The sequence below is a fragment of the Leptosomus discolor genome, chromosome 3 (genome assembly GCF_034619465.1).
Source record: "Leptosomus discolor isolate bLepDis1 chromosome 3, bLepDis1.hap2, whole genome shotgun sequence".
In the NCBI taxonomy this organism is placed as follows: Eukaryota; Metazoa; Chordata; class Aves; order Leptosomiformes; family Leptosomidae; genus Leptosomus; species Leptosomus discolor.
In genome coordinates, this window is record NC_141393.1 from 54,297,623 (window position 1) to 54,441,801 (window position 144,179).

General features: G+C 42.9%; 2 protein-coding genes across 5 annotated transcripts; one reads left to right on the forward strand and one right to left on the reverse strand.

Annotated features, from left to right (window-relative positions):
- Positions 1-10,219: 10,219 nt before the first annotated feature.
- On the forward strand, positions 10,220-34,920 carry SLC5A9 (solute carrier family 5 member 9). Of its 3 annotated transcripts, none has more exons than XM_086462023.1 (14): positions 10,220-10,348; positions 11,776-11,847; positions 14,243-14,347; positions 16,206-16,370; positions 18,965-19,070; positions 19,646-19,726; positions 20,510-20,715; positions 21,528-21,663; positions 22,546-22,653; positions 22,838-22,988; positions 24,176-24,344; positions 25,011-25,226; positions 31,502-31,654; positions 34,720-34,920. In XM_086462023.1, exons 1-14 carry the CDS (start codon positions 10,220-10,222, stop codon positions 34,918-34,920), a joined length of 1,998 nt encoding a protein of 665 aa, XP_086318149.1. The 3 variants fall into 3 exon arrangements, with proteins under 3 accessions (XP_086318149.1, XP_086318148.1, XP_009948655.1); XM_086462022.1 differs by having other exon boundaries at positions 31,502-31,649; positions 34,712-34,920; XM_009950353.1 differs by having other exon boundaries at positions 10,295-10,348; positions 31,502-31,619; positions 34,712-34,920.
- Positions 34,921-49,447: 14,527 nt separating this feature from the next.
- On the reverse strand, positions 49,448-92,510 carry SPATA6 (spermatogenesis associated 6). 2 transcript variants are annotated; one of them, XM_086462284.1, is made up of 13 exons: positions 92,463-92,510; positions 86,667-86,804; positions 84,219-84,267; positions 83,314-83,355; positions 81,831-81,955; positions 74,812-74,892; positions 71,870-72,148; positions 70,138-70,225; positions 68,409-68,449; positions 66,521-66,696; positions 57,260-57,359; positions 53,432-53,520; positions 49,448-49,625 (listed from the first exon to the last, which is right to left on the reverse strand). In XM_086462284.1, the coding sequence occupies exons 1-13, from the start codon at positions 92,508-92,510 to the stop codon at positions 49,448-49,450; spliced, it is 1,434 nt and encodes a 477-aa protein (XP_086318410.1). The 2 variants fall into 2 exon arrangements, with proteins under 2 accessions (XP_086318410.1, XP_086318411.1); XM_086462285.1 differs by having other exon boundaries at positions 53,432-53,495; positions 57,256-57,359.
- Between the last annotated feature and the right edge of the window lie 51,669 nt (positions 92,511-144,179).

A 144,179-nucleotide genomic window follows, 5' to 3' on the forward strand; every position in this document is an offset into this window, starting at 1 on the left:
TGGCTTCCCACGCCAGTTGAGGAAAAGCACTGCACGACAGGTGGCAGACAGCTACCTGAACGAAAGGAACCTTATTTCAAGGTGTGTGTGGGTGAATCAATCCTGTTATAGCACAGCACTGAAGGACAAGCAGAGTTTAAGCACTGCAGTAAACTTGATGATTTATTGGAGGCTAATTTTTTCTTCTGGAGAGATATTAAACCTGCCTTGGGGAGGCGGGGAAGAGGTGGAAAGCAATCTGTTAAAATATATTTCTGCTGCTTTCTGGTCACTTAGGCACAGAAAAGCAAGTTAGCAAAAAGTGAAGTGGTTGTTGAGAGCTTGGGTCTTTGACTAGTGGGGGTTTCGGGTTTTTTGTTTGTTTGTTTTTAATTGAATTGTGCAACTTTATTGCTGTTCTGCTGCATATTTGCCAATGAAGATAAGTCAGATGGGTCCCAGGTCTATCCCACGAATACTAACAGTCCCTCACAGTAGGTTCATGGTGCTGTTTGCACCTCCAGCTGGGCTGGAAACACCCTGTCCCTGCCCACAGCCCTGCACTGCAGTTGTCCCTCTTATCTCAGACCTTGTCGGGTACATCACACAACATGGTGGCCAGGCATGGCCTGTTCCATGACCTGTCAGCAGGCATCTGTCCCCTCTGCATAGAGCCCAACACATCACCCTTTCTGCTTTGGGTTATAGTATAAAGCTGATAGGTGTGCAAACGGCCCAGACAGCGCCAGGCCCTGTGATGCTGTTCCTGCCTTCCCGGCATGCAGGACTTCTGTAGGTGGGAGGTGAAAAGCCACAGATGCTGCCATAAGTGAGATGAGGAATTTATTTCCCTGGATTTGGAAGGGAATTTCCTGGGGTGATCACAGGGAGGAGGTGGCAAGGGTCCATTGGTCCTTGTGAGCATCTCATCCTAGTGGATGCACTGGTTAACACCAACTAAACATGGTAGAGAACCAATAGTCTTTAATATATGAAGTCCTTAAAAGGTTCATGAAAATAGATGATGGAGCAGAGGAGAAAGAACTCATCAGTCCCGCCAGCAAAGGAAAAGTTAAAATATGAGCTTTAACCCTCATTAGCCAGGAGACAATCCACAGCAGTAGCATAACTCTGACTACCAGAATGGAAGTGCAAGACCTAACACCTTCCTCTGACACTAAAACCTCTTATCCCAGAACGTACACCCAGAGGAAAACAGGTTTCATCAGTTTGATTGCTTACAGAAGAGCTTGTTTCTTGGGGTCATCTTGGAGACTTGCATTTGGAGCTGCAGCTTGGAAAGCTACACATTGAAGAGCAGAGACTATGCTACGAGAATGAGGAAGTGTAAGAGTGGGGCCTCAGCTGAGCACCAGCATTGGCAATTCTCCTGTGGAATTGGTGAGGTTTATTGTTTTCTCTGAAGTTCCAGTTTCTGGAGTCATGGGAATGCAGTAAGCATCCCAAATTTCGTGCAAATATGACACTTGCTGCTAGAACTCCTTGTGGTGGAGAAGAGTATAAAAATGCACCGTCTGGGAACAGTAAGCTGAAGGAACAAAAAAGCTTCACTGCTAAAAATGAAAAAAAAAAAAATCCTAATGGTATGTAAGCCAACAATCATTTAGTTTTGGCCCCAAACTCAAGAATTTTTAAGGCTTGGAGTTGGCAGTAATGAAATCCACTGATGCTTTGGCCAAGAATAAGGGCATTATTTCTTGTGTCCTGGCCGGTGTCCCAAACAGGATGATTCCCTTTCCATATACTCAAAACTGTCCCCTGGAAATCCAGCTCCACATGGGACTCTTTATAACGTTTTGTCCTCAGCTTCTCCAGGGCATCACGAAACAGCAGCATCCTCCCACACTAAGTCTCATCACACTGTTCAAGTTGATGGCAGTAGTTCATTAAGTCTGATGTATTCCTCAGGATACAAGCTGCTTGACTAAGGTACAGGAGTCATGTAAGTTATTATTATTGTTATTATTATTATTACGATGAAGATTAGCGTTGGAGGTGTTGCTGGAGGATGTCATAGTCTTTCTATCTCATTCTAATTTTTTTTTATAGTGCAGCTAAGTTTGAAACTGGACAAAAGAGACTTCTTATTTTTATTTTAGTTTTGTTTTAAGAAATCTCAGCCCTGGAGGAAGCTGTCATTTTGGGATGCTGATTAGCTTTACAAGTTGACAGGGAGGAAGGCAGCTTTCTCTGTAGTGATCCCAAGTTCTTTTACCTAATCAAGCCAACACTGCAGGCTCTGTGTTGAGGAAGTGTAACCCTATCTCACTGTCTGACAACTCCTTCAGTTCCAAACTTTGTTTCCTCAGTCCCCACAAACTGTAACAAACTATTAAGTTTGATATTTTTTTCTTTTTTTTTTTTCTTTTTTTTTTTTTAACATCCCTCCCCTGCTTCATTCTTTCAGCAACCATTTTGGCTTAGCCTTCCTTTCTGGTTCTTTTCCTTAGGGATAGTAACTCTGAAGACTGTACTCACTTCATATATATACTTCATCCTTAGAGTTTTTCAACATCTATTTTATCACCTAGTCAAAGGAAATGCAGCATCCTTAAAAAATTTTCCTTTCGGAAAAAAAAAAAAGGTTGTATCTGTCCAGTTTGCTTTGTAAAGTGTTCCAGCCAAAACGGATCAACAGGCTTTGTAGAAAACTCTTGCTGCAACTAAAGAGAGTCTTGCAGCTATAGGGTTTGACTCAAAAGACATGGATTTCATTTCCAGTTCCATGCGAGTCCGTAACACGCTACATGAAAGTGACAATGAAATATAATTGTCCTTCATTGAGCCTGGATGTGAAAAGAAGTTAGGCGTGTTCATAGACTGCTCACTGGAGCAAGAGGAGCTGCTGCCCCAGACTCTCAAGACTACATTCAAGAGAGGGTCAGCAGTCAAATCAGGCTGGCAGACACATTTTCCCTGAGGCAGACATGGGGAACAGACACAGAGGGAGGGAGCTGCATATGAGGGAGGGAAAGAAAGAGCACAGCAGATCATGGGGAAGACTTTGTAACTTTAATAAAAGCCCTGAGACAAAGTGCCAGCTGGGAAGAAACCTTTTCTTGGTTCATTCTGTTGGCCTTCAATGTTTCTAAAAAAGCAGCTTTGTACCAGACTTCACCTCCTGGTGAGAACAACTGCCAAACCCCTGAACATTGACTAATATGTCATGAGGGAGAATATCCTTGTCCTGCCTCTTAACTCTAAAATGAAGGATCTGATTCTCCTTTGCCACTTTTTCCCTGACATGAAGAAGAAGGATCTTCTAAATAGTCATCAAGCAGAGATGGATCAAGCTGCCAATACCTGTCTGAATCTGCAGTTCCAAAGCATCCAGGCTGTTGACATCTGTGGTTTTGTCATGGGGCATTTTCTCTTGAAATGGACCACACAGTGAAAATTTAAATGCATTGGATCACTTTTTAGTTGTGTGTACTGAGTGCTTTTTTTTTTTTTTTACAGAGCACATACCAAAACAATTCAGCACAGACTGTTTTCTTCCCCGCTGTGTGATCTGTAAAAGAGTTGTGTAAGGTCACAGTGGGAAACAGAGATAGCATCCTATTCCCTGCCCCACAGGAGCTTTCCAGGTGATCCTGCACCACCTCTAGTTTTACCAGTCTTGATGATCCTCAGACAATGGATTTCAGAACATCAAAGGAAACTGATTGTTCCTGTAGTACCTGTCAAACATGCCCTTTGCAGGAGCTGTGAAGCATTACCTTATCTGCTTTGCTGTGGACTGGTACTGTCCCAGGCAGCATGACTTGACTCCTTTTGCCCTCCCCGTTGGCTGGCTGTCATCTTCAGAGGCACCCAGAGAGGATAAAACAAGGCGGGCATGTTCTTATTGCAACTCCTCCACTTCTTTTGCTTGTTGATTCATTATTACTGAACCTTTGTCTTGCTGGTGGTAGCTAATGGTCACAGATCCCGACAGCCTCACTGTAGAGCATCACCGTGAACACACTAATTCACAGCTCAGATCACAGGGCTTATGTGGTTTTCAATTCCTTGGTGTTTCTCAGGCCATCATTTCATTTGGACTCCAAACCTGAGCCATCTTGCCAGAAAAGCAATATCCAGAGTCCTAGTACAAACTACAAGTAGATCTCTTCATGTCTTAAATTCATTAAAAATGCTCTTATAAAAAGATTTATTCCCAAGGCTTTTACCCAGGCTTCTGCATAGAGTTGGCAAAGACATTATGTAACAGCTAAATCTTCATTAGTTATATCTGTTTGCTTTGTGCCTTCGTGACAATGATGAAAGCTGTAAATAAGTATATTGTCCCATCTTAACAAGGATAGCATATCCATCAATAAGGACACTTACTCTGCTGAGATCTTTGCAAGGCTGTACAGGGGAGTAAATTAAAAGCAGAACAACATCCTTCATCTAAAGTGTCCTTGTTCTGTCACTTAATGTTTTGCCCTTGCTAATATCTTTCAGAGTCTGGCTGTTAGTCAGAAAAGTCACTCAGTAAATGTGACATATTTTATCCAGCCTATGTCTACTCAGTCCTAGAATGATTTTTCTAGGCAGCCACGGCTAGAAGTGTGACTAGAAACTCCTCCTGTGGCTTCTCACCTTAGTTTCCCAGTCGTCACAGAAGTTTCCCAGTGGCATCCATGAGTATGTAAGGGGCGACCAGAGGAGTTGCAGCAGCCTAGCTGAATAGAGAGGTGCAAACCCTTTGTTGGGGTGGCAGATGAGTTATCTGGGTAAAGGCAGATGGGATGAGATTCCACTCTCAGTATTGTTCACTTCAGCCTAGATTGACTGGTTGTAACACCATACTTAGCCCAAGGCATCTGCTCTCACTTAACTGTTCCAATTAAGTGCATCAGAACCTATATGCTAACTTGAAACTGCCCTCTATGTCAAGGCTATCCTTAATCTACACATGACAGGGTCATGGGTCCACAGTGCTCAGGGATAGAGTGAGGAGGGGGTAAGCGGTGGTCAGTGCTGCTCTCTGGGAGAGGTCCACGCTCACAGCTCCCTGCCGAGGGGAAAGCCCAAACAAAGCACATCCCATGCAAGCCTGCCTGCCTCTGTACAAGCATTGCATGGCCGAAACTCAGAAAACGCATCCTCTGCAGGGCTCTCTCCCACCCCAGGAATGGACAGGAGTAGCCTCCACCACATGGAACTGTGAGGTTTCCCCCTGGTGTGATGGGTGCACAAAGGAGCCTATCAAGGTGCTGAGGTTCCCACTGAAACCAGTGCCTTCCCTGGCTCTCCTGCATGGCGTTTGTACCACTGCCTTCAGCACAGGTATCCCTGGCTCACCCCAGGGTTAAACAAAAAAACAATAATACAAGGAGACTTGAAGTGATGGACTTGCTTCAGGTTTATGGGACAGTCCAGGAGTGAAAATCAAAGTGTGGCCTGCAGAGGGAAGAAAAGAGCTGTGGTAGCACTGCCACAGCTTCCCGGGGGTCTGCTCTTCTTGCTGCTGCCTGTGCCTGCTCCCCACCGAGCTGTTCCTCCGGAGCAAGCTCTGAGCTGAATAGCTTGCCTTTAAACATTAAATACATTTAAAGCCCATTCATATCAAACCCAAATTAAACTGCTGGATTTCATTCAAGAGTCATTCCCCCTGAGAAAGGGCTGAGAAGAAAATAATTGGTTAGCTGAATGCCTCACCCATCCAGCACACAGAAAGAAATCCCCCCAGGAGGTAAGGTGAGAAGTGAGGTTTGGCTATCGTCTTGCCTCGTGGCATTGTTATCTGTATATAATCTAATTTCTCAGTCCATTTAGAAATTCACTAATTGTCACTGGAGCTATTTGCTGACGACTGTGAAGTGGCTTCATAATGAAGAGGAAGTCCATTTATTCTTTAACATTTGTGAAAATAATTGCCTGACACTTAACTGAACATTCTTTGCCCCAGAAACACTTGCTCTTCACCACATTTACATTTTTTTCTTAGCTGCACACTTTGAAGCTGCTTATAATTTCCAGTCTCTGAAGGGCTAATTCTCAGCTGTTGTGACATGAGTGAGGGAGCACACTCCACAAGAGGACACTAAACATCCTGTCACTTTTGCTGCAAGGAGAGTGTATTAACTGTGCTGCAGAAGCCCTCTGGCAGGCAGGTTGCAGATCCAAGGTACTGCTTAAACTGTGTGGTTTTACCCGGCTGCTGCTCCTCTGCAGCCTGACCCACACCTCTGCTGGGCAACATGACAGTGCTGGGAGAGGCCGTGGCTGCAGAGCTCAATGCCGATGGGCCCATCTCTGGCCAAGGAGATGAAACACATGAGGTAGCACCAGCCCTACCGTCTGAGCTACAGAGGCTGTTTGCTAGCCCTGCTCTCAGCCCTCACAAAGACAAAAGGATGGCAAGAAGCTGGACAAGAACCAGGGAGTGAGTCCTGGAGGGAGGAAGAAAGGTTGTTTGGGAGGTAGAGGTTCAATGTCTCAGGAGGGTAATGGGGAGAGGATGGAGATCTATATTCATCAGCTCAGCTCCGCCCTCTGATGATTAACCTCATGAGTACAGCTAATGCCTCCACCAGCACCCATTCATGCCATGGGTGACACACCACAACAGCTTTGTCCCCTGGCTCACCAGCTCACCCCTCTCTACCATGCCCAGCGCTTCCTCTGCCACCACCATCACTCCCACCAACACAGACAATGTAACTGAACCTGTTTCTTAGCTTTGGGGAAGTGAAATTCAGCTTTGTCTAAATGACCGAGGGGCTTTGAGGTACTTTGCCTACTGGGGCAGATGGGTTTGTCGTAGCAGTTAACCAGAGCATCTGAGATGCCTTGTGAGGTCCCTGGAGATAAGCAGGAGTGAAAGAGTGTTCCTCCCCCAGAATGAATAGAGATCTGCCCGCTTGCACCTGCTGGGCTTGAGCTGCTGCAATATCTTTCACTCCAACGGCTGCTTGTTTGTTTTTCAGCTGTGTTAAATTTCTATTGTTCCCTGAGCACGTGAATTCCCCCATCCATTCCCAAGGCAAGGAGCTCCACGTCTCCTGGGGTGGATAGCTGCCAGTGTTGACTTAAGAGTGCGTGGAGCGGGAGATAAGCTCTGCCCAGCTGCTGGGGCCCGGCAGAGCTGTGCACCTCGCACGGTGCACAGTGCTTCTCACCTGGCGCTCCTGCATGGAGCTGGGAGCCGAGGCAAGTGTCAGGCAACACAAGAATGCGTCATCCCCTTGGCTGTGGGCAGGGACGGCAGCCACATCCCGGGGGGGGAGCGTGGGAGAGGCACACCTCTGCGGCCAGCCCCGCGGAGTGGTGAGCAGAGCAACTCCTGCCTGAACAGGATCGAGGGCAGGAGGGCCACAAAACCGCCGAGCAGCAAAGAAGGGGACTGCTGTGGACGCACTTGAGGTATCAACCGCGTTTGAGGTGCAGCCACTGCAAACCTACCCAATTGCACCAGCAATGGGGTTGGCCGCTACAGCTTGGGATGATCCAGTTGGTGTAGTAACACTTGACAGTGTCATGCTACCATAAGCCAATGACATTCTAGTGGGTCCAATGGAATCGCGATAGCTTACAGCTGGTAGAAATGGCTTATTAGGTGTATTTACTTTTCAGAGGTGCAAGCTTTCAAGTGATTGCAAGTGTTAATTGCTACTGGTACCGTGGGAAAGTGGGGTGAAGGGCTGGGTTGGGCAAGTACTTTGGGTTGGGCTCCCCATGGGGAGTAGCATTCCTGGTTTGGGAAGACCGGAGGTACTGTCTCTGTTTGCTTCTTGGGCAGGAATTTGATGCATTTAAAGATTAGGCACTGTCCTTTTGCTTTTGGGTGCTGCGGTGTTAAGAGGGAAAATTGCATGGGTGAGTGTAAATCAGCTCTACACAGGGAGAGCTGCCTATTTATGCCTGTGGATTTGGGCTTCCAGATATTTAATTTCTGGTAACCGTACTTCAGCATGTTGAAACATTTCAGTCTTGAAAAGCCTCTGGTAGATAATGAGGCTATGAGGAGGCACCGTTCCCAGAGAGCCTCAAAGTGGGGAGCAGGGGTGGATGGGGCCTTGCTTTAGCAGTGCAATTAATGAGCTAATAGGTAGCCAGACAATATTTGCAAGACAATACTGGGAGAGAGGGGGATGAAACAAAATGACAGAGAGGTCTGGTTTCTTCCCTTGAAACCAAGAACAAGTAAAGTTCCCTTAAGTTTAAAATGTCCCGCCTGATATGTCATGGGGTGAGGGGCCATGGATGGCAGAGGGTGTGGAAGGTAGGAGACGGTTCTGCTGTGAGGACAGGGGACTGCCTGGAGAAGGCTTGTGCCCCACAGCCAGTTCTGTAATGGCTCTGCAAACACAGTAGGAGCCTTGGGCGACCCTCCCAGCAAAGGAGCAGAGAGGCGGTGTGACCCACACCTCATGCCCTGGTTCTGAGGGCTGGGATGATGCTGAAGGGCCTCACCTTGTCTCCAGACCAGGCTGGTACCCTCAGCTGAGATGTCATGTCCCCCATTGACAGGTATGAGATAGCTGCAGCCAGAGGTAACAGAGGGACCTTTGCAGCCATGTCAGAGCCTGAGTTTTGGGGACTGGTACCACAGTCAGGACCACCCTGTGTGTGTCCCAAGTGTTCTTCTCTGTCTTTTAGCATCCAGCTAGAGCCCTTCATGATTTCTTTACTGACAGGCACCAGGGTAAGCCCTGCTGAGTGTGCCAGTGTGGCAGCCCCTCAAGACTCTCCCAAGGACATCAGTCACAGCCCCTGCCTTTTCCTGCTAGCCAAGGCCATTTCCCTGTCTTCTCCTACAGCAGCATCCCCTCCATAGCTGCACTCAAGAAACATCTCTGGTGTACTTGTGATTTCCCTGGTGCTACTGTGGGTGGGCAAAGTGAGGCAGGGAACTGACACTGTCTTGGAGGGGCATTCACAGCACTGTGGGCACTCAGCAGAAAGGAGAAACGTAGCACTTCCTTAGCCAGTGGATAGAAAGGAGAGGTTTGTATTTATAAACTAAGGAGGAAATGGATGCCACAAGCCCCCGTGGCTTTAGGAGTCAAAATCTATGGGAAGTGAATGTCTTTCAGCATCATTAAGAACCACACTGAAAAGCCAGGTCTGTGCCTGTCTGCCTGTCTCAGGCTCTTGGGTTATGACCCAATCACCTTCAGGGACCATCCTGGACTCCTCCTGACACCTCTGAGCAGGGCCGTATAGCAGAGAGAGGTGGAGGCACAGGTCCTGCCTGGACCCAGCGTTAAGAGGTGGGGAAGGGTGAGACATCCCACACAGCTGAGAAATGACTCTGCTGCACCAGGCAGTAGGTGGGATGGGGAGGAGGACCTGTGGTTTGCTGTTTGCTGCTGTGGCAGGGGATCAGCCTCCTGTTACCTGCCCATGCCCCAAGACAGCTGCTGCTCCTGCTGCCTCTGCAGCTTTCCCAACTCCTGTAGGTGACCTGGCATTGGCTCTGCCTGTCATGCAAGCAGCTTAACTCCTTCGGTGCTGGCCATGTGCAAGCTGGAGAGCCTGCCAAGAAAACTCAGGTGTCTCCTCCCCGCACTTCACCCTGTTGCTATCTGCAAAGTGAATGTACAGCGTAACACATGCTCCCTGTCTGCTGACCATCTGCTGGGGCGGTGGGTCTCTCTGCGGCACGGAGTACCCCTGAGCTGCAGCGCAGGACAGGGAAGGAGGCAGCATATGGCTGGATAAGTGAGGGAAGGAACACCAGTGCCCTTGCCTGTGGCTGGTCCTGGCCCTGGGGGGTGGGTGCAGGTGCTGCACCCATCCTGCACAGATCAGTATCTTTACGACCTGCACCAGGAAGAAAGACCAATTCCCCACTCTGGCAGCTCCTCTTAGGAGGAACTTTTCTCTCCGGGATGCTGCAGAGAAAGTGATATGAAAGAGGGGCGGGGGACAAAACAATATGACACTTACCCATTTACCATCCCAGTGGCTGTCACCAACGGGTAAATGGGCGGGGGGGACCGCTAGTAAAAGGATGCAGGAGCATCTGGGAGGGATGCTAACACCACAGACCTGGGGGCGGGGGGGGGGGGGGGGGGGGGGGAGGGGAGGAGTCCTCACTGATGAACTATGGAGCCAAAGCTCCTGCTAGGGCCAGCTGTGAAAATATTAGCCACAGTCCTGCCTGGCTCCTGCTCCTCACTCACACCTTCTCCACCCTGTTAATTATTACAAGGGAAGCGATGAAGGCCAATGTGCACCAAAGTTCAGTGTGAGAAAGAAAATCAACATTTCATTCGCAGCCATGAGCCAGCCGACCCCTGCCACCATGGAGTTGCCCACGCTCCCGGAGGACACGGCAGTGGCATTTGGAGTGGCAGACATCATTGTCGTGGTTTTTTACTTTGTCTTTGTCCTTACTGTCGGGATATGGGTGAGTACTTGAGGTGACTGGGTTTAGGTCTGCCTCAGGTGAAGAGCCTTTGATCCTCCCTGGACCCCTCTTGGGTACAAAGGTGTTTGCCTGCAAAGGGCATCCTCGGCACACACCATTGTCCGAGGGCCTATTGAGCAAGTTTGGGGGTGACAGTGGTCTTCCTGTGAGCTCTCACACCCATCCCCACATGGGGATAACTAAGGGATCATTCCCCGGAGGTTGTTCTAGGGCTGATACCTACCTCCTGTGCTGCAAACTACTCTCAAACCAGGGTGTGGGCAGGCAGGGGGCAAAAGAAAAGCCAGGGTTGGAGTGGAGAAGACTGAAATGGGACTTTAAAAGGCTTTGGAAAGATTGTTGCTAATTATCTGTTCATGTTGCTTTGTGAAGGCTTCTTTCATAAAGACCTATGGTGCTGTGGTTGGCTGAAGTGTTCTTTCTTTCACGGTTGGTGCATTCAAGAAGAAGTCATTAAATAGGTACAGCAGCTTCTTTCCAAAGCTGGACTATCAGAAACCTACACAGAGAGGCAGAAGCAATGGGTGAAGTCTGGCATACTTAACAGATACAAAAAAAAATTTTGGAGCTGATGCTGAGACCAGGCATTCAGGCTTCTCCTGCCTTGGTTGCAGTGCTAGTCGCTGGTCTGAGTGCTGCCACATGCATAGGCATGTTGCAGCAAACCATTTTATTATGGTCCCTGACTGCAAGCTCCTGGTTGCAGGAAGCACAGTCAGTTTTAGTCTCATTAGAGGGGCTTGCTGGCCTATGGACATCTTATTGCTCTTGAAAGCCTTGCAGTTCTCATGCAGTTCCTAGATGGGGCTGTGTGATGTGGCCATACAAGTGTGGGGCTGCCGGAAATCCTGAACTCACAGCAGTAGGAAGCAGCAAGGCAGCAGGAGCTGCAGCAGGGCATTGCCAGCCATCCTGGAGTGCACCTGCATGTCATGCCCAAATTCAGTCCTTGATGGCATCCCATGGGATACAAGGTTGTTCTCTGATTCTCACCCCTGTGCCATGTTCTCTTTTATTTGGCTCCGAAGGAATCTGTTAGGGTTGCTGGACAGTGAGGAGGTAAGTGCTTCCTCTTAATGCATACCTTCATCAGAAGGTGGGCAGCCTTTCTTGGAGCTGCAAACACATATCTTCACATGGCTGAGAGCAGACAAACCCCTATATTTCTCAAAATCGGATGCCTTTCACAGGAGCCCCGCTTCAGCCTGTATCAGAGCCATGCACTACCTGGCTGCGCTGCTCTGAGTAAGGCGAGCCAGATGACTGCGGTAACACCCAAGGAAGTAGGACTAGGGTGGTACAAGAGGTTGCTGACGGGGTGTTTCAAGGCTGCTGGGATGGGCATTGTGTCTGACTTGGGGGTGTGTGGGTGGAGGAAAACACTTTTCTTTTTCCTGTGCTTCCAGTCATCAATACGAGCACGCCGGGGGACCATTGGAGGCTATTTCCTCGCGGGACGATCCATGACTTGGTGGCCTGTGAGTGAAATGCATCCCTCTGTTTCTCATGGTTGGAAAGCAATTCCAGATCTAAGGAGGGCAGGGCTAGTGAGGGGACCCAGTCCATGCATGTTTTGACTGTAGTCTTGAGATAAAGAGGATCCACCAGGAATGGGCTAAAGCATGAAGCTGCTGGGCCAAAAAGATAGTTCAGCATCTTCCGTTTTTTTCAACTTTCAATTTCTCTGCTAAAGTCAGCAATAACAATGTTCACATTGGTGGAAGCGAGGCAGTGCTGACTGCCTAGCTGAGTTTGAAACTCTGGCCCCAACTCACCAAAGATACTGTTGTCCCCAAGCCAAGAGAGTCTTAAGTAATCTAGGAATGTGTTATCCAGTAAAAGAGCATTTAGAGATTGAAGAAAAAATAATCCCAAAGGCCAGGACTTTTTGAGCCCTTGCTATTTAAAGTTGAGATTATTGACTAATGATGTAAAGGACATAAACTTCAAACCACCGAAGTATAAATCTTCACTATGAAGAAAAAGAAAATCTATTGACGGTGCCTTTTCTCGGGAATGAAAGGTACGTATAAAGATAATTTAAAGTTTGAAAGAAATAAAAATGCCACAGGAATAAAGATCCTTCTCAGCCAATGCCAGACTCTAGCACCATATATCTCTCCAGTGAGTCGTGGGTAACGGAATGCACTTCTTAACCAAAACACTATATTTTTAATTTTTTTTCCTTTGGATGTACATTGCCCATAAATTCACTAGGCTAGATTTTCAACTTCTTCCATCAGAGACTCATACACCTCTCTAAAATCTGTTAGTTCTTAAATGTTCTTTATTATTCTGTCTCAGCCAAGCGACATTTAATGGAAAAGCTTAGCTTGATGGTTTTCTCTAATTAGAAGAGGGAAAATTAAAAGATACTAAAATGGAACGTTTTTTTCCCCAAAATAATTATTTTTTTAAAAAAATTTCTCATTTCTTTTGGCTCCAACCACATGTAGCCACAGAGTCTGTTGGGTACAGGTTGGCTTTTGGCTCTCATTACTTACCATTCAAAGCAATCTCTAATGCTATTCACTTTTCGGTTTTGTTTGTCAGACAGCTAATTCCACCTCTGCAGCAGTCCTGCAGGCTCAGCTCCTCATGGCCTTCGCTTTGAGTACATGACTGGCTTACATGTTTTTGGATTTGGAATTTTTTTTTTTTTTACAGGGGTGACAGATTTCTATTGTGTGTTAGACAGCCTCAACTAAACCCTGATATTACATTGCTGCTCCTGTGCAATGTATCTTCTGTATTTCCGTGTCTGATATCAGGAAAACTGTTTACATTTTTTGAGAGCAAAAGTCCCCACCTCAGCTGCAAATTCATGTAGCAGCAGCCAGCTCTCTAATCAAGAGTTTTCTTAGAGAAGAAGGCAGAGCTGTTGGCAGGAATCAGTGTGGGTGTTAATGCCATATTAATGTTTTACCTTGCTCAGAGGTGAGAAGCAGATCAAATGCCATCATTCCTTGTTTCACATGTAGCAGTACTAAGGAGAGAAAATCTCCTCATAGGCAACGTGGCTAAAAGCAGACTTCCTCTAGAGACAAAAGGGCTAGACTTGTCCTTTGGGAAGGTGGTGAGGCTTTATGCTAAATAAAAGTAGTGATAAAGTCAGATAGTCTTTGCCCTGTTTAAAGCGCCTTGGAGCTTGAATTCTTCCAATTGGGGTGTCAATAAGTTGTGGTAGGAACAGCCTACCATGCACATAGCCTAGAGTTAAAGTTAACCTGAGGCATTAGCATTTTCCAGCCTACTGCAGAGCTGAATACCTTTGAACCTATGTGTAGACACTAAATGCAAAAGGTCTGCATGTTTCTAACATCCCTGCTACAGTTCAGAAATTTCCTCCCTTAGGAGAGGCTCCAAGAAAGCACTCCTGTTGCCATAGCTGTGTAAACAACCACATGCATGTTCAGTGCAAGACTTAAAACAGGCTGGGCTGGCAGCAAAACATGGAGAGGTAGAGCAAGGTTCAGCAAGGTTGGAGAAGGCGTGTTGCTGGCTGAGTAACAAGGGAATGGAGAAATCCATCACATTTCATGGACACTGAGGTATCTGTGGCTGCCACCAGAGTTCCCTCACTGCGCTGTACTCCCCATAACAGGTGTGCATCTCAGGAGAACCATTAACAAAGTGAACCCTGATGCTGAGATTAATCTTTGCATTGGAGTAGGGGCAGCGGAAGGGAGCAGACATACTTGCTTTAAAACATAAAAACATAGTTTTCTTTGAAAGGAGAATGAAAACCCAATTTGTTATTAGCACCCAGCTACCTACCTGCAAGCTGACGAGGAAAGACAGTGTCTGGGGAAAATGCTTGGGCTGATAGAGAAGGTGACTTTCTGTTTTTTGTGCCTGTGTGATGTGTTTCAGATTGGAGCATCCCTGATGTCGAGCAACGTGGGCAGTGGTTTATTTATTGGCCTGGCAGGCACTGGAGCAGCTGGAGGCCTTGCTGTTGGGGGCTTTGAGTGGAATGTAAGAGTCAGTTAAGTTGTCAACTAAGATGTCACTGTTTACAAAGGGACCGGGCGGTTTTCTTTAAAATCGGATGCTAAAAGTATCAGCAACTACAAGTTCTCAAGTCTCAGGAGAGAAGCTTCCAGACATTCAGACAGCCTTAAAAACATGAGTTCTTTATTATAGTTTAAGTGGAATCCACTAAAATTATTAGCTCTTTGACCTTCCCAGAAGCACATGGCCGTATTTTTAAACTTTAGTCTGCTCTCATGAAGGTTAAAATAATGAATGCTGAAAAGGTACTTGGATAATCACAGCATTCTGGGTACAAAGAATTTGAAAAAAAAGCAGCACGTGCTCCTAAATTCAGTGTAAAGCCATGAGAATTGGCAACACTGCATTCACCTGTCAGCTGCCAAAATGTGACATCTCTGGGGTGAACATCTGGGTGTGAAGGCAGGTCTCATTCTGCCCTATTGAAATGGCCTGGAAAATTGCCACTGACACCACACAGAGCATGAAAACCAGGCCCTTTGTGTGTGATGCTAATGAAATTTCTCAGCTGCAATGATGAGGAGAGAGATTAGTGCCAGCTTCACAATAAACATCACTCACCTAACTCTAAATCTCTTCTCTGTATCAGCAGAGACTGCTAATAGTGCCGGATACTCACCATGCAGAGGCAGGGCCCACCAAAAGCTCTTTCCTGGGATATCTATTCATGCCACTGTTTTGTTTTGTTTTGTTTTTTTCTAAACCATTAAGATCACCTTTAAGTCCCTTGTGAAGAAACCAGAGCCTGTGTTCAGTCTGGTGCATGTAGGTCATACCAATATCACTGTACTTTAAGTAAATCTCTTCAAGTCGTTTTAGAAGCCCACGAAGACAAGATTGTGTGTCAGTGCAAATCTAACTTCACGAGTTTAGATTCTTTTCTTTCAGATTGGAAAGGGACCTTAGATATGCCATTACTCTCTCCCTTTGTCATGGGACATCACTCAGCTGCAGGGATCATATGAGCATTTTTACCTAAGCCAGTCTCTGCCACTACAGGAGCCATGGCTGTTCTCCTCAATCACTCACAATCTCTTCTCATAGGGTTCAGCTTAATTTTTGATAACTTAAATAACTAATCAAAGCAAAAGCTAGACCAACATCAGGTACTTGGATGAAAGGTAATGGCCTGAGAGAGCCAGGAAGTGAGGTTTGATAATCCAATGGCTTTTGTGTTCAAGATCTCCTGTTTGGGTTTTTGCTGAGTTTCAGAGAAGAAATACCTAATGGGAGATGCCTTTACACCTTCCAAAAAGCCCTTCACCTGTGGCAAAGCAATTGAACTGCCCCTTTATCTACCAGCAATAGAAGAACATCTGTGTCAGCCTGCAAGGAGAACATCCCGGCAGAGTCTTGCTGTTGCTTATTTTTATGCTCTGCAGGGACAGTCTGCTGCCTCAGCCTCATCACTTGCTAATCAAGCAACAAACAGATGCTCCCATCCTTCTCTGAATCACTTAACTCTTCACTGCCACAGCATCAGTGGTTTCAAAGGCCTCCAATACACCACCCTTCAGACATCCAGAGCAACAGAATATACCATCTTGCCCAAAAGACCAGGAGATGGAACAGGATGGGCCACCTATGACAGAGAGACACAGGGCTTAGGAGGATAACTTCAAAACCTTCTAATTGTATTGTAATAAATCCTCCTCATCTCATCTGATCAGGGAGAAAAAGTCAGACTGCTTCCCAAATACATTGCAAGGCACTGTACCTTTCTGTTTTCTTAGGATGTTCACTGAAAGAACAGTGTCCACAGAAAGAAAGGATGTTCCATGTGTTGAAACTTGTGCCTTTATTTTCTCTGTCTCCTTAACAGGCTACCTGGGCACTTCTGGCTCTCGGCTGGATATTTGTGCCTGTTTACATCGCAGCAGGAGTGATCACCATGCCTGAATACCTGCAGAAGAGATTTGGAGGGCAGAGGATACAAATCTACATGTCCTTGCTGTCCCTTATTCTCTATATATTCACCAAGATATCCGTATGTATCCAACTGAACACAACCCTTGTGTCTAGGGCAGGGGTAGGTCATCCTGGTACAGTGCAGGGCTGCTCAGAGATAACTCAGATGTCCTTGAAAGGACCAGCTCAGCTACCAGAAACAGTAGCAGTGTGTTAGTGTGCTGCTTCCCTCAAGTAAATACCTGCCTCTGTATTGATCACAGAGATCTGTCCTAAGAGACAAAGCCCTCATTAAACAGCAATGCACAGCGAGAACTTTATAGGGATATGGCAGCTAATTACTAAACAGTGTAAGTACCATAAGACATCTGCCTGCTTTTCCTCTTCTATCAGACCAAATCTTAGGCAATATAGACAGAGGAACTGCAACATTACCCTATCTGAGGATCTGGCTGGACGCATCTTGTAGATGTGACATTCTCTTAAATTATCATAAACATGCTGTTATTGTTGTAGCTGAGTTTTCAGCTTTAGGTATGTTATGGCTATTCCTCTCTTTCTGTTGCTTGTGTTGTATAAAAATGGTATGGTAAAAAGGAGGTAGCTTCTGGCTTAAGACAAAACTCAGCATCTTTCCTGAATTGCTTGTAGCATTGTACCCTGCTGGTAGCCAAAAAGCAATGTAAAATGCTGGGTATTTCCCTTCATTTAAATGCTATTAATAAAGAGGCAGAACTTACACTCAGAGATTTGCTAAGAGCTACCTGTGTCCTTGGAGGGAGAGGACTGTATTTCAGAGTCCATTACAGAGACTGAAAATGTCAGTCCTCTGTCTCCAGCTGATTGTCACATGGCCAGTCAAGCCAGTTTTCACTTGACCCTACTGAAGTATTTAGATGTCAAATTGCCTTGGAAAACATTGACTGGAGATGAGGCACCCCTGTGCCTTTTGCAGATGGCTTCAGGGTCCTTCTCCCAGGTTTATTATGTCTCAGGTGCTGGGAAGTGCATTAAGAGGAGTTCCAGGCTGGGACTATGGGACAGATTTCCTCCTCTAATGGCCAGCTCTTGGTCATGTCACCCATTGCTCTCACCACTGCCTCCAGGAGCTTTGCTCTGTGGGATTGAAGCATTGCCCAGGATGACGTCTTGCAAAGAGGCATTTGAAGCTTCTTTACCCATGAGGGGTAAATGAAAGATCTCTCCTGCAACAGCACCACAATGTGCACAGCTAGTCAATGTACATGGTGAAAACAGACCAGTCTTTCAAAATGACCTTCAGCAGAGCAGTATTTGCCAATGCCTTTCGGAGCAGGACCCTGGCCTCAGTCATTGCTGTTTCATCTCAGTGGTTTTTTCTCTGTGCAGCTAATTCACGCATGGCTGACGGATGTGGCTGGTGGAGTTTATGGGCATGACAGGTGCTTTCTATTAAGCGATGCTATTGTTTGTGGAGAGCTCATTTAGCAGCTGGCTGGACAGCAGGCAGTTGGTTACAAGAAGGATTTTTCTCCCTGTGCTTTTTGCCCAAACATAAGTTAGCAGCTAGGGCATTGAGGAGTCTTCCCTGCTTGCAAAGAAAAACAGAGATCTCAATAAACAGTGTTGTCAAAGGACTGATCCTGCATGCTACAGAGATGTTTGTATTTCCTGCTGGGAAGTCAAAAACCAGAAGACACAGTAGCTCCTGTGGTGTACTGACAGTGTTGGTCTTGTCTCAGGGTTGCAGAGGTCAGGAGTTGCACTGGGTGCTTGCTTTTAAGGTCCTTATTTCAGGCACGGCAAATAGAAATCTTGCCCTATCATCCCTTCTGTCTCTCTTGTCAAATGACTCTACCTGTATCTCACCCCATACCAGATTTGCAGGTGTCCTTCAAATTGATTTCCCAACATACATATCTCCCATATCACCTTCTGCATTTGAATGATGTTATCTGCGTATATGCCAGGTTTTGCCCAGTTTCACTCTCTCTGTCAGTAGGTCTAAACAAAACAAAGCCGATGGGGGTTTCTGTATTTCTAGTGAGGTCCTCAGCAGGTATAACCTGTTTTTCTGCAGTCATTCCAGTATGCTGAACTCCATGAATAGAAAAACAAGCTGTTGACCTTTTCAGATAAGTAAATCATGGCACAAGACATCAGTGATTCTTTAGGGGTCTTTCAAGCAGGAGTGTCTCCTGGCCACTAGGCCACCAAGTTGTAGTCTTGGGAAGAACCTGGCCGCTGCTATTTGCCCCCCCTTTCTCTCCTGTGTCTGCCTGTGGATATATGGTCTCCTTCTCCCCAAAGATGTCTTCACAGCCAGCAAAAGGTGTGACAATTTCCACCAATACCCCTCTCTACCAGTGAGGATTACATGCCATGAAGGCTGCCTGTAAGGTAGTCTTTATTTTGATGACTTTTAGTCCTTGGCATAGGACCTTGACTTTTACCTTCCTGCTGCCCAAACTTCCAGATGCTAAGAGCTCTGACCTAAAGGAAAGATTTTCCTTACACCCAGAACAAGAAAGTTCACAGCCAACAGCCCCATGGTCTCCTCTTCTGCTTCACCTTCGTGGTGTCCTCTCTCATCAGTGCTTTCAGCCGCAGAGGGCTGCAGGCTGCTTTATTAGATTTCACTCGCACAAAGCACTACTAATGCCAGACTGCCCTTGGGTTTTTTTTTTGTTCCAGACAGACATTTTTTCCGGAGCATTGTTCATCCAAATCTCTTTGGGCTGGAACCTCTACTTGTCCACTGTGGTCTTGCTAGCAGTGACTGCTGTCTACACCATCGCTGGTAAATAGCTAATTTTAAAAGAAACATAAGTTGGACCCCAGGATATAAATTTCCCCTTTCCTCCATAGAGGAAAGCATTCAGGTCCTGGCTGAGGGAGAGATTGCCCTTGTTGCTGGCAGTACCTGCCCCATCACTCCCAGCTGTTGGAGACGTCTGGATATTCCCCTCTCCCCTCCTGGCCCAAGGGAAACTGGTATGGGGGGAACATCGCTGTTTCCTAGAGAATTTTCTAACACTACAGAAGGCTCCCAGCTCCCTCTGTGCAAATAGCTACCATTGCCCACATTTGCTCTTTTTTTTTTTCTCTTTTTGCAATGTTAGCATCTTTAGGTATTAAGATGCCAAACTGCCTTCAAGTCCTGTCATGGATGTGGACAAGCCTTTTAGGCCGTTTCTCACAGAAGGGTTTGTGACAGCTATAGGCTCCTGGGGGCCAGTTCAGTGCCAGCTTCTCCCAATGGGTCTGTCTGGAAATCACAGGGCTGGGGCCAAGGCAAACCTTTTTCCAGGTGAGGTACCTGTTTCATTGTACATAGCGATGCATTCTGCCTGTTGTCTCTGGTTCTCCTGACAGGTGGTTTAACAGCTGTGATATACACAGATGCACTGCAGACCCTGATCATGGTGCTGGGAGCTTTGGTCCTCATGTTCATAGGTAAGGGGAACCTGCAAGGGCATCATACAATAATTTAACAGTCTTGAGGTCATTAGACCTTAGCAGGGTACCTCACTCTTTCATGTGTAGTGCAGAAATGAGTTTTAACCACTCACAGGAGTAGTACCAGCACAACTCAATTCATCAAGTCGTCAGACTTGCTTCATCCTTTGCACTAACTGTGCATGGAGGTGAGGTTCTGGATAACTTCACCTTGCTGGTTTGGGTTTACCTGGAGTTGCCAAAGAGGTTGGAACATTGCATTTCCAGAGCCAAATCCAGCTCTCATTATGCTTATGTAAATTCAGAGTAATTCTGCTGAGTTTCCCTGTTGACTTTGGGAGTTACTGTGGATTCATCTGGGTGTAGCTGAGCATTACAGAAAAATAAAAAAGCAACAAGGAACTGTCCATTGTAAGTCTTCGCTTTAAGCCTTCTTGGCAAACATAAAAATAGATATATCCTGTTTCATGTCATACCACCTTGCCTCAGCTCTCGGAGGGTATGTGTGCAAAGACTAGATGCTGAGGACATTGTGGAGATTAGGATCATGGAGATTTTCCTGCATTGATCCTCTTCCAGGGTGCATTGTTAAAACCTCAAGGAGTCTGGGCAAAATCCAGCCGACTCTTGTAAAAACCTTGACTGCCAAAAGCGAGGGTGGAATGAAAAGGAAGGAGATGAGAGGAAGATAGGAGAAAAGAAAAGTAATCATGAGACTCAGATAAGGAAATAACTTTGCGGGGAGCACCAGACCTTAAATCACTTGCATTTTCTTTTCAGGATTTGAAAAAGTTGGCTGGTATGAAGGACTTCAGGAGAAATACAGTACAGCAATACCGAAGATCATTGTCCCAAACACAACCTGTCACCTCCCACGTGCAGATGCCTTTCATTTGTTCAGGGATCCAGTCACAGGAGACATTCCTTGGCCTGGCCTTATATTTGGCCTGTCTGTGCTAGCTCTTTGGTGCTGGTGCACTGACCAGGTAAAGAAAGTCTTTCCCAATCCAGGCAAACCACCACATTGTTATTTCCAGTTCACTCCTTTGTGGCTCTGTGAGCTGAAACATGACTGTATGCCACTGTGCAGGAGTTACTACCTTTTTACTAGTCTAGACCAGAGTATCTCACTCCCTTCACCTTCTCAGCAAGCTGCTGAGAAGGTGCACTTCTTAGGGCAGAGAGAGCAGGTCATCTTCTCCCATCTTTATCCCACTGTGGGCTGGTCAGTACTGGGTGTCTTCATGCAATTAGCGTGACAAGGATATGAAAATGTGGATCTGGAGCTGCCTCTGCAGTGATCTTGTGTAGACCTCCAGACAAGCCATTCACATTCCCAGAGGTCTCATATTTCTTATACCTTTCCAAGCTAGAAACAAGGAAAACTGTATTTGTTTCTCAAGAGATGGTGCTTCTGTGCTTTAAGATGGGATAACGATGAAAACCCACCACTGAACTTTTAACAAAACACCTACAGTCTGCTTCATTCCTTGTCTCTTGCTGCTGTACAGATGCTGTCTCCAGTCCTCAAGGTGGCTTCATTTCAGTCAAGGGCGAAATTATTCCTGTAAAGGAAATTTCCACGCTGCCCTCTCCTATAGCCTGTGTACTGAGCTCTGAGCAGTAGCAGCAGCCTGCAGTCAACCGAGATGGGAAAGTTGCCATTGGCATGCAAAACACTCTAGGATCCTGATGGATGAAAGTCATCCATGAGAACGAGAGACAGAGAGAGAGGATGGATCCTGCTCTCTCTGTAGTGTTTCTGTTTTACACTACTCCCTTTCTGCACTGATTGCAGGTGATAGTCCAGAGGTCTCTCTCTGCCAAGAACCTCTCCCATGCCAAAGGTGGATCAGTGCTGGGAGGATATCTGAAAATCTTCCCTATGTTTTTCATTGTCATGCCAGGAATGATCAGCAGAGCTCTTTACCCAGGTAAGCCTTCCCATGTTCCTTGCCACAGGACTTTATACCTGCCATGACCACTAATCCCACATAGGTCCACCAACTTTTACACCTCAGAAACTGCTGTCCTGCAGGCATACGTGTGGAGGCTCCTGTTGCACAATGTTGTTCCCATGCATTTCCTCCACCTCTAGTACTCCCACAGTGGCAGAAGTCACTGGGAGTCTCCATATTTTGCCATTGGGAGCATATAGGTCCATGCTGTGGACATTGCATGCATCTGTCTGCCTGCAGGAAGTCAGTGAGATGAAATACATGGAGCACTGAGGTTGTCCTTGAGGTCCTATAGATCACTTTCATTAGGTATTTGGTGAGAGTTTTAACAACCTACCACTCAGAGTCATTCAATTCCTGGTGGATTATGCAAAACAGCCCTCTTTTGTGAAAGAGCAAGCGTTCCCCTCCTGTTGTCTCCCACAGAGCTCTCATTGCTTGTTTCTCCAGAGCATACCACTTCCTGGAAAGAACACCCTGGTTAGGAAGAAGGTGTCTCTCTCCCAAGATTTCCTCAAACAGGAGTAAGTCAGCCTGCAACATCCTTGGCAACCCAGCTGACAGGTTCATGGAAACAATCCAATTCCCACAAATGACAAATCATCAAGGATTACAATTATGCAATATCCAGGAGAGTTATATCTGTACCATGAACAGAATTGCAAAATGTCTTCTCAAAGTTTCACCTTTATTTTATGATGTAAAATGTTCTTTAGCTCCATTCATTCTAGCTGTGTTCCAGCTGCACCTCCGAATCTATACGAAACTGCACAAGGCATCAAGATTTGCCCCCTTGAATTAAACAACCTGTGGCTCAACAGGGTTTACACTGGCTTCCTATTTTCCTGTCTTCTACAGATGAAGTGGGCTGCGTGGACCCAGACATCTGTAAAAAGGTCTGTGGAGCTGCGGTGGGTTGTTCCAACATTGCCTACCCCAAACTTGTGATAGAACTCCTGCCTGATGGTGAGAAACCTTTACATTTGTGGAGGTGGGCTTGAGCCATGCTCTGCATGGGGGAATCAGACTGCCGTTATCCATCCTAAGGATGAGGAAATCTTACTGCAGTTACCAGACATAGGGCTGAAAAAACAGTGCTGAGAGGCCAAAGATCTAGTCCTGATTTTCCTTCCCTTTTTTGCTCCCCCAGGGCTCCGGGGTTTGATGATTGCTGTGATGATGGCAGCCTTGATGAGTTCCCTCACCTCCATTTTCAACAGCAGCAGCACTCTCTTCGTTATAGACATCTGGCAGCGGATCCGCAGAAAGGCTTCAGAGCAGGAGCTGATGGTTGTGGGCAGGTCCTCACTTTCTGTCTCGTTGCTCTCATCATCTGTTTTGAGGGCAGCATTTACATTCTTCAGTCTAGACTCACTGATAAAAATCTGGTACCTAAAATATAGAGCAGGAATGCAGCCTGGGAAAAAGCATTGCATTTTGCAGCTTCATCTTAGATAGACCTGGTCAAAGAGAAACATTTAGTGTATCACTGAGCTAGGTAGATCATTGCCTCTCCTCTAAACTTAGCTTAAATACTGCCTTAAATGTAACTTTTAAAAAAGCCAAAGTTTCTCTGGAGTCACTGTCACAGGAGGTCTTTAAGAACATGTTATTTTTGCATCAGATAGGAGTGATGCATCGCAGTTACTCATTTTTCAGGGAAAAGTGCAGAAAGCTGGGCCTCCCAGCTCTCTATCTCTGTGACAAGTTATAGTGCCCTTTGCGAGCAAGCTTTGGTACTGCATTATATGAGGGGCCTATAAAGTTCTCCTAATAGCAGAATTTAAGATGTGTTCTGCTTGTTTGTGGTGCTTTTCCTCTCCAGTCATGAGCATTAATTTCTAAACTTTGCTGTGAGGTGGTTGAAGGCTGCAGGCAATCTCATACTCCATGACTGTAGTGAGAGGGGAAGTACCTCTTGTTCAGCAATATGGAGAAACCTCTGTAACATACAGGGCAAAGATGAAGGAGGGTTATGGTGTGCACCTGGGACACCAGAAGCGATTTTAATAAGCAGCAAATGAGTTGGAATTTGGCAAAGGCACGAGACTGAGCATGCTTGAAAAGGTGGTAGAAAGATTGCATCCACAAGCTTCCTGCTCCCTTTCACTCTCATTCAAGAGGCAGTCCTCTGAAGAACATGTCACTCTCTAGGACACACTAGGTCGAAGGGCTTGCACTGATCCAGCTCACAATGGGAGCCACCATGTCCTTGTGGATCCCTCATATATGCTGACTGGCAAGTTCTAGCTTAGCTCTCTCTGAAACCTGTGGACTTAGCTTTGGGAATTGGTTGTATTGACCTTACAAAAGAGAACAATTTTCTCTTTTCCTGTGTACATAGGGAAAGGTTCTTCTTGAGAGTGACCTGTGGATTTTTTCTTAGGAAACTCTGAGAGCAATTGCAAGTGCGTTTTGCTGCAAAACTTCATTTTCAGGTGGACTCCATCACCTGCAGAACTAATACAATTTTGCCTCCGTCTTCCAGAGTCTTTATCCTCATACTTGTAGTCATCAGTATTCTCTGGATCCCAATCATTCAATCAGCCAACAGCGGCAAGCTCTTTGACTACATTCAGTCCGTAACCAGCTATCTAGCCCCACCGATCACAGCTCTCTTCATCTTGTCAGTCTTCTGCAAGAGGATTAATGAGCCTGTAAGTGGAGTGTCAACAACCAATTGATATACATACTTAATAACTCTCCCCTCAGTACCTAGCCTTTGAGACTCTTTAAGCTCAAAGCCAGTCCAGCTAAAGTATTACAGTTAGACAGCCTTTTCCTGGCATGCATTAATGGATCTTAGCCCAGTCTCTAGTGTATGTGTGTTTGCTTCCAAGAAACCACTGCAAGTGGTACTTCTTAGCAGTCTTATTTGAAAGCACAAAAGGCAAAGTTGTTACGCACTTTAGGGACGATGTGTCAAAGTCTAGTTGGAGGCATGTTGTTAGGAGGAGACTTGCATTGTCTGTGCTGTCTGTTCCATGTTCAAGGGCAAAAAGAGAAAATGAGGATTTTTAACTGAAAACATCCTCCTTTGATGCATGTCAGTGTGGGGGTTTCCATCAGGCATAAAAGGTCATAGTCTAAGAAAGAAAAGAAAAAAGACAAGAGAAAAGAAAAGAAAAGAAAAGAAAAGAAAAGAAAAGAAAAGAAAAGAAAAGAAAAGAAAAGAAAAGAAAAGAAAAGAAAAGAAAAGAAAAGAAAAGAAAAGAAAAGAAAAGAAAAGAAAAGAAAAGAAAAGAAAAGAAAAGAAAAGAAAAGAAAAGAAAAGAGAAAAAGTCACATGCAGTGACCTTTTCTTTATGTTTGCCTTTTCTCAGGGTGCTTTCTGGGGCCTCATGGTTGGGCTAGCTGTTGGTCTTGTTCGGATGATCATTGAGTTTATTTATAGCACACCGTCTTGTGGTGAGGAGGACAGAAGACCAGCTGTGCTAAAGGACTTGCACTACCTCTACTTTGCTCTCATCCTCTGTGTCCTCACTGCGATTGTCATCGTCCTTATTAGTCTCTGCACCCCACCGATCCCTGAAGAAAAGGTAAGTGACTTGCAGTGGCACCCTTTTCTCAGAGCCCCTGTTTTATTTCAAAAAATCTCTGAAATCTCTCCGCTTTTCCTCCCATGGTTACGAAATGGTGTGTAATGCATATGCTGCAAAGAAGCCCTTGCTCCCCAGCTTTCTATTCCCCAGGATGCATAGTGTTAATGCTTCCTGAGGCACTGAGTGCTTCAAATTGAGTGTGAGTTCCCATGCTGTGCCTAGAGCTGGGCAGACACCACAGCCCATCATAACTGGAATAGAAAGAAAAGAATAAGGGGAAGGAGATGAAATCCTATTACAGAGCACTGCTGAGGAGGAATTAAATATATCTAATTGTAGCATCTACCCTGTTTCAGCAGAGCCAGCATCAATCTTGCAGGCAAACAAGATTAATATCTTTTGCAACATGGGCATTTAGGAAAATAACATTTAGTCCCAATGTGATCTCAATTACATTTAATATCTTTGAGTCAGGCACAACTTTCTTTTACTTAACACATTAAAATGGTGCAGAGTTGGGAGGCTTTATATAATAAAACCTTAAAGCAACTCTTCCCAGTCCCAAATTTTAAAGCAGCTGTCAATATAACAAAACTGCCATCTACCTCCAAACAAAGGTTACTGGATAGATTTAAAAGACCTATTTTTTTTTTCCTGTCTAACTGCGTGAGGAAATGAGGGTGATGCCATCATAGCATTTTCTATCTGTTGCTTCCTCATAACTAGTAAAGTATTAACCAGTTCCATCAATGTTTGATTGAATGTTAGTGGTGTCAAAGATACCCTGCTCCTAAAGATTAAATGAAAGCAGGTGCTCAGATAGATGAGAGGGAGAGAGAAAGAGAGAGACTGTCTTTGTGTCTGCTTTGAGATAAAGTCTCAGCTTTTATTAGCTATCAGAGGATCCGCATGGGAGAGAGAAATACTGGCAAGGAGGCACCATTAGTTCTGCTGCTTACGTTGTTCACTACTGCTCAGGGGTGGCCAGATGGTTGCCAGCAATTAATTACTGTGGTTTAATGAGTTCCCACTCATCATCTGACCTGTGATAACTAAACATGTGCAGTGCTCCCTGCCCACAGCAATAGCAAGATAAAATGCATTAACATAGCCCTGGCAAGTAGTGAACATCATACCAACAGTTCAGGAAATGAAGAAACTGGCCACAGCATCTACAGTCTGACCTCCAAGATATAAAAACATTTAAAGCACATTTTAAGAGGGGGAATTCAGAATGAAGACCTACTATAATAGCATCAGGGAAAGAGAGGTTATGATCATGAGAGATTCCTTAGAGCAGACTTTCGGTAGAAATAGGTGAATTTATAGTGCTGTAATTAAAGGACCTTATTTAACATATTCATTAAAGAGCCAATGCTCAGAAAAGGTGAATTCAGACTGGAAGCAGTCCAGGGAGGAAAGCCAGCTGGATGGTCAGGGAGGATAGGATTTTGTCTGAAACAGCTGTGTGCAGTTGTCCCAGAGGAACAAAGGACAAGGGGCGGTGGCTGGTCCCCCAGGTACATCTGGAGAGCCAAGGAGGGAGGAGAGCTTCCTAAAGGACAGTGCTGGCCATGAACAAACATAGGCTGGGGTTTTTTTGGGGGGGGGGTTTCTAAAGAGGGATATTCTGGATAACCTTTTGGTAGGCTGTGGACCCCACATAATGGTGAGCTCAGTGCTTGGCCTCTGTATAAGAGATTCTGTTGAAGAATATGAGTAAGAATTAATTACACTGCCTGTGGCAATGAGAAGCTGGATACAGAGACCCACAGAAATCATCATCTGATGATGATGACCATCCATATCCCACGTATTCCCCCACGCTCAATATCTTCCCACCACAAGGAAAATGAGATGAGCTGCCAGGCATTTTGTGCCACTAAGTTGTAGCTAGTTCCCTCTTCCCATAGCTTGGTAAGAATGGGAGAGTCTGCCCCTATTTAGTTTTAGTCTGATTTCCATTCAGTTTTAGTCTGATTTCCATTCAGTTTCTACTATTTATCCCCAATTTCAACAGGAAATGTCTGACCTTGTTCCTCAGAGAACAGCTAAAGTGAAGGCATGGGTTTTAAGCTGAGGTATGTGCCAACATTGCTGGTTTGCTTCCTGTCTGGCATGAATCTGATTGGGCAGCATTACACCCAACATTTTTCATTTTTCCTGTCAGACTCACCCCAACTTTTGCCTAGACATGAGCACAAGTGTATGTTTGGACCATCACTCTTGGTGGATGCTTTCTCATGGTGTCCTGCAAGCAGGGTTTGTCTCCTCATCTCAAGTTAGTCTGTGGCTGTGCTGAGATGGCTCAAGGAGAGGAGGGTTTTGGGAAGCAAGGGCAAGTGGTAGAAATCAGGATGGACATGTCAGACTTCAACCCTCTGGGTAGAAACTACCACATGAACTTTGTGTTTGGCCACTAGCGACCTCAGGTTGCTGGATTTTGGCATGCAAGTGGGCAAACCTGTGGTGAAGAGCCTGTATGTCCCCATGATACTGGCTGAGAGGGGGAGGGTGGTAGTGAGTGTCCTCGCTGAGGGTGTCTGAAGCTCTGGTGCTTCCCAGTCCCATGTGTTGGTCAATTCACTTTAAGATCCTCAGATATTTCCCCCATAAAAATCGCATGGGGCTAGTTCTGCTAGCTCTTATCTGTGCTTTGAGATGTAATGATGAAAGACACCATATAAGAGCTAGGAATTATGCTGTTTATTTTGTCAAGCAAAAGGAAAAGAAAAGTAAGCCACCAAAGAAAAAGCCAAGGAAATATAGTGATAGATCATACTTCAGCAGATGTAAATCAGCATAGCTCTATTGCCTTCAAAGACCAGGAACAGCTGTTGAGCACAGTTATGCCGCTTCACACCAGCTGAGGATCTACACTGGACCACTTCAAATATTGAATCTCAATGCTTTTGAGATAGCAAATGGGCAAAAGCAGAAAAGAGATTTGTATCTGATGTGAGAGTGGTACAGCTAATATGCCTGGCTTTAAATGAATTACAATCCAAGAACTGCAAGCTGTAGCATTTTCTCCTGCTGTTTTGGACACTCTCCCATCCCTGTGGTGATTGATGCTGTGCTGGAAAACAAGTATGCAAGGAATTTGTTTGGTATGCTCCAGAGTTCATATGTCTTCATTGTAGGTAGTCCATATTGTGTCACGCTGTCCTTGAAAATCCTGCAAAAGAGCTTACAATTAAATTTGAGACTGTGAAGCTGAAACACAACTGTCAGGTGCCAGATGGCATTTTGGAACAGAAGGATTTATTCTGGTTTACAAACAACAAAAGAAAAGCTTTGCTGAGTTCTTGCAAACTCCCTTGTCCAAGGAGAATGTGAGAGTGAAAAGGGAGAGGAACAGCCCACAAACCATGAGTGCTACACAAGCAGGTCACCTGCCCAGGGGTCAGGGCTCACCCAGACAGGCTGATGGATTGACAATTTCACCTGATGTACTCTGAGGTCGGGGACGTTTTCCCTGTGTCTTAAGGGCTGGCTTCAGTGGCTCCTTTAGGTGCATAGCCTAGGAAGAGCACCAAGCCCGTTTTGACTGGCCTAAACCCACACCGTGCGCTCTGAGGTGCTGCAACTGAAGCTCCCACAGCATCATTTAGTGCACTGAGAGCAAAGCATGCTCAGCTCCTGTGGGAACCAGACACTCGTAGAGGAGCAAACTAAGGGGGGGACACAGGGCCACCCAAGCAGTGCCCATGCATGGCTCTGCAGTGGGGAGAAGAGCCACAGGGCTCCTTGGGACCCGCCAAGCAGCTACCCCCTGCTCCGCTGCCCTTGGACATGGTGGCCTCAGGCAGAATATCGAAGGTCCAAGTCAGTGTCAGCAGTTCTCCTTATTTATGTATTTGCTTGCTTTCTCCAGGCATGCAAAACATGTGCCATCATCGTCCCCCTGCCCCATCCCCATCCCTTCATGACTCTGTGCTAGGGAAGTGTAGCCAGCCCCGTCGTGGCCTCCACAGCCAGACGATGCTGCTGGTCTGCCCGGGAATGTGTCCTTCTCGTGATAGCAAAGAGGAGAAAGGGGGACATCAAGGAATTCAGCCAGCCAAAACTCACCACACGGGAGCTTGAAGCTGGAGCATTGGTATGATGCTTCACCGAGGAGCCCTCTAGGGTATTGCTTTGTTTTACCTGGCCATGGTCAAAGCACCAGCTCCTGGGTGGGTCAGTGGGCGATAAGCTTACCTGTGTGTCTGTGCTGCTTTCAACTGGGAATTGCTCCCATCTGGCAGAGTATGAGCCCCAGGTAAACTCCAGCCCTTGCAGATTTTGCTGCAATGTGAAGCAGCCATTCAGTGGCACATGGGAAGAGGAGGGAAAAGGAAAAAAAAAAAGGTTTTTAAATCCTTTTGTACCCTGAAACTTTGCTATGTTCCAGTGACATTTCCTGAGTGATTAAAAAAAAAAAAAGAATCCTTGAGAAAGATGAGGATCATCAAATCAAAGCAATTTAGCACATCGTGACAAGAAAGATTAGCCCTGCCCAGTGTTCATCTTGGTTGAAAATGATTTAAATAAAGCTATAAATCTTCTGGAAATTATGCAACACTTTGTGTCAGCTGGAAACTCTTGCCTAGATTTCTGTGTGTAAAATTCAAAAATTAAACTCACGTCACTTTGTAAGAAAGTGACCCATTTGAGACATTCATTTCCATACGGGTGGAGCAGGGAGGCAGCCGCTTGTCAGGCGAATGTGTGACTTTGCCTGACCTGTTGTCAGCACTGTGTCCTGGTCCCATCTTGGCGCTCCTCTGAAGCGCAGCCAGCAGGCTGGAGCAAGAGGGCACAGACCTGGGAAGCTGCATTTGAGTGGGATTGATAAGTGTGGTCCTCGCTGCTTGGCTTGGCCAGAGTTTGCAGAGGTTAGGAAGTGTCAATGCCACCAAGCTGCTTGGTGTGCCATGTCAGCCAAAGAAGCAGCAGGCCTGGCTTAGGTTCAAAGACCTGAGCCCCTGGGATGGTTAACCCCACCCCACAGCTGCAAAAGGCCCACTGTGAGATTTTCAAGATTAATGCCTCCTGTGCACTCCCTGTGTCCCAGGGAGAAGAAGACTTTCAGACTTGCCCTAGGATAAGAGTTTCAGACCTCCTCCTTTTGTAAAGCAAAGCACATTGCAGCCACAGCAGCCTGTCCAGGGCTGGTCGTCTTTCATGGCTTTCAATGGTTCTTTCACTGAAAGACTGCAGAGAGAGGTAATGTCTTGTATTGGCCCAATAGAGAAAATGGGAATTAAAAAAACAAAGAAAAAAAAGCCAAACCAACAAACAAACAAAAAAGAGAAAAGGCATTTTGAGGGGCAAGTCTTACAATGTGTGCCAGAGCTCTTTCTTTTTCTACTTGTAACTACACTTGTTGGTCTAACATATGGTATAATCCTCCCTGCAAATTGTGACTTGATATTCGCTGTCATGGCTCTGTCTGCCCATGTAGTTGCACTTCTTGAACGCATACTTGCAGTTGCAGAGTAGAGACACAATACTGCTATTTTTCCCACTAAGCCCGGAGATAAACTCATTTGGAAGGGCAGGCTACCTCTTTGATGTGAGCTTGTCCTAACTGTGGGGTTTACTGTTCACACTGGGTTTTCTTTTCCTATAATACAACAACTGAGATGAGACAGAAGTCTCTGCCCATGTCCCAGAGAAGGAGCTGCTCAAATACCATTGTTCCCATGGCTATAAACTGCATCATGCCCTTATGGCCACGTAACTGCATCGTGCCCCTGTGGCCGTATATCTGCATGCCAGCACGCAACTGATCTTTCTCCGCTGAGGGCACAATTGCTGTCTGTGATTGACTGTATCCAGAGAGGGTTATCTTAGCTTCCTCTTTTTTTTTTTTTTAATTTACTGTCCCCATTGGACAGCTGCCATTCTGGTCACAGAACATCATTATTTCATGTCAATCAAGTGAGCCTAGCAAATAGGAAGCTGCATCTTCAATGTCTACTGAAAGGTTACTCCTGGTAGAGAAAAGGATGGAACAGGTTAATTTAAAAAATAGAGGGAAAGAAACTAGATTAATTCACATTTTTTCTTGGCTTTTCAGCTCCAACTGGCTGGTACCAGCCTTCTTTTCCAGGGTGTGGGCACCTGTGCAGAAGGGAGGTGAGAGAAAATGGGGGAACAATATCGCCCCAGAACAGGTCTCTCAGGACCGTCTTGGATCTCTGCCCCTTGAAGAGGGAGATGACTGGCATGCCAGTTTGGGACTGGCAGGCAATAACCTGTTTGTTCTCTGTCCCACTTTGCAGCTCACTTGCCTAACGTGGTGGACAAGACACAGAAAAGCACCTGCCATTGACCTGAAAAATTACAAGAGTGAAGCAGCACAGATCAATCTAGCCAATGGAGAGAGTGACTTGATCGAAAGTGTAGATTCAGGCAATAAGGAGAAGGCAGGTAGGGTGGCTGTCTGTGAACAAAGCACGCTCATATGCATGCGAATGCGTGGCCAAGATCTCATGCAAGTCCCTCTAAAGCTCGTAAGAGGCCATCTGCTGCATTCACTGGAGCTGGGTTTGTATTTATGGGTATACCAGTTATAAGGATGTGACAAATGAAAGTGTTGCAGTTCTTGCTCCTCCCAACCTATCTTCTAGCATTTGTCTTCATGTCACAATCCTCTGAATGGCTCAGAAGAGATGCCATTCCTGAAAAAAATAAAAACCACCACTGAGTAAAATGTTTTTCCACCTCCTCCCTGGAACAAGTTATTTACCCATGCAAACTACCCCAGTCCAGTTCTGCCCAAGTCACAGTGTTATTTTAACACTTCAGGCCTGGACACTTAATGTTGTGCTGGACTCCTTAGGTGGGTGTTAATGGCCACTTACAAACATCCCTTGGGAGGGTGGAAGTCTGTGCTGCTGGTCACCCCATTGGCACTGTCCTTCTCAGCAAGATGCTCTTGAGGAGCTCCATAGCACTCCTGCAGGCATAATCAAAATTGCAGCTGCCACTAGCACTATGAAAGTCATGGCAGACTCTGTAATTTCAACTTTCAGCACAAAACAGTGGCAGCCCTTCCTCTCCTCATCATTGCCAGGAGCATGTATTGCAAAGGGGCACGTACTCCCTTGTGTATGTGCTAGAGATGCCTCCTCCTTAACCTGTGTGGGTTCTGCTGGCCCAAATCACCCAGTGATACTGTAACATACTATATCAAAATAGCATCACGGTCCAAAGGGACCATGAGACTCTGGGAGCAGATGTGCACTTCATGGATGTCCTAGAATCACAGAATGTTAGGCGTTGGAAGGGACCTTGAAAGACCATCCAGTCCAACCCCCCTGCCAGAGCAGGACCACATAGAGTAAGTCACACAGGAACGTGCCCAGGCAGGTTTTGAATGTCTCCAGAGAAGGAGACTCCACAACCTCCCTGGGCAGCCTGTTCCAGTGCTCTGTCACCCTCACAGTGAAAAAGTTTTCCCTTATGTTTATGTGGAACCTCCTGTGCTCCAGTTTGCACCCGTTGACCCTTGTCCTGTCATTGGACATCACTGAGAAGAGCCTGGCTCCATCCTCCTGACACTCACCCTTTATTTATAAACATTGATGAGGTCACCCCTCAGTCTCCTCTTCCCCAAGCTAAAGAGACCCAGCTCCCTCAGCCACCCCCAACATCAAGGATGTTCCACCCCCTTAATCATCTCTGTGGCTCTGCGCTGGACTCTTTCCAGCAGTTCCCTGTCCTTCTTGAACTGAGGGGCCTAGAACTGGACACAATATTCCAGATGTGGTCTCACCAGGGCAGAGTAGAGAGGGAGCAGAACCTCTCTCGACCTACTGGCCACACGCCTTCTAAGACACCCCAGGATGCCATTGGCCTTCTTGGCCACAAGGGCACATTGCTGGCTCATGGTCATCCTGCTGTCCACCAGGATCCCCAGGTCCCTTTCCCCTCCACTGCTCTCTAACACCTCAGTGTTAGGATAAATCTACAAGCCTCAGCTTTCTCATTTACATTATGCCAATAGGATCTTTCATCTTCCCTTAGGACATAAGCCGTAGTTAAAACTCAGCCGCAAACTGCTTAAATAGCTGTATGTACTACCAAGAGTATTTAATAAGAAGGAAGGCAAAAAGAGTTGAGTGAGCTTAAAGAGTTGTCAGCAGACAGAACAGTAGCAGGAGATGCTACATAGGCAAGTTCTTTTCAGAGTGGACAGAGGTTTATTCTGCAAATCCATTAAAAAAAAATTGCAGCTTTCTGGTTTTGACCTTCCAAGGTTACAGAACAGAAATCTCAGAAGAAAGGAACATACACAAGATTTCTTCATGCTTTCCTTTTGCTGGTCAGTCTAAAGGACACTGATACCAATTACAGCCAAGCTAAACAGAAGCAAACAATGAAAGAAATATCTTTTTTTTTTTTTTTTTTTTTTTTTCCCAATAGAGTAAGTTTGGGTTTAAGTTGAATGTAGCCATTCAGCATTATTTATTATTTCTTATCAATTCCTAATTCACTTAACTATATCAGATTTTTATAAACAAAAGTCTTGGTATTTTGGTAATTAGTAATGATGGGAAAGGAAATGCAAAACTCAGCAGCTGACAGTTTAATGAGGGTTGTGGGGTTTTTTTCCAGGTAACAACTTTTTCAAGGCCTTGTAGCATTCTGCATTTCAAAAAAATGTTATATTTGGAAAGAACAGCTAGTGAAACACACATGGCACAGGGCTGACAATTAAATCTCATACTTCACTCAGCATTTCATGTGTAATAAATAAGCCAGGATATCTCTAAATGGACCATCATGATCTCAGGAATTTGTGAAAGTGGATGGAAGAGGGATCAGGGAGGAGGAGGAGGAGGTCTGTTAATTAACTAATAAACAATTAGTGTTGAAATCAACCAACTGTAATCAGGCTGTGCTGTACATGGTTGAGGCAGAGTTTTCCCCTTCCCTTCCCTTCCCTTCCCTTCCCTTCCCTTCCCTTCCCTTCCCTTCCCTTCCCTTCCCTTCCCTTCCCTTCCCTTCCCTTCCCTTCCCTTCCCTTCCCTTCCCTTCCCTTCCCTTCCCTTCCCTTCCCTTCCCTTCCCTTCCCTTCCCTTCCCTTCCCTTCCCTTCCCTTCCCTTCCCTTCCCTTCCCTTCCCTTCCCTTCCCTTCCCTTCCCTTCCCTTCCCTTCCCTTCCCTTCCCTTCCCTTCCCTTCCCTTCCCTTCCCTTCCCTTCCCTTCCCTTCCCTTCCCTTCCCTTCCCTTCCCTTCCCTTCCCTTCCCTTCCCTTCCCTTCCCTTCCCTTCCCTTCCCTTCCCTTCCCTTCCCTTCCCTTCCCTTCCCTTCCCTTCCCTTCCCTTCCCTCCCCTTCCCTCCCCTCCCCTCATCTTGCATCTCTCATCCAAGGTTTAGCTCAAGCCCCACTGCAGGTTGGTCAATGCACCTTCAAACTAGTGGAAGGAGGAAGAGAAGAGTCCCAGCTAGATGATAACACCCTTTTTTTTGGTCCCTCTCTCGCAGCAGCCAAGCCTCCCTGCTGGAAAATGCTGTACTTGTGGTTCTGCGGTCTGTCCACCGGCCCCACGCCAACCCTGTCCCAGGAGGAGAGAGCTGCCCTGGAGCAGAGACTCACCAGCATCGAGGAAAAGCCCCTATGGAAGACTGTTTGCAATGTTAATGCTATTCTCCTGCTGAGCATTAACATCTTTCTGTGGGCTTATTTCAGTTGAGGTGGGGTCAGAGAGCATGTGGCTTTGGTTTCTCTCAGGGGTCCTCATCTTCATGTCTAAGCCAGAAGCATCGGGTGACAGAGACCCTGGTGATGGTCCCCAGAGGCGCCGGCAGGCCTTGGCACAGCCCTTCCCCAGAGGCACTCCTTGCTGGAAATGACTGTGGGGCTCGCTTTCTCCATAAGATAAGGTGTGACCAAGACTCAGCACTGGTCACATCTGGGATGTGTGGGACAGCATGCAGGTCAAGTCAGGAGACCTGGGGTCAATTTTAAAGGTGCAGAGCTGAGCCCAGCAAGGAGCAAAAGCTTTGGAAAGCCCAGCTGTGGCACGTCTGGATTCTCGCTCCCCTCATGTACCAGCTGAGGGCTGACTTTGCACTGCTGGTCTTAGGGGAAGGACTTCTGGTTTACACTCGTGCACTTAAGCACTACCTGCAGGTTTTTTCATATGGCTAGAATTCAGGTGGTGTTAGTATGGGACCACTGGATTAGCTCAGCAGTGACAACATTGTGTCCCACAGCCACCCCATGACCTGTGTTGGACTGTCTCCACCCACCTGCCCCATTGGCATTCGGGACAGGGGCGTCTCCGCCCTCCACAAGCCCCCCTCCTCCCCCCTACCCACTCTGTTGTGTGACGGTGGGTCTTACAAAGCCTGAGCCTGTTTGCTCGTCTGCCCAGTCCTGCTCCTTAACAGCATTACCAGCAATAAAGGTGCCTTAGTAACAAAGCCAATTCCCACTTCAGTTGTTGTGGTTATATATCCTATGCTGACACACAAAGGCCTCCCTGGGACCACGGTGACCTTGGGCCAGGTCCAAGGCTGACCTTGCTTTCTTGAGTAAGTCCAAGCTTCTCTGGCCCATCTTGGTATCATCATGTAATGTGGTATGGCCATAACTTTTTAAACCACCTCCAGAGGAAGAGATGGCAGTACTCGCTTTGTCTGGTGGTTAGGATCTCTCCTGGAGAAGGCTAAAAATGCCCACAGAGATGTGACTCTCCAGCATCTGAGGGGCACGTCCAAGCCACCAGGCATGGGCTGTGCAGGGAGGTGAGGGCATGTTGTGAAGCACAATGCCATAAAGAAAATGTGTCATGCTCCAGCAAGGAGAGGAGCAACAAGGCTCTGCACCCACCTGGTTCCCCCACTCATGCTCAGTTTGGATGAAGGAGACTGAATCAGCCATGCAGGATGGGGTCTGTGCTGTGCTCATGCAGGCCAATACAAGCATTTGCTTTTTCTAAGAGGAAAAAGTAGATTTCCTTTGAATAAGGGAGCTCTCAGTCCCATTGGTTACCTGTCCATCCCCACGGGAAGAGGTGTGTGATGCAGAGCTTGCCTTGCCTTTCCACTATTCAGTTTCAAGCAGGTGATGCCCAGATCAGAGGGTGCCTCAAAACATCTAGAGGAAATCAAGTTACCAGCTGTGATTAATAGCTGGTAAATATCTAATAATAACGGACACATTTCTAATGCATTTAGAAATACCAGGGCGCTTGCCTGCTCGCCTAGAGCAGTGAGGTGCTGAGTGCTCCTGAGCCACAGAGCCCCTCAGCAGCACTTAACTCAATAGCTTTATTGGCTTTTTTGGACCACACAGCCGCTAAAGCCATGGGGAAAGCAACACGGAACAGGATGAGAAATACTGGGGCAGTTTTTTAAACATTTGAGATTATTCTTTTCCTCTAAGAAAATTTCAGTTTTTCAGAGAATAGAAGTGAAATTTACTAAGCCTTTTTTTGTTTTTTGGATGACACAAATATTTTTGATCTTTGGATAGATGGTGCTGACCTATTCTCCTCCCCATCTCACCCCATGGACCCCGGAAGATGATGCTTCCTGTAAAATCACGATGATGTCTATGTCAGTTGAACAAAGTAATGCTCTTTGAGAGGTGTGACTGCATCTCTGAGCTTGGCCCACAGAAAGAATGGAGACATCCGCACTGCCAGATGCAGCCAGCTATGCACCCCACAGGAGAAAGACGTTTCTTTGGTAAATTTATTTGACTTACTACTCTGCTATGAACGAGTAAAATGAAACTAAAGAAGAAAGAATGATTGGAGAGGGGGAGTCTGAAATGTTTTATCAAAATAAACAAAAATTGTCTCAAAACGTCTTGACCTTTCCTTGTATTTTTTCTAGGAAAACACCATATTTAGCTGAAAAAAAATAAAACTAAATGAGAAAGAGATTATATTTTTCCTCGTGGTTGAAGACTGGGGGTGGGGGGAGCTTCCTTTTCGTGTTATTCCTCATTTCATTCCCTCTGCTCCTTCCCTCTCATCTCCTACACCGATTCCCTCTGCCTACATCCATGTGCAGTTCTTCACCTGCAGCAAGCAGGACCCTGCTCACCCTGGCAGCTCCCCATCAGCCTCACCCCTGCGTGCCAAGGAGCCACAGGGACAGGGATAGGGACAAGGCCAAGGACAGGATGGGATGGGGTGGGATGGCATGGGATGATTCGCAGATCCTTGCTGCTGCAGGGGTGATGCTGTGTCAGAGCGTGCTGCTGTGAGCATACAGCTTTTTGCACCATCTCATATATGCTCTGGGGGGGTTAAGTGGGAAACCCCAACAGAGGCTCTGCAGGTGGAGTGATTATAAGCCCAAAATAAAACACTTTCTTCCTAACAGGGATGATGAAGGCTGAAATACCAAGGCCCATGACAGTCACATGCAGCACCGGTGAAGAGCTTTATCTCCTAGCGTATTGTGCATCCAGTGAAGCGGGGTACTTTCTAAAGCTGTGTCAGCTGAAGACATACAAGTGCTTAAATGCCTGTGGCAAGCTCTGGAGGAACCTTTTTTAGAGATTCATGAGGTGGGATGAGTGCAGACCCTGAGTGAAAGCATGTGTCAAACCCCAGGTGCTGCAGCTGCTGCAGCCCAAGCTGCTCTGTGCCAAGAGCAGCTTCTCTACCAGCACTGCTCAGCCCACACTGTGAGGGCAGAGCTCTGGAGGGAGCAAGGTTTATCTGTGAATCCAGCCAGCCATAGCCCCAAAAGCAAAGAAAGAGCAAATTCATGACTTCCGGATGATTTTTTAGCAGTGACATGGGGAAATGCATGTGGGAAGTCAGAGCCCAGCAGAACCAGGGCTTTGGTGATGACAGGCTCAGCTGATGGCGGATGCGGGGGGCTGTGGCGCGGTCTCGGGGTTGGGATCCTCACAAGCATCTCCTGGGGAGTGGCTTGTCATCACTGCATGAGCACCATACCGCCTCGCTCCTCACAGCACGTGATGAATTGCAATATCCTAACAAGAACACATCACTTTCAGAGCTGTAACCAATATACAAGTTCATTGGCAGCAGATGTTATTAATGATGCCAATACATATTTTCTTATTAATCTTCCATACTAGGCTTGTGTCTATCTGCAAATGATTATCATTCATTTTCCTGACAAATCTATCAAGATCATTTATTACTGTTCAGCAAAGGATCTTCTTTTAAACAAAGATTAATAACGATGCATTTTATCTGGCTGGCTGAGCCAAAGGAAATGAAATTAACAATGAACCCTACAAACAAGTCATCGCTTTAATTTACTGGAAAATATTTTAAAATGTTATTTAAAAGAATATACGCTATGGTGGGCACAGTTTATTACAAAGGAAAGAAATGCATTTTGCAAGGTAGAGGGTAAGATAGCAAAGAGGGTGCCATGTTTGCTCTGGTTCCTTGTGCTCATTTTCTAGGACAAAGAGGGAGCAGCACCCAGAGACGCAGACGGGCACCTGCCCAATGAATCGCAGGTGGAAGTCACTGTTTCTAGGTTAAAGGGGAACCTACCCGGGATCACAAGCTCTCATCCCTGACGGAAGTACTGCCCTCCCTGCATTCCTATTGAGGGAAACTTCACCAGCGTAAAGCTCGTGGAGATCTGAGGGAAAGGAGGGCACACATGGGCTGACAGTCCCAGCACCCTTCTGCACTTTCGGTGCCTATGAGGAAAAGAAACAAACTCAGTAAATTTACACAGTTTAGTTTCCTTTCTTCTGCACTCTCTTCTTACTTTCCCTTCCCTTCGTTTGAGTAAAATAATAATAATAAAACCCACTAAGTATACACCAAATAACATGTCAGAACACCCCTCCTACTTTTACTGTGAATAGTAACGCAAAAAAATAGTATCAGCTTTGCTTTTCCGCTGCTTTGGTTATACCAATGAATGTATATTTTGAGTCCTATTTTCATGCAAGTACCTGCCACTGTGTCTCTGCAGGACTTTATCCACATGCCCGACTCTGGGCTGTGACATCTCCAGCAATGGGAGTCCCACCACTCCAGCCCCGCCCTGCCCTGCCCCCCCCCCCCCCCCCCCCCCCCTTTGTGACTGAAAGGTGCTGCCACTCCCCCCCCCTCCACCCCCACCCGGCCCCCCAGGACTGCAGCTCACTTACCCATTTCTCAGTGCCCAGTGCTTCCCACACCAGCAAATCACTCCTCTTCCTTGGGGGGAGAGGAGAAGATTGCTTAAAACAATTTTGAATTACGTAGTCAAGAAGCATTTCTCCTACAGATAATAAAGTCACCTTCTTGCCTTCAGTGGATTCATCTTATCTTACTCAGATACCAGGTTGAGAGCAATGTTTTAAACCCCAGACAAAATAAAATAACCCTGCTAACCTCAAGCTGTAGCAGTTTCAAAATGCTGACGTATCAGCAAGAGGATTTCTGAGTGTGTATCTCTCAGAACAACAAAAGCACACTCAGTAAATTGGCTGGTATTTAACCATGCTTTTTATTGCTACATAACAAAGTCTTCTAGATATTTTATGGTTTTTTAATTAAAAAGAAAATTCATCAACATAGCATAGGTCTTGAAAAATTTATAACAAATAAGAAAAGCCTGAATAAACCCCAAAGCAGAGTTTGGCTTGTCTGCAGATTAAAAGGTAATGAGTTAATAACAGAAGCAAGTTGTCCCTCTGTTTAAGCTGGAGATGTATCTCCAGTTACTCTGGGGACACGCTGTAGCTTGATAAATGGTGAGAGCTCAGGCTGCACATGTCCAGGCCATACATCCTGAAGCAGGATCAGACTCCAGGCTTCTAAAAGGTCTAATCTACTTTGACCTAGCATTTACTGGTAGAATTTGCGATGTTTGACTGTGCAATGATCACAATGCATACGACAGAACATCCCTGCCTACTTCTTTATCAACTGCCAGCTTAGCCATGCTTCTTTTAGCATAATTGTCAATCCTGTCAAGTTGTCTGTTATGAATGACATAAATGAACTTACACAACATAAATAAAAATCACAGTGCGAGCAGAGAAACAGGGTTTTATTACAATCATGGAAAGGCAAAAAAAGGGGATAAAGCCAAAAGGAAGTGGCAAAGGACAAAACGTAGTGGGTGCAAAAACTAAATTCAAGCCTCTCATTTATCAGTCCTGTATATACATTTAGTGGGGTACGTTTATTTTTCCCCATTTTAGGTTGATGCCAGCATAATGTGGGAGGTGTCATCCAACCTCAGTGATTCACTAAAGCCAGGTATAAGCAGTTTTCAGTTTGTTTGCCTTGAGCAGTATGAGTGATATACAGTGTGTTGTGAAGGCAACACAAGGAGCAATAGATGAAAGTGATTTCTTTAGCATTGGTAAATTGTTGGTGTCACAACAACTTGAGATTTTTGTACAACCTCCCCTGAAGCAGGTGAACATAAGTGAAGAAGCCAATTCCCGAGGTGCCACCCCAACACAGTGTTGCTGCAATGGCGATGAAGTACCCTTCCAGGTTGCAAAAGATTGCAAAGAAACTTCACTGCTTGTTCTTCAGAGAAGTGAAAGATGACGACCTCCTCATCACCCAAACATAACCTTGTCATTAGTGGAGATGGCAAATCCATGGGAACACCAAAATACAGATGTCCTTACTGGAGAAATGCTCAAGGAGGAGTCTTTGTTGGTGTTGCCCATCATTGCCCCAAGTTCCATTGCACTAACACTGCCTTTTCCCAAGTGTACCCTGACTCTCAGAGCCACGCGTTTTCTCTGCCTTTCTGTGACCCAATGAGTCCTGAAATTCCTACAGGAGAGATGGAGAATGCTTCTGCCCCAGAACAGTCCCTCAATCCAAGTACTGGGCACTCTTCAGAGTCTGTTATAGGCTTAAAGTCCTTTAAGAGGAGCAGGGAAGTCTGTGGACAACCAATGTCTCTTTAATTCCTGACCTGAGATTCCATATAATACCTGAAGCCGTCTTCATGCCTTCCCTCCCCTTGTCTCAAATGTAGTTTCCAACACCTCTGTGTACCCTTCTCCATCACAGCACATTGGGGATATTATTTAAGCATGTGCCATCTGGTTAAAGGCTGGCATCAAGATATTGGTGTGCCATTCAAGCACAGCCCAAGATTTCATAAGCAAAAACTGAAATATCATGCAGATATTTATTACAGATAAGCTGTCCAAGCAAGACCAGATGGCACCACCATGCCAAGGACAAAAACCAGATATTAAGTTGTCAGAGTACGAACCAAACTCAGCCTGAGCTGCTGAGTTCACGTCATTTCTGTGCAGGATTCCCAGGGAGAAACAAGCTGTCCCAAAAGACACTGCAGAAACGCTCAATGCTCTGCAAGCCACAGGGTGTCCCCCGTGGAGTCCCAGTCCCACACAAGGGGGAGTGTGGGTAAGGGGGCATAACAGTACACACGAGTATGCAAAGCTTGAGAGCAACTGCACTTGCAAGACTCAGTTACAACTCCGTGGTGCGCTTTCTCGGCCAGGCTACTGCCAGGTTGGGTTGACAGCGCTCCGGATTCATGGAGATCATCGGGGACAATCTCTCTGCCCCCGTTCTGGTTTAGACTAACGCAGCAAGCTTTATTTCTGAGCGTGTGTGTGTGAACAACATTCAAAACAGGAATGTTGCTCAAAACATTCAGCTCCTGCAGCTTCCACAAAAGCAGCATTCAATTTAATATGTGAGACTCATAACCAGCTTGCGCAGTGCAATAGTTCACATCAGCTTGAAGAAAAAAAATCTGCTGGAAGCAGAGGCAAGTAGCAGTGTCAATTTTTCATTAACCTACAGTCACTGTCTCTGTACACTTACAGCTATAAGTAAGATTACTGTTATAATTTCTTCTGGTCCCTAAGGGGAGGGAAAAAAAGAAACTTCTCAAAACTTTGAAGGTCATTAAAAAACCTCACCTTTAAATTGGAGGTAGTTTCAGTTTACTTTCATATTTCAAAATCAAATCTTAGCTTCAGCCTCACATCAAAGCAGAAATGTCAGTTGCTTTGTTTCTACATCTTCCATGAAAGAAGTTCCAGCTTATACATGAGCTGAATGCCAAGTAAATAGATTTTCCTGGGGAACAAAGGCAGCTTTTTTGTTTGTTTTAAACATATGTAAATAGAGTCCCAGGAGCTGAGCTGCCTGTCACTTCAAGCAGGTTTACACTCATGTCACTCCAGCTGGTTATTTCTGACCGACCTTAGGTCAGAACTGCAGAAGTTTCCCTCCCCACTCCTCCACACGCTCATATCAAGCAGCCACTAGAGCCCTTTCCCTCTGCCCTCATACCTCAGCAAAGGGGAAACAGTTTAATATGTATTCCTTTTTTGCTAGTTTCTTATCCTTCATTTTCTTTCTTTTTTTTTTTGTTTTGTTTTGTTTTGTTTTTAAGCTCTAGTTACAGAATCACAGAAATACTTTGGTCCTCTGTCACAGTCAACGAGCGAGTTCTGAAAAGCTTTCGGCAGATCAGATCAGTCTCTGACAATATATGGCTACTATCAATAAAGTCAGGGCTGTGTTCATACACACTAGCAGTGTATTAAAGACTGATGGTACCTACTGGTTCATGGTCAAGATTATGGGGGCAGGGAAGAAACAGGAATGGATTAGCAAGAAAAATTACTTTTTTTTTTTTTTTTTTTTTTTACAGAGGAGGACACCATCAGTCTCAAGATTTGTGTTTTCAGTACCAGGCATTTAAACAGTGGAGTTATTTTCCACAAAGCCAGAAGACAACGAAGAGGAGTACAATCCCTTCACATGCCCATCTTCTATTACACACTTTTTTTAATTTAAAATAGCAGATCAATGCAAAATTAGGAGGACTTAATGCTTGTCATTTCCAAACGGCTTGAGTTGCATCTCAATCTTCAGCTCTTGTTTTGGGTGTGATACCGGGCAGCACTGGGGGATACATCACTTTATAGGCTATGCATAAGCTGCAATTAAGGAAAACCCTCAAGTACACAAGAAACCTCAATTTTGATTGGCCAAGTTACCATAACTTATTGATAATTCAGATCACTCGAGTATTATTCAGTGTTTCCTTCTCCCTGCTTTTTTCATCTCCTGACAAGTTTACAAAGAAAAGAACAGAGCAGAGCTTAGCTGCATTACATCCAATATGCTGCCTACACAAACGCCAGAGAAGCTAAATGAACCCCAGAACATATGGCACTCTGCTGACAGAGCTCAGAAACCGGTTCTGCATGAGCAACAAGGAACATCTTGAAACGCACAAGACATATGTGTTTTAGGAAGAAGATTGAAGTGTTTCATAATAAAACAGGACAAAGTGAAATACAAGTGCTGTATAAAATTTTAATTAAAAACTGGTTTTACCCCTCAACGTGAATATACAATATGTTTCCCAGATGGATTTCATATTTAAGTATTATCCAAACCAAAAACATAAATGAGACAAATAAAGCCTTCAAAAATGGCACAGAGGCTAAAATGTGTGTAAACACTAGATGTCTGTGGTGAAAACAAGGCAGGCAGGGAAAGCAACCTCTTAGTAAATGTTTACTACTGGGGTACTGAATGGAACAGTTCACACAACTACAGTCTTTGTAACAACACAATTAACTAAACATTCAAAAATTCACATCAGTGTAACAATACAAACAAATGCATTAGGATTCACCACCACTCAGCGACAGAAATGGTGCTTTTGTTACTTGCGAGTTTCACAGGTTATTCCACACACCGACAATTCGTGGTACACAAATGCATAACCCATGGCACGGCACATGTCAACCCACTCTCGAAGTCCAGCCCTGCTTTCAGCCTCCCACCCCCACTCTGTATGAAGCTCTGTTCATTCAATGGAATCAGCTCTACAGGGTTACGCAAATGCCTGACCACGGAAGAAAATTTTTGTGCTGTACCCTCAGGATCAGTAAATTCTTATGAACCAAGAGGGATGTTGTTTTGCACCAGCAAACTCCTTTCCCTGAAGAGGTGAGAAGGCGGCTCAGATCACCACTTCTCAGACTGCAGAGAGTTCTCTGCTGGGTCAGAAGCAATCACCCAGAATTGAACGGAAATACACATGAAGAAAAAGCACAATCTCCACATTGATCAAGCAAAAGGAAAGATTACAGTTCCTTTATGTTGCCATCCAGACAAATTATCACTGCACTTCAGAGAATTTCTCACTGAAGACAAACAGGGAACAAAGTGCATGTCATTGGCAAGCTAACATTGTTAACAAAAGGAGCTACAGCCTCATCTTTTAAGGGCTTTGGTTGATGATGTTTTGAATTCCACGGAGAAAGCAGCAGAAACCACTGCAATCAATGGGGTTTGTGCTTAATAGTTCACTGTGTGATACAAACAGCAATATCGGGTGTTCTTGATCACTTTCCACAACACTAGTTTATTTGCTGAAACCAAAAGGAACTGGGCAAAGACTGGTTCTCTGCTGCTACCAGCGACCATCACCTAAACGAGACATCATTTCTGTCAGTAAGGTAGCTTGCTAAGATCATCCACAGAAGTGATGTTCTCTCTTAACTTCAACTGTTTTCATTGGAACCACGAAGCTAAATTTCATGATTTGAAAGTTTCCCCAAATTCCTTCACACTCTTGAGATAGTCTCAGCATCCTGATAATGATCACTCCGTAACCACTGAAGTAATTAACATCACGGTAGGCTTTCCTATGACTCAGGGGTTCCACATTGCAAGATTTAGACAGTTAAGTGAACACTGCTAAAAGGCTGAGAATTCTGTTGCATAGTTCAGTGTTTCAGAAAACACTTTCAAGCTTAAAAATTAGAAAGAGTAGAATTATATAATAAGCTATTCCTTGCACATGGACTGAAAAGGCAGAGATTCCTTCCAACTTACTTTCTCTGACAAACCTACGGCACACCACACAACTTTTCCACTGTCAAGTTGCACACACCATTACACCTCTTTCTCCTGGAGAGAGGATGAGAACAAATGATGTGATAGATCTTAACAGTGCTGATTAGTACACATAGCAGGCACTAAGATATCAGGACGACCAAAAAAATAATTTGTATTAAAAAAAAAAAAAAAGATATCATGAGCAATCAGTGATGAACCGAGATCATGCAAGAGACACAAGCTGAGTAGGATACCAACTGTAAAGATTGGCTCCTAAAAGCACATGTTGTAAAGCAGGCCATTATCTTTTTCAGCCATCTCTTAGATTTAATAGATTTCCATCTTGATAAGGTTAAGACTTGCTTAATAATTGTCTGATTAAAACGTAATAAACCTGGGAAAATTAAAATAAAGCCTTTTTAATAACCTGGAGATGAGATGGGACTTTTCAGCCAGGCTTCCACAAAATAATTTCTGTAGCATTCACCTCAGGATCCCAAAGCACTTCACAGTCATTTAATTAAGCTTCAACAGAGCACAAACTCCCCATTTTACAGCTGAGGTACAATGACAGGGAGTTTGGAAAAGAATATTCAATACTGAGCAGAGCTAAATGTTCTGTTATTTTATCCCGAGACCAGATTCCAAACACCTATAGGTAGGTTCCTTTTTCCCCCTCACCACTTTGGCAGCCTCTAAAATAATAGTAAAATTCAAACATCCGATGCACAATCAAAAGAACAGCCCTCATCATCTCCAAGCTCATCATGTTTCAAGCTGCTCAGATTTGGAGTATAAACACTGCTGCCCATCTATCTCACAAAGCTTCTCCTACCCATTCCCATTCCTCTAGCCATCCCTATGCCTCTTATCCCCAGTCGACCAATTCAAGCTTCCCTTCTTCTAGATCAAAACTTAGATAAGGCAAATCATTAAACAGTTTGACATTCTCGCCTTTAATCCACAACAGGTCAATGACTGAGTGATTTCCAAAGCAACTACTACTCAGCAAAGGATTTGCATTTCTACTGAACACAGGCAGGTAGTTTGTCTAAAGCCAGCCTAAGATCCTAAACTATTACCAAGTTATTTGTAGAAAAGAGGGAATGGAGCAAGTAGGAAGCAGACTCTGACATATTAAAATGGAAGTGATTAAAATACTGCACTGATTGCATACTGCAAGCAACACTGGATGCTGAATAGCATTTGGTGAGTATACTCATGGGTTATAATAACTTGTGGAGGGCAAGAGAGACAGACTCTATAGAAAAACACTAATTCGCTCTTAATCTAGCCCATTATTTCTAGATTTGAGTAGGCAGCTTTCCTTCAGGAGGTAAAATGATGGGAGTCGAATTATGCCATCCCACTGTCACCGACAGACCACTTTGTGGATGGCAAAAGATAAGGAATGAGCATAGAAAATGCTATTTAAAGCTCTACTCAGGAACCTAGAAATTTGCATTTGATAGAAGGGATTTAAATTGTATTAGAAGGCAAGGTGCACTAAACAATTACAGTTTATTACTATGTTGGTTCACTGCCTGAACCTATACTTATCACATACTGCAGCAGCAAACGAGCAGCAGTGCTCCGTGCTCTTGAGCTGTATGCATATTAATAGGAGGGTTAGCTGAGCAAACAGGGAAGGGGCCAAGTGCTTGTGAAAACAAAGTGGCATGCAGATTTTATGGACCGATCGGAGTAATTTGGGTCTTAAGTCACATTTCAGAGAAAAGTTTTCCATTAACCAAACAGGATTTCCAGCACAGTGCCTGGAAGAGAACACTCTTTGCTGCATCACAGCATATAAGCTGTGGAATGACACTGACCCAAGAGGGAAACACACATCCTGCAGCAGCTGATTCCAAAAGACATGATACACACCATCTCCCCTCGCAGCTGGAGCGGGGCCAAAGACACTCACAGTCTATCTGCTTCATTTGTTGTTATGCTGCAAATGAAGGCTACAGTGAAAATATTCATATTGGCCAAAATTCAATATGACACTTTTTTTTTTCTCCCATCCAGTTTTCAACTTTGATGAAAAATTTCTCATCTTTGATGAAAACTGAAGGTTGCCATATTACCATATGCTTCCTTTCTTTAGTTAGGGGAATTAAACAGACAAACCCCAGCCATTCCTCTGGACCCCTCAAAAACATGGTCCTGTTTTTCCACAGTGGCCTCCAACCTTCCTCAACCCCTCCTTGTGTCTTGAATTCATGGCAGCTTGTGTCCTTACTCATCCATACAAAAAACCCAAAGCCTCAGCATTCAAGCCTTCTCACACATTGAACAAACGGGGACTAAAATCTGCTGCATTGCTGGGGAGGGAAAAATTGAATAGTACTTAGATGTCACAGAAGCAGATTAGGCCAAAGTGGAGCAGCCAATCTTCAGCAGACTGTAATTTTTACTAAGCTAAGACACTGGGGAGGGAAAATAGGGAATATTGAATGAAAACTGTAGGATACCATGAGAAGACTAAATCTTATGCCTTAAACACATACAGGAAACCACAGCAACCTTCAGATTTCAGTAGAGTCATTTTAAACCAAAAGCTCGGAAAGTATCTCTCAGAATGTGCCCTGCCTATTTAGGATCCACTTGAATACACCTACTTTCCTGAACAGCAAGGAGAAAGAAACTACTCCTTTAATATGGGGTCACAGCAACAGACATTATAATGCATGAATACCAGGCACCGGTAGCACAATACTCCATGGTGACCAAGCCTTCAGTTGCACAGCTTGGGTAAGTTTTATTTTTCACTTCTGCAAAAAAAGTGTACTACTACTTCATAGAGTGACTCAACGCTTATCCATAGCATAACACTGTGCAACTAATGCCCTTTGAAAGCACTAATGTGCTAAATGGCATCAGGGACAGGAAGTTATCAGTGTTAATCCACTTCAACTGGTTTAACAGTTACAAAGAATGGAAATGTCTATATGCAAGACACTTCCTCTGAGAGTCCCCTTTCCTGAAACACAAGCACACAGCCTTTCAACATGCTTTCCCACTAGCATAATTGCTCACCAACTGCTTTCTCAAATCAATTACGTTGTCTCAGCATTAAAGGGTAGAAGGCAGAGTAGACCAACTTTTTGTTTATCTAGGCATGCTGGCAGGTTACAGTCATATGTTCTGCCATCTGTACTGCTAGCTTTATCCTTTATCCAATCATAACAGGTAAAATGGCATTGGTGTAACTGAATCTGTTCGCTCAGTCAGGGAAGGAGACAGAACAGGCATTTGTTTCCCCCACCCCCGCATTCTGAAAGGAAGCAGGAGATGGACACTCTTGCCCTTTTAAAACATTTTGCTTTTCAATAGATGGGCAATTTGCCCCGGTCTGCTAATGTGGGATCTGTTCAATGCAAGGCTGAAAAGGTTCCATCCCTGGGGGAAGCATCGAACTGCCGATGAACATTTGGTGGCCTTTAGCAAAAGCGATGCAATTTCTGCCAACAGGGTCCCAGCAGACTGGGAAGGACAGGCTCCAAATTAGGTGGGATTGTGATGTAGGAATTTCAGGAGGCCTGTACAGGATATTCGAGGAGCTTGCTGACTACCTCCACTCTTTACCCCTCCATGCTCCTTTCTTATTCATATTTTCTAAAATTACAAGCATACTGGCAAATGTCATGGCTTCATTCATGAGAACCTGGAAACTTTCAAATGCACAAGGTGTGTGAAGATGACCTTTATTCTGATACAAAGGCTGCTGAGCTGGGTGGGTTTCTTTTAAAATTTGACAGTATTAGAAAATTTGTGACTAGAAGTGCTTCAAACCACTTTGAAAGCATGTCTATAGGTCAGTATCAGAGTTTCTGCCCTTCTCAAAAATAAACAATCCAAAGGCAATTTTCTAGAAAACAATTCCCTTTGTCCCAAATGGGATGCTTTTAAATCAACACTCGCATTCACTTTATTCTTTAGACTCCCTCTCTGAACACTAGAGCATGTTGCTTCTTCAGCCAATTCTGTTTATGATACTAAATAGCTTTAATTATTTAATAAGAATTGCCTGAGTGATGTCACAGGACTGCCCAGCAGACCTTTTAGTCTTCAAATGACTATCTTTTCGTAGTCTCAAAGGAACACCACCATCTTTCTTAACTGTAGAGGAGCTTAGATGCTGTTTTTTGGTTGTTGTTTTTTTTTTCGGGGGGGGGGGGGGGGGGGATGCGGTTAGTGGGTGGTGGTGAGGTGGAGTGGAGGAGGAGGGTGTCAATAGTTCCCTTTTGGCAACCCAGGCCAAACGCCCATTTCTCCAAAACCCTCCCCAACCGTAATTTCACCCTAAAAATAGAGTACAAATATTTGTTACACAAAAATAGGTTTCATTACAAATATGAACACTGTGTACTGTGCATTTCCAGGTGAATTGCTATCAGGAGTGTGTTTTTTGGTCTGAAACAGTGCCAGAAGCTTTTCGGTACATGTTTCTGTATATTTTCTCAAGGCTTTCTTCAAAGATTGCTCTGTGAGGCTTCCCTTTGTATACAGCTGCATGACTAGACCAATATTCACCATTATCCAAGTGAACAATAGTGTTCTGCACTGGTGAACTGTCAACAGAAAGAAGATAAGAAATAATGATCAAATCAAGATAAGGACAAGAAATTAAATGCATGAAACCAGCAGAAATCCAAACGTAGAGCTGCTAAACAGAGATTACCTTTCACAAATTGAAACAAAAACTGCGCTGCAGATACCTCTAAGAAATGGGAGCCCCACGTCACGTTATTCATTCACACAAATTCTTCCCCACTTACCTGACTGCACTTGATAATACCTCCCAAATAGAAAGAGAAGTCATTTTCAAAGAGCATGCAGTAATTTTGCTGTATTTCGATAGGCAGTGTGACTAGGCACTAAGCCTATGCAAGAGCAACACAGTAGGATTTTTGTGTCCTTTGAAGGTTAAAATGTAACCACAAGCAGCTATTTCAATATGAAGACAATCTATCAGAGGTATATTAAATTACTGTGGTTGCAGCTGTAAAGTGCTCTATCGGAAGCATCTTGGATTGAGTATTCTACCAAATACATTATGATATAGTGCCAACAGCGTCCCTCCCCCACCCCATCTTCTGTGTCACTGTTTTAATACTAAACACAAATACAGTCTCATATTTTAGTTGCTTTGAGAAATTATTTCCTAGATCTATGAAGGGCAATTTATTATCTGAAAATCATTACAAACCACTGACAAATCTGAAGTCTGTATACCTAAACTTCATGATTGCTTGCCTTCTCTTGAAACTTTCAAAACAAAGGCTTGTGTCATACAATGAAATTTTAATTTTCCTTTAATAAAGCATAAAACAAGAAGCTCAAAAATCATAAGCAAAAAATGACAACTGAGGTGACATTTTTCACATCTGCTCAGAGATTTAGGCACTTAAGACACTTAAAAATTAAGACTGAATTATCTTCAGCCTATTGTGAATATTCTTAGTCTGGGAAATGAAAACGGAAACATGAAGCTTACAGTGACCACCTTCGCTTAGGAAATGGATTACATTTCACAGCAAAGCTTTACATTTTCTTAAATACATATAATTTATTAATTTACTATGGTCAAACCCGTACTTAAAACTTGTTCTCAAGTTAATATCAGCAAACACCCATGAAAGAATTGAAAGAAACCTTATGTCAAAGGACTCACAAACATACTTCTAGATAGCTGCATCAAAACACAAGGTTTTCACTTTAAGAAAGGAAAATGGTGAGGGAAGAAGAGGAAGATGTAGGATTAGTTGTCTAAATTCACATTTCTAAGCTTCCACTGTCCCACAGAAAACAAAAGAAGCAATAGCTTTTGCTTTTAGATTTCTTGCATTCAAATATTAGGGTGACGCCAACCTATATCACATAAAACAAGAAAAATAAGATCTCTGTGTGGCTCCAACACTAAAAAGGGAGGAGGGCCACTTTCACACTTTTTCAAAAAAGCTCCAACATTTAAAGTCAGTCAACAGCATGAAGCAAATTTAAACCTGTTTATCATCCTGGAGAGGGTGAACTGTGCTTCACAGTTTGGACACAAAGAAACCAACCTACCAAACAAAAATCAATAGAAGAGTTACACAGGCCTGTGTTAAACGTAGACAAGTCAATATCCTGGGGACCCAACAACTGAAGTTTCACCTCCTTCTTTCTGCAGTTCATGTTACCTCACTTCTGATGGAGAATTCTCAGGCCAACAAATAGCATGGCACTAGGAGTGGCAATTGTAAACTATACAACAAATAACTCTGACGCTGTTTTCCTTGGAATCCATTTCCTGCAGTCAGCCTTGTGCTTGCCTTTTCTTCTACTAAAAGCTTAATCTACATAAAGACACTCAAAATCCAATCACTTTAATTGCAGTAAAGACTCAAAAACCAACAATAACTTTCACAAGTTCCTTATCCTGGTACTGACAAACACTTAAAAAAAAAAAAAGAAGACATAAGCTTCATTCTCCCTTCCTTTTTTGGAGGGGTGGGTATATGTATTTCCATTAGCCAGTCCTTGCACATGAGATACTTAGCACTGGTATAGACAAAGATACAGCCAAGTTAGGGAAGAGTCCCTCTCCTGTCTAAACTGGAAACCAGATGACAACCTGAACTAAGCAATCTGGGAATTACACTCACAAATCATATTAACAGCAGGATTTCTGCACGCAACTCCCTGCTCCAAAATACCTGTCATATGCTTTTGTTCTCTCATACATCTCCTTTAAGAGTCCCAGAAGTTCTTTTCTGAGTGAACCATATACTAAATATTTCAGAAAACATGGACCTTTTCCTTACTCCCAGTGGTTTTCAATCATCTATCTGCTGCCAACATTCGGTCGACAGTACCATGTCCTTCTATGAACTCCGTCTCTGTCCTTGTATCCTGTTTATGAGCAGTGTGGCAAACACTCAGCAATCAGACTGTCCTCGAGTCCTTTTATGTCCTGCTTTTCAGTGAATGGGACTAGTGCTGCCGGCCTCTAAACCCAAGAAGCAGTCCTTTCCCAACCTGAGTGCCGCATTCCATATCCCATCACTTCACAATTCTGTACTGTTAGGGTTTGCTTTTTCTTTTTTCGTGGTCTTTTTCACAGTTTCAGCATCAATCTCAAAGTCCCAAAGCTGCCTCAAAACAAACACTTGCACTTTCTCTCTCACAAACACATCCTACACAATTTAATTGTGTAGCTGTCAGGATAGAGGATAAGGGAGCAAAAAGGCTATACGCAGAACACAGGAGTAAGCACAGATATAGAAATACTAACAACTTCAGTAGCAACTCCACACACATGTGAAAATCTGACTAACCAGATCCCTTGCAGAGAGGTGACTACAAATTACAGAAATGTTTAAAAAAGCCAACAAATCATAAATGAACTTTTTAGAGCTTAACAATTGCAAGTAGAAGTTCACCACAATACCCATACTGAACCACTCTCCTTTCAGTGGTATACAGTGGTGATTCGGGAAGCTTTTGTTACAAAATACTGCATCACATTTAATTATCAAAAGAAAACATTTTTTTCCCTAATGTCAAGACCTATCAAATTTAGCAACACAGTTCTAGGACTTATCTTTTAACATAAACAGAAAAGCGGTACAACCCAAAAAATGTTTTACATTACTTAGTATGTTTCCTCCAACAAGTACCCAAAAATGTTGTACAAAATACTGTGTGCATGCATAGAGAACATCAATATTGATAACTTCTACTACAGAAGTTGTCAAAATCAATTCAATTGATGTCTTTTAAGTAAAATATTGAAATGAAACCCTAGTCATATTATGTGAGGAGTACATAGAATAATTAACTTGCATAAACCAGGTTTTCAAGATGTCTTCTGAAATATGGCATGCTGAGTCACTAAACCATAGTACATATATTTGCTGTGTTTTTTTGAAGATGTTTCTCTTTTCCAAATATGTGTTTTGGAAAAAAAAAAAAAAATCCAAAACAACAAAACAGGCCCAAACCATATTACTAAATAAACTTCAATTTGTTTTTGCACTCCCATAGTTTTAAGAAAAAATAACCAATTGGTTATTTTTAAAGTGATGTTTGCTCTCTGGTTGATAAAATCCAAAAACTACTGCCCAATGATCATTTTTATGACCAAGTTCAGTTCCAAAATCAGTGTTTTATAAAAACTACACTGACAGAGTGGCAAACAGCATGAAAGGCATAATTATAGCTAACTGTATTTTGCTTTTAGGTGAAAAAGCTTGGTAGGACTAACTCCTACAGAAGCCTTTTCCCAGCGCAATATATTACAGAGCTCAAAATAGGAAGAGAAATTTTTAGCTAAATTTAAAGAGCAATATCATGAATATGACTGTTCTGTCTTAGTCAGAGAAAAACTCCACACCTGCTCTGCAGTTCACTCATTGACAAGGGCGCTTTATGCAAAGATTTTCTTGTCTTAGTCGAGTCTTCTTTTGATGAGTTACTCTCATCCTAAAAAAAAAAACCAAACAGAAATCAAATTCTCATTATCTCGGTTTCTGATTACAATGATCTCATTTCAAAAATACTTTCTTTCCATTAAAGTGCTCACATTTCTTGGGGGAGAAAGGGACAAAGTGTAATGAGCCAAATGCCAACTATGAACACTTTTAATTAAGTTCAGTACAATTCAGCTAATAATTTTCAGTTAATAAACTGAAAAAAATTTCTAGACAGTGTAGATCTAGGGAACTATGCAGACAGCACAAGCTTCAATAATGCCCAACAAACACGTTGGTAAAATGCTGTGAAATCTACTGCTCACTGATTTCTTTTGTTTCTTGTAGAAAAGGCAAAGAAGAACCTAAAACTTACTATTTATTAGCCTTTATAATGAGCTTTTGTTATCCATTTAATGCACTTTACCAGACAGAAGCATTCTATACATCTGAATACTTTGATTCCGTATATAAGGCTGACAACGTGCTTACCCAACTTAAAAAAAAAAAAAAAAAAAAAAAATCTATGATACACTTAATGACCCTTCAGTGGTATTCTTAGGAGTTGCTAGAAAGCAGTCTTACCTTCCAAACACTATGTAGACATTAATTAACTCACATCCGCCCTCTTAGGCAAGTAAGAAACAAAACTCCTCATGCGAAGGGAGCCCGTTGCTCACCTGAGAGCAGAAATTCCACCACACCCAACCACATTCACTCTACTCTGAAGAGCAAAACCACTACTTAAGAGGTGATACAAAACGATGCTTTCAGCAGAGGCCAATTGCTGTAAGGATTAGTTAACAAAATCATCTTTCATGCTATAGAAGAAATAACCAGGGAAAAAAAAGACTGCAGTAAAAATAATCACACTTGCTGGTAATACAAAACTGGGAGAAAAGACAATAAATACAGTGGTAGATGGCAATAAGATGCAGAGCAAGCTGAATGGCAAGCTGAAACCTAACACAATTTATTGTGGTGAAATACAAGGTAATAAGTGTGTTTGTAAACAGGAAAACTCTTCTTTCAGCAGTCATAGACTACAAAGCACTGAAGAGGAAATGGGGTACAGTGGTAAATAAAATCCTGCAGCATTCGCCTGAGGCAAATTATGTTCTGGAAAGCAAAAATAAAAGATGGAAATGTTATGATACTGTCAGAATGTCACAGCAGAAAGCTACAGTGGCCACCCTAAGGAATCTGCAGCAGAGCTCTAGTCACACTACTTTTACAGAGCACTACGGAAATCAAATTTTGGAAAACACAGCTGGATGCTTCTGGGAATGGTTATTCAGCATCAGGCTTTCTGGAAGGAAATAGATACATTCTTTAAACTTTCAAAGTTTGGAAGAGGATCCAGACTGGAGCCAAAAACCTACCCACCACATTGCCAGTGCACTTGCTTTACTATTGCCTCACTTTCAAGATGACTCATTTACCTCATCCATCCACTGCATAACAACACAGCCTAGATTTTGGGCCACCTAGGGAAGTACAACTAATCCTGGTGTATTTTACAGTACTCGCTACAAGTAGACCTGATTATTTTTTTTAAGCAGGTCAGCTGCTGTTAGCACAGCTTTCACAAGTTAGCTGTACACAATTAGCAAACACTGTGAGACTTCTCTGTAACACCATTTCATTGCTTTTGCTCACTGGAAGAAAATGGAGTGAGAAAAATGGTCCTTTTCCAGCATTCTCCTGATCAGGTTGGTAATTAAAGACTCAAAAATCTTACCCAATACCCTGATATCTGGAATTTTTTAGGGCAGAAACATGAGGTTTTCCAACAGGAGAGGAAACAGAAAAGCATCATCTCTGATTACTAATCCCTGTGAGTATTCAGCAAGTGTTTGATACTGGAAATGACAAGGTGCACTAACAGAAAGCCAACAGAAAGTACCATGCTTCAAGAATCTAACACCATGTTTCCAAGTTTTTGTGTATTTGTGCAATATTTCAGTAATAAGTGAATACCAGCATATGTGTAAGTCATTCTAGGGTAGAATGTTTTAAATTACATAAGTAAAATAAGCAAACAGGAAGAAAATTATCAAATTCTCCTTTACCCGTTATTCCATTTAATAGTTTTCATGACTGTATGAAGAGACCATGTAATTAGCCATTCAGCTCGTCTAACAAACTAGTAAATCTTTTATCGTAAAGTCATGGCCTACTGTTCAAGGAAAGCAGTCAAGGACCACTGGAGATAGTTCAGGCTGTGCAAACTTTCACTACGTGTAGGTGCTGGACTGTCATGAAATCCAATTTGTTATCTTAAGTACATTGAAACATCAGAGAAGCATTTGACATGATTTGTACCTAATTTAGAGTGGCTGAAACACAGAACACTGTGATAGGCATCTTCTATTTGAGAGGCAGCAGCTCACAAAATCATAATGTTCATATACAAACTCAGAGAGGTATAGCATGAACTAGATTGAACAGTCTTAGCAGGTACGAGAAAAGGTTTTTCAGAGTTTAAAACAAAAAGCACAACAACTAAGCTAAAAATGAAGACTGAACAGAAATGAGAAAATAATCAGATTAAGAGAGCAGGCAGGCAGCAAGAGAGCTGCACAGAATGGCTAAATTTGAGGAAATAAATACATTGAGACTTCAGAGCTAAGACAGATGTTCTTCAGTACATCTTGCAGCAGTAGATTAAGACAACAACCTTCACTTCTGCCCCAGCCCTCTGCCATGGGTTTAGTGTACTCAGCGAAGTCACCGCATCCCAGCCAGCACAGCTCATATGCCAGCGTACTAGTGTTACGCCTGCCATTCCGGTGTTGAAGTGTGAGGCAGGGAGGCCAGGGCGCTCTCACTCTTTATCATGCTTCCCACTGACAAGTAAGCTACATCAGAGGGGAAAGGTGGACAGCTGGGGACAGTAGTAACTTAAAATCGCAGCAACATTCAAAAGCAAATTTCTGATCACACTCCTTTTTCTAGGAGGAGAAACTGAATCAAAAAAGTTGTCTTTCTCCACTTTGAGAGACGTCTCTTCTAATTGATCAATAACATTGGAGTGTTAGATTGTCAGACAAAACTAATCATTCCATTAAAGCTCCTAACGTTAATCCTACCTACCTCTCATCCTTACATCCTTTTATCTTACCATTCTTTCACCTCACACTTCAGACCCTAAGTTCTCTGCGGATGAACCACCTTGTTATTCAGTTTGTACAATACTTTGGCCAGGGAGATCCTGTGCCAAAACTGGGTTTCTCAAAATTGCAATAGCAAAAATTTTTATCTGTCTAAAACCACACTCCATCATACAAGGACAAAATATTCTGATCCTGGGCATAATCTCATTAGATAAAGAGCTTTGTTCATTGAAAGCCAGGTAATTAAGGGGAAAAAGCACACATCTGAAGAATATTAGCTCTACAAACAGCTGGACACAAGCAGCTGCTGATGTGCAGCTGCACAACATGTTAAGCCTTGGTATTCTACAGATCTGTAACAATTTTTGCTTAAATTGGAAGTGGAGAACCAGATATTAAAAAACCCCATAATTGTCCTCAATAACCTTGAGAGGGTTACCTGTACCAGGTAAAGGCTACTCATACGGAGGCTACTGAAATCAGTGTGAAACAGTTCAGCTTATATACCAAATCTGTATTTCCACAATCAAGGCTACCTTAAAGGACAACTTTATAATAAATCCAAAACTGCTGGCACAGTTCTCTTTCTCAGCCATCCTGGAGAAAAGAAAGGATTTAGTTTGCAGTCAAACTTACAAATATTAGGCGCTGTCTAGCACTGTGCGTCCTTAAAATATTTTTCACTCTTTTATGGATCTCATCTCCATTTGCTGGTGAAGGCCAACCAGAGCTAAACCTGCAAGAGGAAGAGGAAAAACAAACAGAAGAAATATTTTCTTGTTGAAAAGCTCAAAGAGCTTTTGACTCAGATTATTATTTTTTTTTAAATTATGAAGCATGCATCGCTTCCTTCTATTTGGTACATACACAATGTTTAGATTTGATTCTTTTTCTACTCTGGGGTACACACAAAGAAATATTTCAAGACAGTGCACAAATGGTATGCATCCACAATATCAACAAAAGGTGTGAAACATAGAAAATGTTGATGATTTTGTAACTTAAGTAATATTTCCATAATGTTTTTATTGTCCCGACAGAACAGAAAAGCTATACAGTTATTCTATTCCCAGTGATCAGGCTTCGTTTTCCCCTTTTTAAAGGAAGTATCACAGACATGAAATTCTTTTCACTGGAATAAATCAACAGGAAGATAACCCCAATGCGTGCAAATTGGGAAGCCCATGGAGTTAAATTGCAAATTCACAATCTTTATCTCACAAGATGGAACTGCATTTTAAGATGATTTTTTACATTAAAACCCAGGTAGCTTGCTTAATATGAGTGACTTAAAACTAACAGCTACTTTTGGACTTTATCCTTTTATGTTTTGCAGCACATTTTTTTCCACTTTACTAAAAAAACCCCACCAAAAACCCCACCCTCACCCTTCTCAGCAAGTTCAGAAGCTGTCAGAAATTTCATATCAATAGTTGTTCTCAGACTGTTAAGGGAGGCAACTGATATTTTAAGAACAGGATCATTTACACACCAAGCTCCACATGTTAGTATACTCAAAAGCGTATAGAATTATTGGGAAAGAATTATTGGGAAAGGTTATGAAATGTTTACTTACACAGTCTCATCACAGTGGATAGAAACAGGGCACCAAATCAAGATTGTGCATCTTCATTTCAATGTTTCCTAACCTCTGAGAACCTGACTTTGCACCAAGAAAATAAAAAATCACGATGTGGTATCATACTAATACGAATACGGGTCACCAGGCAAGCTGCGAGCTTGCAAGCCATACCACTGCAGTTGGAGCTAATGGAACAACAGCCAAGAGCAGCACTGGGCTGTCATACTCTGGGTGGCTTAGGAGCAAAAGGAACAGCAACATGCTTTGATCGTTGGCTTCACAAATTTGATGCAGTAGAGAAACATCATGACTCTGAACCCTGAGATTCTACAGTGGGCTCTGGATCAGTTTGCAGGACTGGGACTACAAGTCCCTCTGCTCTCTTCTCTCCAATTTATCACATTCCCTGTGTTATCCAGTCTATCACTCCAAAATCCCCAATCTGATCATTCCTGGTTAGTTTACCTTAATTAAACTTCCAGAAATTTCAATACAGCTGAAGAACTGTACAACTCCTTCTGAAAAGAACAAACCAAGTACACATAGAAAGCTTCAGTCCAAAACAAGTAACTTGGCAAAGTTAAAATTAATGGAAGCAGGATCCTGAAAATGGGAAGTGCCAGCCTGACTCAAAGGTTACAGCAGGACTGGGAGCACCTTGCAATCTTTTGGATCATTCCTTCTGTTACCAGAAAGAGACAGAAATACAAGTAGAAAGTGAACAGTTTTCTGCTTTTGAGTAACTTTCTTCCATTTTCTTCAACTTATTTGGACTCATTATTGCTTACCTTTCCAAAAAATCTCTCTCTGTTCTAAACAGCCCAAATATTTTCAGCCTATTTGTGAGTTTCCTTAAATCAAATCGTCTGTTTCTGAGTGCTTCTATTTTTCTTCAAGAAAGGGTGCCAAGAAATGACACAATACTGGAAGGATGAATCATATAATCTAAAGGGGGATTTATTTTCCATATTTCTAATGATGTTTAACATTGTTTACCTTTGGATCATTACAGGAAAGAATTTTCACAAAGGTGACTACAACATTTGTATTAGCATCCTGTACATTTACAACTAATTTTAAACACAACAGCATGTATGGCAAACCCATACTGTTCAATTCTTCTGCATACTACAATCTGTTGCACTAAAAGATCTCATATAACTTTTTCTAAAAGAAAGCAAAATGGTTTGTGAATTTTGTTAGGGGAGGAAAGCATTGCCCTTAAAGAAAGAGAAATCTAAGTCCCTTAAGCAGGCAAGAACATTCATTTCCCTAACACAGTCAAACCCAGTTTGATGTACTGCATTACAATGCATGTGCCCTATCATTAGCAGTGTTTTGAAAAAGAAAAAACTTTCTTTCTTTCTTTTTTTTTTTTTTTTTTTTTTAAAGAAAAGAGGTAAAGGAAAGGGGCTGGTGTGGTACTATCATCTTATGACTTCCCATCAGCATTTACAAACATTTACTACTATTAAAGAACCTCTGAAATGCATGTTTAAAAATCTGCATCATAGATGCAGTAAGAATGAGTCATTTCCCATTTGACAAATAAAAGAGAGTCCCATGAAGTCATGGCATTTTCTCTTACTTATACAGCAGCTGCTGTTCTTCCAACATTCAGGTTGCTGGCACTGAGAAAAGAAGTTGGAATAGATTGCCTTTGGGAAATAAAATTTACGAAATTCTTATGTAAGATTTCAGATCATTGTTACTAATCTTAAATTTACAAAAATCCTTGGAGATAAATGTATTTACTTTTGGAAAAAAAGAAAACCCAGCTTGCTATTGTATTCATTTAGAAAATACGTGGCTATGACTGCAAGAAGAAGAAGAAGATTTAAGTACTTAATTCAAGAACTATTAAATCTCTTTCTTCAGATGATTTTATTGATCAATCCACTAGTGTGCGCTGTGGTATAAGAAACATTAGCCACTCATACATTCCGCCCCCGCCCCGCCCCCCCCCCGCGACTTAATTTACCAAAAGAAAAGGGGAAAAAACCCAAAACCTTAAGTGTGATTAAAACCAGTACCAGCTTCTTCTTAATTACCTTCTCTAGTATTGTTATTGTCTAAATTTAGTAACAACTATAGAGTCTAATCCACATTTAAAGTCATAATGTTAATATTTACACCAACCAAAACTCAAATTAAAATAAAATCATGCCTGAAATGCAACAACCATAATCTAAAGGGAAACCTTTTTATGATATTCTAACTCTCCTATTAGAAATATTTTATAAAACAGGCTTTACAGCACAACTTGTCAGAGTATAAAGGGATTCCATTTGCCCCAAATCACCAATAACAAGTTTTTAAAATGACTAGCTACTTATTTATGTGATTAAGGTGTCACTATCATATTGCCACATTGAAAGGAAAGTCACTTCATTTCAATGACTGACTGTCCTGATAAACAAAATAAACTTCTACAGCTGTATTCTTTGTCATACTTCCAATTTTCCCTGGGACTTGCAAACATTCTGCAGTTACATCAGTTTAAATTGTTTATTGATTCCAATAGATTGTATAAACACTTTGGAAATATAGCTCAGTGACCTAGAAAAAGCCAGATCAATCAGGGAACTTCTCAAGATTAATTTCAAAGATGTTGTGTCGAGTCCGATCAAGGAAACAGAACCATTTTCCCTTGTAATGTGACTAAAGGCATTTATTTTCTTTTATGAGATAAGGATTTTTTTTTAAGGTCATACAGACAACATCTACCTTGATGAAAAAAAAAAAAAAAAAAAGAAGCCAAGCAGACAGTCTAGATCTTATGCTAAAGATTGAAGTTATTTTCATGTATAATTTTATCCATTAGGGTGAAATACTCCACTAGAAATACAAACGGGATACATCCACCCATTTAGTCTAGTCAAACAGCAGCTCGCAAACTTGAGAGCTGTAATAAATAGGAATTTCCAAATGTCGGGCAATCCAATCATCCACTTGCATAGCAAAAATGTTAATATCACATTTCAGCAGGAACTACTAATACATATTGTATCAGTAGAATTAATGCAAAAGCCTACTGCAGAATATTTGCAATTCCTATTGTGACCCCTTCCCCACTATCACACCTTGTGAACAACTCAGTGCATGTGGCCTCCATGAAGAATTCATCAGCTTCAAAGACACAGACTTCACGCTGAGCAAATCCACATACAAGGACAAACTATCAGAGGACAGAAATCAATGAAGTCCATAGACCAGATTAACAATTGGAGAGAATGCTACTGTAATTGAGTGGGGAAGAGGGAGAAAGAACTCTTAAAGTGAAGTATAACCTAAAAAACCCCACAATCTGCATGAACTTATACATGCAACAAGAGAGACCCTCAAGAAAAACAAAAATATTTAATTCTGAAATAGGAAAAAAAACCTCACAGATTTTATATCCAAGTAGGCACTTATGCAGCATTCACAATAAGTGAAGAAGTTGCTTTATTCTCATTTAAGAGGACATGAAGTTGTAATTCAGTACGATGAACTTGGTTCTCAGTGTATACTGGTCTGTGTGGAGGCATAATAGAAAGGCTGGACTACACCTAAGAGTTTTACTGATCTACTTAGTAAAGGATGCAATTTTGTTTTGCTTTTCCTTAAAACGACTGATGGCTATGAACCTTAGCATAGTACATGCAGTGCAAAAGTGTTTTAGAGACTACAATGGTACATACCAGTTCCTGAATTGTAACAAGAATAGACCAACACAAAAATCCTTACATTTTCACAATATTTGAAGTGGAGGAAGTAGACTGCTTTCACAATGCCAGGATACTACTATGAAGAGGAAACAATTGCACACAGATAAGGCCTTAAATCAAAGCACAGAAGCCCAAAAATTCAGAAGCAGAAGCTGACAGCTTAGCAATATACCGATTTGCTCTCCCTCTCCAGTAAGAAATTAAAAAAAAAAAGTAAAAATTTCTCATCCTTTCTATACAGTTTTTCTTACTTTCAAAAGCTCTGTTTACAGTTAGCTTTGAAGCACTAAAAATACATTATTTCTGAATTTTCAAATTAGTAAATACTTCTTCCTCCTAAGTTTCTTATCTAGCCCTTAAAATCGTGGCAAGATATATCATCCTCATGTAAAAAGTGAAACTTAAGTGGCAGACAGCTTCCAAGATTTCAAGGAAGGGCAATACTCCAGTTGAGCCATTGCCACAAAATGGTTGAAATCATTCTGGTACTAAATCATTAGTATGCCATAAATGGGCTGTACCTTCTTATTCTCTTTGGAAGCTTTTCCTTTACCTTTTATGTTCTCTGAATTTATTAATTTACACACAAAACAGCTTTGACAGCAATCGATTTCAAATTTACTTACCGCTACAGGAAAATCAACCAATGAAGATGACAAATAGTACAGATGTTGGTCAAAAATATGAAACAGGGCTTAAGTACTTCTTGGGTTTGCAGAATATCGTATGAAATAACTGATCTTCAAGTGCTGATTCCAGAAGTTAACTTAAAGAATGCAAAATAAGTAAACACCCCCAAAAGGTGAGACTGATAAACCCAAACAATTCAAGAACAACCTTACTACCAAACTAAATTTAAAAAAAATCAGAAATAATTACTTTTAAATGGCTAGGAATAGACAGGAAGCCTAGTTGTAGCCTCTCCCTACAGCAAGGTTTTTTTTAAAAAAAGTCTGCTAAAATTTTCAGCATTCCACTTCGCAGTAGAAAGTTCTCAGAACTTAAACATACACCCTCACAGAAGTAAACCCTGTCTTCGGATGCATGCCACTCTCTAAAATATTAGGTGAACTACCTGCGTCTGGATTATGCTGTGCAACAAAACTAGTACCCAAGATCCTAGGGTGACAAATTTCAAGATCACTGAAGATAAAGCTTCTGATAACTGGAATTTTCAAGGACTTCATGTAGGATCTAGTATTTCATTAGTACCTAACTGTTAGTACCTATCATTATATCTATCATTAGTAGTATCTAACTTTATGTTGGTATTTCCCTAATACTTGGAAAAAGATAATATAAAAAGATGGTAGTAAAACAATAGAGGAATATTACAGAAGGGCATCTGATCCAGACAGTTAACCTCTGTCTTACTTCAAACAGAACTTAGGGTTTTGTTAAAATTTACAGTAGGTAAGATCACATAGCAGCAGTATAACCAGGAGAACATAAAAAAAAGACATTAAGCTGCACTTCACTCTGGAAACAAAAGCAAAAGCCTGCCATTTCCATGGTAGGAAAAAAGAATCCTTTGATCCCAAATGCATGAGAAGTAGCTTTGCCTCTCAACATAACAGAAATGGTCAAATATTCCTGATCGCTGTAGTCTCTTGAGAAAAGGATTTCTCTTGTGCCAGCACATAGCTCCATTCAGAGTACTTGTGTTATTACCTTACAGAATCCATCTCACTATTTCTCCTTTCCCTTACAAAAGATACTTTACTGCAGGTTTCAGCACTGCAAGGAAGGCTTAGCTTGTAAGTCCGCAAGAAAAACACCATCTTCTAGGAGTGCAGGAGGATGTATATGCACCATGAAAGCAAGGACTGGACTTGAATTTTGCTTTCCTGCAGCAGCACTGAGAGAATATAGTGCTAATATTCTTTCACAGAGCATACAGGATACTTATCTACGCAGAAAAGGATATTTACCTATGCATAAACAACCAGACTGGGGGAGGCAAGTCAACTGTATTGACACACTGCTGGCCACACATCATGGGCAGGAGCTATAGAATGTGTATGTACCATTGGTCTGCACAGGAGCTAGAATCAAAATGCGAAGAGGCGTTATATGGCCACATCACTCTGCTGAGCATCAGTTTGCAACGTTACTAGCAAATGCTTTCCTTAGGTGACCAAAATAATAAAAAATTTAAAAATAAAGTATGAAAAATAAATATTCAAAACTTTGCTGCCTTGTTCAACACTAAATCTATTTACACTTCTGCTTCTGGATCAAACCCAGTGGAAAAGGGGAGAGGATTGAATTGTGGTCTCTCTAGCAGGCTCACAGAAACGGACTGGAAACTGCTAGAAAGGATACAAAAGGGCTCAGAGGACCTTATACAAGACCCCAGTTTCTGTATCACTGAAAAGTATTGCAGTGATTTAACTACTCAGCAGGACTCTGGGAAGTACTCCCAAGAAGGCAGACATTCACTTCACTTTTTTTTTTTTTTTTAAAAGGGAAAAAAGGGAACTAAAGGTCGAGATGGGGAGTCAAGTTTCATATTGACTATGGATTGACTAGCATTAAAAAAAATAGCCTGGATGTGTTAAGCTCTTCGTCTTTGTAATTCAAAATAAAATTGAGGAAATAAATACCAAATACTGTGAGATAATACTCTATATTCTTGCAAATACACTAACACTGGTATATTTTCAGTAGTACTGATTTTCTCTGTACTTCTGTGATCTGAACAACAGCGTTTGCATGCATTTCTAAACGTTGACCTCTGATCCATGTTTGTCATTCCAAGTATAGCTCTCAGTAAACAGCCAGCTAAAATCATTGTTGTCTCAGCAGCATGAAATAGAGATAAAATTTTTTAGACTATGCCCTTTACCTTCTCATTTTGAATTTTTTGATGACAAAAATAAATGCTTACATCTTTAACATAAAGAGATGTTATATCTCTAAAGAGCTGAGAACATTTGTTCTAATAAGAAGAAAAACATAATTTTCACAAGATCACAAATCTCGTCTGGAGAGGGGCTCATAAAGAGAAAAAGTAAGAATGTTCAGACAAGTTCAAGATTAACTGTCAGATGACTAAATTACTAAGCATGTAACAGCAGCTCACAACATACAAGACTTCCCCGCTATCAACATACGGGGCCCTGTCAGCTTTAAATAAAATGCATTTTAAAATTTAACACCCTCCCCAAAAGGAGTCCAGCTGAAAAAAAAAGGATTAAAAAGTCACCATTACAATATCTCTTCCCCAGACACAGGTAACTAATGCACAAACTTGTCAGAAGAGAGTGGGAAGGTAGACAAGATGACAAAGAAGCCTCCTGCAAACCCCAGGTACACCCTAATCTCTGTATAATAGGTCTCAAGAAATACTATTACACAGAACAACAAACAAGCAAGTTTTCAAGCAGAGGAAGATGTTAAAACACCAACTTGATCTTTATGAGTATTAAAAATTCAATCCCCACCTGCCATCTGTCATTTTTCTTTTTAAAGAGAAAAACCTGAGACAATTTTTCTATTTTGAAAAAAAGTGTTAGGCTGTGTGTAGGCTATAAAATGCACCCTGTGAGCATTGACTAACTGAGGCACCAATGGTAACAAAGATGAAACAGCCTGGAACGAGTGTGAACTAGCCACTAAAGTACATCTCCAAGTAGGGCCTCCATAAACACTTCAACATTTAGGACAGGACATCAGTTTCAGCCTCAGCTTCTCCCAATTATTTGATGTATTTGCTTATTCAGGCCCAGCTTTGTATATAGTTTTTCTACTCCCAGAAAGCCATGTAGCAACTTACTAAACTGAATGTACAGTAGAAGCACTGCACACCAAGCACACATCTACTCAGCAGGAGGTAGGGAATACTCTCCTTGAAGGACTGAAGCACGAAAAAAATTGTTGCTTTTTGACATTTCTTTCATCCCACCCTCATAAGACACTGAAGCTGTGAAGCTTGCCCAAATTATCAACCCAGGGATTGAAATCCACGGAACTGAGGGATATTAGAAACTGTCTCCACCCCAACCCCATTGGGGTCAGTGGAGACTACTAAGAAAACTAATTGCAATATAGCAATTAATATACACACAATTGCGGCAGAGGTCCACACTTCAACTCAAACAAAACAAAACTTTAGGATGCCAATAAAGCAGAAAGATTGGAAAATAACACACTAACTAGATTAAAGCTAGCCCAAGCACGTTGTGCACACTAGCCACGCACCTGACTATAGCATAACCACAAGTAGTACTTACAAACACTAGTCAGAAGTCAGAAGGAAAAAAGGTTTCCAAGTACCTCCTGTAAAGCCTACTTGACACGTATCTATATTTACATTCCTGAGATTCTACCTGCCTCTGAAGCAGTGATTATTTATTTAAGTATTCTGTGTTTTAGATGGACATTGGCAGCCTGAAGTTTGGGGCTTCACTGTTTCAGAGAAGGTTAGCAACAGAGATGTCAAAGATCCTTTTCACTGCCATATTATTAGGATTGTATTCATTAAGCAGAGAGGTGATGGCAGCCTGCACACCTCCAAATATGCAAACGATAGTCATGCAAGTACTGTTACCATCTGCTTATGTTAGTAATTCCAGAATTTCACAAACAAAACCAAGTCATTACCTTTCCCTTAGAGAAGATCGATTTAGCACAGAACTTAGAGAATGCTTCTGAAATGCTGGAGGTGCCGAATGCTCTAATGAACCAGAAGAATGGAATTGTCTGTTGGGTGGATCTGAGATCACATCCTCATTGCAAACAACAGAACTGTCAAAGTCTTTTCCATGAGTAGATTTTGCCTGCAAAAAAAACCCACCAAACCGTGCTAAAACTTATTATGAATATCAAGATGTACAGTTTTCATGTTTTTATTTTTCAAACCGAAAGGTTAAAGGTTGCACATACATGCAGGAATATCTGCCTGCTGGGGAAAGAACTAAATTAAACCAACAAGTGTGAGAGGACTTTGTTGGTATCTAAAACATCATCTTACGGCAAAGTCTACTGTAACAGCCCTTTTATCACTTTTTCTGACTGCACAGTTTAAAGGCTTACCTTTCCCAGGGATCTCACAAATTCAGAATGATTCCTGAGAGTCTAAACAACACAGACCTTAGACTTCTCCTCAGTCTGGGACCCCTTGTTCTTAAACTATTTTTTCGTCTCATGATTTGCTGTTCCTTATGGGAAAACTCTGGCCCATCTACTCATAGTCTACTCACTCTTCACTGTACTAGTTACTCCTTTCATAGTTCCTCTTAACCTGAAACATACCACTAAAATGTCTCCATGGGTCACCCTCATTACCTGGCATGGGACTTTTACAGGAGCCCTTTCCCAAAGATGAGGAAAAAAACTAAACCCAAAACGCACAGCAAAACCAGACGAACAATAATCAGGCTATTCATTAGTTCTTGCCAGGCTGTAGGGGTTTTTTTTCCTCAGCTTTGGGAAACAGCTCCTCTTAAACAAAGCTATATTTTATTTCCAGCATGAAAAAGACACATTATCTTCATTCCTGATTTCATGAAAATCTAGCGGCATCAGAACATGGTGAATTAACGCTCAGCTATCTGTGTTCTCCAATGACTGCTCTTAAAATCTACTTTCCCACTGCAGGGTGGGCAGATGGATGGGGGAGACAACATAGCCTTAAAATAACCATCCTTTAGTAAAAAAAATAAACAACACTCAAAAAAGACATATTTAGCATATTTAGTAGAAACTCTCTATTTTCTTTACAGTTTCTCTTTTATAGCCATGTAACAACCCAGAAGTGGCACAATATATTAGATTCACATGGTATGCGAAACTGCAATCCTTGGTAATAAAGGTTTAGAATCTGACAAAAGTGCACTTAATATAGATCAAGGTTTACCCTTATAATTCCCCTTCTTTCCTTCTCCCTGTTTATCACCAGTTTGCCCACCCATTAGGAAATCTAAGAGGCCATGTGTAATTAAATGGCTAAACCCAATATTCCTACAGTACTTCAGAAACACAGGTAAAAACAACTAAATGAGGATAGGAAAAATAAAAAACACCAAAACCCAAAGGAACCTTGACACTAATCTTCAGATCCATTTCACAGACAAAGCAGCTAAAATCTGAAAAAGGAAGGATGTGAAATAACAGAAGAGTGGCTTGACAGTTGTACCAGTGCCACCTTTCCCTACAATTCCAGAATGAAGCGTGCTCTCAGAATGACTGGGAAGCCAAATGCAAACTGCCTTTAAAAGCTCTTCTGCAGGCTTGTCACAACAGTTAGTGCCAAGGAGAAGCAAGTTCTGTACCTACAGGCACGAATATCTCACAGTGTTAAGTTTCACATTTCTATTTGTAAATACTCTGTATGCAGGCCTAAACTAGGTTAGATCAGATTTAAGATGTCCCTTTTCTTGCATTTGATACTACAGTAGATAAAGTTTCAGAAATACCTATGCAAGACAATCCTTTTCACTCAGGGCTTCCCAAAAACAATGTGTAAACAATAGCACTTCAGAGTACTCACTTCGGCTTTCTTGGGTCTGTAGCTGCCAAGAAGAGAAGCATCTGCAGAAAGAAAAAAGGTGCACCCCAGAAAAAATTAAAAAGAAAATCCAAATGTCCTAAATTTTATGCCATCTTTTACAAAATAGCTTACCTCTCCTCCCAAACAGTACTAAAGCAATTTATTATTATTATACATTATGAAATTCTAAACAGTCTCCTCAGACTATTTCAGGAAATCACTTTCTTTGGCTGAAAACAATGACTTCACATTTAATGGAATACAATGTTTATAATAACGAAGTAGTGTACAGACCATCTTTGCATAGACAGAAGTGGCCCATTCCGTTAAGCTATTAATTGCCTAAATCAATACAAAATCAAGCTCTACCATTCCCAAAAATTCTTACTACTCTTCTCTGAACAAGCTTCCCTATGACCACCTCTCCCTCCTTCTATCAACTCTTCATTCCTTCTCTCCACACTGACCCACAAACACGAGTACGAAGCCCATGGAAACATACATGGGGGAACTACTAGGTCCATACTGGGTTAGGATGTTTCACCAATATCAATATGCACCTCATCCCTGAGGGTCTGACATTAAATTACGTCTGCCTTCTTGATCAGTTATGTTAGTCGGTACTGAACAACTGTCACACTGTGACCTAAGCCGAAAGAGGTACTTTTATGCTACCACAGCAATGTAAAGACACCCTTCTATTAGCTACCTGCACAAAAGCAAAAAAGGACTAAACAGTAGAGTCAGTAAGATTTGCAATTCTAGGAATCTGTTTTTTTCAGAAGTTACAGTTAAGCCTCAAGACAGAGGCAGGTGACCATTGAATCCTCTGGATATTAATAGTGAGGTAGATTTCGGTCTCCTAACTACTGGCCAGAAACAAACTCATTTTGTAAGTATTCAATGGTATTGAGTCTGTTACATTATCCAGCTACTACAGACTGATAAGTATGGCCCCAAAGGGAATGCGAAACCTTTAAAATCCTGCACCCAGTGCTACTACAAAGAACAAATGTAAAATAACAAGTTCATAATGATTTGCTATATAACAATTCATAATTAGTGAGGAGGTGCAATAAAGATGAGGCAGAGCACACATAACAAACAAATACTGATGAGACTCATTAAAATCCTCGTATTGCCAGACATATGCAATAAAATCAAATTTTAGGGTACTTCCTTAAATTTCTGGTCCCACACCTTTTATTAAACCCTCCTTACTGATACCAACAAAAGCTGAAGCAGATATTGGAGCACATCCTGGATGCTCATTAATAAGTCACTGATCCTCTACTCACAAATACTGCTGAAATAAACATTATTCATTTTTGAAGAAACAGAGCCCTTGAACTTCAAAATGATCAATACTCCAAGCCTGATCAACACACCCACAGGCTGTGGTGCAGATTTGCTCCACTATCCAACTCATCAAAACAAGTGGAGTGAAACAGAGCACTTGCCTGGGCTTTGGTATTTTCTACTCCTACTTTCATACCGTGTAGAACTATGTTCCAAGTTTCATGAGGTAAATAATTATTCAAAATGACCTTTTGCAGCACTAACTTATTCAGTATTCTTCCTATTCCTAGGAAGAAAGAACAGCTTTTTCTCCATGACAGACTGACATTTTATAATAAATAATAATAAACACCCCCCCACACACCAAAATAACCTCACTAAACTACTGCAGAAACCAAAGCATTAATGAGACAAAGTAGAAAATACTAACCAGGGTCTATCTTGGTCCAGGTTTCTGCTGCACTTTCTCGCGTGGGACACCAGGTATGAACTTTAATACCAGGACTTGGCTGTTCAACCTGAAGCACAAATACTGTTAAAATACTCAGCATCAGATAAACTCCTATTTTTTTCCTGTTCTCTTTTGCAAGATCACACCTAGTCCTTTCTAAAATATTTTATTCCTACTTTAATACTATTTAAAACTATTTTCACAACACTTTTCTCACATTATATGTATTATTAGCATTACTGTGCGTAAACAAAAACAGTGCTAGAAAGGTCTAGAAAACTCTGAATATCACACTGTTCAAAGCAAAAAAAAATGCAGATAGTTTCTCCTTCATCTATAATGTCTGCAGACTTTTTAAACAGTTCTTGGTATCCCATATTTATTCCAAACAGCTCAGATCTCACCAGAAGAGATCTGAATCTCCTCCTAATTAAAAAAAGTTACATTTAACACAATATAATTTTTATCTTTGTGTAACACAAAATCTCCAGGCCAAGAGTCCTCAGCAGTAAAGACACCCTAAAAGCAGCATTCTCAATCTAGAAAGGCCATGGCAGTCAGGATACAGTACATTAAGAGACAAGCTCCTTCCTTCTTTGTACAAACATAACCAAGCAATCAGAATCAATAATCAGTGGTTATATATGGTATAATTAAACTGTGAACTTCACCTAAAGATCAAAAACCAGAAGAATTGATTAAAAGGAGTTAAAAGAAAAATATCTGAGAGAGAGAAAGATAAACAGTAGGTTCATGAATGATTAATGGCTTACTAAGGCTTATCTGAATTTCTAAAATGCACCTATATGTAGAATAAAACTTGGAAAAGAATTCTAAAATTTGACAAGATATTATTAATTCATTTGTATATAACCTAGAAAAAAATTAAATAAAATGAGAAGTAAACTAATTAAGCACTAAATTATCTCAATGGTCGTGTCAAGTGTCCATAATTGTAGACAAATCACAATGTTATAGCACAGAATCAGAAAAATCCCATTTCTGCCCCTAAACATTCAAAGTGGGTTTCTAAAAATAAAGGATAGTTGCATCATAAGAAAAATTAAAAGAAAAAAAATAGCATATGAGAATATGATCCTCCAAGAGGCCAGGAAATCTGGCCCTTTCATACTAACGTACTTAAACAGCTCCTTTAAGTAAGTACCTAATTTCAGAACAATTGTTCACGTATGGTTAGCAAAAAGTCCTTATGTGGGTGCTAAAGTCAGCTTGGTTATGAACTCTGAGTCAAAGCATTACAGATGTAGCTCTGAGCAAAGGAAGTGTTTCAAAGATCATAGGATGCCAACATAAAAAAAGTTGAAAGAGAGGAAGTGTAAGTGTTCATAATGTGACTAGACACTCTTTCTTTAAAGTCTTATTCAGGAATTTTTAATACTAATATCAATTACTTCCAAGCTGAATTTATACACCTATTATCCTGTCTAGTGTGCTGGAAGAAAAGAAATGGGGCCTCAGAGAATTTAACCAAGATATTCATGAAAGAATTTGATCTTTGTCTGTTGCTAATGCGGATAAAAGAAATTTTATTTTAGTTAATTTTACATTTAAATCACTATGTGACAGACTGTTAAGGAGAGAAAAATTATTCATCTGAACTAAGAGTTGAGTGAATTTTTGGAGCATATTTAGTGAAAGAACAATATTTGATCTGAGCTTAAACTGGAAGCACTTTGGAGAGAATACAAACCCGTCTAACTACAAATGGAGGTTTATCGTTTTCTCGCCTGAATTCATAAGGACCAAGGTTTAAATGGGCTAGTCGTTGCCTGGCTTCTTCTGACAGCTCACACATTCGTCTTTTTGTGTATGGAGATGGAGAACGTGATTTAGAAGCTATTGTAGGCTGCTCGTAGTTCTTTGATGCTAAGCTGTGCCTGCTTTTCTCAGGTGAGAGTGTGTTTTTCTTTGGTAACTTTGTCTGCAATTTTCCATTTGGGGCTGAGTGATGTACCCAATTCAAATCACCCTGAAGTGAAAAAGAGAAATTATCTGGTTTGACAGCATGCAGAACAAAGATCACTGAAAATAACACAAACAAGGAACTAATAACTTTAACAGAAATGGATGCCATGTTAGCTGAAGTTCCCCTCACAAAACTATAATTATAAGAGCAATTTAAAAAAACAACAATGTATTTACCATTTTCTCTGAAACCAGAAGGGGGTTAAAACACACATTGCTACATGTTAGATGTTAAGGTTAAGTGTCTGATACTTAGCCAATTAGCTTTGTCACACAGTTAGTGTACAGAGACTGTGAAAAATTAAATTTATTTTTGTCACAAGTTCATTTAACACAAACTTTACCTGGATTGGACATACACATATTTGAAGCATTTTTTCATCTGTTTAAACTTTTTTTTAACCTTTTAAAATTCTTACCCTCTAAAAAAAATACACAAGGTAAAATAGAAGCCTGTTTAATAGTTTAAATTATATGCATTTAGAGTTGCCTAAAGCCTCACAAGAAGTGTAATTGCATTATCTGAAATTTATGTTTTCTTGGATCATGGTGAATTAAATAGTTTTTAAAGAGTTAGAATCAAGAAGCTAAGTTTAGTAAAAAAAAAAAAAATAAATCATCACTCCTCCAAAAAACCCACAAAAAAACCTTCAAAGACCATCTTCTAAAGATCCCCTCAAATCACATGATCACATGAATACTTTTGCAAAAGAAGAGGCAAAGCTGTTTAATTTGTACAACTGGCATTCAACATCCAAAATAGGGATTTTGTAGGTAAAATGCATAAAATTCCCACCATTATCAAATATTGCCTTAAAAGTCTATCTTTGAGTTGATACTGCTTTTAAAATACCTGCATATAGCAGAATAAAGGGAAGTGGAGGAATAACCAATCTCACCATCTCACTTCTCAAAACGTAGGTTGGGGGAGGTGCTGTTGTCGTTTTTGTTGTGGGTTGTTATCAGCAAAGCCTACCTACTGGTCAGGCCTGACACCCCCTCCAAGTAACTACTAACTTCTCCAGTGACCGACTTCAAGTTCTCAGAAACCATTTCCAACGCTGAAGTTTCATTTGAAATACATTATCATTCCTTTATAATTCCTGGCATTAAATGAGCATTCAATTGCTCTACAAGCTTCATAGGTCAAAGCACTCTAGATTATACAGCTCTCATCAGGCTACTTAAGTCAGCAGCATGTTTTTACTTTTAATATTGCAGCATGGATAACTAGGCATTTTTATCAAATTTGGCCCAAATTCACAGGTTATACAAGTTAAAAAACAATGGTATAGTAAGACTTTTCTTCCTGTTAGAAATTATTTTTCAAGCTTGAGGATGTTGACATTAGTCTTAAATCTGACTGTTGCATTCAGAGGAACACAGAAATAAAACGACCAGCTTGTCTTCAAGCCTTTCCCTCTACATCCAACAATGAATGAGGCTGAGGTTGTGTGTTTGTTCTGCATCAACATAGTCTGAATATGGCATCAACACAGACTACTCATGCCACTGTCTCTCTCACGCCTGTACTAGCCCTTGTGCAGCGGGTAGAGAGCCAGAGTATGGAACAGGCCCAAATAAAACCAGAACTAATTCTCTAAGATTAATTTTGGTTTCACCAGAAGTAGGCTGTGCTTCTTCTGACTTAGAGCAATCATGAAAGTAGACCTTCACTGCAACACATGCAAATTTGATATGCCACTCATAATATATTAGATACTTTTAAGAACATTTCAAATTTTAAATCAAACTGCCCTTATTGAAGTCACCTTCAGTGAAGTTAGTTTCTGACAATGACAATTTTCACTGGTTTTGTTTTGGTTTTGGTTTTTTTTTTTTTATTCTTTATTTAAGTATCTCAATAAATTTCATTTGCTAAATTTGGAACAAACTTCTCAAAGAACTAATTAGCAAACAGGTCAAAGTCACCTAACCCTCTTTGCATGCAAGTCTTCCTGACAACCATTCCATTTCAATGATGCCGCATCATTTTTCAATAATACAGCAAAAAAGGAGGATGTAAGAATAATTTTATGCGACAGCTTGTGCCAGGAAACCCAACCAAAATTACAATCCGTAGACCAGAGAAGCACGCTACCAAATGAACATACACATAAGAGAGGGTTTTTTCCCCCCCTCAGTCTCTTCAGCTACTTCATCTTTAACTTTGCTCATTGCAGAAGCAGCATTTCCAGATTACTATTGTTGACAGCCTTTTCAACAAAAAACTTAATTTCCATTACTGTTACTGATACTGTTATGGAAAACAATTACATTAATTGGTTTGGTTTTGATAATGTACCTTCTCTGACTTCACCTAGCTTTCATTGTCCTTAATTTTAAGTGTCAGTAAGAAACAGTGAGAAGGCATCTTCCCACCTACAAATATACCAGGGATTGACACTTCAGCTGATCACAGAACATAGCAGCTGATAATTGTTTCAGATTCAAGGAACTCTCAGCATTTACTGTCATGCACCAAACCCACTCTTTACTCATACTTGATTAAAAATTTAATCAAGTTGTCAAGCACCCATGATAACTGCTTTAACCACAACAAAAGAATGAGAAAAGTTTGAAGTGAGCAGCAGATGCAAAAATTGGAACCAAGGCTATCAATATTAAATCTAGAAATTAAATTGCAAACAATTAAATTATGCTAACCTGTATGTGACTCCTTCCTGAGCTTAACAGTCTTTCTGTAATAAGGGAGCTTGTAGAAAATCTCAATTTTGGTGCAATTCCCTAGAAGAGAGACAATAATTGAACATCAAGCTCCAACTTAAGATAAAGGGTATCAAAGAAGTAAATGTCACCTAATGTAACAAACCATTCCTAATTTTCAGCCATTTCCTTTGTTAATTTCAGCCTTTAATAAAGATAATTAGAAAAGACAGAACAGCAATGGTAAATGTCAAGATGCTAACATTTGCATTTCTGACAATTCAATTACAGATGATTATATTGCTTTCGTACAACAATTAAGGTCTGACTTTTATTTCAATACATTTCTTTGTCAAAAGCACTTTTAAAGATTTTTCACGCCATGCTATATAGCATCAATAAAAATTCCAGTCATGCTCTAGAAGTTTCCTTGACGCTAACTTTAGAAACTTATTTATAAATAATCTCAATTGTGCAAGCTTTTTTGTAAAAACATTTTCAAAATCAGTCAGTTACACTGCAAATAACTATTCATTTGTAACAGTATCATTAAGAATACCCTTTATTCTGTAACCATTAGAGCAAAGTCCGATTTCTGTGGATTGTCTCTCATGTTCTATAACAATGCTCGACTTCCTTTCAATCTCCCTCTTCTACGTGTGGTGGGCAAGATGCAGCCCTAGTTTGACCAATTTGGAATCAGTGGAGTCCAACAGGGCCTCCTGGTCAACCAGCACACACGTACTAATGGCCAACAAGTCCCTCCATCTTTACATGGCTAACAGTTTCTGTTCAATTCATCTTCTTTTACTGCAGCCATATCTAGAAACATAATACCTCTGAGAGCTCTATTTCCTGTTAAATTTAGCTAGAACTGGGCAAGGTATACAAAATTTACTGGGTGTAAATGGCAGCAATTATGACACACAAGTGTTATTTCTCAAAACAACACTGAAAAAGGCACAAAAGAACTAAAGGCCACATATGCTATAAACAAGTGGGAATCATCTATGTGCATCTTATACAGTTCTGCAGAAGCAAAGAGAGAATCAAGTGTCCCTAGAACTTTCTACCCTCTCTTCTTTCAACACAGAGTTTGCTGCCCCGAGCCATCTGTGTGCATAGGCATTTGTGCACATGAACACAAAATCACTGAGAAACAAAAAGGAGATGGTCTATGACTCTGCCCCACATTCTTAGTAATTAGCAAGAACATGAGTGAAGTCTACTGCTTAACCAAACTATTCTCTACCACCTGCCTAAACACACACTGATTTCCCATAAGGGAATATGAACTGGCCCAAGGTTAGATTATGGAAATGAAATGACAAAAATGTCAAGAAAGTTCAGTCATAGCAATTAACAGAGTCCAGGATTCAATCAAGTCAAGTTATGGCATGTAAAAGATTTTAAAGCTGACCGTCTTTAATCAACTCATTTTTATTACTAATGAATTGTCAAGTGCTATTAACAATTTTAAAAAGGACACATCAGAATTAGCAACTCTTCTATAAAAAGCAACAACAGAGCACCTACTGCTCTTACAGAGACTGGGAATGATTACAGAATTGTTAAGTGCTCATAGCTAAAAAAAAAAAAAAACAAAAAAAAACCCCACTCAAAACTACGGTTTCTTCAGAGAAATGAATTGTGGAGAGGGAATACAGGATGGCACTTGCATACATAGACATGGATATGTCAAAAGTAATGTATAGATCAAAAGCAATGAGAGGAGTTTTTCTGGTTTCTGCAGTTCCCGAACTAGGGATTGCTGAAGGATATTCAATATAGTATTATGTAAAGACTGCCATACAGCCCCAAACATATCTGTACATTAAAATTGAGCCAGAAAGTTTTTGGGATCTATTCTTCTGCCTCCAGCTAGTGATATCTGCAGTCCTGAGCAGGCTTGTCAGTCCTTCTGCACCAGAAATGATATGGACATAAAATTAATTTGATCATAGAAAAACTGGTAAGGTGGTTCATACTTAGAAGAACACGAGTTAGAAAGCCAGTCTAATACATGCTTTTGACTGTAAGAAGCATGAATACAAGACTGTAGCTTAAAAAAGTACATATGAATATAATAGAAGGTCTTGTATTGGTATGCAAATAAAAGATAGCACAACTAAAAAGAAACTGTTTTAAGTAACATGGCAAATACTGCATGAGGGTGGGGAATGGAGATAAGAATGTGTGTAAGAAGTCACCACCAGTCAAGGCTTAAACATATCCTGAAAGGCAAGGGTTGCAGAGACATACAGAAGAGCCAGCAAAAGCCTCAGCTGGGCAACGCTGGACCAGCAGAGATAACTCAAGGCATGTCTAGTATGCGTATTGTGCTTGTAAGCCCCATAAGACATTTAGCCAGAGACATTATCAGCCAAGTGCCAGATTTCTGGAGGAGTTCTGATCCTCTCAACCTGGGATTCCTTCCAACTGGCAGATTAGCAGTGTTAATCAGACACTGCTTGTCACTGCCTATCTGAACTCCACAACCGTAACCTTGCTGTTGCTACCTTTATTTTTTTAATAAAAGACAAATTTATTTGGAATCAAAGTGCCACTGAAGCACAGCTGTCAGTCAAAAATACTCAACATCTCAGCTATAAATAACTTTCCATGTAGGAAGAACATCGCTTGACTAGCATAGGAATAACGTGAGGGTTCTCATGACCTTGTTTAACACTTTCCCTTTTGCTTAGCACTCACATTCAATGCTTGGTGCTGATAGAGTTAGCAGAAGATACTTGCCAGTAAAGCTTAGGAAACACTAGAAGATGTAGGCATTTGAGACTGCATTTCTACTGGAGTTAAAAATCCTCTCACAGCTGTTCCATTTGACAAACAAGGAGAGGAACCGCAAGGTCTTTTCAGGAGCCTCCCTCCAATTCCATCAAACACAGCTTCTTTATTATTCCTGAAAATGGGGTCAGTATGCCAAAATCCTTTCCTAAACCGTTCTTTCTGTGATGTAGATGGAACAGAGCAACAGATGCTTCTGCAGTCCTTGTTCCAGAGCACAGATGGATTTTATTTACACTGCTCCCAAAGACATGGAAGTACATTTCCCTCTTACCTCAGTCAACTTTTTACTACATTGTCATCATAGAATAGAATCATAGAATCATTAGGTGGGAATAGACCTCTAAGATCACAAGTCCCACCGTTGACATAATACCACCATGCCGACTAAATCATGTCTACAAGTGTCATATCTACATGTTTTTTTTAACATCTCCAGGACGTTCCAATGTTTGACTACTCTAATACTCAATTTTTCCTAATGTCCAATCTAGACCTCCCCTGGCACAACTTGAGGCCATTTCCTCTTGTCCTACTGCTAGCTCCTTGGGAGAAGAGACCGACCCCCACCTCACTACCACCTCCTTTCAGGTGGTTGGAGAGAGCAATGAGGTCTCCCCTCAGCCTCCTCTTCTCCAGACTAAACAATCCCAGTTCCCTCAGCCGGTCCTCCTAAGACCTGTTCTCCAGACCCTTCGCCAACTTTGTTGCCTTTCTCTGGACACGCTCCAGCACCTCAGTGTCTTTCTTGTAGGGAGGGGCCTGAAACTGGTCACAGTACTCAAGGTGCGGCCTCACCAGTGCTGAGTAGAGGGGCATGATCGCCTCCCTACTCCTGCTGGCCACACTATTCCTGATATGAGCCAGGATGCTGTTGGCCTTCTTGGCCACCTGGGCACACTGCCGGCTCATGTTCAGCCGGCTGTCGACCACGCCCAGGTCCTTTTCCCCCAGGCAGCTTTCCAGCCACTCATCCCCAAGCCTGTAGTGCTGCATGGGGTTGTTGTGACCCAAGTGCAGCACCTGGCACTTGGCCTTGTTGAACGTCATAGCATTGGCCTCAGCCCATCGATCCGGCCTGTCCAGGTCCCTCTGCAGAGCCCTCCTACCCTCGAGCAGATCAACACTCCCACCCAACTTGGTGTCATCTGCAAACTTACTGAGGGAGCACTCATCCCCTCACATCCAGATCATCAATAAAGGTGTTAAACAAGACCGGCCCCAATACTGAGCCCTGGGGGACACCACTTGTGACCAGCCACCAGCTGGATTGAACTTGGTTCACCACAACTCTCTGTGCTCAGTTGTCCAGACAGTTTTTAACCCAGCTTAGTGTACAGGTGTCTAGGCCATGAGCCGTCAGCTTTCTTAGGAGAATGCTGTGGGAGACTGTGTCAAAGGCTTTACTAAAGTCCAGGTAGATGACATCCACAGCCTCCCCTTCATCAACTAGGTGGGTCACCTGGTCATAGAAGGAGATTAGGTTGGTTAAGCAGGACCTGCTCTTCATGAACCTATGCTGGCTGGGCCTGAGTCCCTGGTTGTCCTTCACCTGCCATGTGATCGCCCTCAAGATGAACCGCTCCGTAACCTTCCCCGGCACTGAGGTCAGGCTGACGGGCCTGTAGTTCCCCAGATCCTCCTTCTGGCCTTTCTTGTAGATGGGCATCACATTGGCAAGTTGTCTGGGACCTCCCCTGTTGACCAGGTCTTCTGATAAATGGTGGGTAGTGGCTTGGCCAGCTCCTTCACCAGCTCCCTCAGTGCTCTCAGGTGGATCCCATCCAGCCTCAGATTTGTGGATTTCCAGGTAGGAAAGCAGGTCTTTAACTGAGTCCTCCTGAATTACAGCAGGTTTAGTCTGCTCTCAGTCCCTGGCTTCCATCTCAGGGGGCTGATTACCTTGCGGATTGCTTGTCTGACAAAGACTGAGGCAAAGAAGTCATTAACTACCTCAGCCTTTTTCTCATACTTGGTGACAATGTTTCCCTCCACATCCAATAGAGGATGGAGATTCTCCTCGGCTCTCTTTTTGTTGTTAATGTATTTGTAGAAACGTTTTTTGTCTTTCACGACAGTGGCCAGCCTGAGTTCTAGTTGGGCATTTGCCTCTCTCATTTTTCCTCTGCACGACCTAACAAGCTCCCTATACTCTTCTTGAGCTACGTGCCCTTTCTTCCAAGACTGGTAAACCCTCCTTTTTTCCCTGAGTTGAAGCAAAAGCTCCCTATTCAACCAGGCTGGTTGTCTTCCCCACCAGTTCATCTTCTGCACACAGGGACAGCCTGCTCCTGTGCCCTTAAGACTTCCTCCTTGAAGAATGTCCAGCCTTCCTGGACACCCTTGCCCTTCAGGACTGCCTCCCAAGGGCCTCTCTCGACCAGTGTCCTGAACAGCCCAAAGTCAGCCCTCTGGAAGTCCATGGTTGTGGTTTGGCTGACTCTCCTCCTAACTTGACCAAGAATAGAGAACTCTATCATTTCATGGTCACTAAGCCCAAGATGGCCTCCAACCATCACATTTCCCACCAGTCCTCCTCTGTCTGTAAACTGCAGGTCAAGTGAGGTACCTCCCCTGGTGGGCTCACTTACCAGATAGGTCAGGAAGTTATCTTCCACACACTCCAGGAACCTCCTGGACTGTTTCCTCTCCGCTGTGTTGTATTTCCAGCAGACATCTGGTAAGTTGAAGTCCCCCATGAGGGCATCATTCAGCCACACATCCAAATGACTCTGACCACACCTTCTCACAGCTCACAAATTATGGCACCTTCTCTTTATTAGAAAATACATAATTTTTGTATGAAAGAACTCAACAAAACCCCCAAACTTCTCTAGTGGCTCTGCTTCTACAAAAATTCATCGTATTGCAGTTACAAAATATCTGAAACCATTTTGCTAATACCACCTCATTATTACTACCTCCCTATCTATTCTTTCTCAAGACCAGGGAAGTACCTAATCTACAAGTAATATGAAAGCGATACAGTCCCATCTCATCTCTTGAGCCACTGCTAACATGCATAACATAAGCTATACCAAAGAGATAGCCAAAAAATAATGGCTATTTTTGCATGGACAGTTTAAGCTGCTGCAGAACCATACATTTTTGTATCACAAAAATCACAGCTTTAATTCATTCAAATGTAACACAGCATTAGACACCAAATTAGCACTTTCAATTGCAAGTGACTGGGCAATTTCCAGGTTGCCCTTGCAGGGGAAAGATTATACCAGCTAAAAGATATCAATGACCTTTAACCAGCATTTCCCTCCTCCAATGTGTTTTTAATCCAATCACAACAGACAGGGCAACTGAGTCCCTGACTTCCCAACCCAAATGTCCTGCCAATCCACTAGTAAAATTTAACCAAAATAAGACAAACAAAACAAACCCCAAAGAAATCTCCCACGTCATCACCATCATCTTCAAAGTACCTTCCTGAGTTATTCCATTGACACCTAAGATTCAACAGTTACAATCTATGAAAGGGCAGTGTGAGATGAATGCATTTTCATTTACTACATACTTGAACCCTTATCACCAGAAAATTAACACTAATTCATGACACTCATTCTGACAATTAGTTGTCATTTATCAGAGCTTTTTTGAAACTGTAGAAGAGGCAAATTACTAAATGAGCATGAATGGCCTGAACAGACCTTAAGAAAAGGCTTTGGAACTGAAAAATAATCATGCAACATTAAGCTAAATTTCAGTTACTTACTATTTTAGTGGTGATCTCACACCTCAAGGAGGCCACAGGCCAGATGGCATAGCACTATAAATTTGTACTGACTGTCATTGTCCTAAACAGCATCAAAAATGGTCTGAAACAAAATGCTACGAAAAGAGACTGAGAAGGAGGGTTACATAGTTTATCTGCTGAGAACCGTGAAGTTGTTATGGCATTTTCCTCTTCTCTTGCATCCCTTCAACTACCAACTGCACCACCGATTAAACTGAATGAAAGACATGTATCATGGTGCCACACTGCAAACCAAGCGGAAACTAACTTTTTCATATTAAATAATTCCTTGAAGCATTTTGAAAAAAGATTATACCTTCACCAAAGTTCAACTGTGGATTTGTACATTCAAAACTTGAAATGGCAAAATCTGTCAGAAGTAATTGCTTTTCATTTGAAGTAGTTCAAGGGGTTTCTTCAGTGAAACACACTGTATTATAAATACAGACCACAGATATTCACTCACTGTAAAAGAAGAGGACCTCTTCATTAAAATCTCACGATCTAAACCACGGTGCCCACGGTTAAGCTTAGGGTCAGGGAACAGGAAATCTCTTGTATTTTCTTCATACGTAGCTAGAATTCTTCCTACTGAAAAGAAAATAGACAAATAGACAAAGAAAACTGGAAAATAGACAAAGCCATATAGCATAGACACCACACACAAGACCATATTGAAACTAAGATAAATTTTGTTCTTTAAAAATTAACATCATGGCTCTAAAACTTGTACCACACTAGGAAATAACCTCAAGTTAAATCAGTAGCAGAAATGTGCAGAATCTACTCTGAAAGTATGTTTCACTGTCATTGTAAAAAAATTAAATATTGTGTTATCTGTTCTATAAGAGACATATAAGAAATTTTCTCTAGGCAATTCTTTAGTAGTTTTCCTTTCTTTCCCTTCCATGCCACATTTTTTTTGATGGCAGCCAATCCCTTAGGAAAAACTGTATCATCCCATACTACAGAATGGTAATAGTAGTTGTAATAGTAGGCATAGTAGTAAGAAAGAAACACAAGCAACATCAAAATCATTATTTCAAGATTTTTTCACTATCCTGGTTTGCTACTTTTTAAAAAAGCATTTTCTTTAGGGGAAAACATTGAATGTATATCATAAAAAAATTTAAATCGTGCTATTGCAGTCATCTTGTCAGCTTACGTTGGGCTGTATCACACCTGTCTCTGACCCCTGAAATTAAATTCCTTATGTAAGAACTTTTACCCTCCCACAACAAAAATCCACATTACTTTATACACATACATTACTTCAAGTAAACAGTTTGGTGGTGAGTCACCTGAGAGAAGCCATCATTTCCTTGAAAGTACTAGGGACAAGTGACAGAGACTGCTTTTAATACCGCAGTTTCCAAATGAGTCCTCTTTAAAACTTGATTTTATTTCCAATAAAATGCAGATTTACATTATTCATGGGAACACTTGAATTTCATTAAAATAGATTTTTATAATCACACAAACCAATAACAGAAGTATGACAAATTGCTATTTATTACCTTCACATATCCCAGGAGACCTGTAACACTTATAGTGAGGGTAAAAGTTTTCCCAATGGTCACCATTAAAATGGAAGGGAAAAAAAGTGTTATTCTGAGAACAAGATTATGCACTCTGAAATTTCACGGACAGCCACTTTGCAAGTGAATTGTGATGCAGTTAATAAGTGGATCATTTCAGTTTATTTTTCATTTTTAAAATATTATCACTTTTCTAAGCCTGAGAATGGTACATTTCAATATTCAGTTATTATTTTCTTTCAAGAATGAGATCCTCTTGATCTATTAACATTTTATATTCAGAGGACTATTTGTTGAAGAGCTTTCTATGTTGTTTGTGTGTTGGAAAAAGTGATTGTGCTGTAATGGGTAATGTCCTCATGGAAATTCACCTATTAAACTGCATAATTTATGAAGAGACTGATACAATACCTGGAGGAATGAGCTGTATTAGTTCAAGTACTGCTGTGTCAACTAGAAAGGAAAAAAGTTATTTCACGAGTTAAAAAGAACTAAAATGGAAAGTAATTCTCATAGTTAAAATCCAAGAAAAACAGCTCACTGATTTAAGCTTTGTAGCACTGTACGTATCTGCACTGTTTCTACTGCACCAACAATAAGAGAAAATTAAGAACAGCTTGCATAAATACCACAGATTAACACAATGCCATTAGCAGTGTGCAAATGACAACTCTAAATCTGACTTAGGACTTGTAAAGTTCTATCTGCTGCCAAATTTGTCCTTCTTTTAGAGATGATGATGGAAGCTTTGCCACTTTTTCAGAAAACTCCCAGTATTCCTGGAGTTTGAGTTCCAGGTGACTGTTGTCTCACTGCAATTCATTATCGTCCACACGCAGCAAGACATAATTTTCTTAAAAATTGAAAAGAATAATTTTACAAAAATTGAAGGTTTATGCTTATGTTATTTGAAAACTAATCAAATAAATGTTCAGGTAAAGGAATCCATCTGGATAACTAACTGGATTTTCCATTAATTATGACTTTTTACCCTTTTCCTGTTCTAAAGCATGTAGCATACATTTCTAAAGGCATTTTGTTAGATAACAGTATTTTGGGTAAGTTACTAGTAACCCAAGATAGCAAAAAACATCTGCCTACACCGACAACGAATATTCTATTCTGAAAACCCACCAGTGCCAGGGTCCTACTTATTAAGTACATGTTATACTACATTGGTTACCCCCTGGCTTTTCAGAGAACAGGCTCCTGATAGAAAAATTATCACATACTTTAAAGCTCTAAAAAGTCTTTAGAGGCCACACATGCACGACATTAATGCATACAACATAGTATACATAAAAAGCAGAACCTACATTCCAGTAACTCCACAAGGTATCCAGGATCAACTATATCAGCAAATGCCTGGAAAATAAATTAATAAATAGTAATAACGGCACAGTCAGAGTCATCAGATGGACCTCTGGGGAAAGAGAGGTGAATAAATAAATAAATAAAAATCAATATTCTTCCTTGCCAAGATAGTTGACAAGAGCCCAATCCCCACTGGAAAAAGAAAGGAAACTGAACCGATCATTTGGCACGTGATCAAATTCATTGAAAGCTAGCAGTTCTTGTCATATGCTTTCTAGACATTTTGGGTTACCTCTCCATGTTTAAATTAGGGGTATTGTAAAGAGTTCAACACGTAGAGATAAGTATTGCCTGAGAAAATTTCAAGAGAGAAAGACATTTTTGCAGATGACACTGAGTTGGACAGGAGTGTTGATCTGCTCGAGGGTAGGAGGGCTCTGCAGAGGGACCTGGACAGGCCGGATCGATGGGCTGAGGCCAATGCTATGAGGTTCAACAAGGCCAAGTGTCAGGTGCTGCACTTGGGTCACAACAACCCCATGCAGCGCTACAGGCTTGGGGATGTGTGGCTGGAAAGCTGCCTGGGGGAAAAGGACCTGGGCGTGGTCGACAGCCGGCTGAACACGAGCCAGCAGTGTGCCCAGGTGGCCAAGAAGGCCAACAGCATCCTGGCTCATATCAGGAATAGTGTGGCCAGCAGGAGTAGGGAGGCGATCATGCCCCTCTACTCAGCACTGGTGAGGCCGCACCTTGAGTACTGTGACCAGTTTCAGGTCCCTCCCTACAAGAAAGACACTGAGGTGCTGGAGCGTGTCCAGAGAAAGGCAACAAAGTTGGCGAAGGGTCTGGAGAACAGGTCTTAGGAGGACCGGCTGAGGGAACTGGGATTGTTTAGTCTGGAGAAGAGGAGGCTGAGGGGAGACCTCATTGCTCTCTCCAACTACCTGAAAGGAGGTGGTAGTGAGGTGGGGGTCGGTCTCTTCTCCCAAGTAGCAAGTGACAGGACAAGAGGAAATGGCCTCCAGTTGCACCAGGCGAGGCTTAGATTGGACATTAGGAAAAATTTCTTTACCGAAAGAGTGGCCAAACATTGGAACAGGCTGCCCAGGGATGTGGTGGAGGCACCATCCCTGGAGGTGTTCAAAAAATGTGTAGATATGGCACGTCGGGACAACAGCTTAGAGGGCATGGTGGTATTAGGTCAATGGTTGGACTCCATGATCTCAGAGTTCTCTTCCAACCTAATGATTCTATGATTCTATAAATTGCTAAATGTACTAGAACTCTGATAAATGAAGTATATGTTCTTTGATACATTAGTAACGCTTTAAGCTTCATTTTCATGGAAGTGACTATTCACGTCCAGAGTACCGTTCAGAGTTGATTTTTTTAACCAGAATCCCATGTGAAGAGACAGCAAGGAATAGGGGAGGATGTTGCACTGAATACTCAGCAGGTAATAGACTTCCCCCTAATTCTGTACAAAAGTCTCAGCAGAGTGGTGTAGATCACACTGCTGTTCAAGGTACCAAACAGTAAGAACCACCAAGTACTGGTGCTCCACAAGTATCTGGACCTAATCAACAGCTATTTGTAGGAAGACAGATAGTATTCTCAGCTTCCTTGTTCAGTTCTTTTGTAAGCGAATAGATCCTGGTGTATTGGAGTTCTCCTAAATTACACTGAAAACAGCGTTCAGTACATTTCCCTTAAGTAGTTTGTGGTATGTTTGCCTTTAAAGAACTATGGTCTTTTTACTCTTCAGTAGCTGGTGAAATTATCACTGCTTGTATCTTACCCACATCACCAGAGCATCACTGATGTTTACTCAGTCTGGTTTTCAAAGTGCTGGGGGATGCTTAAAGGAAAAGGACTAGAAAGGGCAAAGTATTATAATTCATAGGTAGTCAAGAAACCAGATCATATCTGTAAGATATTGTGTTTCATTATCCCTGTGGTACTAATAATGAAGCTAGCAGGGACTCAGAATACGTGATAAACAACTATAAATTATAACGCCAGAGTACCAACATGGGGATTCTGGTGACAAACCACGACAAAAGTATCTCAAAGGGAGAAAGATGTCACCAAAAAGGCTTGAGCTGCTATTCTGTCTTTCTACTAAATTCTTCATCTTGCCATAATTTTTAGAACAACAATATTCAGTTCCTTCCAAGCCAGGAAAACATACACTGAAAAAAGACAGTTCACAAGAGGATGAACAAACAACTAGAAAGTCTCATCATACATTATAATCTTCAGTACACGTAATTCTTGAGTCACTGCGTGGATAATACAGGCACACACCTCGTTTGTGCTGGAGAGAAGCAGGAGTTATAACACCATGCCATCCTCAGTGTGATTATTTGTGTTCAGGGGTTTTGCACAGGGTTTTTGTGGAGTTTGGGACGGGGTTTAGTTGGCTTGTATTAGTCTTGACATTATCTTACCTTTTCAAATACTAGTTTTTCTTGAAAGAAGAGTGGAAATGCTGCAGGGACATGTTGAGTTTTTTTGTACTGCCCAAGTACAGAGACACTGAGATAAAGTTCCTCTTTGTCTTTCAGCAGCACGCCCGGGCAAGTTATCTGTAACACATTAATTAAACAAACTGAACTTCAGTTATGGAAGTAATGGCTGTTTTCAAGATAACAATGAAATGACCTAGGCTGAAATGGTTGATTTCTGAGAGTCAGATTATGAGACCAGAGTGAAAAAATTTCTTTTCTAAAGCAATCCTGTTTGTACAGACTGACCAGGAAAAATAGTCACCATTTTAAAATAATCAGGACCAAATTCTTCTCACTGTAACTAAACATTCTGTATTGTCTTCAACCAAAACTGAAACCTGGTATCCCAATCCCAGGTTAATATAGTTGAAGGCACACACTGACTACACAACAGTTAATCACCAAGGGTCACATCAGGTTCTGTATGAAAAGTCATGTAGAATGAAGTCTATGTGATGCCAAGACACAAAAACCCATTCAAATTTTAGCCTAGCTACAGAGAGAATGAAGCTGGTAAACGTACATGCTTAGATATTCATACTCTGTCCAGCCACCAAAACAGGGAAGTTTATTTGCAAATAATATATTAGCTTTGCTTTCTAATATTTAAATGAGAAAAAACAACTGTTGATCTGTTACTATCAGATACACAGCACAAAGTTTTATCTGAGAAATCTGGCCACCCTGGAGGATATTCAAGGCAAGGGTGGCTCCTCATTAGGCTGCCAGATGCTGCCACTAATCTCTCAACTTCCCCTGGACAATTCTTATTCTTTAAGCAAGAAGGAGTTGGTATGTTTTTAAAGCTCTGATGAACATCAGTCATTCTTACTTGTGTTTTCATTGCAAGAATGTACACAACTCATTGCAAAACTATTTGCTATTTTCTGCAAGCCACGTGTTTTTTTTCTATTACCCAGCCAGAGAATCGTCACCTTTCACTTCAGCTCTACTGCTCGCTTTTTATCACAGTATAATAAACATGAGGTTGTCTCTTCCAACGTAAGGCTGCTGGAGAAAGTATTCAGACTTTGAATTGCCAGGTAGAAAGACAAGGGAGAAGAGTGACAGGAATTAAAATAAGTGCTTTGGTTACAGTCTCCTACTCCCAAATGAATGTTTTACTTGAGAAATCCTAACTGGATTTAAAAGAAAATTATATAAACAGCAGAAAAACAGCCTCAGGTGAAAAAAAAAAAACAACCCAGAAACCAATGTGTGATAAATTATTATAGATACAGTATAAGCTAAAAAAAATGGTGCTTCTACACATAAATATCCAATGAGGAGAAAAAAAGGGTTTCCTCTCCACGTAAATAAGGGCTTCAGATCTGCAAGAAAAGTGCCAGAATAATAGATATCCCATAGATATTGAAACAGACTGTCAAGCATTAAACAGCTTGTATGACACTCATGCAGTTGCAAGTGCGAATAGGAGTGAGTGAAAGAGACAGATTTCATTCATAGGAGGCAAGATCCCCCAAGCTATATACCACAAGCTGTATTATCTTGGTTCTCGCTTTTCTTCTTGACATTTTTGTAGAATTTACAGTCATTTTAACTGTAGTTTTGTGCTTTTCACCTTAGAGAAGGCAACCAACATTTGCCTAATTATTGAAGTTAAAAGTGAGAAGTTTGAAGACATTAGAGAGGGCAAAACTGCAAACAACAGGTGCCATTTATTCTGGCTATCCTGTAAAAGAAAATAAATTCTTACAAATCAGCATGTGGGGCAAGATAGCACATGTAGAAACTTGTGCTTCTACTACCCTTGAGATAAACTGCACAATTCATTGCCTGAGCTGGAACACCAAATCTTACATGTTCATGTAATTTTAAACCAGCTCCAAAAATGAATGACCTATGTACATCTGCAGTTCATGAAATCTCTTTCGTAATATGCAATGCATGGAGCTGCATAACACTTAGGAGACAAATTGAAGCTTGTATCTGACCGCAAACTATTCAGGCAAGGTGAGGGGACCATTTTAAAAAAACGTAATAGTATGATCTATGGATCAGCTAAGGATAGAGGGATATCAATGCTTATAACCAACCAGGATGACTATGACAAATGTCTAGGACAGTGTGACCCTGGATTTCTCTGCTGCAGTCCCCAGGAGGATGGAAAACGCGGACCAGCCCTGTTGTTGGGGCATCACAAATACCCATAAAGAAATCACTGAATTCATCTCATGGAAAGGAAGAGAATTATACTGATCCTCAACCCCCTACGGCATTTGTTTGTTACACACAGTCCTAAAACTGCAGCTGCATGTAATCAATGAAAAAGGCAGGCCTTGAGAAATCCCTTTAATTGCCTATTACCGTCAAAGCAAGAAGAGCGCCCTATGAAGGGCGACGGGCAGTATTAACTTCTGCTGAGCACAAGCTTCCAGACAGAACAGCATTCTGGACTCAGAGTTGTAAAAATGATCTCAATGTGAAGAGATGCCATTTTAGTCTCCTTACCTGGCAGTAATCCACAATGCTATTATTAATTCATCGTAGCGCTTAAAGCTTCATGTACCTTCACTGCCACATTTGTGAATTCTCCATGTAGCGATGACATGAAGAATAATGTGAATTTCATTCTGTTGCTACGTGAGCAATCTAAATGCCAGCAGCAGAGGTAGGCACCAAAATTAGTCCCAAAAAAACAAATAACAATGAAATCTCAGTCTGAGCAATCATGAATTATTCAATTTCAATTAATGGCAGGATAAACCAGATAAGGTCTTTAACTAAGGCTTTCCATTTGAGAAGAGCAGCCTTTCAGAAATGAAGAAAACTAACAGTGAGACAAACTAAAGAGCTGGTGGACTCGGATTGGAAATGATACTGGAATTTCAGTAAGTCAAAAGGAGCAAAACCCGTCTGTATCCTAAAGCAAGTGAAAAGCAAAGAGGACAGAACTTCTGACACAAGTGGGTAGTTCCAAAGAGGCTTGAGAAATACACAGAGCATTGTAAAAGAACAGGAAAAGGAATCAGAAATTTAGACAAGACTTTAGTCACAAATGAAGTGAACAAGAAGAAAACAAGTGGACGTAGTACAAATCAACCAAGATGTGAAAACTAACAAATCCCTGCCCCAAACACAACTGAATATTTTGCCTCGGGTTTAATGATACTTAAAAAAAAACAACTTAAAGAATGAAATGATGGAAACAGAAGCTACCCAATATGCCTTAGGTCTGGACCAAGAAGCCATAGGGAGGCTGAATCATACTCAGCCCAGGTTCTGAAAGAATGTAATTCTTCCTGCTAGATCTATACATAACTAAAAGCTATGTTACAAAAACAAGGATAGTACTATCTGCTGAAAAATAACAAACACAAGGCCCATGTGAGACAGAAAGCGAGATCTGAAAAATTATAACCCCATCAATCAGAATATTTAAATATGCAAAAGTAAATAATAAAGATATGGAGGAAAAGATCACTAGAAAAAAGCCCAGCAGCACATGTTTCATAAAAATAAATCAATCAAGCAAAACCTGACATTTTCTTGAAAGCCTACTTTCTGGACAAAGGATATTATATAGTGCCACATGAGAAATTATTAATTACGATCCAGAAGATGGGAGTTAGTATGAAAGTCCTAAGGTGGTACAGAACTGGCCAAAGGACAGCATCAATAACATGCAAAACTGAGAGACGTCAGGGTGAGGGTTACTATTAAAAGCGTTCCTCTATATATCCTGGGGTCCATGTCTTTTAATATCTTTAATGACCCTGACACAAGAAGTCAGAGTGTTTTCATGAAATTTTTCCAACCAAAATTCAGAAATCATCAGGGGTCAAAAAAAAGACATAGAAAAACCTGTTTGAGGGACCATAGTAACAGAGATGAGATGCACCTAGTGTGTATTAACAACAGTTTTTGCTTTCACTGGCGGGGTTAAGCTTCAAACTGGCTGAGGGGAAGATGATGAGTGAGATGAGTGAGAAACAACAGCCTAACTGCAGTGCAGCTGCAAGGAGACTAATATTAAGACACACAGGATAAATGTTGGATTTTTTTTCCCTGACTTCACCTAAGGAAACAGTGAGACTCCATCTGAGATACTGAATTCAATTCCGATCCTGATCAATGCAAATTCAAAGTGGAAGATGATCAGATCACCCTCCCTACGATGCTCAGAAGACTGGTGAGCCTATCACACAAAAGAGAACCAGGTCTCTTTAGCTGACACAGATTAATTGTGAAATGACAGAATCACTGCCCAAAAAGTACAACAAGAGAGCAAACACTAAGGCAGGAAAAAAAAATATTTAAGTGAAAGGCCAGTGTTGACATTTGTGTAAGAGCAGGTTATCAACTAGCCAGAAGGAAATTTAGGCTGGAAAGTTTTCAAAACATTACAGGAGTGAAATGCCAAAGTAGGCTCCAGGGGTGGGGAAAAAAAGGCAAAACAAGCCATTCGAAAACAGACTAAATACACTTATCAAAAGGGTTATCTGAGATAAATTATATAGCACAGCAGGATATAACTGAACAACCCACATGTGCTGAAAGAGGCACTCAGATCTGTGTTGTAGATTTCCTGTTCTGTTCCTTTCCACTATTACCTGTAGCCTGGACAGCCAGGTGAATAACAAATATCCCACAATTGAAGAAGCCTGACCCTGGGAAACACTTTCCCTGTGCTCCCTCCTGGCACATAAATAGCTCACGGCAGTAGGAACAGAAAAGGAAAGCACATCTGCTCCTTTCCAGGAAGCCCCCAGCGGGCCTTTGTGTCATGAAGATGAACACCAGCTGTCCAGACAGCAGAGCAACACCATTAGGGCAACACCCTCACCACCTATGCGTAGGAACTCACAGCTCTATTTTAGAGCAGCCACACAAATCTGGGAACAAAGGTGGCTAAGCATCCAGGAATACCGGGTCCATTTCCCAGTATATACTTTCTGGATCTGCACTTAAAAAGGTTTTGGATAGCACCTTGGGTTTTCCTTTTGGCTGGCAGCACTTGTCCCATGAGGAGGCCTAACCTCCGGATTACAGTGAGCCGGGCGTGTGAAGCCAACACCTCCAGAGTAACCGAGCACCACCTACTTTACTTCTGAAAAGTTATCAGGAGAATGACATAGACTCTTACTTTACTCCCACCTTATACACAAGCAGGAAACTTTGCAAAGTGCACAAGGAACGGTCCTAACATGATGACTAATGTAAAAACTTTCCACTTTCACACCTATTGACCTCACCTCCCCCTGCCATGTAACACCCAGGTACTCCAGAGCTCCCCCGTGCCACATCCCGCCCCTCACAGGGACCTCGTCGCTCACAGGGGGGCATATGCCACGTACAAGCTGCTGCTTCCTGGGATTCCTTTTGCTCTGTTTTTTCAGGAGTGCTTTTCCCACACCGAGCAGCTTCCCAAGAATCGGTGTCTCTTAAAAAAAGACCTTTTCCACAGGAAAGTGAGAACTGCGGAGGCGCACGGCTGCTGCTAACACCAACGGGGGGGCGCAGGGACCGGCCGCTGGAGGATGCACACACAGAAGGGACAGAAGTTGCCCAGGAGCCGGAGTTCCAGGCGGAAGGCGGCCTCCAGCTCAGCAACAGGGCCCGGACCAGCCTCCCAGAAGAACCCCCGTGCCGGGAGAGCCGGCGGCGGCTGAGGGGGGGAAGCGGGGCGGGAAGGACAAACCGCGGCTTCTCCTCCCGCCTGTGGCCCGCTGCACCCCGGCTGAGGACGGCGGGCTCCGCGGCCCGGGCACTCACCGAGCGGACGTCCAGCTGCAGGACGCAAAACAGCGCTTTCCGCGGCATGGGCGGGCCGGGGCGGGGGCCCGGCGGCTCCCGGCCCGCTCCGGCTCAGCCGCGCCGCGGGGCCGACGCCATTGTCACGGCAACGGGGACGCTTCCGGCCCCCGCCGCCCTGCGCATGCGCGCCATCCCTGGCCGGCGGGCGGCGGCGGGGCCGGGCCGGGCTCGCCTCCCGCGGGCTGCCCCGGGGGTGCCAGCTCCCCGCCGCCTTCCCACAGCGCCCTGCGCTCTCCGGCCGGCTGGCGGCCACCGCCGCTCCCACAACGCCCTGCGCGGTCGCCCCGGCCCCTTCCCACAATGCCCTGCGCCAAGGGCCGCGCCCCCTTCCCACAATGCCGCGCTCCTCCGCGTGCCCCTTCCCCGCCCAGCTGGGCGCCCCTCGGGCGCCTTTGGAGCCCCTCAGCGCACCCTCTGCCCTCCACAGGGCCCTCTGTCCTACGCTCTGGTGCTGCCGCCTGCCCTCGTCCTGCTCCTCACTGTGCTGGCTCTTCCCTCAGGGGCCCGCGGTGCTGACGGGGAGCCGCTGGGGTGTATCAAAAGTGGAATAATTTCCAACTCCTCAGCTTCCCCGAAGGACAGACAGTCACAATGATGGGTGCTGTGTAGAGAGGTGGATTCCTGGTGCAAAAATTAAAGTGTCCAGCATAGGGCAGGGAACCAGGCAGGCCACGTGTGAGCAGAGCACTGCTGTGGGGCGTCCAAAAGGAGCATCAAGCAGGGGACATGTCCGTATTGCTCCAGCTTCTTGGGCCTCATGCAGAAAGGTGCTGAGAGAGCCTTCCCTTCAGAAAAGCGGGACACCAACCAAGTTTTACACAGCTCCAGGGCTGAATACCTAAAAAGCAGTGATTTTCCATGCTTTTGTCTTTTGATGCTTATTTGGTTTCACTTACACCCTGTTTTAGGCATCTGGGCCCTTTTGACACTTTGAGGATCCTGTTGTAGTGTCCTCTGTGGGTGTGATATATTCTGACTGGTATACAGATTGGACATGGTATATTCTGACTGGTGCCATCTTCAGGCACTGGTCTCCACGCTCATATCAGAGGCTCTCTCTTCAGGCCTACCTTTCTGCTTTTGCTACTAGACAAATTCAACTTTATGCCACTGATCTTGTTCACCATTATATCAAGGGTATTCCCCAAAGTCTTTGCTGCTAAGTTGCTCTCACAGCATTCACAGTCACATAACACCAAAATAGTCTGACTTTCTGTGTCAGCCTTAGACTGTGAGGGGGTTTAAGCCTTTAAATATTCTTTCCAAATTCACAAGTATAGCTTGTGTAGGGGAGGAAACTCAGTGGACAATTTTAATTGCCTCCAAAAGACAGCAGTGGCTCAAATGCGTCCCATGGCCTGCTTTATTTTAATTTTACAGTTTCAAAGAAAAATCATGCTGAGTGATCTAGAAAGCTAGTGTGAAGTGATCTAGAAACAGCATTCTCAAAATGTTTTAATTTTTTTTTTTTTTAAAAGGAAACTATGCAAAGAACATAATATGCTAGTTCAGATGAAAGTGAAATTTATAGATGGATTAAATATCACTAATAATACTTGATACTGATCAACAAAAATGACTGGAAATGCAGGTCTTGTTTTCCTTAATGTGACTTCTGTAACAGCTCTAAGTCTTATTTTTGCCTAAGCAAAGGACAAGATTCTGTATTTAGGGCCTGCAAAAGACTCAGTTTTGAATTGCAGACCTCTAATACATATCTTAAGCAGGGTTGACACTTGATGAAATAACTTTCTATGAATTATCAGCCTTAAGGTTATGAATAGCATTCCAGAGTTAACGAGAAGAAAATTCTCAAAAATCCATAGCCTCAGATGGTAACAGTATTAAAATGGTTTATTGCTTATTTTCAGGTACTTTTCATATACATGCTTTTTGGAGGGATAAATAGTGTGTTAAAGATTGTGAAGTATGAGATATTATGGTAAGTGTAGCCATATAAAAACAGAAGATAGATAAATGCTGAAATCAAAAATGGCATCATGTTTGTGATGAACATTTAATATCCATGTGCAGTGCCCTGGAACAGAAGTACTTTATAACGCTTGAAAAAGGAGCACAAGGCAGGACAGAAAGCTTCCCCAAAATGATAAGGCAGCGATGAGGTTCAGTGCTTTTCCCTGGTAAACCCGGGAAAATCTGGGGTAGACTGGAGGGATATACATTCTGCACAGAGGTGCTTCCCCATCCCTCTGGCCTGCAGATTTTCTGCCACTTTGTCCCACTGGGCCTTGGAAAGAAAGGCTGCTGCTGCTGCTGCTGCAGTGTTTTCCCTGCCCAACCCTTTCTGCAGCAGTGTGAGATCCGTCTGGACCTCTCATTATGGTGAAATGTGTGATTTAGTCTTATAACTGCACTGCAGGAACAATGATGCAGGAATTTGGGGGACAACGAGGTGAAACCCTGACTTTCAGCACAAATCCTTTTGCTAATAAGCAAAACTGGCAAGCAAAACCACAAGAAGTGTGTGCTACTTTAATGGACCTCAGGTTTTAACTGCTACAAAGTTTCCCTGCTGTGAAAGCGTGTGAATTCCTTTGCTTTTACAAAAGTAAATCTTCTTGTAATGCTACTTATACTTAGTTCCATGTAATAAAAGAGCCTGGGTGACAGCTCTGCTTTTTGTTAAGGTTTTTGCAATCTCTTCCATTTAAAAGCATCATCTTTTTCTGTTCTCCAGGCCCTCCAGCATGCCTGCTGTGGAAGAACCCTGATGTCATCATAATATTCAATTCTGCTCTTATTCCTGTTATTGCAAACCAGGACTAACTGTCAAAAGAGTGAGGTTGCACTGGTTTAACATAATTATTGTCACAAGATTTATACCATATTGTTGCAGTGCTCCTGATGGTCAGGCCTCAGGAGTTTCAATGTATTGAAATACACTACAAAATAGGTAAAGTGGGGAAAATGGGAAGAGTCAGGTTTGCAAACAGCAGCTATTCTAAAGTTTGGAATCTAAAAAATACTGTGGATTAGACAGAATTAGATCAGATAAGACCAGAGATCAGAGAGCAAGTCTAACATCACTGAGTTTGTCAGAGATTCACTTTCGGCTAAGAAGCTGGGAGTGGTTTTCTCCTTAAACTTAGGAAGCATTATGCTGGGTGCAAAATGGCATTGCAGTCATTCTGGCAATAAGAATGAAGGAAGTAAAGGAGCTTTCCTCATTTTTCCACCCTTTACTGCAGTTCTTATGAGTGTTGTCAGAGAGCCACTTTTGCCTACTTTAAGCCCCTGATGTTGACAGAGCAGCCAGAAGAGACCTCTGTCTTACTGCACATTGAACCCTTTATTTGGATATCTTCACCAAGTGTGATTGTCTCATCATTAATAACTGTGGAGAATTCCAGGAAGACATCTGCTCAAATAACAGCAACAAATTATGAGATACGGAAAGATTTCCATATTAGAAAAGGCAAACAAACAAACCATTAAGACCATTTTACTTTGGAGAAGAGAAAAATAAGATGTAATACAAAAGAGGTACATAAGGGATTGAATAATATGTAGAAATGGATTCTTCTATTTACTCATGCCTGTTTATCCTTTCAAAGGACACATGCAATGAAATTAAAAGACAACACAATCAAAACCGATAGAAGAAAGTACTTTAGATGGTGGAACTCATTATCACAAGATACATTGAACAGTGTTCGAAGCAGAATCGGAGCGCTTTAGGGACCCCATAGGACAATACCCACATGCATTACTTATTTTGATCTTCTCACTCACTGCTAGGTTAAATGTGCAATTCACAAAAGTCAATTCCTGTGCAAAGAATTATAGTCGAGGAAAACAGCTAGCAGAAGTTAAGACAATCCCAGTACGCTGTAGAGCAGAGCTGGAAGAATTTTGTAATGTGAGAGATTCTAATAGGATCTAAGGGGACTAAAGTGAATAGCATTACTGCAGACAGTAATGTAACGGGGAAGGTGGAGTGTTAGATTATTGATGAGGACGGAGGATGGAGATTACCTGAGGGTGTCAGCACACTCTTCGCAAAATACATTTTCATCTAATCTTTCTACTTTAAAGCACAAAAAAAAGTTGCCCAGAAGTTAGCATTCATTAATATCTATTGCTTTAGGAAAAGGCCACAATGATTTTGTCGAACCCTTCTTATTGAGTGTCTCGCTTTTTCCTAACATGCAAGGACACAACTTGGCAGAGCTCTCGGGCTTCCTTGATGAACCTGCAAGTTGCTACAGGCAAAAGCCCACCTGGCCATGTTGTTATGTAGGCGAAGCAGTGACCTTTCTTCCCTGTGCCCCCCCGCAGTCTCACTAGTGCCTATTGAAGAGCATTTTTCGCTACACATCTGGAGAAACTCAGTGCCTCTCTAATATTTCACTATGGCTCAGCCACGACAGAGCAATTCCTCTATGTTGCCGCTAAGCCAATATTCACTTTGGTGGATGTGACCGTTAACTTCACTGATGCTTCATGTATGTCATGCCTGCAACAAAAAAAAAAAAAAAAAAAAAAAAAAAAAAAAAGGCAAGCTACCTAAAGACACTGAAGTTTTCTTAACGTGTAAGCTGTTTTCCAGGTCTGCTAAATTCTTTCTCAACTGGCTGCAGCTAAAGAAGAAATCAAACCCAATTTGATTACAGCCACTAGAGGAACATTCTAGATCTTGGATTCAGTTGTAGTAATTGGAAACTTGTGTTGTAAAGGAATGATCTAAATTAATCTAAGAGATATCTTCTATGAATACAGTCTTAGGAATTCACAAATGGTACAGATACAATCAGCCAAGATGGCATTAGCTTTGTACCCCTAGAAAGTTCCTGGGCTCTCCCTTACTCAGTTCAAAAGAGGTAACACTTTCCTTTGTGTTTTACTTTTTTTAAAAAATTGTCTTAAATGGAGACATTGCTGCAGTGAAGTTTTTGCCTGAAACAAAATTCTCCTAACCAAGTTATAAACCCCTGAAAATAGGGGTTTATAATGGGACTGCTGATAGACCCTTAACAATAGAGTTGTGAATGGCGCTGCTATAATTAATGATACTTCAGAAAGATTTATGGTCCTTAGACAGAGATAAAACAGAAATATCATTGCTTCTTTGCCTCCCATCATTTTATCCTCTATGAAATTTTATGTGAAATAAGTCAAATGAAAAATGTAAGCTCTTAATCTTTTCCCAGAGTCCTGTCTCTCACTTGATGAACAATTTTGCAGAATAAATTAGAGCTTTTTATTCCTTATGTATGTAAAGCTTTGTATTTAAAAAGCAAAGAACAGAACATTGTCGAGTTGGCAAAGCAACTCAAGACAATGGTCAGGGAGGAAGCCGAAATTACCAATTGTTCTTGTCCATTCTCCTGCCATCCCAGAGACATGGACTCTGATTCTGCAGTAATTCAGAGCAGCTGACTTGGAAGTGTACAAAAGGGTACCTGTATTCTGCATTGAAGAACCGCTGCTCACAGACAGTTAGCCATGATGGCTCTAGCTGCAGCAGCAATAGCACAGTGGCCTGAGCAGAAAGCCAAAAGCTGTGGCTTGATTACAGTGAATAGTACCTTTGTGTTGAAAAATGCAGGATACTATATGGGTCTTTAATGTAACTGGGAAAGGCAGAGCAAAAGGCAGCTGCTAGAAGCTGCAGCTAGAAAAATTTCAATTAGAGATTGGGCATTATAGCGTAACAGAGAAAGTGAGTAACCACTGGAACAAGCTATCAAAGTGAAAGTGAATTCTCCACTTTCTGACAATACCAAAGGAAAATGAGTAGCTTACCAAAGAAATCCTTTTGTCAAAACAAAACATATTTTAGACAAAAAAAAGAAGAGTGACCACAGTATTTCATGGTCTGTGTTGTACCAGAGGCCACCCTAATGGTCTAACAGGATGTGCTGTCTGTAAACATTGCGACTCTGTAAAGCATGTTAAAAAAGTAAATGCTAAAGTACTGCTCACTGAGCAGAGGACAGAGGAGAGGGCTCTGAACAATCCGCTTTGGAGCTCATGCCCTGCAGCACCTGACATTGCCAAGGGAGATGCTGGGAGGGCGTCAGGGAGTGTTGGCTTCTGAGGCCCTGAGAGTGAAGGCACAATGTGGCTCCAGGCTTGTCGGCATTGTCTTAACTGGGCTGCTTCTGAGCACGGCCAGGAAGCCAGCGTCAGACACCAGTCTTCAGGGGAAAAAAACTTCACCTCTGGGCAGCCAGGCTGAGGCAGCAGCTGAATAGGGGGCTGAGAAATCACAATTTTGGCATAGGCCACCTGAAATGGCAGTTAAAGCTCGAAATCCATCACATCCCATTATAATCCTACGCTCTGGCATAGGATTATAGCCTCTTAGCCTCATCCAGCTCAGATGGCATCTAGTTGCTTGTTTTTCAAAAGCCTCTCTGCAGTGTGTCAGGAGTTTTGTCCCTCTGCCCATTAAAGTAGCAGTGTTTGAGCATCTTCCATGTTAATTTGATTGACAACAGCAAAGTCACTAGAGAACCTCAAGGACTTTCTGGCTGGCTTGTTTTCCTGTTATAAATTGTAGCTTGTTGTTGTATTAGAAAAGAAAACTGAAACGCTGTGTTTAAATAATAGCCAAAGTTACCCTGTCTAATGGGGAGCTCTGAGATCTATGCTTAAGTTCCCCATAAATTATAACATTGCTCCTTTAAAATTTCTCTAATCCATCAGGAACAGAAAGGGATATTTTTTTTTTTTAACAAGAACTTTTGGTTTTCAATGGAATTCACTCTGGAGGCAGAACTTTTTTTTTTTTTTTTTTTTTTCTCATTGTAAGGAAGATTTGTAAAGGGGCAGGATTGTGGCTATTATTAGAGTCCTTCCTAAAGAAAATCATCAAATCCTTTACAGCACTAGGCAGATCTGGGCTAGAAAGTATAACAGGATGGCATAGAACAGCCCCTATAGCAACAGAGAGAAAATGGGACAGGAAGAAAGAAAAAACGTAAACCCAAAAAGAAGAGCAGATGTCAATTAGAATTCTTGCAGGCTGCAGCAAGGAGCAAATATAAGAAATCATAGGAAAAGAAAGAGTAGAGTGGATTAGTGTTAATCACAGACACAGGAAAGTAGGAAAGATTTTAAATGAGCTTTAAAAAGCAAAAATTGAGTTAGCAGCTTGGAAAAGAATTCCAGATCCATCAGGTGTAGGAGTGAAAAATAAAATGCAGAATACCAGGAGATACATCTGAGTCCTAAGCAATTAACTGCTGAAGGTAATAAGAAATTCTTTTTGGAAGTGGAAGCTTCTCTCCTTCCCTCTCTCTCTCTTTCTCTAAAGACAGCACTGTTTTCCTTATGCCAGGGAAAGGGTACATTTAGTATTAGAAGAAAGTGACTCCCACCTGATTTCTTTTTCACTGTCCTAATGGTGTACACATACAGCACCCTGTCATAGGAAGGTTAAGCACTAAGGAACTAGAACTTGCCCGGTCTCTGGCAACAGATTTGCCCAGGCACATAGTCCAGACGAGTTGCCTCTAGAGTTGGGTGAGTTACAGGTAAGAATCTGGCACAGTGTGGGGCAGTGTTTGCTTCAGTCTTGAGTTCTCTGAAGACCTTGGGGTTGAAGATTAGTTCTAAAATCCACTAAAGCCATTGTTGACCTCAGCAGACATTAGAGCAGCATGGCTGGGCTCTGAAGGTAGGGGTTCTCCTTATAGCTTTGAGATATGAAACATCACTTAATGTTTCTATGCTACCGGTTTCACTACCTGTAAAATGAAGTCAGTAACACTCAGTCACTAGGAAAAAAAAAAAAAAAAAAAAAAAGAGAGAGAGAGGGGAAAAAAGAAAAAAACCACCAATTATCTGTTCTTAGAAGCTGCAAAATGCCACCACTAAAAATTCCTACTTTTAGCTTTGGTTTTATCTGCAATGTAAGAAAGAATAGCATGGTGTTTGAGTTCAGGTGTCTTTTACATATGAATCATCATTAAAGGTTAATGAGGAAACTAACACTATATGAAAAGGTTGTTTTCCATTAGTTAAATACTTTCTTTTTAAAAGCTCTATATATTCCTAGAATATTATGAATTTGTTATTTGCTAAACAAAATCTTAATCAGTCCCTGTTTGTTTCCTTACATGACATCATTTTAAGCAAATGCATCAATGCCTTAGTTCCAGATATCAGTTCTGAATCTCTGCACCACTGGATTGCCAGCAGGATAAACTTTGTCCAAACAAAGCACAGACATGTACATCAAATCAGCCAGAGCTCCTGACACAGAGTTTGGGCCAGCTTAATGCTTTAACATTGGCTTTGCACTGGCTGCCGAAGGATGGCTGATGCCGGATCCACTGTAACGTTAGACTAGCACAGAGAGTCAATGCCTAATGTAGCATAAAACCCGCCAGCACCATGCCAGACCTTCCACGGGTTTTTGAACAAATTTAAACCAGCAGAGTGAGTGTATGTGAGATCAGTGTTTTACATCATACTGACACAGTGGTTTGGATCCAACACTAAGAGCCTTAAAGTTGCAGTCTGGTCACACCCAAGCCTGCAGTCAATTTTTGCTCTCTAGTTACAAGGAAGGAGCACTGTGATAAAGCATCATTGAATTCAAACAAATCCTAAAAGACATGTCCATTTTCTATGCACTGCAATGTGCCATGGTGATGAAAGCAACCCTTCTGGCGTGGTAGAAGAAGATGGATCCTACCCTTACAGCCTCAAACCAAGCCACCATGCGTGTGGCTGCATGGGAAAAAGATGAGCTCTCAGGGAACAGAAAACCAAAAGTTTGCTCAGGCTTCTAGCTCCATGCCAGCGGTGCACATGCCAACTTTTGCAGTTGGACGCGACTCTCTTAATGACCAAAGTTACACCAAAAAACCCCTCTGAAAATAGGGCTTTGTGACAGAAACGCCTACACAGCTGTAACAGCCACTTATCAAATGTGCTGCTGCTCATGAACCACAAGAATAATATGGCAAAATGTGCCGACTTTCGCAGTTTTCCCCTCTTTTGTTGAAACTAATGAGTCACGATTAGAGTAATGCTTTTCTGTGACTCTGAAACCATTTTGCTTAATGATGTACTAAGTCTTTATAATTAGGCCCAGAAGGGAACTGGGACGTGGCCCCTTAAGAGCAATAATTATTTAGGTTATTTATGGTAATAAAAAATTGAAAATAGGAATTCTTCCTCATAATGTGACTATTTATTCTTTTACATATTGCCTAACAGGCGATTACCCTATTAAGGCAACATTTTGTTGCTAAAGACATTAATTGAAATGTAAATTAAATGTAAATCAGCTAATTAAATTGATATGTAATGAACTTGTCATGCAGGCCTTTGAGATCAGATGCATTTTGCTAATAAACAAGTGTTATAGTGGTGCCATTGCTCACTGGAGTTAAAGTTGTTTAACGTGTTGCATCGATAACACTCTGCCTCCCCAAATTCAAAGGTTTTGATTGTGTCGTTACAGCCTAGAATGAAGACGGCACTGGGAGTTTCCAGATTTATTCCCTCCAACTATTTCCTGATCAACTTCATTGCAAGGCAAGGTGTTCCCGTAATGGTGAGTGCTGCGCATCCCATTGAGGTGCAGTCCAAGCTCTGTCCGTTCCTTCTGCTCCCCAGAAAAAATAAAGCACTTTGTAAAACCTCTCGCCAAGACTGGTGCTGCAGTGTCAGATGGCTTCCAGAAGGGTTAGTGTTATTTCTTTCTCCGTGTGCTGTGGCCGGTTCAGTAGGGGTAGTGAACCCTCACAGCAGCATGAGGATAACTCTAGACATTCCTGAAATACAAAGAAATAAAACAAGAAATGAAGCAATCAAAATTTGCTTTGCAATTATGTTGACAATGTACAAGATAAACATCAAATGCAACATCATCAAGTCAATACAGCAACAGGAGAATGAGCCAGAATAACCTTCTGCACTGTCCATAACACACAAGTAACCTTAATCATCAAAGTGGGGTTTGTGTCAAGGTGTAAATCAAAGAGAAGGAATATGAAGCTATCAGTTCTCCTACAAAACGATCCATTTTCCTGCAGTGACATTTTGATCTAGACCTACTAAAATTTCTGGCATAAATTTAGGTCCTGTATTGAAGGTATCTTGGAGGATAGAGGCCTCTTCCCTGCCAGATACAGGGTCAAAACTCACTGCCTACAATTATGCAACAGTAAGGTGAACGTCACATATTTTGCTTTTGAAAAAACTCGGGTCAGCTCCTTATAAAATCCACTGCTTGCTTCCATTCAGATCACGCTGACATTTTGTGTGCGCAGTCATAAAGCTAAAGCTCAAGTAGCTGAAAGGGCTGTGGAAGTGAGAGAATAGAGATGCAGTTTGGAATTGCAGAAACGCTTTTGCAGAAAATTTTCCTGGATCCATCATGCCATGGTTGCACCTGAGCATTCACACATAATTGTTCTGTCTAGAATAAATCTGATGCTGTATTTATAACTTCTTCTACCCAGAGAACCTTCCACCCTACAATCCTTAGGGGCCTGGGGGTATTTAATAAACATGTCAACTACCACTTTTCTTTAGCTTGAATGCAGCATCTTGTTTTTTCCGACTGAAGAACACTCCAGTTTGAAGTTTACAGAGCAATTAAAGACCCTCATGGGGCCCCTGATATGTAAAGATTGTCAGCATATGTAGATTAGTAATTGTCAAGTTTCTCCCTAAGGCCAAAGAGCTCTTAGTCAAATTCCAGAGATCATCAAGAATTCAGATTTCAGTTGGGCTTTGTGTCATACACAACATAGTGGCATAATTAAACTACAATGTTTCTTTTCTAATAAACTTTTGGATCTGGCTATGTTTCTATTAATTTCTTTTAATTAGCTATGATCACAAAATAAAAATTAACATCAATCTAAAGCTGCAACTTTGCTGCTTCCAAAAAGATGCCCTGGGAATAGCTTTCTCTTCTAAACTGTTGGGCTTTGGGGACCACACTTACTGCCGTGACTTGCAAAGGCCTGATGGAGGACAAAACCTAGCAGATTGAATGCACAGCCTTTCTCTGACTCCTTTTTGGCTGACACATGGGCACCGGTGAGTGAATGATGCCATCTTGAACTATGTCTTCATTGGCCTGTTGGCTTGGACTCTAGCTCAAGTTTTACTCTATTCTTCACTAGTTTTGGTGTCTTTGAACATTGATCTAGATAGAAACTGGAAAAAAAAAATTGCTTTAGAGATCAGAGAAGGAAATTAGTCTAAGGAAAAAAAACAACCCACTGGTTTACACTGACAGAGTCAGAAATACAACCTGACACCCTGTTAGGGTGGCAGTAGCAGTCCGATAAGATGCTGGCTGCAGTCCTCCTGAAGTGATGGATGTAGTTCTGTTGAAGCAGCGATCTTGTAAAAGGGTCTGGTCTTCCTCCGAAGGTCCAGTGGTAGGTAGGTAGCTCTTGTCCTCTGGAACTCCAGTGGGGGAAAACACTCCTCTGGGAATCCAGTGGAAGAAGGCTGCTAGGGTGTTCGAGATCTCAGTTTATATTTAGCATGTACTGCTTGGCTCCTTCCCCCCGGGCAGAGCATCTCACAATGGGATGGGTAGTCGTGAGGCAGTTCCTTGATGGGCCATTAACAGGAGATAGCCCAGAAGCGAGTTATCGATGGGTCAGGCGATAGGGCATTGTTGTGCCCATTAACAGGAGATAGTCCAGAGGGGGGAGGAAGGGAGCACCGCCCCACCTGGTCTCAACAGCTCCTGAAGGTGGTAATAGAATACTTTTTTTGGGCACATCTTACACTGTAACCTAGGACAATGGTGCAGCCCTTGAAGATCAAATCACTGCTCTAATATGGTATTCCTTGGAAGCCATGGGGTAACAAGAGCAACTGAATGAAGCTTTCCTGCAGTAAGACTGGCCTGAGCATGTTCTGCCAGCTGGATCCTCTGCTGCGGTTCCCGCATACATTGTGTTGTGGTCCCAGGGCTTGGAAGATACAAAGTGTTGGTCACTGGCCCGCATCCATCATTTGAGTCTGACTCCATTGATCTATGTATGTTTGTGGACAAAGCCTATGGCAAGGAGTCAGTTGTTACAAATCTCTGTGGTGTTTCTTACCTACAAACTGAGATTTTTTTCAAAGCCACATGTGCAATCTGAAAGTTTAATTCCTAATAAAATAAAAAAGAATTGGATTTGGAAATTGTGAAGGAAGCTTTAATAATCTTCATTACAGCATGTTACATAAAAGAACTAAGTTATTACTCATGAGGAGTAGATCTTCATTTCCATGCTGTTCACACTTTCTAGGTGTAGCAGAGGACAAACTGGCCGTGCTTGGGAATTGACAGAAATCTTTTGTTAACCCAAGACTGCCCATGGGTGCTCTTGCATGAACACTCAGACATATGTGCCCAAACGAGCAATGTTCTTCTCTTCTCAAACTGGGCTAGTGAGTAAGACCCTGAGAAACCCCAAAAGTGTTTGTGCGTTCAACAGGAAACTTTACTACCTCCATCACTGAACTTGCACAGCACTTCTTCCTCTGTAAATCTTGTCTTATTTGTCACAACTTACACACATGTCCAGTGCTGGAATATTGGCAGCTCTGAAGACTCAGATTTTTCACTAGCCCCAGAAAAGACAGACAAAGCATCCCCTTCCCAAGACAAAGGATAGCCTGAAGCCAGCAGGTAATTTCAGAGTGGTTTTCTACAGTCTCACGCTGACTTTGCAGCAAAATTCTACCATTTTGCCTCCAAATCTCTAAAGACTCCATGTCCCCAAGCCTCCAACTCCAAGGCCCTTTGTGGGCTAAGTCCTCAATTCATGAAAATCACTTAAATTCTTCCCATCATTGAGTAACACCCATCGGTGAAATGGCTCCTCTCCATTTGGCCACTGCACATGGCAGAATATAATGCTGGTTTCTTTTCAGATGTCTGTTTTTATGCTAGGGTATGAAAACTGGATCCAAGCAGCATGAACAAAGTTGGGATTTAAACAGTAGCTGAAGGAGGAGAATCTCAAGAGTCACAATAAAAAGAAGAAAAAAAGTTCCTCACATTCTTCCCATGATGATATGTCTCAAAATTATTAATTTTGCTTGTCCTGTATCATATCTTAGGGCAAGCTGCTTTTCCCAACTGAATTGCAATGTGGCATTTGGTTCAGTGGGTTTAACTGAAGCGTGGCTATCTGGAAAAGGCAGCGTTATCTGTAATAAAGTAACTCCTTCAAATTTACTTTCTTGATCTTGTACTTTGGTTGGGCTGCCAGAGTCTTAATGCCTGGAAAAGTATCTGTCACCCAGGGCCCTCATTTTAAAGGACTGTAGGTTTTTAGGGGCTGGATGGCGTCATCTCCCTACATCGATTTTGTCAATGTATTCCTGCAAGCGAGCCAGCCTGAGCTGCGTCCTAATTTCCCATCTACTCTTCAGCTGACAACAGTCCCTGGCTCTGCGAGATTTCAGTTGTGCTCACTGGACTTTTCTTTCCCTACCCTCCCTGAGCTATATTTTCTAAGCACCAATTTCATTCCAAAATTAAAGATGAAATTTCAAGATTAGGGACTGGAGGTTTTTTTCCAAAGGCATTTCGATGTCTCATACTCATTGATTGAGTTAGGTATCTAAATCATCCAGAGCAATCTGGCCCTCATCCCAAATTATGTGACGTAAAAGGCCAATTTGACTTTTAAAATGCTCTCGTTTTTAATTGCCTGCTGTGCGATCAGTACCACACGTAATGAACACATTGTGTACGGGATGCGTAGGGCAGGTGTGGGGTGATGTAATGGATCCCACTGACTGCCTTGAATATAAATGCCAGAAATATCAAATACTGCGTGCACCAGTCTTAGCCCCAGTCAATTCTAATTACTTTAGTGGTCTGACTCCAAATTCAGATCTACCATGGTGTAACTGAGGTCAGGATACAGTACATGATTCTTATCTTAATACCACTTTAGTACTGTAAAGGTCAAACTCAGCATCATCCAAGGAGAAGAGGCAAGGGCTCTGTTAATTATTCTTCTCCACTCCTTGAACAAAGAGATGAAGATTGTGTCTCTGCTGAAGAGCGTTCTGCCGTACTGCATATTTAAGTTAAAAAACAAGGAAGAATGAAGGAGCCGTTCCTGCAATAATCCTCAAATGAGCCTTGCTGAGCTCTAGCTGAAATCTTACAGCATTTGCTCTGCCAATCTTTCAAGCTACAACTGTACCAGAATCAGAGGCCAGAAGGGGCAGCCAGGGAGACCTCCGGGCAGGGGTAGCTCCCAGTTCTGACCATTAAGAAAAGCCAACTTTGTCTACCAAGTTAAAGATTCAGAAAACATTAAACCCTCATGTTCATTTGTAGACATTCCTGCTGTCAGAGGAATCACTGACTCAGTGGGGAACGAGACTGGAGCCTCCCTTTTCCACTTGCTTATGAGTATCCCACTTGAATGGCTGTAAAGCACCTCCAAATAAGAATGTTCCCTGCATGCCAGTGGTAGCATTTTGTTTCCTGTTTTGCATTAGTTGTAATAACTGTATTAGGTGGAGAAAGTCTGGGTTCAGAGCTGGTTTTAGTGGAACTCGGCTCACTGTTCTACTGATTGTTATGTGATGTTATCATTAACTGCACCGATTTCCAAGTTACCTTCCCAGAAGCCCTCCCACCCCAAGACATTATTTTGTTCCTTCTCTGAAGGCAGTAAGCAAAGTCATTGCTAAAACCAGAGTGTGATCACAATCCATAGCCATTCTACTCATTTAGTTTTCTGTTAGCTCTAAAGTGTTAACTGCTGAAAGCAGAAACATGAAAACTCACCATAGTGAGAGCTAATTAAAATTCAGCCCACTGTACCACCCATAAATAGGAAATAAAGAATACATGGCTGTGATTAATCATCCATAAATGCCCATTGCCTGCTTTCTCTATTCCATACAAACACAGTCCACGTATTTATTCAGCTCGCCAAGAGTAACAAGCAGATTGTTCCTATTTGTCAGGATCTGGGATTTAAGCAAGTATTTAAAGTGGGGGCTCTGTGCTTGTGTGTCTGTAGACATGCACGCACATCTGGTCTTCTGTCTGATTTTTCAGTATTCATAAGAAAAATTCAGAACTTTTTTTTATAAAGGTGTATTTGTCAATAGATCAAAATACATTGAGATGCAAAATCACAGCAATGTGAGCTTTAGTTAAGGAATTTGAATGCTATTAGAAACATCAGTCTCTAAGGACTGGTAATAATAGTACTATGACGAAAGAATGTTTCTGTTGTTATGCAATGCAGCTTGGCCAAATCTGAGACCTGCAGTAGAAGCACCGGAAAAAAAAAAAAAAGTATCATGTGATAAACGGAAACTAGACCGGTAGTTGGAAGCACTGGTGGGTAAAGACTGTTTTTACAAGTTGTGAATACACCTTCATTAAAGCACCAGCTTGCTTGTTTGTGGTTCAGCTGAGCTCAGTGGAGCAGAGTTGCCTGCACCATTGTCTCCCTGGCAAAGCACAGAAGCATTTCTCCTTTGCTGTGATTTACAGTCTGAGGGCTGCAGCCATGGACAGTGCTGCATCCAGCACTGTCAGACTCTGCTGTCACTGGGTGCTAGATACACCAGGCATCACTCTTGAAATACCACTTGCACAGGAGTTGCAGTTGCAGTGCTGGTCCAGGAATGGGAGGTGACACAGGAAATTTGGTCCCTCTGCCCCTATCTTCCTGAATGTCTTTAAGCAAATCACTCATTTTCTGACTGCCCTGCTAGTTCCCCTAGCTGTTAAAAAGGCATGAACTACCAACCTCATTAAAGGCATTGCAGATCAAGGAGTGAAAAATGCTGCAAAAGAGCTAAATATTGGTATTATTACACTACTTGCTGCAAAATGGCCAGTAAAATCGTCAGAAACAGGTATAAGAAATAGGAAACAGAATGGATGATGTTGGAGAGGATCTTGAGATCATCTTGTCCCTCCCTTCTGCTCAGATCGGGTCAGCTAGAGCAGGTTGCCCTGGGCTATGTCCAGCTAGGTTTTGAATATCTGCAGGGATGGAGACTCCACAGCCTCTCTGGGCACCCTGTTGCAGTGTTTGACCACCCTCACACTTAAAAAGTGTTTCCTTGTGTTCACATATTTCATATATTTGTTTTAATTTGCGCCCACTGCCTCTTGTGTAACATGTGGTCCCTGTACACCCCTGAGCCAGTAGTGAGCCCCAGACGGGGCCTGCATGTGACCAGATTTGATCTGAATTTGTCCAGTCACCTTTGAAATCCTAGTATTCATTCCCTTTTCCCCTGTTGATCTCTCTCAATGTGAGATTTGACTACTTTTGCTTGGAGACCAGTATTGGCTTGTTGAACCAGTGGGTTAACAGCCTCGCATCTCCTGGACATGCTCTGGTACCATTGAGGGCCCAAGCTCCCAGGAAATTAGCAGAGATTGTCTAGCAAAAGGGAGCCTTCCCGGGGCCAGCCTGCCGAATTGTAAAACACAGTGATTAAGGCCATCACAACCAAAAGACAGCTCTTTCAGTAAAAAAAAAAACAAAGCTCATGCCTAAAGATGTTATCATGCATAATTCAGGGAAGAAATCCATACTGCATTTAAGAGATTACATCTTATCATCCAGGGTACTTATTAGCTTGATGATTTAAAAGTACATGGGGATAGAGTCTTTCCTGCTATTTTGCACTGACATCAGTGCAGTTGTGCTGATGAATTATTAGCCTCATGGTTTGGGACTGAACTGTTTTTTTGATGCCAGAACTGGCCCGGATGGGATTGGGATGTACCCGATTCATGGTGAGCAGCCCTGTCCCTGCCTGGGTGCCTGGTCCATGTAGGTTACACCAGACTGCCATCCATGGTTACACCAGGGACCGCATCCTTCTTTCTGTTAGGTTTGGTTAAGTTCGTGGCAGGCAGTAACAAGGGGTTAGAGATGTTTAGCTTCACTGATTAATCCCCTCTCCAGAAACACACAACAGTCCCATCTTCCCAACAGAACAAGAAAATGCTTTGGGGCAGCCAAGGGATGAATATGTTGGATGTGCTTCTCAAATGCAGAAACAGAAGGCTAGTCTGTACCACTGCTGAGACATATGCTTGTGATCGTTATTATTGTTTGCATTAACTCAGCTATAGCTGTTCACCCAGAGGACTCACAATAACAAAGGATTTTGGCCTACATGCATTTAAGAGTAAGGGATTGAAAAAATGTGTGAGGATTGTTGCTAACCCCAGGCACCCCTTCCGTATCATGAAAACATGCAGACAAGACACTGACCACAAATGTGCTGATAAACTTGCGTCAAAGAAGCAGCAATATGCATCTCTCTGTCCCTCTCAGTTGTGCCTTCGGTCAAGTCCAATGTTTTGAACCTACAACCTAGAGTACAAGCATGTTTTTATACAAATTGCAGGCATTTAGATATTGAAATAGTGAGGAGGTTGGAACAAAGTTCACGCAAATTTATCCTGAACACCAGTAGTTGCTCTGATGGCCCTTGATGATTTCCAAATACATGTTCCTCTTCCCAGAATGTGCCCTCTTTTTAACCTGGCATGTTCCATGCTACATGGCACCCGAGCTCAAAACAGGGCTTAGGTTTCTACCTCTGGCCCCACACTCTGCAGACTGCCACCATTTTTCTAAATCAATGAAAATTAGAGAACTTTTTTCAACCCATACACGGGCAGCTCTAGATCCAGTTACAGATTTGAAATTTATATTTTAAATTGTTTTAAAATGGTATTGGCACCAGTGAACAGTTTCATTCAAATACCACATGCCTCAGGTTGAAGGGAGAGCTTGGCTGTGACCATTTTTTTTTTGCACCATCACACCATCCCTATTATGTCTTGCACCTCCACTGTATCAGGAGGCAGGACAGTTGGCATTCATGGCAGAACTACTCCAGCTAACCATCTCTGTATCAATCTGCAATGCCTAAATGAAGTAGATTCTTTTTAGCTTTTTGTTTGTGGGCTACATGGCTATAATAAGTGTGAAATTATGATGAAGTTGAGCAAGGAAGCTTAGGAAATCTTGATTTGTCATCAAAGATATCTGGAGGTTGTCCTGGAAAACCAAGATTAACCCCAAAAGGTGGCACCTACACTGATTAAGCATGTGGCATGGGGGTTTCTGGGGTTCTAAGCTGCACCAGGGGAGGTTCAGGCTGGATATTAGGAAGAATTTCTTTACTGAAAGGGCTGACAGGCATTGGAACAGCCTGCCCAGGGAGGTGGTGGAGTCACCATCCCTGAAGGTGTTTAAGAGACGGGTAGATGTTGTACTTAGGGACATGGTTTAGTGGTGTTGGTAAAGTTAGGACAAAGGTTGGACTCGATGATCTTGGAGGTCTCTTCCAACTGAAGCTGTTCTATGATTCTATGATCCTATTTCACAGATCCCCCGATCGTATTGTGGGCATGGAACTAATAACCTGGCAACTGTGATGTTTACAGCCGTTTCAGTCAGAAATCCTCAGATAAATGGTTTGGGAGGTCTCGGGATGGCTGAATGACAGCTCAGTTCAGGAAGAGGGTGTACCGAACACGTAGTGTGAGAGTGACAGAAAAGGAAGTATTTTGCAAAAATTCTTCTCCCATTTTTCCGAGATTGAGAGTTATGAAGTATTTGCATTTAACAGCCATTATTAATTACCGTTTACTCTCTGCCAACACTGTGTTCGGAGCATCTATGATGATTTAGCCAAGCACCCACTGCCATCACTCAGCTGGCTGCTGTGGCTCAGCCTCGGAGTCTCATTCACTTCCCTCATTGAGTCTGTGACTCACTTCTGTCCTGCTTCAACTCACTTCAGCTGAATCTTGGGCCAACATGTGAGAAATGGGTGTTTCCTCACATGGAAAAAAGGTATACACATAGTATGAGGTAGAATTGTCATGAGGTTTTAGATGGTAGAGATGAATCACAGAAAGAAATATTCCTCACCTTATCCTAAATTTGCAACATCAGGTCCATGGAAGAGCTTGCATTCAAGATTTCCAGGGTGAAGTCCTGGCTTTATTTAGAAGAACAGCAAAACTCTTCTTCACCTAAAAAGACCAAAGATTTCACACAACCCTTAGTGCTGAACCACAAGCTCTGCAAGAGCCACCCCCATGCTAAAGAGCACCTCTATGCTCTAACCAGCTTCCTGAGGTAAAGCTGAATCGTGCTTCTCCATTTTTTCTCCCCTCTTCCTCCTTTTTCTTAGTCAAGCCTCCCCAGACATGCTATGTATTTCCGACTTGGTGACTCAGGATCAGCTGCTCAAACTCTTTGGGAGTGTGACAGGGCTGTGACAGATGGAGAGGGAAAAGGAATCTGCCTTGGGGGAGATAGAAATGAAAGTGCTAAGTACAACATGGATTTGCCAGAAAACAACTTCCCCACCAAGAGCACACTGTCTCCCTGCAGGTCTGCACTCTGCATTCAGCACCGCAAACACCAGCACGTGGCCTCATCGTTCATTGCAGAACAGCTCTGTGAAGGCACATCTTGCAACTGCATCACACAACATGGGTAACACTTAGGGTCTAAAAAAATTACACCTCTAGAAATGTATTAATCCAGCCTTAAAATGGGTCATAAATGCTACGTAACAATCCTCATTAATTTTAGTGGTACACAACCAAAAAATCCTCCACCTTCACCAAGCACCAAAGGGAAATGTCTACAAATCCTCAGCATTTGTTCAGGCTGCTTCAGCTGAAAGTAGCAGGGGTAACAACACTAAATGTGCAAAGTGAACAGGGGACTCTTTATACTCAGTATAATTTTGTTTATGTAACAGGGGATCACAGTAAGGTATTGGCTCCCTTATGACTGTGAGAAAGACTTCGTCCTCAATGGCATAACTTACTCTAGTACTTTTTTCTTCCAAATACTAGCCAGTAAGAATATCTTCCTTTGTATACACAGGCTATTGATACTGCAGCTAAGTTAGAGTTGGATGGTTTCTGTTCTCATTGCTTCCAGACAGTAAATTTCAAGCCTTACTGGAAAAGCAGCATTTTTATATTTCATAAATTTGGATTTTTTTAAACATTTTCAATGATAAAGAACTTTTGAAATGAATCACTTCATGGAAAACAAAAAAAAAGATTCTGATTTCAAAGTTATTTTACATACCATGCCCATCAGTGCTTATGCTCTCAGCCTCTCCTATGTTCCTTCCACAGGAGGACTCAAACCCCTCCAGACTTGTTCTCTCAAAAGCATGTCTTCTATCCATGTGTGCTAGTCTGCCACGGAGAGGTGCATGAAAAGTGAAATAAATCACACCTCCCTGTATTGACCAGCTATGGCAACCCCTGACTGCCATGCTGCTGCGACGCAGTTCATGTCAGGTGCCCTTGGATCTCTGCTCAGAGCTACCAGATGGGGAAGAACATGAGTGATGAGAGGTGCTCCCCCATGCCCAGGCAGAACCACAGAAGGATGTATTTGGTCTAATCTGATCTGCAATCCCCTCTCACACACCACAAGAAGTCCAGTCCACAGCGCTCTTACCTCCAGAGAATGGGTGAGATGATGGTTGGTCAGCTCTGGTGGATCTGGAGCATGTGGCTCCAGGAAACCTGGCTCTTCCATGCCTGGAGAGGACCTGCTTGCATCTTCAGGGCAGACGGCAGGCTGTGGGCCATCCTCCCCCTCTGAACGGTGCATGCAGGGTGCACTTGCTTACACGGACAGACTGCACTGGCCGTGGCTGCAGCAGCTATATCAGTACACATCTTGCTTGTAGCCCTGGGCTTGCAGCGACCCAGTGAAGTTGCTCTCTGCTATTAAACCGTGGCTGTGGACCACTGAATACTGATACTAAAGCACAGGAAAGGCCTTAAACAACTCTTGCAAAGTGCTTTGAAATCTTTTCTGCACAAGGACAGAGAGACTTTAAGGGGACAGAAATCACCTCCTTTGCAAGCCATATCAAATGTTTTTAGCAACCTCCAGTACAAAAGGAAACACAGTGAGCTCTGCTTACAAATTGTTGCCATCCAGCACCATGCCTCCGGCTGCTGAGGAAACTGGTTTAACTTATTTTTATACAAAAAGAGGTAGATAGACACAAACACACACACACATAAATCTAAGAGGCAAAGAGAGAATCTGTATCTGCATTTGCGATATCTTCCTGCACCAGGTAAGGAAAGCATCTTTTTCCTTTTAACTGGGTGCTGTACATACATTGTTTCCTTGCAGTCTATCTTTAGGTTATAGCAGTTCACAAGGTTTTTTTCAGCAGATGTGTTATTCAATTACTTCAGGGCTTTTCCATTTGCAATATTATGAAGCAATGATAGCCAGCAGACTTCACCTGTCTTTTAGAGATAGCCAGCCTGGTAATTTTAACTCTGCCCATTTTATCCACACCAGTAAATCTCATAACATGGTTATAGAGAGATTCCAATTTTTGTAGAACCTTCTCCTGGGAATTCCTGTATACAATATTGCCATAGTCTGTAATGGACATAACCTGTGATTGGATTAATGTTTCCCTAGTGAAGAAGTCAAAGCATTTCATGTTCCTATAACTGGTTTGCAGCTCTGCAGTAAAGGTCTTTGGTGTGGCAGAGAAAATAATTGCAAACACAGCCCCAATCAGAATATATAATCCCCTCACAGTGAGGGTCCAATTCAATGCAGTTAGACTTCCCGAGTAGGGGTTTGTAGTGGGATTTCCTTGTCAGGAGAGCAGAATGCACAGAAAACAAGTTAATTTTGGCATTTTAATATTCATCACCCAGTCCTGTACAAAGGGAGGTAAATACATTGCTACTGCTCCAGGGGAGGGCTCTCCAGCTCCTCAAGCCGAGTGGAAACAGGCAGACCAATGCAACGTGGCTCTGGTCTCCCCACAAGAAGCACCCTCCATTTGCACTCAGATAAACATATGCCTTTGTTCTTAAGAGTAAATACCGTTCTGTCAAATTAGACACCGGGTTTTGGACCCATATTGGCTTCTGAACATTTCAAAATCCCTGGTGTTACCTTACCTTGGACCCGACAGAAGCGACTAGTAAAGAACCACCGTTCAGTGTACAATGGGCACTACTTACTTCTGAGACATAGCTCATCTCCAGGAAGAAGAGGCTCATGGCAGGCCAGAAGTAGTCTCTGAAGCAGTATCTGCCTGCTCAGGTAGGGGAGAAGAACTTCAGTGCTCATGTGGGAAGAAAGTGAACTAGGGACTGGGAGCAAAAGGTCTCATATTTTCAGCTTCCATGATAGTCTCCCCAAGAATTTGTGAAATGGTGTGTGCACACCATGCACGCTCTGCCACGTCAAAGTGTAAGCCCTCGTCACGCAAGCTAGCAAAGACCGCACAGTGAAAGGCTCACGCTCCCATGCCCAGCTGGTCAGGGAGAACTTTCAAGAAACATGGTTTATTGCTGAACCCAAAAGCAGCGGTGGGTCTCTGAAGAATGCACTATAGAACTGGTTCTGCCTATAGGGTTCAGAGGAGACATGATCAGGATCTCAGGGTGGAAAAAATGGTTAGGGGCAACTGTGGCTGTAGGTAGACCAGAAGGTGCCAGAGACAAACAGACAGGCATGAAAAGGGAGGCAAGAGCAGAGTTTGAACATGACGTGCTGCAGCAAGGATGGGGAGGGTGGTCTCCAGAGTGGGCATGCTGCCCACCTGAGGAGCAAGGCAGATGCTCTTGGCAGACAACCTTATGTTTGGATGTTATGGTATTGCTAGGCAGGTGGAGAGGATGAGAAGAAGGTTACCAGCATGGGAGTTGACAAATGGGATGTCATCATTTACCATATGGGTAGCTGTCTCCAATCTGTCCTTTCTATCCAACTAAAAGCTTGGGATAGCTCAGCAGAAAGGAAGCATCTCTGGTAGAGATGAGCAGTCTACACTAGGTCTATACCAAGACCTGGCAATTGCAGGCTGTAGGGCAGATACGGGTGGCGGGAGACAAGTAAGAAGCAGAGACAGTGATTTCCAGGAAGATACAGTTGTTAAATCTAAACTTAAAAGACTGACTTTTACAAGTCAGATTGCGGAAGCCTCTGACAACCGTCAGCAGGGCAGCAAAGGGCTTCCCAGAACCCGCTTGTCTACATCTTGGTTTTTAAGAGGCTCTGAGGGCCTGTGAGGAAGAAGGAATGAACATGAAACAACACACTGATTCCACAGCTGCTTGTATCACTTTATTAATAATTCTAGAGTAGACTCTTTAGCAGCTAAGCAAATACCTGAAACTCTCTAATTATATATATGTATATATAGAACCATTCAAAAAGAAATAATGAGGAATTCTGCAAGTGTTTTTCCAATGAATATGCAGAAGGAACATTATCACCCCAGTAAACCAACTTTGAAAGTCTTCCACTAAACCTCTGTAAAACCCAACAATAGTCATAAATTAGCACTAGATTAATTCAAAGGAGAACTTATCCCTCCTATGTGTACCTTCTAATCCATATCTCCAAGAGGTCATTTTAATTATCACACTGTCACTGCTATTCATCACTTTGCTTTTGGAGACCAAGAGCCAACACTGTGCCTTTTGGATGCCTTGGAATTCATCACATGAAGGCATTTTATTCTCCCTAAAAATGTGCACAGTTTAACCCCCTCACCTTGAAATACTGACATCATCAGGTTTGCTTGGTGTTTTAAATAATTTTCCTTCCAGTGGGATATCTCTTTCTTGTTTTCAACCAAGTTCCCCTTATCAGAGAGAAACTAGCTAACTAACTAATGAAAGCTCAGCTAATGGGTGGCTAATGCACAGACACAATCAGCTCAAGTTTTGTCAGATCCTGAGCAGCTTGTCCTTTTTTAGAGGCATGCAAAGCCAAATTTTTGTCCTGACTTGTAGCTGCTCACTCCTTCTGGCTGCAGTAATGCTAACTGGAAGGAAACCATGTGCCAGTGGCTCTCAGGAGGTCTGTTTTGATGCAGCTCCAGCAGTGCGTGTGAGGTCCTGAGACACAGAACACAGACCTCAGCCTTGACCCTGCTTGCTTTGTGTTTACTTCTATGGAAAGGAGTTTGAGGACCTTACACAGAGCTCCGTCTGTCCATCAAGATACAGATATGGGAACTGTATTCAAAGACAGATGAGCACATATGAAGCTCTATTAGCTTCCTGGCTGTATGAATGCAATCCAAGGCGCTTTCAGTTCTTCATAGGATCACACCTTGGTTCAGTGTTGGTCACGCTCAGGCCTTGCAGCCAAGACTTCATTGCTGAAGAATGCAGGAGTACTTTCACAAGGGACAGTATATTTAAGTTACCTGGAAGGTCTATTTTAGCCTATAATTCTGTTTTTCTCATACCTTTTCATTAATTCCCAGGATGCATTCTTCTCACATACAGGCCAGCACGAGGACCCAGCTGAGTCTGACTTATCCTAGATCACGGTGCTCAAGTCCTTGGAAAGAGGAGTGGAGCAACCAACCCCGCTCTTTTACTAGAGAATGGAGTGTCTGGGGCTACTACTTTTTCAGGGCCACCCCACACCAAGAGGAGCTCATTCAGTCTTGTTTTGCACATCTTTCTTCACCCTCAGTCTGGTTGAGCCTTTCCCACTCTATCCACTAGGTCTCGGCACCTTCTGTCCTCCAAGCCACAATTACAGCCCAACTCCTAGCAGAAGACAGTGAAGAGAAACTTCTTCTCAAGGCTTCTGGTAGATTGGCAAGAGGCACTTCAAAGTGCACTCTCCCTTCCCATCCCCTGGGAGTCATTCGAACTCCCCTCAGGGTCACCCTCTTTTACTCTCCAGTTTGAGAACCCCTGGCGTCGCACTTCAAATCCACATCACTGTGGATCTGAATTAATCAGTTAATCACACAACACAGGAGACTGCCAAATGATGGTGGCCTCAAGCAGAGGTTTCACATGCTGTCCATGTAATGGGAAGGTGGTGTGTTTTGGACTTGGGATTTCTTACAGTAGTGGCACAACACTGTTTGTTCATCCCTTTCAGCACTACCCCTAGCTCACACTGCCTCAAGTTGTATATCTGTTGGGAAGTCCAGTCTTTCTAGACCCCCAACCAGTTTTTGCTGCAGGACCATGGTTCCTGCCTGGTAGACAGTTCTTGCAGTGAGTTTCATGCCTGTAGCCTGACAGTAACATTTCTTGTATGACCCCTTTCCTCAAATGATCTGATAGAACAGCAAAAAACCTAACCATGCAGCAGATGATAAACGGCACATCGAGGAGCACCTGCCTGACTCCCAGAAGCTATTTAGCAGGCTCTTTTAATGCAAGCTAACAGGGCTAGCACATGCAATTGGCATAAGAGCTTCTGAGCCTGACACTAAAAGGGAAGATATCACATATTGCAGCAGGGGAGCCAGGACTCCCTTGTTAGCTCATCGTATGGATTACCCCTTCAAAGAGAGAGCGTGAGGCTGGTGGAGGAAGGGGAGGCTTTCTCATTTTAACAAATAGCTTTTCAGCCACCGCAAATGATTTCTGTAAATTTATCAGGTCACTCTTTTTTACCCAGAGATGAAACAAAAAAACCAAACCAAAACAAAAAAAATCAAAAGGAAAAAAAAACCTGAAATTGATTTACCATCTATAAATAAAAAATAATCAATAGTAAAATTTCTAACTAATTGCCCTCTCCCTCTCTCCCCCTTGGACTATTTGTTATCTCAGAAATACTTGTCTGGGAAAAAAAGAGAAACATCAGCGGTTCCAGACCCCAGTGTGCTCCTTCGCCTCGTCCTGCAGACCAGCCCTCCTCTCCTTTCCTCTCCTCTCATCGCGTGGCAAGAGACTGGTCCTTCAGAGGCACCTGGCTCCTCTTCTCCGGCTTGCTGCTGGCATGGCTGTTCCCTTGGCCCCGCTGGGTAGTGCATTTAAAAAGCGGCAGTTTTTCCTTCCTGCCAAAGGAAGAGAGAGAGAAAACGGGTATTGTGAAACACTGCGGCATTTCAGCAGCGGGAAAGCCGTCTGTGGGGTGTGCTCTGAGGAGAAGCCATGTGTAAAGTCTCACAGTGAAGTGCATCTGTAAGGAAGGCTTTGGCAGCTCGAGACAAATTAGAGGTGGTTAAAGACCAGCTGGTCCCATCCTCTTCTGGCCAGAGCAGGGTTAGTCCTTCCAGGAGACTTCAAGGGCTTTGCTCTAGCTCTGAGCTCTCCAAGAGAAGGGCCCCACTGCTTCCCTTTAGGCTAATGCACTTACTGCTGTTTTCTCCTCACTGTGGCCCCAACACGCCTGAAATGTTTCACGTCATTTCTGCTCATGAACAGCCATTGTATCGCTGTGAATATTTCCTTCTGGGGCATATACTGTTCACAGGACAGCTGGGTTCACAGGTCTGCTCACCAGTGGAGTGCCCCCACTGCCAGGGATGTTCACAGCTGGGGCCAAACAATTTAGTGACAGACTCCTGCTGCGTGGCCGTGGAACACCCATCACCCAACACATGATGCCAGTGCTTCCAGCATCCAGACCAGTGCCTTCAAAGAGCCTGATGCGATACTGCTATTTCTCCATGCCCATTAACTCCAGTTATCTAATGGTCATCCAAAATTTTAGTTGTCAATGTTGTCTGGAGTGTTGCATTTCCCAGCACACCTTTTGGGCCACAGTCCTAGCAGAGCAATGGGAGTTTAACTACCGACCTCCAAAAGAGCAGAGTTATGCTAAATACAAAGTACTTTTGCAGTGATGCCCCAGGAGTTCACGGGATAAGCACTGAGCTCATCACCACTCAGCACCACAGAAATAGCTTCTTGGCTTCCCACAGCTTGTCTGCGGCAACAGACCCACTTTGTAAGGCTTTGGTTTCTGATAAGTCTCATTGCTTGTTTCCCAGACAAAGTGCTGTTGGTTGTGTGTTTACATGTGTAAGATATGTAGGTGTGCAAGATGAATGTTTGTTACGTTAAGGAAGAGTAAATCCCTATCCTTTATTATCAGTTAATTCTGTAACATTTCTATCATATTTACTTATATAGCCTCTTTTTTTTAGAGGCCTTAACCAAAATCCTCCATCTCCTAGCCCAGTGCTCTTGCTGCTTCTCCTCCCTCTGGGTCTGGACCCACTTGTGTTTCACAGCAAGACAGGCACAAGCAACCTGACAGCTTCAGCCCTGGTCTGTCTAGCTGCTGGGCAGAGCCAAGCCTGGGAAGAAAGTTGCACAACTCACACCATTGTACCCAGAGACCTCGCTTTGATGAGAGGCTGAATGACAAGGGGTGTGGATCCTGCAGCATCATCCCTCACCTGGGGAGACTTGGCCAGCACCAGACCATCCCAGAGTGGGGAGCTTCAGGAACTACAAAGGTGCTGCTGAGCCAAATGCTGGAACCAGGAGCCACAGAAACCAGCTCTTGGCTGCTCGTTGGCAGCTAAGCCAGCCCTACAACCCTGCCCTGAGCAGCTGTCATCATCCCCCTGCATGCACCAAGCTGCAAGCCCCATGGTGGTGCACCTCCCACTTGTCTCGGCAGAGCGTGAATTACCTTCCCTTGCCAAGCTGGCTGTGCTGTGGCTGTAAAAGCAGACACACCTTTCGATGGCTTTTCCTTTGTAAAAGCAGCAAACCCCATCTGTTTCCATCTCGAGGAAGGAAATCAAACTGTGCTGTCAGCATTGCTCATACCAGCTAAGGGGCTCCGATGAGCCTTTGGGGTGCCTGCTCAGACAGCTCCTGCCCCCCTGCCCAGTACCTGCCATGTCCTGCCTATTTTGTTCATTGGAGAGGGTCCTCTACTTGTGCCTGATCTACTCTTTAAGCACTCAGTCTGCTCCCTCTAATATAATTTATCTGTATTCACTATGGCAGCTGGAGACCCAAACCAAGCCGGTGTCGGTGCTGTACCAGTCCACACTGAGACACAAATGCTAGGAAGGGGAGGACCTCTCTGTTCACATAGCAATGTTACCAAAAGCGAAGTGACCTACTGAAGGCAATGCAGCAGACATGGGGAGACCTGAAAGGAAAAGAGCCAGGATGGAAACCCAGGTTTCTTGATCTCTCCACCCCTACTCACCCCTGAATAACTGGGCCCCTCTAAACCTGCCTGCTGCAATAACTCAGAGAGGCCTGCTTTCCCCACCACGCAGGTGTGTGTTTGTCAGCGCTTCTGCTTTTATTTGCAGAAGGAGATTTTAAAATACATTTTAAAATAATTGAAACCATATAGGGGCCGATGGGGCACAGGGCTTAGAGGGCTTTACCTCCACCAGCCCTCCCCTCCTCACTGCTGTCACAGCTGCCACCAGTTCAGCATCTCCTGCATCCCCACAGTTCAGTCACCAACCTAAGGCACCATGGTATTTTGAAGAGATAAATGCTAAGACAAAAATAAATAAAGTAGAACGCTGGGAGGGAGACCTGAAAGGCACACTGAAGTGAGAACAAGCACTTTCTCTGGTTCTGTGTATAATTACATTGACATGTTCCTAGACAACGCTGGAGACCCAAACACAGCAGCAGCTGTGGACCAAACGGAGAATCATGCAAAAAATAGGAAAGCTATCCAGTCAATCCATCCCCTGCCCTGGGGCTGCATCAGCACTGCCTGTGTCACTGCTGACAGCCCGCCTGCTCGCTCCCAGGGGCAGAGCCAGCGCTGGATGAGCGGACAGGGCTCAGCTCCTGGCCACGCTGAGGCTGGCTCTTCCACACGGACATGGATTTCTCTGCACCCACTCGTCCAGTCTGCTAGAGCAACACTGCTGACTGTCATTCCCATTATCCTCTCTGCGAGTGAAGGAAACAGTATAATAAGAAACATGCAAAGAGGATAAAAATGGGTCTTAAACCTCCTTCCTTTTTCATGATTTGGGTAATGCAGAAAAGGGAAATCCTATCTAACTAACAGCACTTACAGGTGGGATTTTTAAACACTGGCCTTTTTTAGTAGCCATCCAGGCATCCATCGAACCGAAGCATTGTGAGTATCAACCACTCTGTTCACATCAGGTACTTGTGACAAAGTGATTTTTTTGGACGTACAGCCCATTGACAGACAGTCATGATCAAATCACAACTCTGCTGCATGCTCATCGCACATACAACAGTTAATCTTGCAGCCATGCAAACTGTTTTGCAAATTGAAATCTCAGAGGCATAGCAATTACAATACCAAATTTATACCACATCTCTCAGTCAACTAATTGTACATCCAAAAAATCACCACTTGAATAATCTGAATACATTCACCTTTACAGCTAGAAAAACCCCACTACATGCTTGATCTCAACACAATTTTGAGTTACAGAACCCCATGGGAACAAAATGCCAGCCTCTGATTTCAACAGGAAAATTGCTTCTATCTAAGTAGAGTAGATGCATAATTCACATTGAGGTCTAACATCTTGGTGTTTCCAGCGATGCTCTTATTTAAATTCTGCAAAATGGGGATATTCCTATTGCTTCCTGTAGCACACTCAGCCCATCTGCAGGAAGACTAGCCCTATATACATCTACTCCAAATGCAGTGTACGTGTTTATATCTAAAACAACTGTATCTGGATTTCTAATTGTTAGGAAATCTTAAACCTTAAAGGTCTTAAAATGAACCAGCAGACTTAGAAGCCAGGCGAATGTTTTAGATGAGCTGAGCTTTACAAAGCCACCGCCACAAGCACACTTGTGCCAATGCGGCATTTTGAGCTCTTTCACACACACATTTCTTGACTTTTGTTTCCATCTGGTGAAACAAGTTGAGGTGGGGAGCAATAAATTTGAATTAGTGACTTCACAGCTGATGTATTAAAGAGGGCCGAAATAGAAGAGAGTTTGTGTTTAAATTGCAAAGGGAGGAGAAAATGAAGTTATCCAAGCCACGTGAGTGGGATCAAAAATGAATCATCAAGGCTGGAAAATGGCTGACCTCTGATCCCTGAAACCAAGAAATCTGGCTGCTGTCATGTAGCTGCTGATCTAATTTTTATACTTCCCCCTCCATACAGAGGAGACGCGTTTCCATTGCATTCATTGCAGCTAAGCAATCAATGCCCGATTACTTCAAATGCTTCACTCTCAGGGATGCACAATTAACCAGGCCCATCTTTGACACTGCAAAGGGAGTGCCGTATTTTCTGGGAACATTTGACAAGTTTCTAACGTAAAATACACAAATCAAATGGCCCAGCAGATAATGATGGCCAGTGCTCTGGCAGTTAGATAATGTGTGTGCTCCAAAGCAAGGCCAATTAGAAGCAATAAAAACAAATTTGAAATGTTAGAGCAAAGGTCAGAAATCCTCAGCCATTACCACAGGCTTGATTTTTTTTTCCAAGCGGCCACCAGTGCCTATTTCCAGAAAGTGAGCACAAATTCACGCTTGCAGATGACCACCCATCTATTACAGCGGATTTGATTTCTGGGTCATACAAACCCCACTAATGTGGCGTATGGAGAAACCCATATCTGGAAATCTTATCAGATCCATACCCTGTGGCCCTACCTTTCTGAAAGCAGGGGCTGGTCCATGCTGCTTATAGAGAAGGCATCAAATTAGAGCCTGCTCCCCAGGAGGATTTGCAGATGTCTCTCCCTCTGCCACAGAAGGGATCCTGCTACTTGTCGTCCATCCCTTGGTTCCTGCCCTCCTTCCCCAGCTCGCTTCAGCAAGGCATACCTGCCTCAATGCACTGCCACCTCAGTGAAGCAGTTCTTTACTGACCCTGAAGCAGGAAGCTGCAGAGAGGGTGGGAATAGGCTTTGTCTGGTCTCCTGTCCTATTTCCTAAGGAGCAGCAAGAGAATAATGGGTTGCACTTACCCAATGAGATGCAGCAGAAAACGATAGTCTCTTCAGCTTGTTCAAGTTAGCAATATGATACTGGGATTAATGTGCTATGTACATCAGACATTACCCACGTTGACCCACCCTACACATAGCAGCTGTCTCTGCTTTCAGAGCAGAGTGCTCTGCCCTGCTCTTTAGAAATACAGGGAAAGTCCAGACAGGAGGCATGAAATAACACAGATGCTGTAAATCAGCTTACTGAGCCCTGGCTTCCTCAGAGCAACAAGCCCAAGGAAGGAAAAGGAAAGCAGGTGGGTATCTCCAGGCATATCTGTATGAGGGTGCCTGTGAGAGCTAATCCAAATACATTTAGCGTGTAAATGTAAAGCTGATTAGTGAAACCACAGTAAGCTCCTATGTGGATATACTTCTTCAGAGTTAAAGCAGTCATAATTCAATTTATTCATTTAGCTCATTTCCAAAAGTAAATTAAGGTAGAGTAAATTAAATTAAGTCAGCTGACAGCACCTTCGTTTTGAAAGGGATTGTTAACATGGGCCCAATCTACTTCATACAGTAATGCAGATTATTTTCTCCTGCTGGGCCACCCATCAGGCACACTGGCTCCCTGGGCTAGTCCTGAAGTATTTTTACACACCCTCTGTTCAGGGACTGACTGAAAGCAGGACCTAGCTGGAGGTGTATTTGGCTGTTTGCATGTGCTTTACTGTGTGCCTACTTAAATTCAGGGTAAAATCCTTCCAGCCGGCACTCTAGTTCCCAAGTGCTTGACAAGGGAATTGCAATGTGGTATTTTGGTGAGCCCTCTGCTGGGAGCTGGCCAAGCACTGCAAATCTCCCCAAACTCTGCAAATAGATCCTTTTCATTGAACCCACACAAATGTGTCACCAGTTAAAACCTGAAAGGTTTTCTTTAATGACAGCTACAAGTATCAAGAGTTGCATAAAACGTGCAGACATGTGTAGGAGTGAGCTGACAGATTATAATTACCAATAGAGAAGGGGGAGAAAAACAAAAATTAGTTTTTGAGGTAAAACATATAATTTGCCTTTAAACCATAGTAGTGCTCCCATTACTAACACAATTTACACCCCTGGAAATCAGATTGAAGTTATGTGACTTCTCAGCAGTTTGGGGGTTTTAAAAATTTTTCCATTTAAAGGAGCACTGGCCAACGTGGGAGGATAAAAGGGCTTTTTTAGACACTCATACGAGCTTGGCACTGTTTGAACATGCAGGGAGCCAGGTAAGACAGTCTGCAGGCTCCGGCTGCGAGGCGGCATTTCTGTGCTAGCTGGGAGGACTGTGCACCTCTGCAGCCCTGCCCAGCCCTGCCAGTAACATAAGGAAGACTTTTAAGTACAGTCTGGTCCCACTTGTCCCTACAGAAGTGACACAGCTATAGGGTGCCCAAGGACCAGGCCCTGGTGAATTCCCTGAGATAGGTTGCAATCCTCCCTCCAAGAGAGCCGGGATGGTGATGGGGAGTTTTGCAGCTGACTCTTTTTTTTCTGCCCTTATTTCATTCCTTCTTTCTCTAGGAATTGTAAGTGGCTTTGCTGACCTTTCTCTGGAGCATCACTGGAGGCAGGGGAACAAACAATTTACTTTGCTATGTCTGCACAATTCAAGAGGATTTATGTTTATGTTACTGGCACCATTTTGGTGCCTTTGGACTTCTGGGAGTCCCTTCGCCCCCTCAGGGGTGTAGCAGAGTAAGTTGTTGATGTTACAAGTAGTCTGGGGAGATGAAGAGCCTGCAAGTATCCTCTATGGGCAAGGGGAATGGCCAGACCCACTAATGTCTTCAGGATTGCTCTGGGGAGCTTCTCCTTGAAGACTCAAGTCAGTTTTATTTTGCAATAACAAAACAAAACAAAACAAAAAATTAAAAATATATGGAGACACTGAATTTGCTCTTAGCAGCAGTGGTAGCCTCTCAGTGTGTCTGAAACGTGCAGCTGAAATCTGAGCTGCCTCCTTGCCCATGTGTAGCTTGTTTGGCCCACATCTAACATTTCTTTCAAACTAGTTTGCTAACTGGGCTATATTTTCCCATATTAACACATGCCTATGCCCTGTCACCAGAGCCCAAGGAATAAATGGCTCAAAGATGGCTATCAATATCTCCTCCTATGTGAGAGAAGTCATGAGAAAAAAGGAAAAGGTGCCTGATTTTCCTTCCTTTCACTTTCACAGCATTGCAATGATATTGTGCCCTGGGAGCTGTGTAGTATTTCAGATCTCTGTTGCACTGAGATTGAATTTGGTCTAGAACATTTTTTCTGTTTATTAGACTCCACTCTCCCCTTAGCCACTGAAAATGGTGGGGGAAAGATGGCAAAGATAGTGATTTCCATTTGGGAGAAGTGAGCTGGGGATGGCAGCAAACAGAGCCCCTAGAGAACGACAAGAAGCAGCCATCTGTATAAAGCAGAGGGATGGCTTCACTTCCAGATCACTTCACTCCCAGCTCTCATGTCAGTCAAAGAAAGCACTACCACATGTAGGTTAAACCTCAAAAATCCTGAAGGCAGGGCTTAAAAGTGTAGAGAGGAGTTTTTCTGAAACACAGGAAGAGGTGGACTGAGAAGTATATCCCAGACCCAGCGGGACAGAAGGACCCACATACAGCAATGTGCCAGAAAGCAGCAAATCCCTGGGATGGTATCAGTCTGGGCCCATAAGACCACACAACCACTGGATACAGCTCTTCAGTGTCAAGATGGGACTCAAAACATGAAAGGCTGAGTTGTCCTGGCAGAACTGCCTCCAATCAGACTGTGCCTATACAAAGGAAGACATTCCCCAGCTCCACCCAATGGGATGCAGATGATGGTGCCCATCGCCCCTGAGGGTGACGGGACAGCCCTGTGGGACTATCCAGCCTGTTGGATATGCAGCTGTGAACTCGTACATCATCATTAAGGCTGCAAAGTCAAGCAGCAAAAGGAGGAATTACTAGAATAAAGGCTGTCAGAGCAATTTTAATTCAACCTCCTGGCAGATATGCCTTCTGATGTGGCCTTTAATTACCTCATCACAGGCTACTTTTTCTTCAACAAGACTGCTGCTTCATTCAGGGCACGATGGACAGACGGCAATTAATGAAGGGCCAGTCAATATTTTTTTCTGTCCTTTTTTTTTTTGTTCAGTACGTGGCCCTAGGCATGATTTGCTGCATGCCATCAAATTCCTGCTCTTAGACAGAATTATTCATCTTCTCCTGGACTTTTCTCGCATGTGTATCAGTGCAGCAACTGTGAGCTTCCCACACAGGAAAGAATTTCTCTTCCAACACTACTATAAGCAGAGAGTCTGGCTTTTACTTACAGGAAAATGTGGTGCAGACATGAGTTGCAGAATGCTCCTCTAGTGAGGCCCAGGTGAGAGTTTTCAGGGCACCCACATTTATGTCTGTTCAAAGCCCAGCTCCCCTAACCTCAGCCAGAGCTGTAAGCACTCAGCACTTCTGTAATTTGAACTCCAGAAAATGAGAAACATGGAACTCGTGGCTCCCAGAGAAAAAATGTCAGTGGTTTAAAGAGGCAACAGCTCCTCTGCTAACGCTGTGCTGGAGCAGGGCTCTGCTGCGCAGTCAATGAGCCAGAGTGAAATAACAGAGCAATGCTGATATGGGCAAAGGGGTGAACTTAAGGCAGCGCAAGTTGACTGGCATTTGCGATTTTTTTTAGCAAAAATTCTGTTTTCCTACCTTAATCATTCTCTGTAACACCTATACTCTGCTTTCTCTCAATCTCTACAATTTTTTCACCTTTTGCCAGTGATTTCAGTGGAAGGCATTTCTCACTTTCGACCCAAGCTATCTTAACCTTTACTCTGACAGAAGTAGAAAAAGGTGAGTGAGGGACAGAGGCTCAGTAAGAGGAAGAGCTCCCTGTGCCACCGGCACCATCAAAGGGAGCCCCACTCAAATGCTTTCCACTGAGTGCAGTGGGAACAGAATTTGCTGGTCACTGAGCAGCTTGAAAAAGGACAATAACAAGAGGAGAGGAAGGGCATGAATCTTCATTGCCACCCAACAGCCCCTTTTGCACTGCATTCTCCTGCTCTGTGCCCACTTGACCCAACCTTAGAGAGACGTCTTTGTGTCCAGGACAGACTTTCCTGAGCCTCTCTGAAGTATGTCTAAGTGGCTGCACTCTCTTCTCCAGCAGCTTCTGTAGGCAGCACAAAGGTGTTTTTTACTCTTAGAAATTCATAGGCCTACCAACTTGTCACTCCGGAAAATGTTCAGCATTTCCAGCAAGGCTTTTAATTCATTAGTTCACATAGAAAAACATTCTAACCTTCCTGCCCTCCCCAGCTGAGTCATTGATGCTTTCCTGTCTTGCCACAGATACATCACCTTCAGGAAAATAATCGCTTAGCATGCTGATAGCAACAGACATTATCTCTCTGAACTGGGCATTTGTTTGGGATCACAGGGTCTTCCCACACTGAGGACTATGAGAGCAGTGTAGGGGAAAGGGACCTGGGGGTCCTGGGGGACAGCAGGATGACCATGAGCCAGCAATGTGCCCTCGTGGCCAAGAATGCCAACGGCATCCTGGGGTGGATTAGAAGGGGTGTGGTCAGGAGGTCGAGAGAGGTTCTCCTCCCCCTCTATTCTGCCCTGGTGAGACCGCATCTGGAATAATGTGTCCAGTTCTGGGCCCCTCAGTTCAAGAAGGATAGGGAACTGCTGGAAAGAGTCCAGTGCAGAGCCACAAAGGTGATTAAGGGGGCAGAACATCTCCCTTACGATGAAAGGCTGAGGGAGCTGGGTCTCTTTAGCTTGGAGGAGACTGAGAGGTGACCTCATCAATGCTTAGAAATACATAAAGGGCGAGCGTCAGGAGGATGGAGCCAGGCTCTTCTTGGTGATGGCCAATGGCAGGACAAGGGTCAACAGGTGGAAACTGGAGCACAGGAGGTTCCATGTAAACATAAGGAAAAACTTTTTCACTGTGAGGGTGACAGAGCACTGGAACAGGCTGCCCAGGGAGGTTGTGGAGTCTCCTTCTCTGGAGACATTCAAAGCCCGCCTGGACGTGTTCTTGTGTGACCTACTGTAGGTGGTCCTGCTCTGTGATTCTGTGACTGCATGACACATCAGGGTTACCAAAATAAGTCCTGACCTTCCCTTGCAGGCTGTGGGAAACGCTGCATGGCCACTGGGCTGGGCTTCTGGGGGAACTGGGGGAAGGTTGGACGAAGCTCAGCCAGAAGGAAGGGGCTGAAGGGTTCTGGAAAGGACTGGATGAGATGTGGTGGGAGGAAGGGTGAACGGTAGAATAACCATGCTGGACTGGGATGGGATAAAGAATGAACTGTCTAAGAAGTAAAGACAGTGCTAAAAACCAACCCTTTAAGCATTTCATTTTCATGTCTGGCCTCTCTACAGAGTCAGTGCACAGTCCAGAGGTCTCTTCAGGGATCTGAGCTACCTGGGGACTTGAGGTTTGCCTGGTGGTTCCTTTGGTTACAGAGGGAGCAGAAGCTTGATGTCTATGACCTGCAACTGTGAACACCTCCTCTCACTGATGAGGACATGCTGGGAGGGAACAGGATTGTCCAGTGCAGGGTTAGGTGCACCAAAGCTCACCCCAACCCTTCAGAGACCACCACTACAACGATGGGTTCAACATTAATTTCTAGCAACCAATCACTCAGGGACAAAATGCGGCACCCCTACTGCCCCTCCATGGGCAGCCTCAGCGAGTATTTGAAGGCTCCAGCCCTACCTTCACTTTCATGGTGGCCTCTTGGGAAGTCAGTGGAGCCTGATTCTTGGGAGGATGGTGGGCACAGTTCCACAGTGAAGAACTGAAGGCCTCATCTACAGGTGACACTTGTCCCAGGGGCTTCTGTAGACAAGGGCAGGTGGAATTTAACCACAGGTCCAGCTGACCATTTGGATTCACTTACAGGCACATAAGCACCTTACACAGATACAGCTATTTCTCTTTACCTGTTGAAATAAGCTGCACAAGTATATGGGATAGCAGAGGGTACCCTCACCCCAGCCTCAATCTTTGTTCTGTTACCAGAGCTGTTGTGTCAATTCTTGTCTGTTGCTCCAGATAATCCTAATTCAGTGCCCACTGAACTGCCTGCATTGCTTGTGCTCTAGGATGGTGGTTGTCAGACAGCCTGACTGCATGGATTGAAATTTTGAAAGGTGCCTGAATTTGGGCACCAGCCCTATTTCTGACTCTCAGAAACTCCTCTCACTTTCTGTGCCTCAGTTTCCTTCTCTGCAACATGGTGATACCAACATAAACATTTACTTCTTTAAGATCTTTCAGTCAGATGTTCTCTTGAAGTGTTGCAGGTTGTTGCTATTTCTGGGGGTATCAGTGGAACACGTTTTGGCTGCACTAATTCCCTCAAACAGAAATTGTTTTGCCTGTAGTAGGCTGGGACAAAGCAGCCAATTAGTTGTCTCTCACACATTTATTAACTCTGCAGCTTTCTTTCAATGAGTATGTGGAATCTGGTAATGTTTTAATATCTTTTCATAAACTGTGGGCACAACATGTCCTGTTTCAAGCTAATAACCATGCCATATAATTAGTCCTGATTACACAGATATTTAGTATCTTTTTACATATTCCAGTCCGTTCCTAGTGCCACTGCCTAGCCAAGGCATATTTAAAGCTAAAGCCATCTCCCTTCTGTTTCCCAGCAGTTTGCAAGACTGTCTTTTGGACAGATTTGCAGTTAACACAACAGCTTCAAAGAACAATTTCATTTAATTGATGTACATTTTCTATATATACAGGCTCTGATCAAACGTCAGGTGACAAAGCCCAGGATACAAATAGAAGGCATTTGCCTAATCACGGGGAAAGGCCGGTATTTGAAAGCTATCAGGAAATGAACAATCTGAATCTTTAAAAATCTATTTCTTAAACATCTGTTGGCTTCGGGCTGAACATTTACTGTATTTAGGATTTTATTGTGAGGTAGTACTCCCTAAACAAAAGATCCCTCACGCCATTAGACTCTGGTGAGGGAAGGAGAAAAATTTGCTCTGGGCGACCTGATTATAGATGTGTATCTTTCCCTGCTGGCGTGGCTGTCTCTATAGAGATGGACATGGATATTTGATGAGATTAAAATGCTTCAGTTACCACTGTCAGTGGTTTTTTAATTTAAAACGAAGAAAGCAAACAAACATTCCTTTTGATGAGGTAACTGAATGATGCTACGGAAAAGCACTTTGCTGTCAGGTGGTAATTAGGTTCAGTAATAGTTGTGGGTTTTTAGCCTTGGAGGCTGTGGCCCCTGGGAGTTTGAGAGAAATGATACATTCAATTTCCAGAGGAGAAGATGATGCTGGATGCTTTTCTTTGCTAACCCTGCAGGTCTCTGCAGATAAGAGCATTCAGAACTGCAGTGCTGACAATCCTCCTTGAGCCAGCCTAAACTGTTGTGTCAAGATCAGGAACAGAGAAAGGGAGATGGGCATTTAAACACCTAACGCAGTCAGGCTGGCTCTGACCACATCTATAAGAAACTGCCAGAATGGCTGCACCAAGAGGATTTTTAAAGGCTGCAGAAGGAACTCCAGCAATTGCTCTATGGTCTGGGCTGATATTTGTAACATCCATCTTATGCATCACTAGAATATCTTCAGTAGGAAAGTGTTCCTTTGCAAACAAGCACAGTCCCATAGGTACTTTTGTAAGGGAGGGAAAAAGCGGGGAGGAGAATGGAGTAAATTTCAAGGCTCAGCTGCCTCCCTTGCCAATTTGGAATTGGCTATTCCACTGCAAAATATAAATTATATTTGGTTATGCTATTAAGAGTTGAAATCCAAATGAAATACTCCAATTGGTCCAAATGCATTTAATTGTAAATTTTGAGTTTGGAGGCATTATTGATGTTTTTTCAGAACAGAGGCAAATTCTGAATATGGTGTTTCCCATGAAACAGGAGCTCTGGCTCCTGCTCTGCTCCCTTCCTCATGTTATTACACAGCTTTGCCTGTTCATGGAATGATAGTTCTCCACAAATGGTTCAGTGGTATCTCCCCTGCTCCTCACACAAGCTAGGAGATGCTGAAAGGATATGTTGGCCAACACCAGACAGAGGGCCATTGCAGGGATTCAAGCTTGGGCATTTGAAACCCTCTGTTCACACTTTTGTGCATTGCTCACCAGTGCTTTATTCATGTCCAAAAAGACTTCCTTTTGAACAAACATCCACTGAGCTGGTTGTAAAGCTGGAGTGGTGAGAGGTGATCCCCAGGTAAAGGGTCCTAGTTGGACTGGCAGAAGGAACCTGACATCTGGCTGCCAGCACTGCGGCGGCTCTAAGGGGAGATGGAGAACCCTGGCTTTAGCACAGGCTTGCCAGTAACTTCCTGAAGCACTGAAACAGTTTTCACTTCCAGAATTAAAACTTTTCAAAATAAAGTGGGTCTGATTCTTCTCTCACTCTGAGGAGATAAATGAAGGGTACGTCCATTAAAGATACTAGTTTGAGATTGGTGTACAGCAGACAGAATTCAGAAAGATATCGATATCTCCAAAATCCTCTGAATATTTTTTCAGACATAAACCAGGTATCTTTCCTGATCATAAATGTTTTATTTCCAAATGGAATTTCAATAAAATAAGCACAGTTAGACTAGCACACTTATTATGAAGCCATAATGCAGTAGCACTGAAGTTTAGTCATGAAAGGTATTAAAAAAGCAGCCCTGCTAAAGCAAGAGAAATTGCTTTCTGACCTACCGAGTTTTGGGAGTAGGCGCTAGTGGTCTCTCCACCAAGGAGTTCAGCCTGTAGTAATCCAAGAATGTCCTGGCCACATTTCTTCCAAGCTTCATATCTGTGAGTTTTTAATTAAGGAACATTTTTTGGAAATAAATAAAAAAAATAATAATAAAAAAGCAGAGTCTAAAGGTAAATTACTGCTATTTGATGCATGAGCAAGTTTCACATTAACCATCCCACAGTGCTCAAGCTTCAGGCAAAATGACTTATGCAAGCAGATAAAGTGGGAGTCATCTTGTTTGCTTCTTGTTTTCACAGGCAAATACTGCATAAAACCGCAGACAGGAGGAAACAATCTTCCTTTCACCCCACACCTGGTTGCAGATCCCTGTGGTGGTCATGAGGTACTACACTAGACAAAAGGGGCTTTCCAATTTCCGTGTTCAGGGGAAATAATTACCTAAAAATGCTTGGATACAGGCAGCATTTCTGTGCTTGTATCCAGGAAATGAGGTCAACAATGTCATGGTATGAACCAGCCGTGGACCAGTGTACAAAGTCAAGGTTGGGATTAAAGCTGTAGCCCTCCAAACCTTTAGCACAGACCCCCACACTGTCCTGGGAGAACTGTATTCAGGACCTGAAAGGGTGATTTTAGCACTGCACTGGAAGGACAGTGGGTTACCTTAAGGAGGTCAGCAGTAGCTCTGGGGGCTCTTCTCACTAGCCACAACTCCTTCTTCAGTTAACCATGAGCCCAACACTAGGCAGGTGCTGCACATCAGAGCTGCCACAGAGACCTTGCAGGCACAGGAAGCAGACCTTCCTGAAGACTCAGTTGCCTAAGAAGCAGCTGAACAACCTGTAAATGCATTGAAAAATAGTTACCCTAGACAACAGGTCCATGGGGTGAATCTCCTGCTCGTGTGAAATCTCAGCACTAGGTCTCCCTGGTAAAGAGTAGCACCTGCTTATCATATACAGGGTTATGTCCAGCTGGGAGAAATGCAGTCGATGCCATTATCCACAGCCGTATTACTAGGGCTGAGGACTCCTTTATTTGTCTATTTTGAACTGATGCCTGCCAAAGCTACAATAACCACGTGCTTCTCCAGGGCACTGCCCCAAATGCTCATTGTAATGGCTATTTCACAAATGCTGATGCAGTAGCTGAGGTGGGTACATAACCTGGGGAATCTAAATACACCTCTGCATCCAACACCCAGCAGTCCAGGAAAATAAACTGTTGCTGTGTTTTGTGTGCATGTGTGTATGTTCTGCTTTAGCAATAGTTATCTGCCGATGTTTCCATTGGAGGAAAATTCCAGAACTGCAGTGTCCCAGGGGCTTCCAGCAGTGCCTGTGAAGATGCTAGCTTCTAAATGAAGCTTTTATTACCCGCCCACTTACATTAGACACATCAAAACAAGTGAGCATGAGACATCAGGTTCAGGCATCACTGTGAGATCTCTGTTTATCATATATTTATTTATTTAAAAGGGAGGTTGAACTAATGTGACTCAGTCTTTAGCTCTAGTTCTGCAAAAAGCCAGCCATCAGCTCTGCTAGCACTGCAGTCAAGCCCAGTTTTAGTGGCTGAGGATGACTCCTGACACTGCTTTTCTCTCTGATGATGTGGTCCCATTTTTCCAGTTCCCACTACTGTGCTTGGGGATGGTTATATGGATCTATCCCTTCTGTTTCAAGGTCTATCCTGATATGCTCATTGCAATCCTAATACCATATGTGCTGCAGCCATCTATATTCTTCTGCCCAACAGAACAGCACAGCCTGAACAGCTGGTGTTCATGGCTGTTGTCTGCGTGGACAGGGATAGTTGGTTGTGTGAAACAGCACCGGCTGTTTCACGGCTGCTGCAGTACTCAGTAAGCTCCCCTGCAGCCTGCCAGCACTGATAGATGAGACTAACCGTACGTGCATGAAAGTTCAGAAAGTTGGAGACAGCTTAAAGTTTATCAGTTTGAGGGAGGACAGCATTGCTTTGAAAGTATTTTGTGATTGTTACTGGAATTTGGGGATGACTGGAGGCAGTTTGGTTTCTGCAGATGTGAACTCAAAGCAGCAGCAAAGGTTAAGAGTTCAAAGTAGTCTGAGAAAGCAAGAAAGAAGGGGAGAGGGCTGTCAAACATTTAAGGAATTGAGAAGACTAACATGGCTTGATCTTGTAGTTTCTTTCATTTACTTGGCACTTTAAAGACATAAAGTGGTAATTGGACTCAGTAAAGTCTCTAGGACATTTTGTCAGTGCCAATCTCGGAAGGCTTCTCTGCCAGAAATGGCCCTGCTGCCCTTTTCTTTATCTCTCAACATTGCTTGTTTTTGCATACTGGGAAACACCTGACCTGCTGTCCTAGGGAAGGCTGCACCCTTAGATGAGAGTGGGTGCAACCAAGGAAGTGGCTACATGAGCTCCCATGTGGTGCCTTAAACTCTGCCTTAACCCTGACCTGGCAGAATCCAGTTCTACTGCTGAACTTAGGTCTTAGGAACAGATTTCTAAAGCTAAGGAGAGTTACCATTGGAATAACCTGTCTTAGTACATCTGGAGATCTCCAGACCAGAGGTCTTCAAGAACAAGTTAAACGCACAGCAGACACGAATGGTTTAGTTCTAACTGGTCCTGCATGAAGTTGAGAAAAGAAAGTACAGAAGGGCCTCTAAGGCCACTTCACCCCATCCTTCTACAGTTATTAACATGTTTTGCAGCCCACACAGACCTCCTGTTTGCTAAGATTACTAGGAAAAGTAAAGCCATTTTGTGGAGCATGGACACACAGGTAGCTGGACTCTGAAGAAACTGGAAATGCAAACCTGTGCCACATGCAGCAACCAAAAAGTCACAACATGGGAACAACTTGCAGTCAGCACTGATGGAAAGAGACTCGAACCAGCATGGGGTAAAAAAATGGATGTTCTAATACTAGTCTCTGAAGCCGTCCTACCCCCTCTGCTCTGCCTGCTGCCTCTGCAAAGCATAAGCAGTTTCTGTCACAGAAATCAGACACCTGATGCGCAAAACCAGAAAACAGCAGTAACAGTCTCTCCCTGTGACTGCCTTACCTGGGTGAGAAATGGCCTGATTCAGCAAGTGCAGGTGGCACACATGTGCAGAACCGATGGAGAAAACCAAATCAAAGCAGTAACATTTGCATTTATTTCAGGTGCATGGAAGACCCAGACTCCCCTTTGGCCTACAGTATATCATGGGCAAGTAAATAACTGCAGCTACAACCAGAACCCACTTTGCTGGGTAGTTTGTTCATTTGTTTTTTAACCAGCTTCCTTTCTGCAATCATACATGCTGTGGTTTTGCCCACAGGAACTCCTTACCTTGCACTTGATAGAAGGCCATTTCTCAGCTATTCCCATTACAGGAGCTCAGCTTGTATGAGGCAGTAGAAATCCATCTGGGAGAGTCATGGTGGAAACATCTGGGTGAATCTTCACCTTCACTAGCATCTGCAATTCCCTTTCCTCTCCCTTCCTCCTCCATAGTTCCTACGTGCTCCATATTTCTGGAAGTGGAAACCAGCATGCCCAAGGTCCCTCCTGCAAATGCCATTCTCACAACATTCACTCTTTGAATGGCATTGGCAGTTTTGGGGAGATTTCAGGACAGTCTGTTTATCCACAACTGTGCCAAATTTCACAGATGTTATGAAGTTCAAAAATCATACCAGGCTCTCTGCAAAATCCCCTGTATTTATGATCCCTACCGTGCTTCACACCCCAAGGCTTCAAGCCTTGGTACAAAAAAGGGACAGAGGAGTAGGGAATCTCAGAAGTCATTACTAGTTTTCAACTGAGAAGATTCATCGATCCTATTGTGAACAGTCTGCTTAAGCTGAAGCCTCTAGAAGCACAGACACAGCCTTTTTCTGTCTTTGCATGGAGGCAATAAAAATCTCTATTTGGAAACCGGTTAGCAGTACAAGTCATTAGGGAGGTACTAAATGTTGCTGCTTTAATAGCTCACTGATCGTTTAATAATGTCACTGCTGCAGAGCATGGTGGCACCATTCACTTGCTTTTGTTTTGCGTTTTGAAATTCAGGGTCATTCCACTTTCAAGTGAGTGGATTATCTTTCTTTACCCCTTTTGCCAGACACTGCAAACTGCTTTAAATAATTAGAAAAAGGATGGCTTCTTCAAGTTCACCATCTCATTTTCATAAGGCCCAGTGTCATTGCTTTGTAACAGGAAGAGAAGCCATGGTGGTGGGAAGGATTTGACAAGGGCAAAACAGTTAGCAGCCCCCACTCATCTTTGATAAGTCCTGTGGGGTCTCTGACGAGCAGATTGGATCTCTGGTTTTATGTCTCATCTAGAGGACAGCACCTCCATCAATTTGAAACACTGTGCTGGGTTATTAGCTTATGGAATTTGTCCAAGTTTAGTCCTAAACAGGATTTGAAATTGTGACCATTCAATACAGAGGCGCCACTGACCAGACCCACGCAAGTCTTTTGTTTCAGACAAACAGCTTTAAGTTATCCTAAAGACAGAGAGGAAGAAAAAAGAAATGGAACAGAGAAAGAGGGGAAGGACAATGAGACACAAAGAGAAAGATGGATTTTTTTAATAGCTCAAATTAAAAACCAGAGGAAGCTCTTTGTTTGACAAAACTGAATTCTACAGCAAATCTCAGTCGACCACAACAACAATCCTGTTATTTATGAAAAGAGGGTTATTTTGTGTGGGAGAATCCCAGATGACTGTGGTCAGCTAGCATACTGCCGGCTTTGTACAATCTCAAGAGAAATATAGATGAGGTTTTCTCATCTGTTTATAACAGCTTCCATCAATGGATCAAACCCCTTCCTGATTTGAACAAGAGCTCTAGTGGAAAATGGCATTACACGGCTTTAAACCACCGTGTTATACCATGCCCGACCTGATCAGAACTAGTCCTCTGTTTCAGCAGAGCTGTTTTCATCAGTTACTTGCTTGTTTTGTTTCATAGGGCTGACACTATTCTCTAATAAATAAGAGATGCTGCCCATATCACATCTAACTGGGAGGCCCACTTCAAGTAAAGTGTAATTGGGGCAATATACTTACTTGGGGGTGGGGTGAGGGGCAGAGGGGCTTTTCACCAGCATGTAACACAGTGCAAGTCTGGGTGCTGATGATGCATCATTCCCTGAGACTGTCACTCCAGGGAAACAAAGTTCACAATGTCTAGTATGTCTGGTTACATATTTCAAATCATTATCAAAGGAGGAAGCTTCTGAAAGGGGATAGGACTTACCCAGTTGTCCATACTGACTCTTGAGAGAGCAGGACCCAGCCAGGCAAGCACTAAAGCTTCAGGCTGTTTGTTTTGCAAGGCTGCGAGGTGCACGTAGGCATGATATCTGGGGAGAGTCTGCCACTTCCAATGACAAGGGGGCTTTTCATAGTGCCAGTGTAAGAACCAGGCTCGATGTGGGAATTACTGGTGACACTCTCTCATCGTACTCAGCAGGTCAAGCTAGAGAAATGCAACCCGACTGTCCAGCCTTAAAATCTATAAATGCCCTGAACACAGCCAGCCTGGACATAGCTAAGGGCCTTTCCCCAAGGAGAGTATTTCCATTCCCAACAGTCTCAGTTCCTGATCCCAGATGAGACAGATGCTTTGAAACATAACAGCAACGACGAGTCTTCATTTTTATTCCTCTTGTGTGCTATCAGGGAAGGAACTGGGTGGGAAGATCCCTGACTGACTATTTCAGGCTTTCAGGCCCTTTTCCTGAAATGCTTGATTGTGGTGGAAGAAATTACAAAGATGGAAGCTCTTCACTCTTCTCCCTGAGTAATCAGAGGCCTGTAATTTTCTCTGCTCCTCTGAAAGAGGAGGTTGGAGGACAGGTATCTTGGAGAGCACTGTTTTATCTCTGCCAGAGGGACCGTGCCGCAAGGACCACGCTGTATTTCCTATGAACCCATTTTAGTACCAGCTATCACTTCTGCCCATGAACTAAACTGAAACAGGCAGATCCCAGCTAACACCTGGTCATAGGGAACAGAGGGATCTCGAGGCAGAGAGAGAAATGCAAGAAGCTAGAGGTGCTGCACAGGAGCCAGTGCCAGGATAGAGCCAAGCACTCCCAACCCTGGCGTCATGCTGCCGAAGGGCAGCAGAGACTCAAGGGGAGCAGAGGGGAGTGTGGTAGAGCTCCTATGTATCCCAGCTCTCCCTCTGCAACACATCAGCACCAGTGAAGCAGCCATCCAACCAATCACATTTTGCTACTGATGAAAACCTCCATGCAGTACTGAGGTGCAGAGCTGCTACCACATGTGGCCATGAAAAGGGAGCACTTAATTCAACATAGGGTTCGACACACATAGGGAAAGGAAAATCAGGCTGTCCAGAGCAAGCATAGAAACAGAGGAGCAAGATGTCTCAGACATCGCCAAAGCAACACAAAAAACACAACAGGGCCACTGCCCATTTTTACTTTGTAATCCACATGCCATTTACCAGCACTATAAGCATGATTTTGCAGGGACACCTCTGACTGCCGCTCCATTATCCTAATGACATCTTCATGTTGCTCCATGTAAGTTACACTTTATCCATCTTATGGTCCCTCTACACTAGTGGGAGATGGAAGTGGCCCCTCCTGCAAATAGTAATCTGGCCTAAACTATAAAATGACCAAAGAAAAGGGTTTGTTTAATACCATGACAGTGCTGACTCCTTATGATGTTATCCAAGGGACAGAGGTCACAACCAAGCTCACAGCTGAAAAAGAAAAACCCAGGAAGGGTGAATTTCAGCACCAGTATATCTTAAATCATGAAAATATTGCATCAGCATCGCTCTATATGATGGTATACTTTTAAAATTATATACTTAAAACCTGATTGTAACAGCTTCTATCAAATTGTCCCAAAATCAATTTGGGCCTGCATTTACTGGTCCCGCATTAATGTCTGATGAATCTTTATTTAGAGTATCAGGAAAACACTAGGATGACTCTCTTCTTGTGATTTTAATGTTTCTGATCTTTGCTACTGTTTAACTCTGGTCACTTGCCAAATCTGGGAAGGAGCCTTTGTGGATTATCTGTCCTCAGCTCTTTACAAGGTCAATGAAAATTACAGAGCCAATTCTCTCTGATATACCAAAAAGGGGTGAGGACAGGGAAAGAAATTTCCAAGTGAAAATCCAGCGTTCACAATTTTCTTCTGTCACTGATGAATATCCTCAAATGCACAAGGGAAAAAACAGCATGAAAACATAAGCCTTAACAGTTTTTGTTTTCAGCTTGGTTGGAAATGCAAGAATAGTACAATATTTTCCAGTTCTAATTAAAACACCCAAAATACACTGGAAAATCACGAGCTGAACTTTTTGGGGATCCTCTTAGTCCCTTATGTCTCAGCCTAGAAGCACGACACCCACTGTTCCATGTCTGACAGTTCCCATTAGATATTCCACTCACGGCTTTCTGCATAACATTCACCACCACCCAAACAGAATCGGTTTCAAGATAAATGGTAGAAAGAGGGTTTCAACACATCAAAGTGTGGATAAACCATTTTTCATCTCTAAATTGTTGGAAGCTCATGGGCTGTATAGATCATAACTAGGCATCAGTAGTCCGTTGCATGCTGCATTTTCCCTCTTCGGCTGCAGCCTGCATTTTCAGACAGGGCATAGTCAATAGCTTTGACAAGAGCAATCCTAAAAAGAAGAAATTAAGAAATATGATTAAATAAGAAATACAAGGCATTAAGAAATGAGAGCATTGCATTCCCTTCTAACATAAACCTGCATATAACTGGTTTTAAAGTTTCTGAATAGAGGAAATATAAAGAGAACTGCAGTATGCTGACAGTGATTGCAAAACTCGCAATGATTTTGGGGGACCTTCCTCCCATCTGGAACACCCTAGGCTCTTCTGTGTCCAAGTGCAACTATTTGCACTTGGGAGCATGGACACTCGCTCTCCAGTGTCTGAGCAGATGCAGAGGATCGCCTGGAACCTACCTTAGATCACCCATCTGAAAAAGGACTCAGTCCAGTGGCTGTTAGATGATTTCAGTCAAGATGCCTCTTCTTAAGGACTTGCTCAAAGACCCACTGGATTTCTCCTGCCTTCAGTCAGGCTTTGATAAGTCCCTTCAAGACAAGGAAACATCTGCATTTCTGGTGGGCAAAATGCAGAGAAGAGACAACTTATCCTCAGGAACTAGATTAGCTCCTCTCTCAGACTGTCCTGAGAGGAAGAAGTACCACAGCCTCAGAGGCTGTACCTTTAAAAACACTTGCAGTCTCCAAGTAATAGTCATGCTTCAGTGTGTTCAACATTTCAGCTGAGCTCAGTACAAAGTGCAGTGATTTAAAGCTGGGAGATCAGGTGGGATTCAGCAAAATCAGAATTATTTATTTCTTTAGAGCAGAAAGTCTGCCTACAGATTATTTACTGCAAATGGGTCTATTTGGGGGAGGGGAGGAAGGCGAGAGGGTAGAGAAGGGGCAAATTGATTGAAATTTTTCAATTAAAACAAGCAGTTTTAAAAAAAGATTTAAGGCTTTATTGAAAAGTGGGAAATAATGAATTATTTCTGGAGTCTGGAGCCCTGCTAAGTGTAGATCACAGAGATGGGGGGGGGGGGGGGCACAGGAGAAGACAAGAAAATTTTATTCACTGGGAGAAGGGAGGGAAGAAAAAAAAACAGGAATAAAAAGTATAATTATCTTTGTTTCTTTGGCTATATTAATGTATTTCTCTCCCAGAGTTATCTCCAGTATCTGCAAGTATTGATTCAGAATAAGGCACTGTGGTGTAAGGCTGCAGGCAACAGAAAGCTCTGCTGGGAGTGGCGCATTTCCAGGGCTGTCAGAGTACCTGGGGATTGGTTTTCCAATGGGAACTATGCCCGGCCAAACCAGAGACAGAGCTCCTGCCCTCTCTGCAAGGACTGGACTGGGCTGGGGTGGCAGAGTGGATCCAGCTCAGGGGAAGAATCTATGATCGTAGAATCATAGAATCATTAAGGTTGGAAAAGACCTCCAAGATCATCAGGTCCAACTGTCAATCCAACACCACCATGCCCACTAAACCATGTACCGAAGTGCCACATCTATATGTTTTTTTCAACACTTCCAAGGGTGGTGCCTCCACCACATCCCTGGGCAGCCTGTTCCAGTGTTTGACCACTCTTTCAGTAAAGAAATTTTTCCTAATGTCCAATCTAAACCTCCCCTGGTGCAACTGGAGGCCATTTCCTCTTGTGCTATCACTTGTTACTTGGAAGAAGAGACCAACATCCACCTCACTAGCACCTCCTTTCAGGTAGTTGGAGAGAGTGATAAGGTCTCCCCTCAGCCTCCTCTTCTCCAGACTAAACAATCCCAGTTCCCTCAGCCGGTCCTCCTAAGATCTGTTCTCCAGACCCTTCACCAGCTTCGTTGCCCTTCTCTGGACACGCTCCAGCACCTCAGTGTCTTTCTTGTAGGGAGGGGCCTGAAACTGGTCACAGTACTCAAGGTGCGGCCTCACCAGTGCTGAGTAGAGGGGCACGATCGCCTCCCTACTCCTGCTGGCCACACTATTTCTGATAAGAGCCAGGATGCTGTTGGCCTTCTTGGCCACCTGGGCACACTGCCGGCTCATGTTCAGCCTGCTGTCGACCACCCCCAGGTCCTTTTCCCCCAGGCAGCTTTCCAGCCACTCATCCCCAAGCCTGTAGTGCTGCATGGGGTTGTTGTGACCCAAGTGCAGCACCTGGCACTTGGCCTTGTTGAACGTCATAGCATTGGCCTCAGCCCATCGATCCGGCCTGTCCAGGTCCCTCTACAGAGCCCTCCTACCCTCGAGCAGATCAACACTCCTGCCCAACTCAGTGTCATCTGGAAACTTACTGAGGGAGCACCCAATCCCCTCATCCAGATCATCAATAAAGGTGTTAAACAAGACCAGTCCAAATACTGAGCCCTGGGGGACACCACTTGTGACCAGCCACCAGCTGGATTGAACACCGTTCACCACCACTGTCTGTGCTTGGCTGTCCAGACAGTTTTTAACCCAGCTTAGTTTACAGGTGTGTAGGCCATGAGCCATCAGCTTTCTTAGGAGAATGCTGTGGGAGACTGTGTCAAAGGCTTTACTAAAGTCCAGGTAGATGACATCCACAGCCTCCCCTTCATCAACAAGGTGGGTCACCTGGCCATAGAAGAAGATCAAGGTGATGAAAGTGTCTTTGAGTGCTTTGCTTGGGATTGAGGGGCACTAAAGGATATGAGGACAACCAGGTTAAATGAAGTAAAATGAGAAAGAAAGGGCATCAGCTTATGACTGCCAAGACCTCATTTCTGCCTACACTGCTGACTCAGACTCAAAGGTCAATACTGCACTTAAGCTCAGGCTATATGCTGTAGGGAAATTTCCTCCCCAAAGCAGGGACACACGTGAGCTGGGCCAAAGCTCTCTTCACATCAGCTGGACACACCTCATCTGTAGGTGATCACTCCAGAGTGGTGTTGATGAATGAAAAGAAGAGAATTAGAGCTGTTGATAGTAGGTAAAGAAACTAATGCTATTTTTGTCTTTGTAGGGTAGGAGTAAAATTTTACTATAATCTCCGCCACCACCCACTCCAATTAATTGCCTCTTTGCTATTATAATTCCCATTCGAAGATAAATTTAGCTTTTTCTAAAACCTTTGATTTTTCCTTTATGTTTTAAATTCAAGCTGGAATGCAGTGATAAGGCACTACACATACATATATATATATATATATATATTTAATCTACACATGCAGAAATTAATTATATATAGTCCCTGCTACAAATAACACTCCTGACTGCTGTCACAAAGCCCTTGCTAAAAAAACTATCACCCAAGCTAGCTTGTTTCCCTACATCATGTCCCCCAGGGAAGGACTGCTGGCAGCAGCAGGTCTGTGTCCGGATAAAGATGCTGGAAAGGTCTGCAGCTTTCCCCTGCTCCACTGCCTGTCTCTACCCCTCACTTCTCTGGTGCAGTGGGAATAAATCACTGCCAAGCTTCAGATCCACCAGCTCCTTTCATTGAAACAACGGCCAGCTTTGCTGAAGTGGCTGGAAGTACACCACTGTACAGTCAATGTAGGTGTGCTACCACGACAGTAGGAGTGGCCCTTGACTTATAAAAGGAGCATCTCAAAGCAAGTACTTGTGAGGGGGCTCAGCATTAACTGGGGGACCACCTTTTGATTCACTGCTTTCCCCGGTGAAAAGGGCTTTCATAAAAAAATGCTTGTGCCCATAATTTAACCAGCAACCTCTGGAGTTTATGAGACACTTAAGCAGCAACTTTGCATCTCTCCATTTTCCAGAGTGCGACTTGTGACTATAAAAATCACTTCCCCTTCAAACTCTCCTTATAGTGGTGAGACCTGTCTGCTGCACTGCTCCTTACTCTGGCACAGTGCCTCTGCAACAAAATGAGAGGCTAGACTGAATAACAATCCCAGTGGATAAAGATAACAGGTATAGGAGACTGTGCTTTTGACTTTTTTTTTTTTTTGTAACCCAAATTCTTTTATATGATTTTTTTTTTCCTATTAAACCTTCATGTTTTTGAGTCCACATCCTATTTTGCTATCAGCACAGTCTCACTGTCTGCTTTTGTTGCCTATCTCTATCTCCATATTACTAACAAGAAATAATTCCAGGAGCCCTGTTTGCCTCTATGCACAAGTTCCAGTATCGTCCTAGAGAATACTTACTGATTCACAGCTCAGGTGACACAGCAGCACCAACCTCTACATGTCCTGGAGAGAGCTCCTCCTTCCCAGATCCACTTCTGACACTGGTGTTCACATTGAATCACCAGGGAATATTTACCCATGGGTGACAAAGGATGTTTGCTGCAGCTGTCGACCCTGATGCAGAGGGCTGAGATTGATTGACTCTCTTCACTGAGCAGCCATCTCTGGTCACTGCAAAGCCTCATGGCTGAGCTCCCAGCTGCGACCCAGGCTCTTGTGAGAAGCAGTGTTTGTCTGTGGAGTCACAAAGCTGAGTTAGACTCTGCCACTCCTGAAGTTGCTTTAATTTTAGCTTAATTCTCTGGGGACTTTAAGGGCTTTGGAAAGCATGATCAGAAGTCCAGAAAGCCTGAGAAGGAATAACTGAAAAGATTTGTGGACTTTGGATCACAGAATAGTGAAGAGAGAGTGTACAAATAATTAAAGGCTGCTGTAGAACAGGATAAACTTTTCTGCATTTGCCAGTGATGGAACAAGAAACAATGGCCTTAATTTACAATAAAAC

Bases quoted from the DNA above. Each gene is read 5' to 3' on its own strand.
- SPATA6 (XM_086462284.1), bottom strand. From the start codon at position 92,510: ATGCCGCGGAAAGCGCTGTTTTGCGTCCTGCAGCTGGACGTCCGCTCG. The intron at 74,893-81,830 runs GTGAGTGAATAT...TCTCTCTTCTAG, and splicing joins AGAGGTCCTCTTCTTTTACA to GGAATTGCACCAAAATTGAG. The intron at 70,226-71,869 runs GTTTGTATTCTC...TTTGTGCTTCAG, and splicing joins CTCCATTTGTAGTTAGACGG to GTTGAACAGCCAAGTCCTGG.
- SLC5A9 (XM_086462022.1), top strand. From the start codon at position 10,220: ATGAGCCAGCCGACCCCTGCCACCATGGAGTTGCCCACGCTCCCGGAG. The intron at 14,348-16,205 runs GTAAGAGTCAGT...TCTCCTTAACAG, and splicing joins TTGGGGGCTTTGAGTGGAAT to GCTACCTGGGCACTTCTGGC. The intron at 21,664-22,545 runs GTAAGCCTTCCC...TGTCTTCTACAG, and splicing joins CAGCAGAGCTCTTTACCCAG to ATGAAGTGGGCTGCGTGGAC.